Below are 121,896 nucleotides of genomic sequence, written 5' to 3' on the forward strand. Positions count from 1 at the left end.
CTAAAGAAACCTGTAATTGGTACTGTGGTGGTCTCTCTAGCATCCATTTTATCCAGCCCCCCACCCCCTCACACAGATGTATGTTGTGTTTAGGTGGCTCTGTTCTCAGCCATGCGCTTCGGCAGAGGCTGACCAAAGAGGCATACATATCATCGATGAAAATAGTCAATAAACAATGTATAAGAGGAATAGAAAAGAGTTTCCTTTGAGCCAAAACTGAGGACTACAGCCTGGGAGACACAGATTCAAGAAGCCTTTGAATTGTGTTCTGCTGGTCTTCAAAATGGGGCGGGGGGCTCATAAAGACAAAAAAAACTGCAAAATTACATAAGTTGTTTGGCAAGAATTAGGAGTGGAGCTGGCAAGAAGTAAGGGTGATAGTTAGCAAGGATTGGTCCAAATGGTTGCATAGTTACAAGGAGAGACCTTGAGACCATAGAGCTGCAGCTGGCAGCAGCTAGCAGATATTGTTTTGAGACTGGCTGGTGGTGTCCTTGAGTCTGATAGAGTTCAGAAAATTCAAGTTCTCAGTAATGCAGGAACATATCTGAAACCACATCCACCACAGCCATCCAGCCCCATTTTGGATGCCTGAACCACAGTTACTCCATTTCGATTTTTTTTAAAAATGCATTCTTCTCGTTAATGGTTAAAGCAGATGTACAATGTATGTCTGATAGGCCACAAAACAGGCTGTTCCGATTAGCATAAAGTCTAAGTTAAATCATGTACAAGCCAGAATGTCTTTCTCACACCTCAGTATGTGAAAATTTCTTTCATCAGTATGGCAACACCGTCACATACTGCATCTCTTATGCGGGAAGATCGGTAATGAAGGGACTAGAGGTGTGAACCCACAGGGCAGGTTTGGATTGTGCTAGGCAATCATGGTTTTCCCCTTCGCGGTTGGTTTAGACATGACCATGTGATGCATTTCAGATCAAGGAAACTGAGGGGAAATTTGCAAAGGGCTTCTGAAAAAGACTTTCTTGCTCCCAATTAAAGACACAGGAAATGATGGCCTTTTTTTCTGGACATGGCTGTATCTAGATGTAAAGGATGGCACTGGGGCAGCCACCTTATGATGGTGAGGAGGAGGCTAGCCCAAAAAGGAAGGCTGCCCACCAGGGTAACAGAGCAGCAAGATGGCAGAAACTTGGTCCTTGATGATGTCATTGAACTACTGAATTATCCAACCCTGGAGCTGTCCTATCCTTGGACTTCCAGGGATAGGTTGATCCCTTTCCTTGTTGTTTAAGCCAGATGAGTTTGGGATTCTTTTATGCTTTCTGCTAAAAACATTCAAACTGGTACTGACTGTGTATGTGCATTTTTGTTTTGTTTTGTTTTTTTGTGGTACGCGGGCCTCTTACTGCTGTGGCCTCTCCCGTTGTGGAGCACAGGCTCCGGATGCGCAGGCCCAGCGGCCATGGCTCGTGCGCCCAGCCGCTCCGCGGCATGTGGGATCCTCCCGGACCGCGGCACGAACCCGTGTCCCCTGCATCGGCAGGCGGACTCTCAACCACTGCGCCACCAGGGAAGCCCTGTATGTGCATTTTTGATTCGGGGCTTAATCTTTCTGTAACTTATTAAATAATTGCAACGTAATGTCTCAGGTGGGTTCCCTAGAAGCAGAGACTGAGATAGGGGTTCGGGTGCGCATAATTTATTGAGGTTGTGCACTCAGGAGAAAGCAATAAAGGAGGGAGTAAAATAGGTTAGGAAGAGGGAAAGAAATGAGTAAGGATGTTATCTCAGGCCAAGTTGATTCTTAGCTGATCCATGGGAGGTTCTGGATCTGCATTTTCTAATATGGTAGGCATTAGTCATATGAAGCTATTAAAATTTAAATTAATTAAAAAGAATTAAATTTTTTTTTTTTTTTTTTTTTGCTGTACACGGGCCTCTCACTGTTGTGGCCTCTCCCGTTGCGGAGCATAGGCTCCGGACACGCAGGCTCAGTGGCCATGGCTCACTGGCCCAGCCACTCCGCGGCATGTGGGATCTTCCCGGACCGGGGCACGAACCTGTGTCCCCTGCATCGGCAGGAGGACTCTCAACCACTGCGCCACCAGGGAAGCCCCAAGAATTAAATTTTAATTCAGTTCTTTAGTTTCACGTCAGGTGTTCAGTAGCCACATGTGGCTAAATGGCTACCATATTGGACAGAGCAGACATAATTATTTCCATCATCACAGAAAATTTTACTGGACAGCACCTTGGAGTGTCAATCATTACACAGAGTTGCCCTACCCTGATGCTTTAGTATGCCACTGTTGGGCAGTGGTTAACTCCCCCTGTGAGGAGTGGTGGCACAACCTCCCAGGAGATCCAGGAAGGTGGTTCTAAGGAGGTGGCTCCAATGAGCTCCAAATTCATCATTAGGTAAAGGAATCTGGGTGGAGTTGTGCCAACAGCGACTACACCATGGTGTCAAGTGGGCATGAGCTGGGATGTGGTGCTTTGGGCACAGTGATTAGGCAGCACCTCTTCCCCACTGATGCACATTGGGAATTCAGAATCTCCTTGAATTCCTCCTAGGGAGCACCTTTGATCCCTATCCACCCCAAGTGTTCAGACATGTACCAACTGTATAAGCATATCTGATGGATGGGTCACTCTAGTGATGCTCAGATTTCAGGGGGGACAGAGGAGGCTCAGAGAGCAGACTCTAAGGGATAAAGGGACACAGCCCAGTGAGTAAGACCTAGAAAAAGTGCTTGAATGTCACAGAAGGATGGTGACTCTAGGCAGAACGTGGAGCTGCTGCCAGAAGTGTCTCATCCAGGCTCTGTGTCCTGCTAGAAAGAAGAAGGTATAAGGGACTTCCCTGGTGGCGCTGTGGTTAAGAATCCGCCTGCCAATGCAGGGGACATGGGTTCAAGCCCTGGTCCAGGAAGATCCCACATGTTGTGGAACAACTAAGCCTGTGTGCCACAACTACTGAAGCCCACGCACCTGGTGCCATGCTCTGAAGCAAGGGAAGCCACCACAATGGGAAGCCCACACACCACAATGAAGACCCATCATGGCCATAAATAAATAAAATTATTAAAAAAACAAGGTATAAGTTAAGTGCTCATATGCACTTTCCTGTGTTGTGTGTGTGTCTTCTCTTTGGTTACCTCTTCATATGACACCAGTTTTGTAATACCATCTTCCATAAAGAGAATAAGATAATTCAGTCTTTCCTCTTTGCATGGTTGAACAACTTTTTAAAAACATTTATTTATTTATTTGCCACACCCCGAATGGCATGCAGGATCTTAGTTCCCCAATCAGGGATTGAACCCACACCCCCTGCAGTGGAAACATGGAGTCTTAACCAGTAGACCGTCAGGGAAGTCCCAACAACTTCTTTTCTTAATTGCTACTTTGTTTATTTTTAATTTATTTATGGCTGTGTTGGGTCTTCATTGCTGTGCGCAGGCTTTCTCTAGTTGCGGCAAGCGGGGGCTACTCTTCGTTGCGGTGCATATGCTTCTCATTGCAGTGGCTTCTCTTTGTTGCGGAGCATGGGCTCTAGGCGTGCCAGCTTCAGTAGTTGTGGCATACGGGCTCAGTAGTTGTGGCTCACAGGCTCTAGAGAGCACTCAGGCTCAGTAGTTGTGGCGCACAGGCTTAGTTGCTCCACGGCATGTGGAATCTTACTGGACCAGGGCTTGAACCTATGTCCCCTGCATTGGCAGGCAGATTCTTAACCACTGCGCCACCAGGGAAGCCCTTAATTGCTACTTTAGAAACTATTTCTTTTTGCTTCACAACTTGTTATGGGGAAATGACCCATCTTTACCTTCTGCCTCTATATCTTGATCTGGGGTTATTTCCTTTCTGGGGGGAAATCCTCAGATAACACAGCCCTGTGATCGCACTCTCCCTGGTCTCCCAACAGCTGCTGCCAAAGCAGCAAGTCCAGCTGAGGCCAGGTCCTCACTGCCCTGATCCACCAGTGGCTTGGTCCCCGGGGGCAGGGTGGTGGTGATGGGTGTTAGTGCAGGAGGAGGTGGTGTGGAGCTGAGTCATAATTGCCCCTGAGCAGGAAGCGAAGGAGCTTCTTATTCAGATTCTTCTCCTTGGGGTCAAAGATAGAACTCAGAAACTGAACGACACTGGTGGTGTTCCGTTCGTATCGCTTCAGTGTACCTCAGCCCATCGTCCAACTTTCGCTACCAGCAACTCTCTCTGAGGCTGTTCTCTGGCCACTGAAGCCCACTCTGCTCACCTGTGTGACAGGCTGCAGGTGTCCAGGAATTATAGTCCCTCCCCTCCCCCTCCCCCCTCTCCCCACTAGCCTTCCACCAACAATTTTTTTTTATGATTTTTTTTGGATGTAGACCATTTTTAAAGTCTTTATTGAATTTGTTTTGGTTTTTTGGCCATGAGGCATGTGGGATCTTAGCTCCCTAACCAGGGATCAAACCTGCACCCGCTGCATTGGAAGGTGAAGTCAACAACTGGACTGCCAGGAAATCCCCTACTAACAATGAATGGAAGTTAGTATAAATACCAAAGCTCCTCATCCCTCTGGGAGGAAATACCTGAGTGTAAGTCTACACTGGCTCCCAGAGTTCCCCATCATGACTGTGTTCCATTTGTCTCCATGGTAACTGGCTTGATAATGTCCAAGTCCCCTTTATTTGGTTGCCTTTCCCATACAGTCTCACTTCCCTTCCTACTGGTGTTTCTTTAGCTTCCAAATGAACTACTTGCACTTGAGTCATTGTCTCAGCTTCTGCTTCTAGGGGACCCCAATGGAGATGCTGGGTGAAGTTGACCAGGGGCAATGGTCACCGGGGACTGGGTGATGTGGACATGATGCTGGCAGCCTGCTGCCCAGCCCAAGCCCTAGGATGGTCATCAGGGTTCAGAGGCTGGGGCAGCATGCTTGATCCTCCATCTCTGCTGAATGATTAGTTTAATTCTGGAGTGAAGGTTATTGGCAAGTGTATGAGTCATGTAACAGGTCACTTACTTCATATCATTCCTATCAGTTATGAAGCTGATACTTTACTCTCCATCTGTCTTACTTTTGTGTTTATCTCTCAGTTGGCTCAGAACTTGAAAGGAGAGTAAGAGGTTACTAACTCAGCCTCCTGAAACTGTTACAATAAGCATGGCAAAAAGATAGGAATTCTAGATGAGCAAAATCCAAGGAGCTGGGTCAGAGGGTGGTTAGATGCTGGCCACTGGCCTGAGAGATGGAGTAGATCTATGGTCCACAGAGGCAGAGGCAGAAGGAGGTCCTAGGCAGCATTCTGGGATAAGACTTCAGAAACAGACAAGGCAAAAGCCAAATAATGAGAACACCTGGGGATGCTGGGATGTGATACTTTTGATGAGACTAGAGCTCAGTGATCAGAACTGGGTCCTTGCATGGAGGAACATCATGCATTCTGGTCAGTCTGGAACTAGTCAGCTGCCCCCTTTATCAGGCTCTGACTGGACCTGGGAGCAGGAGGCTGGGCTGCAGCTGTGGACAGAAGGGAAAAAACAACTAAGGAAATAGGCTGGTACTGATGGATTCTGCCACCAAATATTTAGAAGACTAGCTCAATTCTATCCTTGCTTGTAAAGGGGCAACACTGTGCTTTGTCAAGCCACAGAGAGGAAAATGCCATTGCTTATTCTCTTTTCTCAGATTTTGCAGACATTAGCCTTAAAAGACTTCCTGCCTGGAAGGTTCCTCTCCAGGACCATGGCAGCTTCCATGGTCTCACCCAACTCATCTTGGGATGGCTTCTGCATGTCCTGGAAGAGGACGCGGCCACTGCACTGTTTTTGCATCTTCAGGGATGCTGGGTGCCCTCACACTTCTCCTCAGCCAACTTGAGAAAGAAGTGGTCCGCACCCCCCAGAACCACATGGTTGTGGCTAAAATAGAAGCCCAGGGAGAGGTAGGTGAAGGAGGCCTGCAGGTGTAGGTTGAGTAGGTGGTTGATGGTGACCTCCACCTGGGTGGAATAATTCTAATGAATCTGAGCTTATGGTTGGTCAATAAGAACCTAAGCACAAAAAATGGTGTTGGCTAGTCCCTGAGGCAGAGCACAGCTGAGAAGATAGTCCCAGAGGTTGAGAATGGAAAAGAAGTTGATGGGTGGTCAGAGGCTGGAAGGAGGGGCATCTCTGGTCTGTTCTGTCCAAGCACTTGAAACAAGAGACAGATCCTCGGGACGCGCAGGCACACTGCCTCTTCTATCATCATCTCTTTCTGGATCAAAACTTTCTCTCTCATGGGTCTCTCCAATCAGTATTTACGCAAACTCAGGAGTCTCCCTAAATCTTTGCTTTCAATGTGTTCAGTGGACCAGCATCATCGGCATCACCTAGGAGCCTGCTAGAAATGCAGAATCTCAGGCTCCACCCCAGTCTGCTAAATTACCTGCAGTTTAACATGATCCCCAGGTGATGTGCATGCACAGTAAAGCTTGAGTAGCCCTGCTCTAAACCTCAACCAGGCTTCTCTTCTAAAAATGCAAATCAGTTCTTATCTAATCTCCCCTAAAAAACCCTGTTTTCCCAGATACTTTCCCTCCCTCCCTAGCTTCTGCAACTGCTAACATTTCCTCAAACTCATTTTCCAAGGACCCTCTTTGGCAAACACTGGGCAAATGGGCAAAGTCATTGGTCCCACCTTGGAGACAGCACCTGACTCCCTTTCTCTATGAATTTTGCCCTGGGCGAGGCAGTCTGACCAGAGTGTAGAGTCCGCTTGTAGAGGATTCTGAGCTCTTAATTGTTGCAGAAGTGACCTTTTCAGAATGTGCCAGTGATTTTCCAGTTTGTTCTCAGCTCCACACTCCACTCTTCTATTGCAAGTGGCTGACCCTACAACTATGTTTCCCAGGCTTCCTTGCCAACTGGGTGCTGCCAGTGGGAAAGCACTGGCAGCAGATTGAGAGTGGGAGGAGGAGAGTGTTTCCAGGGAGGAGGGGAGTGTTTCCAGCGAGGTGGTACCACCTTCTTGGTTTCAATCCTGCTCCTGGTTTGAAACCTGGTTTCAATCCTGCTCCTGGTTTGAAACCTGGTTTGAAACCATATGCTAACACTGGCTCCTGCCCTGGTTCCTCCAACCCCAAGGATGGTAGCGGTTCCCTGCTCTTGCTAATCTCCAGGTTGCCTTCCTTGTTTGGCTTTTTGGTTTTTCCAATACCTATGTAACCAGTTCCCCATACCTGGCATGGATGTGTTTTCCTGAGTGGACCCTGACTGATACATGGAGGTATCGGAAAATGGGGTTAGGGGCAGGAAGAACGTTTGAGAACTTTTGTATGTTTGCTTTTCTATTCCAAGCAACATTTATTAAGGGTAGTGACTAGCTAGGTGTGGCAGGGCCAGGGGCTGCCCTCTGTTGCCAAACCTCAGGCTGTGTACAGGGATATATATACAGGGAGAGGGGCTGGATGTAGGCAGAGCACCATGCAGGGGTGGCACACCAGTCTCAGATAGGTGAACTCTACTTGATTTGCACAAGGCACATCAGGGAACATACTGGAAACCAGGAGGCAACGGCAGCCCACTGGTGTCATGAGCCCTCACCAACCATCACTCTAACAGTGTTTTCCTTTGCAGTCCAATGTCCTCCACCCTAGGGATTGTGAGCAAGTTTTAGGAATAGAGAAAAAGGCCAGTTCCAGAGGACAATCCTTCTCTCTGCACATGAGTGATGCTCTCTGGTGGTTGTCAGTTAAGTCACCAATTAGTCAGTGTTATCGGGCAGCTGCTGGATGGGGGTCAGAGGAGTTGTCCCCAACAGAAACCTCCTCATCTGGGAACAGGTTGGGGACAAATTTTTTTGGCCGCCTCCATGATCAGTCTTGGTTAGGCCAGCTGCTGAGTTGTCACAATTGGTGACAGCGAATGTCAGTATTTTCACAATCATCCCACACAGCTGAGCTACATCTCACCCCGGCATCTGTCCCTTGGCCCTAGGAGGACAGGCAATTCTTTCATATATAACGGGAAAAGATACAAGAGAGAGACTGTCTTTCTCTCAAAGACTGTTCGAGTAGCGGGCCATTGCCCCCTAAATAATGCCCTTTCAAAGGGAGAAAGAATTGGATTCTAGAATCACACACTTCTGGGACACTTAGAGAGGGCAGTTTACTGAGTATGATTTTTGCGAGATGATTGTGTAATGAAATGTAAGCCTCAAAGTCTGAGAGAAAGAAAATGTATTTATTCAGAATATCTCATGAGTGTTTGTATAGGTATGTTGAAACCCGTCACCCTTCAAGTGTCCTATGATCAAGACAGGGGATGAGAATTATACTGTGTCTGGAGGTGCAGACAATGCTGAGGCTGAGAATGCAAGGCAGGTGGAGATTCCACACCTGGGTGTCCCTTTGGGGACTTGTGGAACTGGTGTGCCAGGGGTGGTCTGAGGTGAGAGCTCTCCCCGGGGAAGGAATGCTTCTCTGCCTTTCAGCCTTTTACAAGTGAAGATGCAGCTTGGCCTGGAGGTGCAGTGGGTGGAGGTTTTGACTGAGTCTAGAGGCCCCTGGTGTCTGCCCAGTGTGAGGGGAGGTTGACCCAGCACCTCCTGGCTGCCGTTGGAACTGTGGAGGGTAGCTGGCAGGTAATGACCCCTGATAGAAGGTGGACACACATGCTCTTTCTCTTCTGAAGGTCTAAAAGGTGCAGCCGCGAGCGTCCCGAACCCTCACAAATGTGTTCCACCTTTCCTTTTCTCTCTGGGTTGAAAAGCCAAGCCTGTTTCTTTGAATTATGCCTCATTCACTTTCGTTTTCTTCATCTATTTCTAAAGGAGCCTAGTGCCTGGAACCCCTGGTTAAACTAAAGATCCTTAGCTTACATGTTGAAAACAAATCTCCATGGTTAAGAAAATGTCAGTAAAAAGTCTTTCTTTTTTAGCTCTAATTTTCTTAAATTAGAATTATGATCCTTGGACTTCCCTGGTGGCACAGTGGTTAAGAATCTGCCTGCCAATGCAGGGGACACGGGTTCGAGCCCTGGTCCAGGAAGATCCCACATGCCGCAGAGCAACTAAGCCTGTGCGCCACAAATGAGCCTGAGTGCGCTCTAGAGCCTGCAAACCACAACTACTGAGCCAGCATGCCACAACTACTGAAGTCCGTGCCCCTAGAGCCCATGCTCCGCAAAAAAGAGAAGCCCGCTTCTGCACTGCAGAAGCCACTGCAATGAGAAGCCCGCGCACTGCAACGAAGAGTAGCGCTACCCCGCTCGCTGCAACTACGCAGCAACGAAGACCCAACGCAACCAAAAGTAAATTAAAAAAAAAAAAAAGTATGATCCTTTCAGGATTATCGATGACAGAAAAAGACTTAGTGTTTAGAATGTCCTCTCTTTCTCCAAAGGAGGCAGTGCCTAGTAACCACTTTTTTTGGCTAAGTGCAAAATCAACTTCTTGTAACAATTGCCTCTCCTGTCCAGGACAGACTTAAGTGATAGATGTGGGGATGGAAGACTGGGGGTGTGGGGCAGGGGAAGCGCTGCTTCAGGAAAGGAGAGACAGATTGCCAGAGGCCTTGGAGCTGGTGGAGGAGGGTGGGGTCAAACAAGGCTGAGGTCCGCAAGGGGAGATTAAGACACTGACCACTGAGCAGCGGGTAGGGTGGTCTGAGGAGAAAAGAGATGCTTAATAAGATTATTTGGAGTGAAATACTGTGCACTAGACAATGTAAACCATGACTTTTGTTCCCCCTAGAAAATCTAGACTAGAAATTCTAGATTCTGGAGTAAAATATCCACATCTTTGGTGCTGGGTGTTGTATATATTTTACATCTTAAATATTCAAAGCATGAAGAAACACACAAAGCAAAAAGCGATATTGCACTTCCCCTGTTTTAATTAATCCCAATGTTCAGAGTTCACCTATCCAAAGCTAATAGTTTGATGTGTATCCTTCAATAGTTTTCCTAAGCATTTATGGACATGTACGTGATTGATTAATAATTTGGCTCAAAAAAAATGAGATTGATGGAGAAAAGGGAACCCTCTTGCACTGTTGGTGGGAATGTAAATTGATACAGCCACTATGGAGAACAGTATGGAGGTTCCTTAAAAAACTAAAAAATAGAACTGCCATACAACCCAGCAATCCCACTACTGGGCATATACCCTGAGAAAACCATAATTCAAAAAGAGTCACGTACCACAATGTTCATTGCAGCTCTATGTACAATAGCCAGGACATGGAAGCAACCTAAGTGTCCATCGACAGATGAATGAATAAAGAAGATGTGGCACATATATACAATGGAATATTACTCAGCCATAAAAAGAAATGAAATTGAGTTATTTGTAGTGAGGTGGATGGACCTAGAGTCTGTCATACAGAGTGAAGTAAGTCAGGAAGAGAAAAACAAATACCGTATGCTAACACATATATATGGAATCTAAAAAACAAACAAAAAATGGTCATGAAGAACCTAGGGGCAAGACGGGAATAAAGACGCAGACCTACTAGAGAATGGACTTGAGGATATGGGGAGGGGGAATGGTAAGCTGGGACAAAGTGAGAGAGTGGCATGGACATATATACACTACCAAATGTAAAATAGCTAGCTAGTGGGAAGCAGCCACATAGCACAGGGAGATCAGCTCGGTGCTTTGTGACCACCTAGAGGGCTGGGATAGAGAGGGTGGGAGGGAGGGAGATGCAAGAGGGAAGAGATATGGGGATATGTGTATATGTATAACTGATTCACTTTGTTATAAAGCAGAAACTAACACAGCATTCTAAAGCAATTATACTCTAATTAAGATGTTAAAAAAATGAGATTGAAAACAATTTCTCTTCAAAATTTCAAAGGTATTGCTCCATTGACTACTTTTTTTTTTTGCATGTTAAAATTAATTTTTGAACAGTAAATACATGCTTGGGGGATGAATTTGAAAGATAAAAAAGGATACTACTAATACTTCCAGCTGCCTTGTTTCCTGTCACTGGTTTCTTATGTGTATTTCCAGATATATTCTGTAATATCTATGTGTTTACAAATACAAATACACATATGTTGAACCATATGAAATTGCCATTTTTGAAGTTAAAAATCAGCAACTTCACGCAATTTAACCTAACACACATATATATGAATATAATTTTTTTTTTTTTTTTTTTTTTGCGGTACGCGGGCCTCTCACTGTTGTGGCCTTTCCCGTTGCGGAGTACAGGCTCCGGACGCACAGGCTCAGCAGCCATGGCTCACGGGCCCAGCCGCTCCGCGGCATGTGGGATCTTCCCAGACCGGGGCACGAACCCGTGTCCCCTGCATCGGCAGGCGGACTCTCAACCACTGCGCCACCAGGGAAGTCCTGAATATAATTTTTAATCGCACTAATGATAGTGTGCTGTATACACTGTAGTGCGCTTTGGTTTCTGACTTAATGAAACATCTTGAGATCTCCCCATAACTTTGCATAGAGCTGCCTCATTCTTTTTTAATTTTGTGCCTATTTATTTGTTTTCATGGCAAACTGTTATTATTTTTAAATTTACGTATAGTAAAATTGAATTTTAATTTTGATGTACAGTTGTGTTCTAACATCTGTGTACCCACCACTACAATCAGGAAACAGATATATTTCAAACATATCTATGTCATCACCACCAATGACAAAGAATACTACTGGCAGGCACCTCAAACTTCCCTCCCGATTGTTATGCCTTTCCTACACCCCAAGACAATATTTCTCTTGACTTCTAACACCGTAGGTTAGTTTTGCCTACGTGAAGTAAAGGAGTATACATTCTTTTGTTTGCCTTCTTTGGCTCAACATTATGTAAGGTTCATCCATGTTATTATGTGATTACTATAGAACAATGAATTACACAACATTTCATTATTTTATAGCATTTTTTTGGCATGCAGAATAAAAAAAAAACCTTTCATATAAACTGTTTTTTTGTAATGGTTTCTGGATTTTGTGCTATACTTAGGAAGGCTTTTAGCACTCCAGGGTATAAAATAAATCTTCCAATGTTTTCTTCTAGTGATTTAATAATTTCATTTTTTCAGGTGTGAGGAATGAATCCAACTTTTTTTTTTCAAGATACTCATTATCCAAATACTCATTTAATCTTCATGGGAAATTTATGATGGATACAATGACACATCTTCATTTTACAGATGAAGAAACTGACACAAAAGTTCAGTCATTTTCCCCCATCACAGAACTAATAAATGGCAAACATGGGACTTGAACCCAGTCAGTTGAGTTTAATGCCTTTGTGCTTATTCATTATACTACCCAGCCTTTCCACCCACACAGTATCTTGAGCAGGAGGCAAGGATCCAAACATTTGCAAGAGTGAATTTGTTTACTTAGGAGTCTGATTATCACATAGTTATTCAGTAGGAGCAGAGAATTTGACACTTCACCTCCATTCCCTCAGCCCTTCTCTTTATTACCAAGAGGCCTCATTCTTGAAATAAGATTTTTTTTTTCTCAGTCCAGTGTGGGGTTTTCCCTTCCAAGGACTCTTCTCATTAGATTGTTGAGTCATCAGCTGGGTAAACAGCCCTAGGACATATGTAAACAATTACAAAACTGTTAAAAAATTGAGCAGGGTGTGTCTCAGAGAAGAGAAGGAAATGTGAAACATACTACAGTTGGAGACCAGGATAAAGGGCAAGAAGCCTGAGGTCAGTTTCCACTTCGGTCACTGAGATCATATGACTCTGAGAAGGTCACTTTTTGACTCTTCCTTTTGCAATAGCGATAATAATGTAGCCCTTCACTTTTCCTTAGTTTCCTTATTTCTGCCTACAATGGGAATTAAATTAAAAACAAAGATACCAAAAAAACCCAAAAATTCTTTAAAGAAAGGCCCCAAGCTGAAAAGTAAGCTAAATTCCTGGGAGAGTCACAGTCAAAGTTTAGACATTGATGTGCAGACCTTTCTTCCATGGGAGGTCTTCCAACTGTTTTATAACTTTAATTTTTTAAATAAGTTTTTGGCCGTGCTACAGTGGCATGCAGGATCTTAGTTCCCTGTGGAGTCTTAACCACTGGACTGCCAGGGAAGTCCCCATATAATTTTTTTTTTCTATACGCGGGCCTCTCACTGTTGTGGCCTCTCCCGTTGCGGAGCACAAGCTCTGGACGCGCAGGCTCAGCGGCCATGGCTCACGGGCCCAGCCGCTCCGCGGCATGTGGGATCCTCCCGGACCGGGGCACGAACCCGTGTCCCCTGCATCGGCAGGCGGACTCTCAACCACTGCGCCACCAGGGAAGGGAAGCCCCCCATATAATTTTAATTTACGTAGCCATAAGATGTTCTTTTGCAAAGTAAATATTAAAAACATACTGTGTTTCAAAGTGTTCTGGTGAAGTACATTAAAACAGGATAGGAATACAAGTATTTCAGTCCGCTCCAGATCTGTTACTTGCTATAGCCAAAATATGTATGCATATATATTATATACATATATATCCCCCCCAACCTTACAAATGTTGGCAAATCTGGTATGTGAAGAACAACACAGCTGTAGCACTTTCACATTTGTGGATAAGTGCTCTCAATGTACAAAATATTTTTTCTTTTCTTTCCTTTTTTTTTCTTTCTTTGCAACCAGGAAAGAATATATGCTGGTGAGGACACTGGGTATCAATCAGTAAATCATCTTGGAGCAAAGTATTGGAGAACATAGCAAAATCAATGTCAATGGTAGTCTATGCCACCATGGTAAGGGATCCAGAGGCAGTGTGGGTGGGTGGTGTGGGCATGGGCTTTAGAGCCATGAAAGCTCTGGGTTCAAATGCTGCCTCCACCATGTCCAAGCTGTGTTACTTTGGGTGAAATTCTTAACCTCTCTGAGCCTCGGGTTTTTAATTTCCATTTTAAAGTTTTCATACAGTGAAGTTTAGTGTTTGTGGTATATAGTTTTCCGGGTTTTGACAAATGCACACAAAGTTGTATATCTACCACTATAGTTATGATATGAACTGTTTCATCATCCCAAAGATTCCCTCATCCTGCCCTTTTGCAGTTAACACCACTTCTACCCCAACCCAGTCCTGGCCCACTCAACTCCTAGCAACCACTGGTCCATTCTCCCTCCCTATAGCTTTGCCTTTTCATAATGTCATATAATTGGAATCTGTTGGGCTGCATCCCACAGGCCTGCAAGCCTTGTACTTGCCCAGCTTCAAGACCAAAGAGAGTCCAGAGTCAGTGACAGAGACATCAGTGGTTTAATGGATGGGGGATCTTACATGTCTGGAACAAGGTTCTGGAGCGACACCCCACTGTGTGCATCAGGACACGGCACTAGTCTTTGCTTCCAGGCAGAGGGGAGGTTACCAGTTATAGGGAGAATTGACTTCCGGTTGGCTCATTGGTTACCAAGGAAACCAGCAGAGGAGCGTGCCCCTCACCTCCCCTTTGGTAAACTATCATAGTGGCGAGATTCTGATCTAAAGATGAGAACAATCACTAGTTGGGGCTGGGGGCAAGTATGCAGGCATTTACTGATGAAGGTCTATGATTAAGAGGGGAGGTCAGTCAAGTGAGTAGGGTGTAGGTGACGCAGGGACTGTACAGAGAGCAAGATATATATGTATGGCTTCTTTTGGGTCACTCAACAAAACTTAAGGAGATCCATTTAGGTTGTTATGAGTATCAACACTCTGTCCTTTATACTTCAGAGTAGCATTCCATGGTATGGAAGTACCACAGTTTGTTTATCCATTCATTGACCTAAGGGCATCTGGGTTTTGATAATTTGTGTCAGATATTCCCTTATAATATCTGTAGAATCTGTGGCAATAAGCCCTCTTTAACTCCTGATATTGATAATTACTGTTTTTCTATGAGTCTTACTAGGGGCTTACCAATTTTATTAATCTTTTCTAAGAACCAAATTTTAGTCTTGTTGGTTTTTCTCTATTGTCTGTTTTCTATTTCATTGATGTTTTGCTCAGTATCTTTTATTTCATTCCTTCTACTTACTTCGATTTTAGTTTTTTCTTCTTTTTCAAACTTCTTAAGGTGGAAGCTTAGATGATCGATTTTCAATCTTTATTTCCTTTGCAATACAAACACATAATACTATTATTTTCCATGTAAGCACTGCTTTAGCTGAACCTCACAAATTTTGCTATGCTCTGTTCTCATTGTCATTCTTTTAAAATATTTTCTAGTTTCCCTTGTGCTTTGCGTTTTGGCCCATCAACTATTTGGAACTGTGCAGCATAATTTCCAAATATCTGGGGACTTTCTAGATATCTCTGCTATTGATTTCTAATTTAATTACTTTGTGGTCGGAGAACACAATACGTGATATTAAGCTTTTGAAATTAATTGAGACCTGTATTATAAATTAGCACATGGTCTATCTTGGGGAATGTTCTATAAATATTCCAAAAAACCCCCGTGTATTCTGCAGTTGTTGGGTCTTTTCGAAAAAGATCAATTAGGCAAAGTTAGCTGATCCAACTTCTCTATATCCTTACTAATTTTTTTGTCTACTTGTTCTATTAAAGACTGAGAGAGACCTCAAGGACCTGGCACTTAGAATTAAAGATTTTTGAAGAAATATATGAAAATATATGATTTCTGTAAAATAAAAAATAAATAAAGGCGATGTCCAAAGATTGAAATCTTAGAATATCGGCCAGAAACATCTGGACCCTGGGAGCCCCGTGTCAGGCACTTCTTGAACCCTGGAAGAGTCCAGCAAAGGGAAGAGGGCCCCTCTGGGAAGCAGTAGGAGTACCAGACACTGAAGGCAGAGAATCCTAACCACAAATACTGAACAAAAGTACACTATCCTTCAGAGCCCTCGGCAGGTTCCCTGGGTCCCCTCTTCTCGCACCCCGGACACCCACACATGCGGTTCTTTGCGGCAGAATTGTCAGCCTTGCGGTCCTCAACAGAAGCAGCACCCTCCCCACCAGACTTCGCAGCGCCGAAGCCCCGGTGTGCGTCAGCGTAGCTCGGGATCTGAGGGTATCTATGCTCGCAGTGAGCATAAGCAGCGCAAACCCCTGCATCTTTCGGGAGCGACCCTGGAGCGCGCATGTGCGGGCCCGACTCCAGCTTGTCCCCTCCGGCACTCCGTAGCACTCCCTCGGCGAGCTCCACGTAGGCCGCGCAGGCGCCTTGGGCACACGCTCACCTGGTGCCGTTGTCGCCGCCGCCGCCGCTGCCGCAGGAGCTGGATGGGGGGCCGAGGCCAACCGGTGGCACCCAGAAGAGAGAGACGCGGCGGCGGCGACGCCGACACCCGCAGGACGAGTGTGCCGACCCGCCCGCGAGGCCAAGGAGGAGAAGCGAGGCCCGGCCCCCACGGTTCCTGGTGTAGAGAACCCTCCGTCGCCGCCGCGGCCGGGTCTCTCAGAGCACTCGCCCTCAGGTCTCATTCACATTCAGGAACCCGCGTTGCGCCATGTTCAAGAAACTGAAGCAAAAGATCAGCGAGGAGCAGCAGCAGTTCCAGCAGGCGCTGGCCTCTACTCTGGTACTATGGCCGCCGCGCTCCCCTAGTTCCCCGACCTTTGACCTCTAACCTGAGGCTTCCCCCAGACCCCGGACTGGGAAAGAGCTTAGGGCGGTCCAGGTCCTCCGTGATTCCTGACCCGGGTCCCCTATCCTAAAACTCCGTTCTGGTTGGGGGAGGCTGGATTCGTGATACCTGATCTCTGGTAATTTCCCCTAATGCCCAACCCGGTCTGAGAATAAGTGAGAAGGGCTCCGATCTTTCATGATTTTTGAGCCATATCGAAGGTTCCACCAACCATCCGAGACCCCAACTCAAGAATGAGGGCGGAATGGGAAAACCAGGATCCCTTGTAACATCTGATCTCTCGACTGAAGTCCCCTCTCTGATCCCCGACCCGAGATTGAGTACGGAGGGGCCCCTGGCCCGTGACGAAGTCTAATTCCAAACCCTGGTCCAGGGGTGAGGGCCAGGGGTCGAGCCATTCCTGCCCAGGCTCCTTGCAGGAGCATTGGGACCTGAAAGAGGTGGCGGTGTGGCCAGTGTCCAGCGCCCGAGGCTGTCACGAGTTAGTCACTTCGCATAACTTGGTTGATCCGGGACGGGTGGAGGGGCTGACACTGCGCGGCCCAGCAGGGCTTGCGCCTGTCCGCAGCTCGGCTCTGCTTCTTCAAGTCTCGTTAATATTTGTTTTTCACGAACGCTGTTGCTTCAGGAAATGACAGTTTTCAGGAAAAAGGGGGCGTGTTAGTAGTGTTAATTTAAAGAAGCAGAAGCAGTTTCCTAAGCAGCTGTGATCGTGTGTTTGGGTGCTGGTAGCACGTGGTCCCTTCAGCAAAGGGGAGGGCGTCTGCTAAATTCCTTCCCAGCCTTTCAGAGTCTCAACAGATGGAGCAAATCTCTCTCTTAACTTTAGAGTTTCTACAAGAAAGGCTGTTTTGACTAATTTGGAGGCATTTCTAAACATCTTTAACATAACATTTATCGTATACAACTTTTAAATATAGCTAACTAATTAACAACTACTAAATCAAACAACTATTGAATTTATTCTGAAACTGTAAATTGAAGTTGTTCTCTAAAAATGTAAAGCTCCCCTAGAGGGAAACAGTGGTTGAGATACATAGGTACATGGTACTGAAAGCTTGCTTGTTCATTCTCCCAAGTGAAACGTAAATAGTGATTAAGATTTCAGTACTAAAATTTTACTTTTCATACCATTTACCACAAGCTTTTAAATTTTACAAAACACCATTATTTAAGAAACAAAGGAAAAACTAAAAAATGAGGTACAGATGAGGAATGTGGGGAAACAGGCGTGGTAGTGAATGTAAGGGACTCTATACATATCACTGATCCAGGATTCCACCTCTAGAAATTTATTCTAAGAAAATTTAGGATGTATTAAGCAGTTAGCCACATGGATGTTCACTTCAGTGTTGTTTTTTTTTTTTTGTTTTGTTTTGTTTTTTGCGCGTTGCTGCGCGCGGGCTGTCTCTAGTTGTGGCGAGCGGGGGCTATTCTTCGTTGCGGTGTGCAGGCTTCTCATTGCGGTGGCTTCTCTTGTTGCGGAGCACGGGCTCTAGGCATGTGGGCTTCGGTAGTTGTGGCACCCGGACTCAGTAGTTGTGGCTCACGGGCTTAGTTGCTCTGCAGGATGTGGGACCTTCCCAGACCAGGGATCGAATCCGTGTCCCCTGTGTTGGCAGGCAGATTCTTAACCACTGCACCATCAGGGAAGTCCCGAAGTTCTGGATTATTGTTTTCAGAGTTAATGATTTCTTTCAAGCATGAATTAAACAAATATTTTTTGATGGGACAGTCCTTTTATAACAGATTACACATATCCTTGTTTTCTCGTGCAAAGGATCCTGAATTTGTATAATATCAATTTCTTCAGTTTTTTTTTTTTTTTTTTTTCCGGTATGCGGGCCTCTCACTGCTGTGGCCTCTCCCGTTGCGGAGCATAGGCTCCGGACACGCAGGCCCAGCAGCCATGGCTCACGGGCCCAGCCGCTCCGCAGCATGTGGGATCCTCCCGCACCAGGGCACGAACCCATGTCCCCTGCATCGGCAGGCGGACTCCCAACCACTGCGCCACCAGGGAAGCCCATGTCTCCAGTTTTGAGTATGAATTATTTTGTGTTGACGGCACCATGCCCTCAGGAATTTAATGGTGTGTGAAAGACAATTCCCTTTTACCCACTCAGGAGGATTTGTTTTTGGTCTACTTTTTGTAATTACTTTGTAGCCTCCCTTGCTATCTTCCCAGTGTTGTTCTTCCAACTTCTGAATTGTTTGGGCTTTAAATCAAGACAAGACACTAAACTTCTAAAATTTTGTGTAAAATAAGGACAAGTACCTAAGACATTCTTTAGTGTATTTTAGTGTTATTAACACAAAGTTTGAGACCTTTGTTTTGAGATTTTGGAGGCCTGTGTGTGCATACTTCCTTGTTCTTAGCTTTCTTTCCAGAGGGGAGATTGCCTGATAGGGATGTTTCAAGTAGAGTGAGTTGTCATGTGTTGATAATTCTGGGATAAATGAACGATTTGCATCATAATATTTGGAAAACTTTCAGTAATAGTAATAGTGTTAGTAACACTGTAAGGGTCCCTTAAGTTTTTGAAAGCATTCAATAAAAGACAGCCTTCTGTAGTCCCCAGTCACTTCTCTTTGGTTGGTGCTAAGGTTATTTGAACCCTTCTTTTTTTTTGCGGTACGCGGACCTCTCACCGTTGTGGCCTCTCCCGTTGCGGAGCACAGGCTCCGGACGCGCAGGCTCAGCGGCCATGGCTCACAGGCCCAGCCGCTCTGCGGGGTGTGGGATCCTCCCAGACCGGGGCACGAACCCACGTCCCCTGCATCGGCAGGCGGACTCTCAACCACTGCACCACCAGGGAAGCCCTAATATATATATATTTTAAGATTTATTTATTATTTATTTATTTAATTTATTTTTGGCTGCGTCAGGTCTTAGTTGCAGCACGCGGGATCTTCATTGAGGCATGTGGGATCTTTTGTTGCTGCCCACAGCTTCTCTCAAGTTGCAGTGCGTGGGCTTCTCTTTAGTTGCGGTGTGCGGGTTTTCTTTTCTCTAGTTGTGGCGCGCAGGCTCCAGGGCGCGTAGGCTCTGTAGTTTGCAGCACACGGCTTAGTTGCCCCGCGACATGCTGGATCTTAGTTCTCTGACCAGGGAGCGAACCCGCGGATTCTTTACCACTGGACCGCCAGGGAAGTCCCTCCATTTAATATTTTTTTAACAACAAATATCTACTTGGATTTTTAAATTCCTTACAGAATGAATTTGATAAAAATTATTAAAAAGTAATGTAGAATACTTTCTAACTTCTTAAGATATATGTAGTGCCATGAATAAAAATATTTTTTAACATTTTCAGCCTTTTTCAAATATTACTGAAACTTTATAAAAAGCACAGGCGCAAATGGACAGTTGTATGATTCCACTTGTATGGGGTACCTAGATTAGTCAGTTTCATAGAGACAAAAAATAGAATGGTGGTTGCCAGGGGCTGGAGAGGGGAGAGGGGAGTGGGGAATTACTGTTTAATAAGAACAGATTTTCAGCTTGGGAGGATGAAAAAGTTCTGGAGATGGATAGTGGTGCTGGTTGCACAACAGTGTAAATATAATTAATACCACTGAACTGTACACCTACAAATGTTTAAAATGGTAACTTTTATGTTATGTATACTTTACCACAATAAAAAAATTAAATTAAAAAAAGTGCAAAATGTGGGCCTACCCCAAACCTGCAGAATGATAGCTTTTTTAGAGTGGGGCCTCAAAATAATAGTTTATGTAATAGAAATTTTTTTAAAATTCCACAGACAGCAGAGGAAAGAGTCACTTTCTGAAGGAAAATAGGCTTTTTGTAAACGCCACTTGGCAAAATAATTAGCCTCAATCTAAAAAGCGTAACTCCCAGAGAGAATATTTGGATCAGAAAAATCAGAATGTCTTGAATGTTTATAAATCTGTACTTTGACCAGGGAGCATATAGTGGCTATTTGTATTACTTTATATAGAATATACATTAAGTTCTCATGTTTTAAATAATTTAAACAGTCCTTGTTCATGTGATTTAAAAAATCTGTGTGAAACTTGAATAGGGTAAGGGCCATACAAAGTTCTCTCATCTGCTTCTTAGTTTGATAGGAAGAGCTGGAGGAAAAAATTCTAGAGAGTCTTTGTCTCTGTAGCTTTCAGGATGAATTAACCCAATTTGTTAAACTGTGATGTTCAAAGACCCCAAGACATAGATGCAAATTATACATACCTTAACTTTACATCCCACGGAAGCTGTAGGCAGATTCAAAAGTGCATCCTCCTGGGCCCAGGTGAGAAAGCAGGGCTGGAAACTTTGATGTAGAAATTCAGTTAATGTGTTGATAAAGGTCAGGGCTCTTAAAAGTATAGGATTTTGGCTAACAGCATTTGGTTTCTTCACCTTCTAAACCACAAAATATTAGGAAGACGTTCTCACTTAAACATTTATTTGGCTAGCTATTAAATTCCAGGTTGAAAAGTTTCCCTCAGACCATTGACTGTTTTTCTTCCTTCTAGCATCATGTGTGCTGATGAAAAGTCTAATTCCAAACTTGTTCTTTCTTTATTGGTAGTTAACTTGAGCTTTGAATCTTTTCTTTTTTCCTTGATGCTAGAAAATTTCCAGTTTCCTTCTTTTTTTTCTTAAGTCTCCCTCCTTTTTTTTTTTGCGGTATGCGGGCCTCTCACTTCCGTGGCCTCTCCCATTGCGGAGCACAGGCTCTGGACGCGCAGGCTCAGCGGCCATGGCTCACGGGCCCAGCCGCTCCGCGGCATGTGGGATCTTCCCGGACCGGGGCTCGAACCCGTGTTCCCTGCATTGGCAGGCGGACTCTCAACCACTGCGCCATCAGGGAAGCCCAGTCCCCCTCCTTTTTTTTTTTTTTTTTTTTTTTTTTTTAGCAGTATGCGGGCCTCTCTCTGTTGTGGCCTCTCCCGTTGCCCCTTCCTTTTTAAAAAAATATTTATTGATTTATTTATTTACTGGCTGCGTTGGGTCTTCGTTGCTGCACGCGGGCTTTCTCTAGTCGCTGCGAGCGGGGTCTACTCTTTGTTGCGGTGCACGGGCTTCTCATCACAGTGGCTTCTCTTGTTGCGGAACACGGGCTCTAGGTGTGCGGGCTTCAGTAGTTGTAGCACGCGGACTCAGTAGTTGTGGCTCGCAGGCTCTGGAGCACAGGCTCAGTAGTTGTGGCGCACGGGCTTAGTTGCTCCGCGGCATGTGGGATCTTCCTGGACCAGGGCTCAAACCCATGTCCCCTGCATTGGCAGGCGGATTCTTAACCACTGTGCCACTAGGGAAACCCTAATCATATATTTAATTTCCACAAATAATAACACTAGTCAACACTGGATAGTTATTTTTAGCCACGTGCTTTCTTGCTGCATTGCATGTATTAACTAAATTAATACATGAAATAATAAAAGGTGTGGATTTGTATTATCCTCATTTTACAGATAAGAAATTGAGGCCTAGGGAGGTTAAATAACTTGTCTGTGGTAGACAGCTAATACCACACAGCTAAGCGGTAAAGCCGAGATATGAACCCAGACAGTCTTGCTCTAAAGCCCATTCTCTTAACCAGAGTACTATGCTTGTTGCTTTGTTTCAGTTTTTAGTAGCAGCTTGTGTTTTAACGGAAACTAGAGCTTCTCAAAACTCTTGCAAGATAAGTGTTATATATTATACGTACATATATATTTAAGTTCTCTTCCTTGATTTATCTGATTGCTCTGGGTTACTTGTTATACCTGTATTTCTTCATACTTGTCATCGTTTATCTTTTTTCTTTTTTTTTGAGAAAAATGTCTTGTTATTATTGGTTGTTTGTTTATATTTATGAAGACCTGGAGGGTGGTTTATTTCAGTAGCTAACATGGGTTTTCTCTGCTCTTACCTGCTACTCTCCTGTGTCGAGGGCCAGCCAAAACACAGAGAGTCCTGCTTTGAAAGGTGACCATAAGATTTAGTATCCAAACATTCTTATGAATGAATGGGGACGCTAGTGGCAGTTATCTTGGAACGTAAACTGGCATGAACTGGGTGGGACTGGGATTGCCTTGGTCGGTCTGGGGCGTATTGTTATCCTGCTGCTTTGTGGTACCAGCCCCTGCTATTGGAGCGCTAACTCCTCCAAGGTGTTGCTCTTTATATTTGGCTGTTACTGTTGTCTGGAGATCTATTTGGGTTGGGGGAGGCTGACGCCACGTACCTCTTTGTCTTGCAGACACTTAACACATTGCTGAGAGCAGTAATCTCCCTTTATAGTGTCTAAAACTGTGATTTATTTTTTTTTTCCTGTTGCAGAAAGTTGCTGCTTCCTCTCCCGCAGAGCTTCTGTGCATGTTCAGGGTTATGGCTACCTTTGCCCTGATTTTTCCACCAGTTTGAATCCTTTTGCCTTTGAGTCTTCAAAAATTTATTTTCTTTTTGCCTGTGGTATTCTCTCTCTTGTTCTAGAGTGTTAATCTGTCTGCTTTTCTAATTTTTTTTAACTTTTATTTCAATGGCTTTTGGGTTTTGGGGAGGAAGAGAAGTAAACAGTGTTTATTTTTGCATTGTGTTGGACACCCAGTGGACGGTTTAAGTGTGGTGACTCCTGTGCTTAAATTCTTGGAAACTTTTAGGTATTATTTCTTTGATAATTCCCTCCCCTTTGTTTTTTCTCTTCTGTCCTGAAAGTCCAGTTAGTTAGCTTTTGTGCCTTCAGGATAGATTCCCATTTATTATTTTTTACCCTTTATGGTCTATTTTTATCTTTTTATTCTGTTTTTGAGAGTGTGCTTCAATTTAACTCTTCAGTTGAATTTTTTGTTTTATATATTTATTTATTTATTGAAGTATAGTTGATTTACAATGTGTTAGTTTTCTTCAATTGAATTTTAAATTTTGGCTACACTATTTTTAAATTTCCAAAGGCTGATTCTTATTGTCTTTTGCTTTTTCATAGCATTGCTCTTGACATAGTGATATATCTTTTCTCTCTCTGAGAATAATGGGGATTTTTTCTTCTGTTTTCTTTTAATCTTTATTGTGGTAGGGTTTTTAAAAAAAATTTGTGTATTTATTTATTTACTTATTTACTTGGCTGTGCTGGGTCTTAGTTGTGGTGTTCAGGATCTAGTTCCCTGACCAGGGATTGAACCGGGACCCCTGCATTGGGAGCGTGGAGTCTTAACCACTGGACCACCAGAGAAGTCCCATGTTTGTTTTTTGGTTTTGTGTTTTTTTTTTCTTCTTGTTTTTGGCTCCCTCTTACATTGGAAATTTTCTTTATTGAGTGCTCTGGGCTATCTATTCATATTTAAGGGCTAGGTACTAACAATCTGGTGCTATTTGGAAGTAGCATGTGATTGACACTGGGGCTCACTGGTGGGTGACATGCTGTAAACTGGTTTTATTGTTGGGAGAAATATCTACATGTTGGTAATCAGAGGCCTAGCTGCCAAGTTTCTGGAAGCAGGTCTGAGAAGGACTGCTGGAGGTTCCCCTGTTCACTGTGCAGAACATCGCCTAATCCTGCTCTGTTTAGTCACGCACTTTGCCCTTCTCTCCTGTCTTACTGTGCTTGGTTTCACCCAGTTTGAAGCCTCATTGGCTCCAGAAAATAAACCTCTGTTTCTTCAGAGGCTATGTAAGGTGGGACAGGGGACCTGGGGAATCTTTCAACCAATCTTTCGGGTTTTGATCCTGTCTCATCTTGCTTTATAACTTTAGCTTTAAGTCCTAAGTCTTTTTAGGGTTCTGGGGATGAAAATAGGCTTCTTCTCATCACTATTCCCTTCTCCGTGGGGTTGTAGTGGCTGTCCAGCAGTACTGTTACTTTAGTATTCTTTCACTCACATCCAGTATTCTGAAAATTGGTTGAAATTTAACTCTTTGGGAGGGAGAGAAAATAGGAACATATGTAGCCAATCTACTATGTTTAACTAGAAGTCTCCTTAAATTACTTTTGATTGAGTGGATTTTGCCATATTGAAGGGCTGTTTTTGAGAGGTAAGCATTTATAACATGAACAGCAGTATTTCATTTCCGGCACTACTATTTAGATGTCAGGATGTGGAAGGTACTTTATTACAGACGTAATGGAAAGCTCTAATAATTTTGGTAACTAGTATACAGAGGTTTATGTGAAGCATCAACTCCCAGTTACTTTGGCCATTCCTTTATAGCTGGGATGTCGGATGGATTTGACAGAGACTTTCAGAAGTGCCGTGGTGAGAAGAGTCTACGGCTTTGTCCTTGCCATGATTGATTACCATGGGTGTGGGAGGCAGAAGTGAAGCCAGGTGTTTGTTATGCTTGTGTAAGAATAACATATCATCTATTGGGGGCATAACTTGAGAACTGAGTAGTGTCAAAAGGCCTCTAAGCAGCCAAAATTTTAATGTCACTAACTTCACATTCCATAGTTAATGTATGTTGTTCATAAGAATACTTTAAAAAATCCCTCGCTTAGAGCTTCCTTATGCTTATTTTGTCTACAGTTCCAATAAATGTAGTTATCTAGTTTCTAAACCAGTAGCAGGCTAAAATGGACAGAGAAGATATACTACAAGTAGCATATTGACAGGAATGACAACTGACCTAGAAAATGTTAAATTATATTCAATTTCCTTTTATCTTTGGAAACTAGAATTAGTTACTATTTTCGGAAAGGTGAAACCTGATTTCAGAAAAGTGTAGATTCAAAATGGTTAAACCTCATTGTTATCTCCAAACCCCTTCAGGTATTAGTGAGGTTTAACCGTCTTGAATCTATAAGTTTAGATAGATATCTAACAATTCAGCTATTTTGAGTAATTCTTTCTATGAAAACTCCCAGATAATAGAGCCCCTTATGGAATAAACTATGATTAACATAGTTTTGACTTTAATGTAGAACTTCCCAGTAATGTGAATGTCCAAAATTTGTGTTTTTGTTATCTTTAGATTTTGTTGTTCAACCTAGAATTAATGCTTTTTAATTTCTATTTTGTGGTATATTTAAAATATATTAGATATATTTGATGTATTCTAGATTTAGTAGTGGCCATGTTTATCAACATTGTTCTTATACAGACAACATGGTATGATGAAAGCAGTTCAGGTGGGTTGTGGAATCTGTGGATTGGGATCAGCTTTTTTTTTTTTTTAAATGAAAGACTAGATTAGGTCAAAATGTGGCATCTTATGTTGTAAAGGTTAAGATTTCATAAAACTTTTGTTTTAGAAGTGTCTGTGTGAAAAGGATGTTGTTGTTTTACTGTGGGTCCCAGTGAAAAAAATTTGAGAAATAGTGATCCAAAGAATACTGGGGAAGTGGATGAGGGGCTCAGAAGACCTGTTTGCTAACCCAGATCTTGCAGTATGCAACCTGATCAAGCCACATAAGCACTGTGAGCTTCTTACTTTCTTGTCAGGAAATTGGGGATGATAACTGTCCTGCTTACCTTTCAGATTGGTTGTGAGAATCAAAAGAGAAAGTATTTGAAAACATTTGTAATTACAGAACGCTTCTTTATTTAACAGAGCCTGCTAAGGTGCTGTGCTGGTGTTGCATTTGTCTTGAAGGGTAGATGTAGTCTCTGTACCATAGGGTTGAGAGACAGTTACTCCTGGTGTGGTGAGAGTGTGAGAGGATCAGGGTGACATCTGATAAAGTCTTGATGGGTAATGAAAAGTCATGGTGTTCAAGGCTTATTATTCCTAAAGGTGACTGTACTAGCTTCCTAATGTTGCATAACACATTACCACAACCTTGCTGCCTAAAAACCCAGTTATTGTTTCACAATCTGTATGTCAGAAGTCTGGCATGACATGACTGGCTTCTCTGCTCAGGGTCTCATAAGACTAAGATCATTATTGTCCAAACTGTGTTCTCATCTGGAGGTGAGGGTCCTCTTCCATGCTCATGTGGTCGTGGTAGAATTTAGTCCTTTGTGGTTGTAGGACAGAGGTCCTTATTTCTTGCTGGCTGTTGAACGGGACCGCTTTCAGCTCCTAGGGCTGCCCACAGTTCCTTGCCACTTGGCCCCCACATGCCTTTTCTTTCAGGATAGCAGGAGTACATCTCTCTGCTTTCTGCTGCTGCCTCTGCACTCTGGACCCATTTGAAGGGCTTGTGTGATTAGGTTGGACCCACCCAGACAATTTCCTTTCAATTAACTCACAGTCAACTGGTTAGTAACCTTAAATATACCTGCAGAAACCTTTTTGCTATGTAAGGTAAGATAATCAGGGCAGTGATATATTCACAAGGTGAGGGTCATTTGGGGTCATCTTCAAATTCTGCATACCACAGTGACTAAAATGGGTTTTTTATACTGAAGTTGAGGGCTATGGTCAATTAAAATCAGTTAGTTGGCAATAAAAATATAAATTCTGAGCCTGGTTATAGCCATCAGGTTTTTTTGGTAAATAGCCATGAGAAATCTGAAGACAGATTTCTAAGCTATAAGAATTAATTAGACCAAATTTAGTTTGAAGGAATCTAAATCCTTATATATTTTGAAGTGAGAGGATAGCGTGTTAAAGATCCAGGACTTTGGGATAAACACTCAAGTACAGTTAGTTTTTTATGCATGTTTTATACTTTACAGTCATATCCATTCCCTCATGTGATCCTTACTTTTGCAACTCCAGAGGAAGACCTACAAGCCACCAGGCCAAACCTTGCCACGTGGTACTACTTTTTGGAGGACAGTGTGTGTTAGAACCTATTCTTTAACTTTATAAACCCCAACATTTGATTTTGCCGGCTTATCCAGAGCTGATGAGGCTCCAATTATGATTAGGCTCACATGAGGCCAAAGTAAAAAGACATAGTGCCACTTAAAAAAATTCACAATGGAGGTGTACTTTTCAAGTGATTTCAAGGTCCCTGTTTGAAGTAGCCCTGTCCTGGCATCTGGGCATTTGGAAAGCTGAATTATTAACCCCCAAATTTTTTGGATATTATGACATCACAACAGAGAGGGTTAGCTAAGAGCTATATCCTTTAGCCTAGTGTTACTTCTCTAATTACTTTCCTAACTTTTTGCCCTCTCAGTGACCCTTTTGTTTTATTTATTTATTTTTTGGTCTGTTTTTAAAATTATTTATTTATTTATTTATGTTTTGCTGCGTCGGGTCTTAGTTGCAGCATGCAGGTTTCTCTCTAGTTGTGGCGCAGGGGCTCCAGAGCATGTGGGCTCTGTAGCTGGGGCACGCGGGCTTAGTTGCCCTGTGGCATGTGGGATCTTAGGTCCCCAACCAGGGACTGAACCCATGTCCCCTGCATTGGAAGGTGGATTCTTAACCACTGGACCACCAGGGCAGTCCTGGTGGCTCTCTTTTATTAAAGGAGGTATTACATATAACCATTTAAAAGTAGATACAAATGGAGTTTCTCCTGGTCATAGTGGTAGCGTTTGAAACATCTACAGCCTTTGAAGCTGGCATGGTTTGAAATTTATGGCTCTAGGTGTGGGAAGGGTTATTGCACTTCCCTCAACTTCAGTGAGAACTGTTTCTGAAGTGCTCTGAATACTTGTGATTCTTGTTTCAGTCCTGGGTAAACACTGTCCCTGCTTTGCCTTCCCATTTTCTAAGCGCAATGTTGGCTTCATACATTTTCTAGACATTTAAAACATTGATAAGCTTCAGCTTTATTTCACATTCAACCATTTTGTTGCTTAAAATTTTAAGGCCTTCCTGTTTGTTTTATCTTGATTGAGAAGGGATATCTTATCCCCTAAGGTAACTGCTGCACATAGCTAATTCCTTCTATCACATGTTGATTTTTCTGGTTCATTTTTTAGAAGGTATGTGTGTGCTGGAATTCTACGCTGTAAGCAACAGAACTCAGTCCAGCTAGTTAAGCAGAAAAGGGGTCTATTAATGAATAGTTGGTGACTTAGAGAATTTTCAGGAGGGCCTGAAAGTCTGGGCTGATCGCTCTGCTCAGCCACACTTGGGGGGCTGCACTAATAAGAATGTTGCAGCTGCCTCAGTTTGGCAGCATCGCATCTTGCACTGGACAGCTTTTGTGAACGACTGCGTGAAGCTCCGTGTCTCCATGTTCACCAGCTGATGAACTGTATTAATTTTGCATGTCTGTCTTCTCATATTACCCACTTATGACTCAGACTCTCCTGTGGGTATGTTCATTGGTGGAGTTCAGGTCACCTGCCCTAGGTGAAAAGAAGACTGGGGTGGTGAGTTTTCTGAGTTCTGACTTACAAGCATTTTACAAGAGCTGTTTAGAAAAAAAGGTTATTAAACTTTGTCATGTTTTGTTGATGTTTTCCCCTCCTCCCCATTAATCTATTCCTTTTGATTTCTGCTTCTGACATAAAAGTCTCTTTCCCATTCAGAGATTATAGAAATAGACTCTCATATTTTCTCTTATATTTCAATTAAAAATCATTTAAATCTTTAATATAGCTTAAGTATGAAGTGAGGATCTGATTGATATTGCTCCCCCATATGGATGGCCATTTGTCCCAGCACCATTTATTGAACATCTGTCTTGATTAGAAAGGTTAGACTTATTGTAAACTGAATATGTATATGTGTGTGTAGAGTGTGTGTATGTGTGTGCAACATTCCTCGTGACCTCTCTGTTCTAGCATAGCCACAGCAGTAGGTACTGACTTGACAGATTAGGGTTGCATTTGTTCATTCAATCATTTATTTAACAAATATTTATTAAATGCCTTTTTAGGTAGTGCTGTACAGACTACAAAAGGGTAAGACATTGAGACATTTCTTTGTGGAGATGAGTTAAGATCTGTCTTGTTATGGGTGATGGGGGGTCTTGAAGTTTTGGTTTTATACTTTTTGGACTGTTTTTAGCTCACCTTAGAGTACACCTCAGACTCCTAGTTTAAATTTGGGGCCCTTTCTCTTGTGGGTTTCTGTATAGGAGTCATGTGTTCCTTTACAGAACAAATGGACTGGCATCTCAGTATTGGGCTATGGTGTGCATGGTGTTCTCAAAGCAAGGTACTTGATTAGAGAGATGTTTACCTGTGCAGTTCATTATATTGAATATTAGAGCTGGATGGCACTTTAAAGATTGAATTGACAGCTTTATTTTATTTTATTTTATTTTTTATTTTTTTATTTTTTTGCGGTACGCGGGCCTCTAACTGTAGCGGCCTCTCCTGTTGCGGAGCACAGGCTCCGGACGCGCAGGCCCAGCGGCCATGGCTCATGGGCCTAGCCGCTCCGCAGCATGTGGGATCTTCCCGGACTGGGGCATGAACCCGTGTCCCCTGCATCGGCAGGCGGATTCTCAACCACTGCGCCACCAGGGAAGCCCCGACAACCTTATTTTTTAATGAACTTTTAACTTTGGAATAATTTTGATTTATAGGAAAGTTGCAAAGATAGTACAGAGAGTTTTCATATACTTCTCACCTGGTTTCAGTTGCCCCTAATGTTATCTTCTTTTAAATAAAATTTTATTTAGTTTTGGCTACGTTGGGTCCTTGTTGCTGCACGTGGGCTTTCTCTAGTTGCAGTGAGCGGGGGCTACTCTTCTTTGTGGTATGCGGGCTTCTCATTGCGGTGGCTTCTCTTGTTGCGGAGCATGGGCTCTGGGTGTGCGGGCTTCAGTAGTTGTGGCACGCAGGCTCAGTAGTTGTGACTCATGGGCTCTAGAGCGCAGGCTCAGTAGTTGTGGCGTACAGGCTTAGTTGCTCCACGGCATGTGGGATCTTCCTGGACCAGGGATTGAACTCGTGTCCCCTGCATTGGCAGGAGGATTCTTAACCACTGCGCCACCAGGGAAGTCCTAATGTTATCATCTTATGTTATCATCACGACCTTATTTTTGAGGTTAATTTTAGCCCTCAAAATGTTAATTTAGCTAAGATCATAGTTCTAGTTGGTGGCAGAATCAGACCCAGGACCCAGTAGATAGCCTGGGTCTGCTAGTTGATTATGTTTCAGTTATCCTTTTCTGTTTTTCATGTATTTGCTCTTTTCCTTCCTTTCACTGGGTTCTTTGGGCATGGACTATGAGAAGGACTACTTAGTACATAGTGCGCTCATCAATGTAGTCTTTCTAATTTGTGCAATAATTTTTAAATCTAGGCTTCCTCCAATTCTTCAACGCCAACGAGAACCAGGAGCAGGACGTCTTCATTTACAGAGCAGCTTGATGAAGGTACACCCAATAGAGAGGTAAGTTTGGAATTTCTTCTTCAATAAATCTTTTACAAGAAGCTTATTAATTTAAAATGTAATGCTACTGTTGATAACAAAATGGGAAATTACTTAATTCCTAGGTATTTTTTTAGTACAATTTTTTTTTCAAATAGTACTGTTGCTTTTGTAAAGTGTGTTTTCTTTGAATATCTTAATTTGAGAGGATAATATACTTTGCCTTTAATATTTGAAATTTTCAGAATGATTTGATAACAATTTGTTCAGCATAGCATTATGTGGGGAGAAGTCCTATATTTTCAAGCTAGTGATTGGAAACTGTGAAGTAACTCCTAATTCCATGTGACTTGGAGCTGGCACTATAACTCAGATTAGATTTTTTTTCCAACTTTTTTTCTTTCTGTGAAGGATTATAAGAGTCATGCAAGTAAAACATAAGTACACAAATAAGGGTAAAAAGAGGATAAGAGAAAAAAGGATAAAAAATACATGCATAAATCAGTGAATTATTATGAAGTGAATCCCTGTGTGACCACCCCCCAGGTCAAGAAAAGGAACACTGCCAGCACTAGAGTGCTACTTCCCTTCCCCACAGAAGAGCACCATCATCCTGACTTCTTGATATTTGCTTCCTTCTTTTTTTTAACTTTTTAAATTTTTATAGTACCACTTAAGTATGCTTTCTGTTGTAAACCTTATAGTTAAACCTTTGGGCTGTCTAATTTTTGGCTATTATGAATTATGCTGCTGTGAACATTCTTGTATATTTCTTTTGCTACACATGTACCAGCATTTCTTTTGCTATGTACTTAGGAGTAGAATCACTGGGTTAAAGGGTATACATAGTTTTACCATTGAAGGTAATGCCCATTGTTTTTCAGAATAGTTGGAGAATTTTACCTTCCCACATTCCCAATTTTACCTTCCCAAGTTCTTGTTGCTCTATATCCTTGCTAGTCTTTAATTTCAGCCATTCTGGTGGGTGTGTAATGTTCTCTTATTGTAGTTTTAATTTGCGTTTCGCTGATGACTAATAAGATTGATCATTTTTCATCTGTGTACTGATAACTTATTTTGCGAAGTGCTTACTTAAGTCTCTTGCTCATTTTTCTATTGGTTTATCTTTGTCTTATTGATTTGTAGGAGTTCTTTTTTATATAGTGTGGATAGGAGTTTTTTATTGGATACATGCCTTGCAAATATCTGCTTCCACTCTGTGGCTTGCCTTTTACTCTCTTAATGGTGTCTTTTGAACAGAAGTTCTTAGTTTTAATGCATTCCAGTTTATCAATATTTTATTTTATGGCTAGTGTTTTTCATTTTTTAGTATTCTTTTCTTGCCCTTCAGAGTATTTCCCATTATTATCCTGTTTTACCTTTCACATTTGGATCTATACTCCATTTGGAAAAGATTTTTTTCAGTATGGTGTGAGGTAGGGATCAAGTTTCACCACCGCCCCCCTCCCCACATAGCTATCCAGTTGTTCCATTCTTTCCATACTGCTGTACTGTGCTACCTTTTTTTCAGAAACTAAGTGTCCATTGAGTGGATTTCTGGACTCTTGTTTCTGTTCTGTCATTTGCTTTGTCTTTGATCTGATCCCACACTGTCTTCATAACTATAGTTTTATGTTAAATCTTGCCCTTATTAGAGCAGGTCTTCCCTGTCTTAGTTTTAAAACCAGAATTCCATAGACTGGGTGGCTTAAGCAACAGACATTTACTTCTCAAGAGTTCTGGAGGCTGGGCAGTCCAGGATCAAGATGCCAACAGATTCAGTATCTGGTGAGGGCCCTCTTCTTGATTTGCACACAGCTGTCATCTCATGATGTCCTAGCATGGCCTTTCTTTGTTGCATGCACTTAGGGAGAGATGGAGGAGTGGGGAGGCAGCTCTCTTGTATCTTTTTCTTTTATAAGGACAGTAATCCCATCATGAGGGCCCTGCCCTCATTACCTCATTTAACTCTAATTACCTCCCAAAGGCTCTGCCTCCAAATACCATCACTAAATATCCTTGGGGGTTAGGGCTTCAGTATATGAATTTTGGGGGACATATGCAGTCCATAGCACTCCTACCTTGTTCTTCTTGAATGTCTTAGTAATTCTTGTACCTTTCCATATAATTCCACATAAATTTTACAATCAGATTTTCAAGTCTTACAAAACAAACTCAAAACAAAATAAAATATAGCACTGACAACAAAGAAACCTGTAGAGATTTTTATTGGGATTGCATTGACTCTATAGATTAGTTAGGGAAAAGTCTCAATATTATGAGTCAAATTTTATAATCTTTTCAATATTAAAAGTAGTACTGGACTGAGCATTTTACATAATGCATAAGTTACAGTGCTGTTATTCTTTTTTTTTAAGTATTAAAAAACATGTATTCTTGAACAGTGATTTGGATGGAAAGTAGTATTCTGAGAAACTTTTTTTTTTTTTAGGATAATGAAGCTATTTTAGTATTATTTAAAATAAGAACAACCTTTAAACTGTATGAAGTGGGCAATAGGGGAGAAGCACGCCTTCCTGAGAAGGGTCCTCTGAGAAGGGTCTTCTCAGGGGCAAAGGCAGCAAGGGTGGGTGGGCAGGAGGGAGTGCAGGCCTGGATGTCAGCGGTGCTTCCTCAGGGCGGGCTCTGCAGGTAGGAGAGGTGGCTCTGGGGCTTGGCAGCTCCTGGCTGGAGTGGAGGGAGCTGGCCTGGCGGTCCGTGCCAGTGACTCAGGCAGGGGTAGGGCAGGGGTCAGCTGGGTAAAAGAAATGTGGGTTTGAATGTCAGGAGGAGGTGGCCTTGGCTCTCAGGACTCAAGGGGGACGTCAGGCTGCAGGAGGCCCAGGCCTGGGAGTGCTGATCCGCCCCCATCTCTCCAGCGAGGCTCTGTGACTGTGCCCTGGGCGGGTGGGGGGTGGGGGGGCCTCACAGCAGGGTGGGCGGCAGACAGGGAAGGCTCAGACAGGGCTGCTGGTCAGGCCGGGGCTCAGTGTCCTCTTCTCGGAGGCGGTTGCACCCGGAGCAGATGCTTCTTCTCAGAGGCCCCGGCCTGGGCACAAAGACAGGGACCACTCCATTCCTCATCACTGGCCGGAAGGCCGACAGCCTGGGCTCGGGGCTCTCAGACCTGAGAGGCCCGTCGAGCCGCCTTTGTCCTTCCTCGCATCGGCTGAGGGCCCTCAGCGCAGTCTCCTTGGCACAGGGGTCCAGGGATTCCTGGCTGGACGGACAGGTGGACAAGCTGCTTAGGCTTTCAGCGGGGGCGGTACGGATGTCCACCAGGCTCTGCATGTGGCAGGAGAGGTGGGCGTTCCACTGGGACCTCATCGTGAAACCGTTGCCATGGCCGGAAAACCCCAGCCCCGAGGAGGTGCGGAGGGGCGGCCCGCTGGGAAGGCGCCTCCAGCCCTGGGGCACCGAGGACCCACGGACCGGGTAGTACTTCCAGCTGCGCAGGGCGGCGGGGAGCGGCCGCCTGCTGTGGAACCAGAGCTCGTGATCCTAGCGGCGGCGGCGGTAGCACAGGATTGGGCGCCTGTCCCGTCCCATCGGGAGGCAAGTGCCGCGGGCAGGCCCGGTCCATGGGGACCATGGGGACCAGCGCTTCTGGGCGTGGGCTGGCTGCACGGCCTTGGCCGTGCCCAGGTACATGCTCAGGTAGCTGCCCATGCTCGCGGGTCAGCGGGGTCGGACCTTCGACGGGCTTTGGCTTCTGGGCGGCCCCGAAGTCTGTAGACGCGAAGCTTACGGCGCTGAGGCGACCGTTGGCATCGGGATGTGGGACAGTTCGTGGGGTGTCGGAACCTCTGGGCACTAGGTCCTGCGCGCGCCAGACCGGGGCCTCAAGGACTCACTCGGGGCCTCGCGGACCCACCTGGGGCCTCGCGGACCCGGGGCCTCGCGGGGCGCCCCTGTGTTCTGAGCACAGGGGATCCTTCAGCTCCCACTGCTGGCCCAGGCGCTTGGCTCTGGGTGGCTGGGGAGCCCTCCACTTTTTGCCCTTGACATTTAAAGGGAGAAAATATAATAATTTGTACCAGGTTCTGAAAATTGACTGAAGGGCACTCTCTTTCATTACTGTAAAAATGAACAAAATGCACTTGAATGCTCCTTTAAGGAAAAAGAGCGAATTTACTTGTATTTCTATAGAGGCTGTGTGCTTCTTCTAGAATGGTTGCTAATGTCACTTTTTGTAATTTTATTCTTTTTTTTTTAACATCTTTATTGGGGTATAATTGCTTTACAATGGTGTGTTAGTTTCTGCTTTATAACAAAGTGAATCAGTTATACATATACATATGTTCCCATATCTCCTCCCTCTTGCGTCTCCCTCCCTCCCACCCTCCCTATCCCACCCCTCCAGGCGGTCACAAAGCACCGAGCCGATACCCCTGTGCCATGCGGCTGCTTCCCACTAGCTATCTACTTTACGTTTGTTAGTGTATATATGTCCATGCCTCTCTCTCGCCCTATCACAGCTCACCCTTCCCCCTCCCCATATCGTCAAGTCCGTTCTCCAGTAGGTCTGTGTCTTTATTCCTGTCTTACTCCTAGGTTCTTCATGACAGTTTTTTTTTCTTAAATTCCATATATATGTGTTAGCATACGGTATTTGTCTTTCTCTTTCTGACTTACTTCACTCTGTATGACAGACTCTAGGTCTATCTACCTCATTACAAATAGCTCAATTTCATTTCTTTTTATGGCTGAGTAATATTCCATTGTATATATGTGCCACATCTTCTCTATCCATTCATCCGATGATGGGCACTTAGGTTGTTTCCATCTCCGGGCTATTGTAAATAGAGCTGCAATGAATATTTTGGTACATGACTCCTTTTGAATTTTGGTTTTCTCAGGGTATATGCCCAGTAGTGGGATTGCTGGGTCATATGGTAGTTCTATTTGTAGTTTTTTAAGGAACCTCCATTCTGTTCTCCATAGTGGCTGAACCAATTCACATTCCCACCAGCAGTGCAAGAGTCCCTTTTCTCCACACCCTCTCCAGCATTTATTGTTTCTAGATTTTTTGATGATGGCCATTCTGACTGGTGTGAGATGATATCTCATTGTAGTTTTGATTTGCATTTCTCTAATGATTAATGATGTTGAGCATTCTTTCATGTGTTTGTTGGCAGTCTGTATATCTTCTTTGGAGAAATGTCTATTTAGGTCTTCTGCCCATTTTGGATTGGGTTGTTTGTTTTTTTGTTATTGAGCTGCATGAGCTGCTTGTAAATTTTGGAAATTAATCCTTTGTCAGTTGCTTCATTTGCAAATATTTTCTCCCATTCTGAGGGTTGTCTTTTGGTCTTCAATGCTGTTATTCTTTAGGATAGATTTCTAAGAGTGGGATTGCTGGGTCGTAGGGTGTATGCAAATTAAAAAATTTGAAAGATTTTTCCAAACTGCCTTGATGTTATTTTAAAACATAATTTTAAAAAACCTTTATTTAATAGATGTTGATAGCAAAATAAACTTAAAAACTTCATAGTTTTTGCATTCAAAGTTAATGGCATATATACTGTGTCCTTGGTTTATGTATTTAAATGATCTGACAAAGTACTTAAGAGTATAAAGTATATGCATACTTTCTTTGAGATCTTACTTTCTTATGCATTATTTGCAGTATTGCAATTCTTTAACTTTATGATTTCAAGTTTAATGTTGTTGAACTTAGTTTATATGTGTAACCAGTTGGAATGAAAGCTGCAGTACTGAGTAGTGAAAACACTTTTTGCAGTCAGTGTTAATGGCATCATTCCTACACTTACTATATTGGTTAATATTATGGTATATTGGTTTACATATAATATAGTAGAAACCTTGAAAACAACTTGTTGATTGCTACTATTGCTTTTTAAAAAGGATTTATCTAGGATGCTTTAAAACATTAAAATTGAATATATCTTTACAAAATAATCCTTTCTGAAAGGGGTGGTTTGAGCATTCTTTTACAGCAGGCTAAGTAAGCTAACAGTTAGTTTTTATTTCTTCCCAAATTTCAATACTAAAGGTCCTGTGCTTATAGGTATAGTTTAAGGAATGGTTTCTGATTGAAAGCCAAAGCAGTATCATCACTTCGTCTCCTTGCTTTTTTTTTTAATTAATTAATTAATTTATGGCTGTGCTGGGTCTTCGTTTCTGTGTGAGGGCTTTCCCCAGCAGCGGCAAGCGGGGGCCTCTCACTATCGCGGCCTCTCTTGCTGCGGAGCACAGGCTCCCAGACGTGCAGGCTCAGTAGTTGTGGCTCATGGGCTCAGTTGCTCCGCGGCACATGGGACCCTCCCAGACCAGGGCTCGAACCGTGTCCCCTGCATTGGCAGGCAGATTCTCAACCACTGCGCCACCAGGGAAGCCCCGTCTCCTTGCTTTTTAAGCATTTTCTAACAACTCTAAAAGATGTTTTTGACCACAAAGTGAAATGTAAACTTTAGTTCAACTTATTTTACAATAAATAAAGGACTTTGAAATTTCATGATTAACTTATAAAGGACATTACATAAAATTATCTTGTTACAGAGAATGGACCTGAGGACATGAGGAGGGGGAAGGGTAAGCTGGGACAAAGTGAGAGTGGCATGGAGTTATATACACTACCAAATGTAAAATAGATAGGTAGTGGGAAGCAGCCGCATAGCACAGGGAGATCAGCTCAGTGCTTTGTGTGCACCACCAAGAGGGGTAGGATAGGGATGGTGGGAGGGAGATGCAAGAGGGAGGAGATATGGGGATATATGTATATGTATAGCTGATTCACCTAGTTTTACAGCAGAAACTGACACACCATTGTAAAGCAATTATACTCCAATAAAGATGTTAAAAAAAAAATTTAAAGCTTGATGGATAAAGTCTAAGACAGATCCATCTTGTACCATAATCCACCTTAAGGTAAATGGTAAATACAGATGTATCATCTTAACCTAATGTAAAAATCCAGATTTACAAAACAAGTCAATGAAAATATAATTTCTTTTTCCTGTTGCAAAAAATAGAAAAAAATTGTTAGTCACCATGCCGCACCCCCCCCACCCCCAGCCCCAGGTTTTTCATCTTGTTAAACCTCTAAGATGGAAGATACTCTGTCAGTGATGGGATCCTCACTTTTAGTTTTAAGTTTATTTTTAGCAAAATGTGGAAGTTTAATTCAAATTATAAATATTTGTCCCATCTCTCCAGTAGGTACAGTAAAGTCTATGTAATCTAGAATGCTTGGGAAGTAGAATGGTTTCATTAAGTTGATATTTCCATCAATTAAATGTTTTACCTTTTTTCAGCTATTGCTGAAAATCCTAATGTCTATTTTCCCATATTAGTAAATATTATATGTAAATCTAAATAAGTCTGTCTTTGATTGCAGTGTCTCAGGCTTCCTTATAGGGCTGTAAAAAATCATCTATATGATTGTAGACGTTAAAGGCAAAGGAGAGTAGGGTGATGTGCACTGACCCTGAGGTCTGCGGCTCTGTGGCGCTGTTTCATCCTGCACAGATGGCTGATCTGTCCAGTTGACCTGGTACTCTTTCCTGGGGATCCTAGGCACAGCCTCAATACCCTCATCAATCTCTTCATTTTTTATAGTTCTGTTGATATTTTCTGTTCCTCCCTGCATCAGTTTTGGTAATATGTGTCTGTCTAGGAATTTGTTTGTGTCATCCATGTTGTCCAGTTTGTTGGCATACAGTTGTTTGTAGCATTGCCTTATAATCCTTTTTATTTCTGTAAATGCAGTAGTAATTTTTCCTCTTTTATTCCTGATATTAGTAATATAATATGAATCTTCTCTCTTTTTATTTTACTCTGTCAAACAAAATATGAACCAGTGTTTGATTCCACTTTCTTGATGAGTGTAGTGAGCATTCTCAGGATTGGAGTGGCATGCTGATCTTTGATGACTTATTTTTCTCAAGTCCCAGATGCCTTGGGACTTAGCAGAAATTACTTGAATCTGTTTTGTTACTTTCCTGGTTTTCTGGCCTGATATCTGTTTTTTGCCATCTTTATATAGCCTTGGTCTTTTCAGTGCTCATCAGTCCTTTTTTGCTATCTTTTTTGTTTAATGGCTTTGTATGTCTTTAACTTTATGTATAGTGGAAATATCCATATAGACAAAATAGGGCCTTAATTCATGACCTTCGATTTGGTCAAAATGATTTAACCACAGTCTGTACTGCATATTTTCTCACCTGCTGCTACTATAGGCAGTTTTTTTCTTGTATCTTCTACTGAGTATATTGTGTACTTCTTAAGGTATACATTATTGCAAATAATAAGGAAGTGAATTTGACTCAAAAAAGTAGGTGTTGCTACTAATAGCTATATATAACAGTGTCTGTGAAGATAGAAACAGGACCTCTTCTCTTCAAGGCAGAGATACTAAAAGATACTAAACTTTTTAGGGTCCCTCTCCTAATAGGAGGTACATTAGTACATAGGAGACATATTAATTCATTACATACAGTGGATGCTAGGTAGCAGATGCCTTTCTGCTGGCTTTAGACTTAATTTTCTCTTTGAACTCTGGTTGAGAAGGACTGGGAGGGTTCTGTGCTGCCAGAGTTTGACTGAGTGCTGCAAGCCAGAGGCTAAAGTGGGGCTCATGGCACTGGTGAAAGGAGGTTGAAAAAACCGTTTCCCAGCTGATGCATAGAGCTCTCTGTGGCCCATTGTGAGAAGCTGCTGTCTCTAGGGAGGCTTCATGACCAACAACTGAACCAAACCTCGCATCAGCTTAGTGACTGAATCTGTGATAACCTCTGTGTTGTGATAGGGCAGGAAACCCAAACTGGGGCCCAGGGAATCAGATTGACTGGATAAGGAGGGATGAGCACAGGAGGAAGGAGAAGGAAAATACCTTCCTCAAAATAAGCCTGTAAATGAAAATGCTAAAATAAATGCTAAGAAGACAGCCAGTAAAAATAGGAATTGGGATATCAAATTATTCCAGGTGAAATTAGAATAATTAAAAGGGCAGTCTGGATAAGACTTTGAAACAAGTATTTTCAGTAGGATAAATGAAGTAATAGTTTTCTTAAAAAGAACAGAGAATTGTGGGGAAAAACGAGGCCAAAAAATAGACTAGGTAGATATGAAAAAGAACCTATTAGAAATCCTGGAAATAAAAAAAAATGATATAAGAATGTAAATCAGAATAAAACTCAGACTGGTCCCAGTTCAAGGGAAAATTAGGGAGTTTGAAAAGAATACTGAGTAATCCCACCAAAAACACAGAGATAGAGATAGATAATTATCTAAGAGTAAGAGACATGGAGGATAGATTGAAAGCTTTCAACACATATCTGATCGGAGTTTTAGGTAGTCGTCATGAATGTTGAGATACATAAAACTTTAGTCAGTGTTAGTTCAACTGATGGGACCACACAGAAGAGGCGAATTAAATTCTTAGTAGATTTGAATTAGAATTTCAACAGTTTGAAAGAGTTGAGACAGACTTATTGAGGATATTTGAGAACTGAATCTTGGGAGACTTTGATAGGCATAAGAAGCAAATGACAAGGACCACAAGTGGGGAGGAAGCCTCCTTAGGCTTTGAAATAGCTGTCAACGGAAACTAATTTGGACATACTTTGCTTTTTTACTTGGGCTATGGCATGGAATGTAAATCGTTGTTTGGTAGCACTTTCTTTTGAAATGTTTGGTCAGCATGTGTTTCTGTACTGGTTTCTATACAGCTTTTGTGTTTTTCTCTTAAAATTCCAAATCTACTTTTTTTAAAAAAAATAGATTTACTTATTTAATTTATTTTTATTTTTGGCTGTGTTGGGTCTTCGTTGCTGCGTGCAGGCTTTCTCTAGTTGCGGTGAGTGGGGGCTACTCTTCGTTGCAGTGTGCGGGCTCCTCATTGTGGTGGTTTCTCTTGTTGTGGAGCATGGGCTCTAGGCATGCGGGCTTCAGTAATGTGGCGCTTGGGCTCAGTAGTTTTGACTCGCAAGCTCTAGAGCGCAGGCTCAGTAATTGTGGCACACAGGCTTAGTTGCTCCGTGGCATGTGGGATCTTCCTGGACCAGGGCTCGAACCCGTGTCCCCTGCATTGACAGGCAGATTCTTAACCACTGCGCCATGAGGGAAGCCCCAAATCTACTCTTAACTGTGAAATTTTAAATTATTTTCTTATGTGATATGAAGAGTGACTTCATTTCAAAAATTAACTTTGGAAGCCTAAGAAGAGTGAATTTGTATAGCATTTAACTTAGATAACATCCACTCAAAAGATGACCTTTCTGAGTTTCTGGGAGAGTAAGATTTTCAGCAGGAGTGGAAACTATATGATACCCTAGAGCCAAACAGGCATCTAGTGTATTTTAGTATACTACTGACACTAAATTTTAGGGTTTAGTGTAAGATCAATTCTTGAATCCTACCCAAAGAGTACCAGTTATTAACATAACCAAAAAAGACTTTAAAAAAAAATTTGTCTCATCTGTAAGGTGACCTCTAATGTAGGACCAGATGAAGAGTTAGTGACGGCTCTAGTCATCCATAACTCTAGAGCACTGAGATGAAAAGTGTAAGTTTTTAAACTTTTGCAGACATTTATTTTATGACATAATTCTTCATTATATATTATATAATAACATACATTAACTGCTAAGTTAATGTTTCAAAACTTTTGTTTTTTAAAGTTTTTATTTTGAAATAATCAGATTCATGGGAGGTTAAAAAATTTCTTTTTAGGGAGGCTCTGTGTACCCTTTATCCAGTTTCTCCCAAAGGTAACATCTTATATAACTGTAGTACCCTATCAAAACAAGGAAATTGACATTGGTAACCTCTGTGACATCCACAGAGCTTATTCAAATTTCACCTGTTTTATGTGTGTGTGTGTGTGTGTGTGTGTGTGTGTGTGTGTAGTTTTATGCAGTTTTATTACATATGTATGTTTGTGTAACCCCCACCATGAAAAAGTTCATTTTAATTATAATTTCTTATACATCTAATTCATGATAGCTAGTATTTTGGTGTATAGTATACAGTTTCTGAAAGAAAATTGAAGCTCAGAAGAGAATATATATCAAAAGACCTAGTATAATAGAATTTATCCTTAAAACTTATTATAAATTTGTTTCAAAAGTTTCTTCTGTGTGTATTGGAGAAAACTGTATTTGTATATAAGTAGAAATAAATGATTATTTAAAGTTTTATGTGTTTATACTCCCCATAAATTTCCATGCTGTCTTTTTGAATATATAAAAATGAGTGGCTCAATATTTGTTATACTAAGGCTTTGTGTTCTTTACCATGTATTGTTCTTACTGGTATAGGCTCTCATACTGAATTGCCAGATGTGCTGTGTGCTGTGGTGCCTGTTGCATATATCATTTGTATGCCAATAAGCAAGTTGTTTAAAGTTGAGTTTTGAGATCCAAAACAGCTCACCTCATCTCCCTTCCTGACCTTTCCCAGCAACTTACTATTTCTATGGGTGGAGTGATGGGTGGCAGCAGTGGTGGTAGCACAAGGCCATTATAGCGTTGTGTGTGCTGTGCGGTGAGAACACTTTGCAACATTCCCTTATGATTTGTCTTTCATCCTTTGTTTTATTTTTATACCTCTGCTCATTACACTGAATGAGACAGCTCCTAGCCGGGATGATAGCAGAGCCTGCTTTTCTCTCTGAGTATACTATCTTTGCTTTGGATTCCTCCAAGCAGCCTAAAACCCAGACTGACGGTGTGGTGAGTCCTTCCACCGCTTTCTGCATTCCCTTTGTGGGGAAGCAAAGTAATTTGGTAATTCTAGAAGCACATCTCACGTTGCTTGTCACTTACCATCTCTCAAAGCATCTTCAGTGCCCTGTTGCTAACCTCCCTCTAAAAAAATCAGAGAGTAAATTGCTGAATTCTGATGGCTGGTGTGTTTTTTGCTAGCTTTTTAACAGCAACAGAATAACACTGTTTTCCTTAATGTAGTGAAGAATACTTTCACTTGGTCTAAACGCTTAAGTTTTCTCCCTAGGGAATGTTTGCTCATTAACTAAAAGAGGTATGCATTGCTAGGAATCTCTGTTGGTAGGAGGCCAAGAATATTTTGAGACTTGACTCACATTTTTAGGAAAGAAAAATGCATTTTATGTAAATCCATAATTAAACAACATTGAGTAGGCAGGTGGAGTCTACTGTAACAAGTAATTGCATCTTATTTGGGGAGAGTACCAGTTTTCTGTGTATTAAACATTTGAAAGGAAATAGTTACCTGTTTGTTTTTCAACTGAGTGAATTCATACAATTTTGAATCTTGTATATATTGATAATTTCACTTGGGGAAAGTAGACTTACTTCATAAAGTATCTGAGTTCTTAATTTAGCAAATTAAAACTTAGGGATGTTTGATTGCCTAGTAAGGATGCTTTTGTTGTTAGAATGGACACCGACTGAAATGGGATTGGGGTTTTTTTAAACAGTGAGAATTGGTTTAATTTATTAAGTGGCTAGTAATGAAGTTAGAACACTTCTGTATTTATCCATGCAGCCAGTAAAGACTTGGTCTGCATATGGCCAGTATCAGTCTTATATTACATTCTAAACTTGCTTTTAGAAAAGGAAGCAGCTCAGAGTTCTCATAATGCCTTAGCTTGGCTCTCAGGTATAGTGGTCTCTAACACCTCACTGTTTTCAATACTGGTTTGAGAGGGAGACAGGAGTCCCAGTTAGAGATAACTTACCAACTTATTTTAAAAACATAAAAGGATATTACACTTCATGTAGTAGTAATAGAGCCTTAAAAAACCACAACAAAAAAGAGCTTCTCTCAGGCTCACTTCCGTTAGAACATAAAATGATTTATATTGAGTGCCTATCCTACTGTGACAAATGCTAATAATTTTAGAATGGAGGCTTTAGAACTATTTAAAATAATTTAAGTAGGCTGAAAGTCTGCATTAATCTTATTTAAATTTTGTTTTGTTCAGATAAAAACTTATTTCTCCTCACATAAAACCATAGCGTAACCTATAGTAGAATAAAAATTTAGTGAGCGTCTAATTCATTATTTTATTTCACCAATTGCTGACTTTTTCTTAATTCAGTTTTTGGAAAAATGCCTCTCTTTACCCCAAATTGTAAAAGTTGCTGTATCCTTAGTGCTCGGTAGTCAAAAGTAGTTGTTGAAAGACTGAACAAAACGTAATTGAAGGGAATTCCCTGGCGGTCCAGTGGTTAGGACTCAGCGCTTTCACTGCTGTGGGCACGGGGTTCGGTCCCTGGTCGGGGAACTAAGATCACGTGAGCCACGCAGTGTGGCCGAAAATTAAAAACAAACAAACAAAAAACAAAAAAACAAAACACACATACACAAAACACCATAATTGAAGACAAATCTGGCAGGGAACCTGTGTGTGCTTTTAAGTTAAATGCACTTTAGAAACGTTTTCCTGTTATCTAAGAATTGCCTCCAGGGGAAAGTGTTGGTGACTGAGTAGTGACATGTGTTGAGCTAGTTCTTTAGGCTTCTTTCTTGGGGGAGACCTTCAGAAGTCTCCTTACACTGAAGGAAGTAACTGTATAAAGATTTAACAAACAATTACTGAGCCTCTACTACAGTCAGGCAAAATGTAGGGTTCCTGCCCTCCGAGCGTTTATAGTTTAGTATGGAGACAAAGATGTCAGAATACACTTAACAATGCGAAGGAATTAAGTCTTCATAGAAGAAAATACAGGCATAGGAAATATGTTAGCCCCTCTGGCCAGCCATATGAAGCTTCACAAAATAAGGGGCATTTGAAAGTTGAAAGACAAATAAGAATTTGCTGGGCAGAAATGGAGAAGGCATTACAGGTAGTGATAAAATCTATAATTTTGTTTCTAGAGATTCTTAACTTAGATTTACATGGTAACAGAGGCCAATACTTTCCTTAGCTGTCTTGCATTTATTTAGGTATATAGTATAACAAGTAAATTGAAATATAGATGCAGAGATGAAAAGTTTTAAGATGTTATGCTGTTTGTTTGGTAGGGTGATATTTCAGACAATTGTAGAATAGCTTTTTTTGTATGGACCACAATCATGTGTCAAGTAATTTACTTAAAATAGAATATGGACTTTCTTGCCACTCTTCCTCCTAACCTAAATATTTTATGGAGCCCTTTCATTTGCTTTCTCCATAATTTAACAGTAACTTACTTTTCGGTATACTGCGTGGCAGAGAGACTTGCTGATTTCTCTGAAGTATGTTTTTTTATTTTATAGTGTGTAGTGTAGGATATTTTTAGGGCTGGAAAGCATTAATTATGATGCTACACAAATAATATGCCATGTATACGACTTTAATTCTTTGAAATGGCAGAGAGCAGGAAGATAAAAGTTAATTCCTATGTTTCCCCAACTGTTCTCCCCTATTTAACTTTAAGGAAGTGTCTTGGACTGATAAAATTTGATAACTCTTTATGTCAGAGGGAGAAGGTATTTAAACTTTTATGAGGAAAAAATTCAAATGTATTGCAAGAGTGAAAATAGTAATGAGTCACATAAGATTTCTTCCCCCTTCCCCAGTATCCATTATCCAGTGTCAACAATTAATAAGTCATGGCCATCTTATTACCATCCCCCCATACCTCCCTAACCACACCACTCCCACCCTCCCCACACATGCAGATACCCTCTGCCCATTCCTGTGGGATTATTTGAAGCAAATTTCAGATATCTAAGTATTTTGGTATATATTTCTAAAAGATAAAGACTAAAAATATATAACCACAATACATTTATCACACCTAAAATTATTTCTTAGTATCAAATACCTAATGAGAGTTCAAAAATTTGAGAACACTTTTGCAAAGCTGAGTGCCTTCTCCACTTGTATTTAAGAATAAGAAGAGTCATACATTTGACCCTTTCTTGGTTAGCCCTAGAGTTGCAGGGGAAATGTACTTTCAAGTTACTGAAACATAGTGGCTAGTATTTCGTTGAATGCTTTTGTTTAAAACATGGAAGTTATTTTATCATGAGCTGCTTCTATAGCTTTAATTTTAGTTAGACACTTAGTATATTATGAATGCAATGTAGAATTTTGAATCTCGAAGAATACCATCCATTATGGAACTCATGCCGGTATGATATAGTCAGTAGAATGTTGTGTAACTTGGAGCATTTGTCATACCAACAAAAGAAAACAAAAAGCTTTCATATGTAGAAGAAATTATTTTTAATTATAAGTTTTTCTGAAAATTGTCATAACAATTTCATTTAGACTGCTGGCTTCAAATGAATGAGGCATTTCCATTTCTTGTTGCCAAGATATTTTTCAGAGCTTAGCCCAGATAACTTTAAATATTATTTTACTGTAAGGAACAATTGACGTTACTTTTTCTGGATAGTTTTCTACTTGAATGAGTTTTGCTAATTGAATCCCTGATGTTAACTTCATACTGAGGTTAAAGCTGGGGAGATTGTAATGGGGAGAGATATGTGATTAGCTTGAAATAAATTTGGCTGCATACTAATCTTTGCTATTTGGTTACAGATATTATAGCAAAATGAATTTTCTAAAATACTTACCATACTAGTTTTGCCTTGCATGAAAAATTCTAATAAGTGAACAATTACTAATTTTGTTTAACAGATAAATGTATCTAATAGGTTTTGGTACTTGGCCTTTCTTTGTTCTTAACAGTTTTAAAATTTTAGTTTTCTGATCCTTTCTTTACAATGTTTCTTTCTTTTTCTTAGAATGCATCTATCCAAGCTATGAAATCTCCCGACAGTGTTAATGGAAGTGAACCCACAGCTCCTCAGGTCCGTTATTAATGTTATTTAAAAGAAATAGCAAGTCATTTCAGGATGTCAGTCAATCAGTATTATTAGCATTTGACTTTACATTGAAACAGTGATGTCTGAACATTGATACAATGTCTATGGTAAATCCAGGTTTGTTGATGGTTTCTTGGAAAAAGTTTAAAATGAAAGCAATACATGTATATATATACCAGTCATGTAAGATTCCATTATTACTCATTTAAAAAACTAATGGCACTGCAGAGAAAACTTCGGGAAAAAAGACTGATTTTGTAGTAAAAGATTATGGAGTAAGTAATTTTGAAAGACATGTTGAGTTACATATTCTAGAAGGGAGATGTGAAGAAAATGGGATTTCTTTTAAAGTTTGTTCTAATGCAGAATATCTTACTACTAGAGAATTTAGTTTATCTTTGATTTTAAAAAGTTATTTTGAGAGTGGGGCTCATGTAACTTTCTTTTGACTCCTTCCAAAAAAGAAAAATTCATTTAAAAAAATCTTAATGATAGCAGTGTCTGAGATGAACATTTCTTTTCTTTGGCTTTAGTGATTATTATTATCATTAACCTGGCTGTTCTCAACAGCTGTGTAGAGCAATAACATTTCTGATTCTGTGAACCTGGAGCAGGAACATGGGCAATTTCTGAACTAAATCATGTAGATTAAACATTCTAAAGTATTGTCTAACTTTCCAAACTCCATGAAAAGGTTACCTGTGAGCTGAGAGTCTCATTCTTTTCAGGGAGGCTGGTCAGGCTCTGGGCATAGTCCACGTCCCTGGCCTTTGAGCAGCATCCCCTAAGTCCTCTACAGATAAATCATTTTCTATTAGTGCCTTGAGGTAGGGGTAAAATATTGGGAGGCACCAATTTAAATGGTACTGGACAGATCCAGTGATCTTGAAGGAATATTAATTAGAATTAATTAGATAACCAGCTTTATGATCAAATTCAGGAGAGATTTAAGTTTAATTAAGGTGAAGAATGAACATGGGTGATATTCAGGAAGTTAATTGTGTTTATTGAGTTTATTGTGTGTCAGGCATTGTTAAGCATTTTTTGTATATGATCTCATTTAATTCTCATAACAAGGAGACACCTTCACTCAGAGACTGTTTTTTACTTTTATACAAATTTCTGACAAGTTGGTTGTTGGTTGTTGTTAGCAAATTAGGAACAGGGGGTATCCCCAAAGTGGGTAGAATGCTTACTGTGGTTGAGCAGCAGGAAATCAGAGTTGACACCAAGGTAGAAGAGATGGTGAAAAGCAAGCCCAAGAGTTTATAAAGTGTAGCTGCCTGTGACCCCCTTACTACTGGGTAGAACATCCTCTGTAAACCAATAGAGTTTGGCACACAATGTAATGATTGTGGTGGGGATGTCATTAAAAAGGGTTACTCACTGTCTTTATTTAAGAAGGCAGAAAAGTGCAGTATACCTATCTCAGAAAAATTTCTGTTAAATAGTTAACTCTTAAATTGTTTAATGCAGCACATAAAATTCAGCTAATCAAAATGATTATTCATTCATTTCCAAAGGAATGCAGGTAGTTGACATTTTACCTCAAACAGACTTACAAAACTCAGATATTTGAAAATAGTGTATACCACCATGTAATAGAGAAAAATATATTTTGCAAAACAGGTATGTATGAGCATTCATCCTTATCTGAGAAGCTGTGAAATAGTTTGATTGGATCATAGTTTTAGTGTTTTAGCAGTTTAGGATGAATCTAGGATCTAGTATTACCCTCTTATTGTATAGATGCTCTATCAGGCATGAAACTTTAAATTATTTGCCCAAAGACCAGTGGCTAGTTATTGATAGTGGGATTATCATAGATAGACAAAAACATTAGTCTACCCCACTATAATTTTTTGCCATGTATTGCCTCATTTAAGTTTATATGCTGTTAAAACAAAATGAGAATAAACTAGTGGTTGCCGGAGCTGAGGAGGGTGGGGAGGATGGCGATATAGGTGAAGGGGATTGAGAGGTACAAACTTCCAGCTATAAAATAAATAAGTTACAGGGATGTAATGTACAGCACAGGGAACATAGTCAGTAATATTTTAATAACTTTGGTGTGTAATCTATAAAAATATCGAATTACTATGTTTTATGCCTGAAATGAACATAACATTGTAAGTCAACTATACTTCAGTAAAAACAATAAAAAGTAACAACAGAATTTTGTTAAATTGAATAGAGCAAATCATAGGGATTTAAATGACCATTCTCATATGCTATTATTTTTTTTTAACTATAGGAAAAAGTCTGGTTTTGAAAATCATTTATGATTTTTTTTTAAAAGCAAGTCAACCTCTGTCAATTTTTTAAATGTATTTATTTATTTTAATTTTTGGCTGCTTCGGGTCTTAGTTGTGGCACGCAGACTTCTCTCTAGTTGTGGCGTGTGGGTTTTTTCTCTCTCTAGTTGTGGCACGTGGGCTCCAGAGCACGTGGGCTCTGTAGTTTGTGGCACATGGACTGTCTCCTTGAGGCACACGAGCTCAGTAGTTGTGGCACGCGAGCTTAGTTGCCCCGCGGCATGTAGGATCTTACTTCCCCGACCAGGGATCAAACCTGCATCTCCTGCATTGAGAGGTGGATTCTTTACCACTGGACCACCAGGGAACTCCCTATGAATTTTTTAAAAAAGAGAAATTATAGTAGTGTAATTAAATTTTGAAATTTCTGTTGCCATTTTTTGAATACTGCTTTTAATTTTATTTTCAACAGTTATGAAAAATTTCAATCATACAGAAAAGTGGAAAGAACTTTATAAAGTGAACATGTATATACCTACCACCTAGATTCTATCATTGATATTTTACTTTTCTTTTCTTTTTTCTTTTTTTTTGGCTGCACTGCACGGCACATGGAACTTCCCTGACCAGGGATTGAACCCATGCCCCCTGCAGTGGAAGCTCAGAGTCTTAACCACTAGGGACCACCAGGGAAGTCCTGTACTTTTTTTTTTTTAATCACAAATCTGTCCATATATTCATTCCTCTATTCGTCCCTCAATCCATTTTATTTTTCTGATGCCTTTCAGAGTAAGTCGCAGGCCACAGTACTAATGTTTTAGTATGTATATCATTATCTAGCGTTCAGTGTTTGTAATTTCTATTTTGAAGTGAATTTTATATAAAATGAAATATACAAACCTCAAATGTACATTGACTGATTTGTACATCGATACATACATTTGACAAATGTATGTGCCAAACCCATGCACAGGTTATAGAAGATTATCAACACACCAGAAAGTTCCCTTATGGTCTTCCCTCTGAGAGGCAACGTGTTGTAATTTTTTTCCACCATACAACACATTAGTTTTGCTTATTTTAGAACTTTATATAAGTGACCTTATAAGTATGTGCTCTTTTATGGAAGACTTCTTTCACTCAGCATTATGTTTGTGAAATTTCATCCATGTTGTGGTTATCAGTAGTTTGTTCCTTTCTATTGCTGTGTAGGATTCGTTTGAATGAATATTCTGCAGTTATTTACCTATTGATGGACACCTGGGCTGTTTCCAGTTTTCTGCTATTATGAATAAAACTATCATGAATGTTATTGTAGAAATCCTGTGGATGTATGTTTTCATTTTTTACTTCTTGAGTGTTATTGATTATGTATTAATGCTTTTTGATGATTCTAGAATAAGATATACTATATGTAAAAAGTGATACATATCATTTTGATCGAGCATTGAGTATTTAAAGATCTCCCATTAGATCATCATTAGCATATCGCCAGGTTAAGGTTCAGATGAACAAATGTGTAATAACTACCTACTTCGTGGAAAGCACTGAGGCAAGACTACAGAGATAGAGAATATGAATTCTGTTCTAAAAGAGCATAAAGCCTGGGATGAGGGGGTGTGTGGCAGATATAATGATAAGAAAATGTATTTAGTGCTTCCTGCATATGAGGCACTATTTTAAATGCTTTTACTCATTTAATCCTCATAGCAGCCTACTAGAGTAGTGTTGATTTATAGATGAGGAAATTGAAACAAAGAGGTCCTAAAGCTAATAAATGGTAAAACTGGGATTCAAATCATGGAGTTTTGGTCAGAGTCTGAGTCTTAACCCCGGTGCTGTATTGTCTCTGTAGTTGTTCTAAGGCATAAACAATTCAGTTAGTTGTTATCAGCAAGTAAGTAACTAATGGTGAGTCGGAATGCAGTATGTGCTCCAGTAGTGGTCCTGGTAAAGTGCTTAGGCCATTGAGAAGGGTTGTTTCTGATGGGTGAAATCTGAGGTTTCCTGGAAGAGCAGAAACTTGAGCTCACTTTTGAAGGATGTCTGAGTTTCCATGCGCAGAGAAAGTTTGGGTGATAGTACAGAGGCACACAAGGATGCATTTATTCAGGGAACAGGAAGTTACCTGTTGGAACTCAAGTTTTTGTTACATGAAGGGGTGGTTTTACAGAGAAATGGGTCTTGGGAAGTGGGAACCTTGAGTATCAGCTAAGGATTTTGAACTTTATATTTAGTGGCAGTTCAGTTTAGGAATTGGAATGAAATGATCTGAATTATGTTTTAGAAAGACAATCCTGCTGACCATGTGGCAGGGGCAGATTGGTAGGTAAGAGATTTGAGGCAAGAGAACAGAAGGCTGCTACAGATATCCAGCTGGTAGAGGATAAAAGTCTGACACTGTTGGGGAAATAAAAAGGAGGAATGCAAACAATGTAAAGTGGGGGAGACAGAAAGGAGCTAAAAGTAACTCTGTGTTCATTTATTTTCATTTATACATTTCTCCTTCTCTAACCCCCATCAGCTTTTTAAAAGATGAGTTATAAATCAGTGAATGTCTTTGGTACCAGAAACCTGACAATAGTTGGAGCCAATGGGAGTTTAGTTTTTCACATAGCAGAAGGGCTAGAGACAGTCAGTCATTAAGGACCCTTCTCCGTTTGGCTTCTTGTCCCCCCCTCCTTTACCTTCTCATCCTTCCCACTGCCTTTCAGCCTCACAGTTACAAGTTTGGCCTCCAGGAATTGCATCTCCATTGTTGACAGGACAAAAGGCATATATATTCCTTTTTATCAGGAAAATAATATCTCTCCTAGAAGGTTCCATCCATTTTTTTTTTTGGCCACACCACGCAGCTTGTGGGATCTTAGTTCCCCGACCAGGGATTGAACCCCGGGCCCCAGCACTGAAAAGCACGGAATCCTAACCCCTGGACCACCAGGGAACTCCCGAAGGTTCCATCCTTTAGATTCCCACTTATAGTTTACATTATTGGCTGAACTTAGGCACAGGGTCCCCTCCTGGCTGAAACAGAGTCTGGGAAAAGCTAACTTAAAAAAATCCTTTAATTGAAATGTAATATCACAATGTAATAATGTATACAGAAAAGTATCATGTATTCCTTGTACAATTTACTGAATTTTCACAAACCAAACACAACTTTGTAACCAGCACCCAAAATCAAGAAACAGAAGTTACCAGCACCCCAGAAGCCCTTGTGCTCCCTTCTGCTCTCACCTCCCCCTACCAGGGGTAACCACTATCCTGACTTCTAACTCTATAGATTAATTTTGCCTGTTTCTGACTTTATGTAAATGGAATCACTAGTGGTTATTCTTTTGTGTCTGGCTTCTTTTGCTTAATAACTCTGTTAGTGTTAGTGAGATTCATCTATATTCTTGCTTGTGGCTATAAATCTTTAATTCTCATTGCTGTCTAGTATTCTTTTAGTGAGCAGATGACAGTTGACTTACCCCATCTGTTATTGATAGGCATCAGCAGTGGTTTCAGGTTTGGCGCTATTTTAAACAGTGCTGCTATAAACTTTCTAGCGTATATCTTTTGTTGAACATATGTATACATTTCTATTGTGTATATACTTAGTAGTGAAATTGCTGGTCTGGAGAGTACGTGTGTGTTTAGTTTTAGTAAATACTGGTAGTTTTCTGAAATGGAGTGTTCCACATCCTCACCAATACTTGGAATTTTCCATAGTTTTAATTTTAGCTATCCTGGTGGATATGTAGTAGTATCTCATTATGGTTTTTATTTGTATTTGAGAAGGTGAATGTTTTAACCTGGCTGTATTGTCACCCTGCATGAAACTGGCATCTGGTGGAAAGGAAGAAGGGAGGATTGGATATCAGGTGGTAGATACTATTGATTGTTTAGCTCAAGCCAGTCATGATGCTAAGTGCTTCACATGTATTAATGTAGTACTCCTCACAAGCGCCCTATGAGGTGAGTGCTGTTGTTTTCCCCAATTAACTTATGAAGAAACAGAGGCACAGAGGGGCTGTGTAACTTGCCCAAGGTCATATTGCCGGAGACTTGAGCCCAAGAAGCCTGGCTGCAGAGCCTGTGCTCTTAGCTACTGCATCTTATAACCGGAAGAGTCTGCCACATAAGCTTGCGTATAACATTCTTATTTGTAAGTTTGTCTTTTGTTTTGTTTTAGTCTTCTTTCTTTAATAATAATGATAATTGTTAATGTTTATTGAGTATTTGCTGCATTGTAAGCAATTTGCATGTACATATTAACTCATTCAGTCCTTGTGGCATCCATATGAGGTGGGTGGTATTATTATTACCATCATTATAATTTTTATCACCCCCATTTTAGAGAGGGGGAAACAAGACTAGTGAGGTTAAGTAACTTGGTCGGTGTCATGAACATCGTGGTGGAGCTGGGATTTAAACTTAGGCAGCCTTACTCAGCAGCCCACGACTGAATCACAACACTCAAACTCCCAAGCAGGGCTTCCCTGGTGGCGCAGTGGTTGAGAGTCCGCCTGCCAATGCAAGGGACACAGGTTTGTGCCCCGGTCTGGGAAGATCCCACATGCCGCGGAGCGACTGGGCCCCGTGAGCCATGGCTGCTGGGCCTGCGCGTCCGGAGCCTGTGCTCCACAACGGGAGAGGCCACAACAGTGATAGGCCCGCTTACCGCAAAAAACAAAAACAAAAACCTCCCAAGCAGAGTAGATGTGACAGTTACTCAGTTTATGAGCTTCTGCAAATACATGTCTTTGAAATTGTTCATTACCTCCTGGCTCACCCTAAAATAACAACTGTTTCTAGTGTTATTCAAACTTACCTCACTTGTTTGTCCTAAGGCAATTGTCTGTAAGAGCTGAAAAGCACTTTTTGCATGGGTCAGAAGCGGATGGTAATGGAATAGCGGTAAAATGGTTCTTCAAGTTTTTGAGCATGAGGGTCCCTCCTCTCCCTTAAGACTTTCTCTACCCCACCCCAGTATAAAGGTAAAACTTGCACATTATGAAAAAAAAATTTGGAAGTACAGGAAAATAGAAAAATGAACATAAAAATCATCTAAAATCTTACCACCCAGACCCACTCACTCACTGTTAACTTTTGGTGTTTGTCCTTTAACAACCTGATTCTAAGGGTGTTTATGTAAACATGCATGCAAATTCATAAGTATATGTAACTATGTTAAATCAAAATGAGTTCACAGTGTATGTGTTATTTTATAACCTGAGTTTTCCCATTAATAGTATGTCCTGAACCTTGTTACATACATTGTGGTTTATATAATGTATCCTCTAGTGGTGAACATTTGGGTTGTTACCACTTTTCACTGTCATGAACGTCCTGTGATAAATCTGTGCGTATGCAGGGGGTGGGCCCCTCTTACTCCCACCTTGCCAAATACTATTATTAAATCTCTAAAATCTATGAGTAAAGTATTCCTGGTCTGATTTTTTTTTCTTGTATATTAAAGAGAATCTTTTTGTTTTCCTGTAATCTTTGCCTATACATGACCTCAGTCTCCCCTGAGCATTTCATTCCTGGCATCTTTGAGACCTTGCAGTGACCCTATTGCACTAATGAGAATGAGTTTCTAGGAAACACCTGAAATACTGACTGCTGTCATGTGAACAAAAAAATGTAGCTTACAATAATGCAGGTTATTGAATTATATTATTTTCCATTGCTCTTGTTCAAAATAATACATCATTATTAATATTAATATTCTAATTAAGAGAACAGCTCTTGCTTATCACTGTTTCTAACATCAGATTTACTGATCCGTGTAGAGGGACTCTAGCTCAGACTTTTTAATGGTCCTCCATTACTTTTTTATGCTTATTTTTATTGCCGGTAGACAGTGGTAATTAGAGCAGAGTTAGATATCCCTAGTCAGCTCTGCCTGGCATTCTGTTATTGAGCAAAATGGGTTCACTAAACATTACCCTCTGCCCGAGAAGAGTAATGAGGAATCTGCGCAGGCCTTCATGCAGACTCCAGATGCAGCCACACACTTTACACTTCACAGTACATACCCACATTTTAGGCACTGGGTATATACTGGTGGTATAGATGACCACTGCCTCCAAGGGTCTTACAGTTTAGTGGACAGATCTCACAGCACACCTGTGAGGTTGGCTGGGAAAGTATGGCTTCCTTCTTTTTACAGATGTGCAAACTGAAGGGAAGCGACTTAGTGAAGGTCATTCCACTGCTCGGTGACAGACCTGGGACCTACACCCCAGTCCTCTGACTCTAGGTCCAGCGCCTTTTCACAAATAAAGAGGTGTCTCTTGTTTTTCAGAAAACAGTGTATTGTGTAAAATGTCAGGAATATAAATTAAATGTGTTAGCTTTCTATAGATTATTGCTGGTGATTAGGGAATTATAGAAGTCTAAATCTGTATTTTAACCCACATGTTCTGATGCGTTTTGGTTGCAGTCAGGTGACATGCAGTCTTTTGCACAGAAGCTCCAACTCCGGGTGCCTTCCGTTGAGTCTTTGTTTCGGAGTCCAATGAAGGAATCTCTATTCCGATCTTCCTCTAAAGAGTCTTTGGTACGAACGTCTTCTAGAGAGTCCCTGAATCGACTTGACCTGGACTCTTCTGCTGCCACCTTTGATCCACCCTCTGATATGGAGAGTGAGACCGAAGATTCACTAGGGAATTTAGACAGTCTCAGCAAAGAACATTTGATCCAGTGGTTGCGAAGAATGGAACGAAGGTTGAATGGCTACAAAGGAAAATGTTCTGAGGTAGGAGCATGACTTTTTTGTTGGTATGAAAAGTTCCTCCCCGTATTCTCTAATTCATATTACTCTCTGGCCTTTATGCCTGTCATTGGCTGAACTGTCAATTCCCTGGCTATGCTGGATACTGATGGGGGATAGTTTGTGGAAATATCTAATTAAAGACCTTCAGTGGTACTGAGGCCCTTTGACAATACTGTTAGTAAAATTTTGGAGCAGATTGTTGCCCGTAGCCTTTTGATTCTCACATTCTGTGCCCCTCTCTCCAGGGTTGCTTGGACACCCAGCTCAGAGTTCATTGTCTTTCCTCCTCACATCCCTTCCCTTGTTCATCTTTTAAGTGTTGTGGCTCCAAAATGACCTCTTCTGCCAACCAGATTCCATTATTTCTGACCCCAGATATGTGCACATTTGGTGCATTCTCATTGGACCTACATTTACAATTTGCCTCAAGTGAATCTTTTAACTGCTGGACCCCTTGACAATGTTTGGTCTAAGAGGAAGGAAGTGGTGCTGCTCCTTCGCTCCTTTCGTTCCTTTAGAAACATGGCGCCTTCCCTTTGGGCTGATTGTATTAGTTGCCCTCGCTGTCCTGTGCAGTTAAAATGTTCTTTCTCCGGAAAGCCTTTCTGGACAAAGTTGCCCGTGGCTTCCTTTCTTAAAAAAACAAAAACCAAAAAAACCCCATGGGCTTCTCTGGTGGCGCAGTGGTTAACAATCCTCCTGCCAGTGCAGGGGATGGTTGTTTGAGCCCTGGTCCGGGAAGATCCCACGTGCCGCGGAGCAGCTGGGCCCGTGCACCACAGCTACTGAGCCTATGCTCTAGAGCCTGCAAGCCACAACTACTGAGCTCGAGTGCTACAACTACTGAAGCCCGCATGCCTAGAGCCCGTGCTCCACAACCAGAGAAGCCACCACAATGAGAAGCCCGCGCACCGCAACGAAGAGTAGCCCCCACTCGCTGCAACTAGAGAAAGCCCGAGCACAGCAACGAAGACCCAACAGCCAGAAATAAATAAAATTTAAAAAAAAAACCCGTCATGTTTTATTGTCTTAATGCTGATAAATCAGCATTGTAGTTAATTTTAATTAATGAATAATAAAGTTCAAGGTTAGAGTATAAAGTTAGCTATTACTTCAATTTCCAATTTGGCTGTAATATGGGTAGTTTTACCCTGCAGCCAAAAACAACCAAAAACACTCCTAGATGAAATATATAAAATATCTTTTTAAAAGTACAAAGTGCTCCCCTCTTTGTCTTCTCTGCACTGGGGCCAGCTCTCCTGCCGTGGCCTCTCATCTGAAAACGTACGCTTGTGCCAAGTTCGTCTCCACCACCTCCTTGATCAAGAGAACCTCTGCACTACTGAGCTGATCGCTGTCTACAGTGATGCTGAAACAATAGGAGACACTGACAGATGAGAGCCACAGCAGCTTGGCAGCCCCGAGTCCCCTGACCACCTCACTTATTCCTAGCCACACCTTCCAAACCAGTGCCATTTCAAGGGACATTGACACGGAAACCAAATTCACTGGAGCTGGGGCTGCCACAGTAGGGGTGGCTGGCTCTGGGGCTGGAATTGGGACTGTGTTTGGTAGCCTCATCATTGGTTATGCCAGGAACCCTTCTCTGAAGCAACAGCTCTTCTTCTGCGCCATTCTGGGCTTCTGCACTCTCGGTAGCCATGGGGCTCTTTTGCCTGATGTTGGCCTTTCTCATCCTCTTCGCCATGTGAAGGAGCCGTCTCCACCTCCCATAGTTCTTTCTTTCGTGTCTCGTCTGCCCTGTATGTTCCTTTTCCTGTACCTCCCCATTTTTTTTTTGGCTCAGTGTTTGACAGAGGGAAGACAAATGAATACTGTATTAATAAGAAAAAAAAAAGTACAAAGTGCTGACAAAATAGGAAAGAATTATTAGGTTAAAATCTGTTGGCTAGCTGGAACCCAGAGATGTACACAGGGCATTAAGGCCATGTATCTCATAAGGCACATGTGGAATCAGGCAACTTTTTTCTTTAAATTTTTAAAAAAAATTTTATCTTTTATTTCTGTCAAAGTTAATAATGGTCCTGAATTTGTTTGTTTAGATTTATGTTATTTTCACTAACCCATGGCTTTTAAGTTTGAAGCTTGGGCAGCTGTATAGTTAGTATTTAAATGTACAAGACACTATGCATTTTATGTTTATGGTGCCATTAAATTTTGCACCATCTCTGTGAAGTAGCTATTTATTAGCTCTGTTTTGCAGAGTAGAGATTAAGGACTCATAGAGAGTTACTCATAGAGATTAAGTAACTTGCTTATAGTCACACAGGTAGCAGTTGACAGACTCTGCATTGATTCTAGGACTTTCTGGTTGTTTCCGCTATTCTGTACTACCTCAGGTAAAGCTGTGCGGCATTTTAGGGATGGAAAGAGCCCATCGTCTTTGTCTCCACCTTTCCTTGCTACTGTAGGTACCTAGGATGGTAGTGCTGTAAGTGCCATCTGATTGTTGTGTTACTCTTCCACTCCCACTCCTCCCCCCCACCCCTCACCCCTACCTTGAGTACCAGTTTCCTAACTGGTCTTAAGTAATAAGAAGGGGAGATCCTGGTTTAAGGCCGAATTTTGGTTTTTTACATCCTTATCCCTATCACTGGACTCGCCTTCCATTGCTGCCTGCCTCTTGACTCAAGACATCAGTAGACACATTCGAGGGCACACAGCAGCCTTCCAAGGAAAATGGCAAGGCCAGAATCGGGCGTGCTTTCTCCTGAAGCTGCAACCTGTCTCTTTAGAGCCCACTAGCATCTCTAAAGTGGGTTCAAATAATGCGGTGGAGCCATGTGCTTAGCCTTCCGATGAGAAATGCTATATAATTTATAGGTGTAAAGGTTTATTACTCTGTAATTTTATCAAGTTTTGCTAGAATGTTTAAATATCATTTTTAGGTTAAATGGTTAAATATCTCTTTAGGACCTGACATAGCAGTTTTCCTCTGTTGGTTGTGAGTTGCTTCCCTCAGATTTTCATAGAGCCACAGTCACAGGTCCTACACCAGAGAAACTTTTAGAGATCAGTTACATGGTCTATTACGGCCCAAAGCAAAAAATCACCTGAGGAGCTAGTCAAAACACACATTGTTGCCTCCGCCCTCCCTCTGCTTCTCATTCAGTTAGTTTGGGGTGGGGCCCAAGAATTTCTGTTTCTAGCAGGCTCCCAGGTGATGCTTTTGCTAATGGTGTTGATCTGTGACCACAGTTTGAGTAACCTTTAAGCAAGTTGTCTCTAATCCCCACCTATAAGTTAGGTACTGAAATTTAAAGAGGTGTGTGTGTGTGTGTGTGTGTGTGTGTGTAAGGTGAAATCAAATGGAGATTTAATATCTTTCTTTATAGAGTCATTACATTTTATATTTTAGAAATACATTTCCTGTGTTATTTAGTTTCAACTGCATATACATCTAATTAGTTTGAATTGTCTATAAAAGGATTGCTTTGATTTATTTTCTGACTTTCATAATGAGATGTTTTAGCAGAGTTTAGAATAATTAATTGCATTTATGTAGGAATGACTGATGTTATTAGTGACTTTTTCTTTATTTTAGCTTGTTACAGCTTATCAGACTCTTCAGAGAGAGAAGAAAAAGCTACAAGTAAGTGATTTGTTGGCTGTTATATTGATAGATATATAATTTTAAAAATAGAAAAGATCTTTTAATAAGATAGTTCTAACACTCACTTTTAATAATTCTTCATATGACCAAAGTATTTCAGCTGTTTTACCATTGGGGATTTTGATAAAGAGAATGATTGAGAAATCTCAGATATTTAACCTCTGGTAGGGATGGGCTTCCTTGAGTTCTGGATCCCTGCAGTGTGTAAGAGGTTTGGATTTAAGGCATGTTTGCCTCTTTCAAGCATCATTCCTGGTGTGCCACTGTGCAGGGTGCATCTTTGTTTTAGTGGTAAAGAGACGTACAACTTCGAAGCTTTCCCTTCTACTTTTTAAATACCTGCAGAGATCTCTGTTTCTTATTATATCAGGGTCCAAAAATAAGCATCCTCTCTATTTCCTGAGGCTGCTGCTTGTAAAGCCCTTGGTTAAGTGTGTGGAGATAAGAAGGTATTATAGCTCTTCTGGTGACTGAAGACACTAATTATAGAACCAGGAAGTTATTTGTAAAGTGAGATTTGGTAAAATTAATTTCCCCGTGTACATTATTTTAAAATACCGAATCTGCCATAAATATTAGTCTCCTTTGAGTACGACATTAAATTTTCTGGCTTTGGTCTGGAATATAATCAACTGAGAATGATAACACCAGTTACTTATTGCTGATTCAGTGTTCTAATTGTCCATAACAAGTGTGAAAATTAGATTATTACAAATAAAGTTTTTAGTTTAATATTTTCTTAGACATGTGGTCTATAGAAATTGGGGGTAGTTCTCATTTAATCCTTTGTACTATTAATATTCCATAAATTCATTCTCAAAAGGTCATTTTATTCCTAAATTCTGTGAGTACCTTCCTTGTGTTTCTGTGAATTGTCTTATGGATTTTTATTTCGAGATTACATAATTCTACCACTAGGTGGCAGTAGAGAGTTTGGGTTGCATAGTTGCAAAAGTAAAGGGTGTTGGAGATAAAATTCAATGATTTGTGATCTTTTGAACTTGCTTTTCACTACTATGTCATGTGGTTGTTTGAACCAGCTTCTTTTTCCTTTTAAATTAAAGGGTATATTAAGTCAGAGTCAGGATAAAGCACTTCGGAGGATTGGAGAGTTAAGAGAGGTAAGTTGTGACTGGTACTTTGAGAAGAGTAACTAAATCTCTCATATTTATCAGAACTATTGTATGTATTTGGGTAGTTTCATATCTACTACATCAGTTACAGCGAAAATTAACCAGTCCAAGCTACAAGAACAGGGATCAATTCTTATAGTTTTTATTTGTGTGGTTTTCCTGACATCTGTTGGTGGAATTACAGGCAGACCTAGTTGTTGTTTTTTTTTTTACCATCTTTATTGGTGTATAATTGCTTTACAGTGTTGTGTTAGTTTCTGCTGTATAACAAAGTGAATCAGCTATATGCATACGTACATCCCCATATCTCCTCCCTCTTGCGTCTCCCTCCCACCCTCCCTATCCCACCCCTCTAGGTGGTCGCAAAGCACTGAGCTGATCTCCCTGTGCCATGCAACTGCTTCCCACTAGCTATCTATTTTACAGTTACACGTAGTGTATATATGTCTATGTCACTCTCTTACTTCATCCCAGCTTACCCTTCCCCCTCCTCGTGTCCTCAAGTCCATTCTCTACGTCTGTGTCTTTATTCCTGTCCTGCCCCTAGGTTCATCAGAATCATTTTTTTTTTTTAGATTCCATATGTATGTTAGCATACGGTATTTGTTTTTCCTTTTCTGACTTACTTCACTCTGTATGACAGACTCTAGGTCCATCCACCTCACTACAAATAACTCAATTTCGTTTCTTTTTATGGCTGAGTAGTATTCCATTGTATATATGTGTATGCCACATCTTCTTTATCCATTCATCTGTTGATGGACACTTAGGTTGCTTCCATGTCCTGGCTATTGTAAATAGTGCTGCAGTGAACATTGTGGTACATGATTCTGTTTGAACTATGGTTTTCTCAGGGTATATGCCCAGTAGTGGGATTGCTGGGTCATATGGTAGTTCTGTTTTTAGTTTTTTAAGGACCCTCCATACTGTCTTCCATAGTGGCTGTAGCAATTTACATTCCCACCAGCAGTGCAAGAGGGTTCCCTTTTCTTCACACCCTAGATTTGTTCTTAGTGACCCCAAGGGTCTAACCAGAACTTCCTGAAAGTGGAAGGTAACCCCAGATACTGGGGTCTAGTTCTGGAGCTAGTGAGATCTCTATCATGGTGGTGTTGGACAGCTGGCTAGCCAGCCTGTGGGCTGTAGTCAGGATATAAGTTGACAGTTCTTAAGTTCCTTTATAACTGTGGTCTTTATTGTTTATGGAGTACCTATTGGTTGAATAGTCTAATGTAGCAGGAGGAGGGAGAAGGGGACATGATTAAAAGATGTTTCTGGGGAATTCCCTGGTGGTCTAGTGGTTAGAATTCAGTGCTCTCACTGCCATGGCCTGGGTTGAATTCCTGGTTGGGGAACTGAGGTCCTGCAAGTCGTGAGGCAAGGCCAAAAATAAAAGATGCTTTTGTTGTATCCAAGGACTTCTTACCCTAAGATGAGGAGATGAAAACGTTCAAAACCTAAAAATCATAATATAAATTGAGAAGTTTTTATGGGCTGGTAGGGATGCCATGTAACAGAGTCTAGTATGGTAGAATGTAGAAAATTATTTGGAAGAAATGAATTGTAAAGAAAGTAAAGGACTGCATTGCTATTAAGGAGATGTGCAGCTGGTCCTTACTAAAGAATTGGCCTGTGCAGAGTCATGGGTGGAGGAACAGTGCTTTCCAGACTTTTGGATTTCAGGGACTGAGAAATTAATTACCTTCCAGTTCCTTCCAGAAATGGGGGAAAGGAGACTTGTCATAAGGCTACTTTTATTTTTTTCAAGTGAGGACATTGAGAATAAGGAACCAGATTCTTTTATTGTCATTATTTCATACAAGAAAGTTTTTTTTTAATAATAAAAAAAAGTTAGGAAGGACACAGTCTCAGAATAAAGTACAGTTGTTCAGATGAAAGAAATTTGGATCTAAGAAAAACATGTCTTGATCTGAAGACCAGCATTTGGAGACTCCTACTGCTGGGGGAGGTCAAGCCAGGGGTCTGTAGTGAGAGGAATAGTAAATGTGCCGAGATCTTGGGGCCATGTGGGTGTGGGGAAGAGTAGAGGACAGTTAGTACCTCAGTGTTTTGAGAATTAGTAAGTTTGAAACAATTCAAGAAGGCATTGCTTATAAGTCCTTGAAAGTAGTGTTTGAGGAAAGTTTTCTAGCAAATGTGTGAGGGATGGATTAAATCAGAGGTAGACTTGAGGTAAGAATTCTCTCTAGAAGGCTACTAAAGGAAATTAATCATCAAAATTGTTAGAGATTGGGATTATGGTTTTGGATGTGGAAAAAGGACCTAAACATTGTAGAGAAAGTAATGAAAGAATTTGGTTATATGCAGAGGTCAACAAAAGATAAGTAAAATGTGACTTCGAATATTTTGGGCTTAGAGAATTAGAAAAGTAGGAATCCCAGAAAAATTGTGGGGTTTTGATGGGATATCCACTATGTTCCAGGTGTTATTCTGCAACATTCTAATGGAGCAAGTGTAAGGGAGAAGCCCTGAGGACACAGAACTGAGCCCAGAGGGATAATTGCCGAGAGAATCAGTGAAGGGCACAGTGGAAACTCTGAGAGACAGGAATATAGGTAGGAGCCCTGAAGCCGCAGAAAGCAGGTACCTCAGTTGAGGAGGTGATTATTAGTGACTGGTATAGTGGAGAGGTAAAGACCATTGGATTTAGTTAGGGAGGCTCATTAATGACTTAAGGAAAGCAGCATGTAAGGAAGTTGAAATTTCACTGTTTGGTGATCAACTAGGTCAACCTTTTCATTTGAGGAGGCCTCTGATTTTGACTATTGATCACTTTCATGTATTGGGAGGAGGAAGGTTCTATTGATTATCTATTTAGTATATAACAATTCAGTTGTAGATCAAGTGAATATAAGGTAGCACAAACAGTAAGATGTCTTAAAGTAGGATACAATTTTACCTTTATCTTAAGTAACTAATTTTTTTAATCCTCTTTACATAATTATCAATTCAGCAGTGATTACAGATCTATAAGTATACTTTTGCTTTTTGGATTTTCATATTCTTTAAGGAACAGAATTATTTGTTCGGGTAAGTACTAATGTTTTAAATGCTGATTATTCTTTAATTATTGTTGCTGATAACTTACCTTAATAGTAATGCAAATCTGGATTGATCAGTTTTTAAACTTTGAAAATTTCAGGTTTGTATTTTTTGTTTTATACTGAAAACTGCTTATGAATCCTTTACATTTTAGGAGCTCCAAATGGACCAACAAGCAAAAAAACATCTCCAAGAGGAGTTCGATGCATCTTTAGAGGAAAAAGATCAGTATATCAGTGTCCTTCAGACTCAGGTAAAAAAAGAAGTGTGGAATTTTTGGATAAAGAAAAATAAAAGGGTTTTGATGGGATATCTGATAGGTTCCAGATGTTTAAAAAATGGACTTTTAAAAAATTTATTTGGCTGCATCGAGTCTTAGTTGCGGCGTGCGGGATCTTCATTGCAGGACGCAGGATCTTTCGTTGTGACGTGCGACCTTCTCTCTAGTTGGGCTCGTTGGCTCCAGAGCTTGTGGGCTTAGTTGCCCTGCGGCATGTGGGATCTTAGTTCCCTTACCAGGGATCGAACCCGCATCCCCTGCATTAGAAGGCAGATTCTTAACCACTGGACCACCAGGGAAGTCACAAAATGGGAGATTTTTAAAACTCTTTGCTTTTCCTCAATTAATTTTAAGGATAATTTTTGATTTATTGTATTTTCTGGCTAAGGTATCATTGAAAATAGCAAATATCAAAATCAGCAGCATTGGGAGTAAATTTTTTATTTTGATTTCCCCCCCTCCCTCATTATAGCAAAAAGGGTATCTTTTACTCTATTCCTTCTCTGTTTCAAGGAAAGCACTACTGCCAAAGTTTCTCTTGGTTTTTTTCTAATGAAGGACATTTTTTTTTTTAGGTTTCTTTGCTGAAACAGCGGTTACGAAATGGCCCGATGAATGCTGATTTACCAAAACCACTCTCGCAGATGGAACCAGAGGCTGAAGGCATCACTAAAGAGAACACAGATGGTGATGTAGAGCCAGTAGGTAAGCTTCAGCTTGTCAGAAGGTAGGTTAAAAACTAGAGGAGGGCGCTTCCCTGGTGGCGCAGTGGTTGAGAGTCCGCCTGCCGATGCAGGGGATGCGGGTTCGTGCCCCGGTCCAGGAAGATCCCACATGCCGCGGAGCGGCTGGGCCCGTGAGCCATGGCCACTGAGCCTGCGCGTCTGGAGCCTGTGCTCCGCAACGGGAGAGGCCACGGCAGTGAGAGGCCCGCATACCGCAAAAAAAAAAAAAACTAGAGGAGGATGGTGAGAGATTCTAGGGCAGGAAGTAGTAGACATGGACTGAGGTAGAACTAAAATGTCCCTGACCCTAATATTTCCAGAAAGATTCAACTGAGTCAATTTTAAAGATCTTATTGACTTAATTAGACCATTCATGAATCAGGTAGTACCCCTTCTAGCAGATAGAAAAGAGCTCCTGGGAGCTGTACAAAATGAAAGACTTTCATAAGCAGAAGGGAGTGGGACAAGGAAGTTATAGTAGCAAAAAGTAGATTGGTTGTGACAAGGTCCCTTTCCTTTAGGGGATGCAGGGGTCTGTCAGGCATGTGACCTCCCTAGTGTTGACCAGGTGATTCCTGATGCACTGGTTTCAGATTCCATTTCTGGGAGAGGCTGAAACTGTAATTAAGTCTCCATTTGGTGATCCGAGGCTTAGTTTAAGCCTCCATTTTGGACCTGTTTTTAGCAGATGCAAGAGTTTTGATGTTTTTTTGGGCTCTTTGTTTATTGTTTTCCAGGAGAAAGTGAGTAATTGTTTTGACACTTGAAAGTTTGTGAGTAGCACCACATTTTCATTGTAATTGAAATTCATTATATTATACTGTTTTACTGATAGCAGTAGCTAGATTTCATAGAAAAACGTTGTCTGTTCAAGATTAAGGACTATACTCTTTGTCATTATTTGTCTCTTTTAGTTTTTAAGTATTATTGCTTACGTATTTCTACAATCAAAGATGCCAATATTTGCCCTATTATTTGCTTTGTAATTGTAAAAGAAAGAATAATTAAATTATGTTTTAAAATCCAATTGTAGCCCTCCCTACTCTTTGAGGCTTTATGGTACCTATTTAGTAAACTTCCCATTTTTTATTTACTAGCTTTATCACAAAGAGATTTGTGATAAACTTTTGGTCCAGCCAATGCTGGAGTAAGGTGCTGAGCAGCCATTTATCTGAGCAACCAACCTGTAAGGGCTCCTGAAACACCCCTGAGCTATGTCATAAATGTAAGGAGATGGAGAAAGCTGTACTTGGCAGAACTCCTCTCTGGATGAGATTAGAATGCTTTGGAAGGAATACGTTAGTGATCCTTTGGGGATTGGCGCTAAGAAATGGGAGGCACTTGTAAAGAGCAAAAGAGGTCATCAAACTGTCTTTGAAGGAGGGTGGATTCAGTTAACATTAGTTAACTCTTGAGTGCTGTGTGCCATTTGGGTTGGGGTTGAACCACAGAAGAAGAGGTGAATGTACTACGTAGCTTCTTCAGCTGCAGATCACACAAATAGTGGCAGAGTAGAGGTTTGGAAGGGCACCCCTCTCTTCTCAGTCTGGCTCAGAGTATAACAGTGTTGGAATGAGAATACAGTCCTGTGCACTAACAGAGTAGCTGTTCCCAGGGAGCCCTTAGATTCCTCACTGACTGCCCCTGCTTATGCTGCTTTATTAATAGTGGGAGATGGAGCTTCTGCTAAAACACTGGAAATACTTCAGCAAAGGGTTAAGCGTCAAGAGAATCTACTGCAGCGCTGTAAGGAAACCATTCGGTCGCATAAGGAACAATGTATGCTGTTAACCAGTGAAAAAGAAGCCCTGCAAGAACAACTAGATGAAAGACTTCAAGAACTAGAAAAGATGAAGGTAAAAGAGAAAATGATTGTGGTTTAACGCAGCCCTGTGATGCTAGATCCACAGGCCCCAGCGTGGCCTGCACTTCCTCTGGAAAGCCTTCCCCGTTCCTCCGTAGACAGCATGGAAAGGGCCCCTGAGTGCCCTGGGCTTCATAGCATTTACCATCCTTTTGACACATCCTGTGTTCTCTTCTCCTATTAGACTTGTAGGAGTATTCAAATTAGAGAAAATGTTTAGAGTTCTCATATGAGGAGAAGCTTTATTAGAGATGGAAATGAATTTTTAAAATTTTTTTAGGAGCTTCATATGGCTGAGAAGACTAAACTTATCACTCAGTTGCGTGATGCAAAGAACTTAATTGAACAGCTTGAACAAGATAAGGTAAAACAACAAAACTTATGATACTAAAATTTGTCAAGGGGCACCCCAGTTCATTTTTGGAAGCAATTGGAAGCATGCAGACTTCTGCTGTCCAAAATTATTACAGCTGCTTCCATGAAAAATCTTTTTGTTTTAACTTCTAGATTTATATAACCATTAGCATTAGTTTTGTATCATGTGAAGCTGAATCTGTGATTTCTTGATCCCAGTCAGCATTTTGATTTATAGATTAGAATACTGTTGCAAAAGAAATTTGTTTACAGAACATAACTACTTTTTAGAGAAAAGTTAAATTATTTATAGTTAAGGCATTACTAAATGTGAATGATATAAGTATTGTCTTTCAGATATAATGGAAACAGATTAATCTCACAGATAAATTGCCTAAAAAGTAAAGAAATGGTAATGTATATGTTAGCGTAAACAGAAATTTCTTCAAATAAACTTTAGAATGTATAGGTGAGATTGGCAGTTTAGAGTTGGAACAGCAACTTTAGCTATGGCAGCAAAGACAGCTAAAAAATTCATGGGCAAAACAGTTTTGACCAAAGCCTTTCAGCTCCGGGTTCTTGGGTCCTTTTTTTAAAAGTAGCTTCCAGTTAGTTCCACATCATCCACCGTGTTCTTTAATATGGTACTTTATAGCTGCAGTATTTTAAGTGGCCATGTAATTAAGAACATGTTAGAGCTGTTCTGCTATTGAAATGTATTGGCAGTTTTTTCATCCTATTCATTTTGCTGGATTCTATTCCATAAACTTCATGAAGGCCCTCTTTAAAAAAAAAAAAAAACTTTTTATTATGAAAAACTTAAAACATTTACAAAAGTATAAAGATTAATAAAAGGAATTCCTGTGAACCCATCACCCAACTTCAACAGTTAACATCTCCTGGCTAATTTTGTTTCATCTGTACATTCCCAGCCCCCAGTACCCTCATCCCAGGATTGTTTTAGAGCAAATCTAAGAAATCTTATTTCTTCCATAAGTATTTTAATGGATATTTAAAATAAAGGTCTTTTTTTTAATAAAAATATAACCACATTATCATGATCACATCTAAAAATTTAATAGCAATTCCTTAGTACAGTCAACTACCTAGACAGTTTCAGATTTTCCCTTTTGTCCCATACATTTCTTTTCCATTTTTATGAATCAGGATCCAAATGAGGTTCTTTCATTACAGTCGGTTGATGTGACTCTTAAGACTTCTTTTAATCTATAGATTCCACCTCTCTCTCTCTCTCTCTCTCTCTCTCTCTCTCTCTCTTTTCCATTGTGCTTTGGTTTTTGAAGAAACTGAAGGCCCACAATTTTCTTTTGGGATTTTGTATAATAATGCCCCACTTACCTGGTTTTTAATCTGTTCATTAATATTAGCCATCTGGAAGAGTCATACCCTAAAGCAAGGGTTGACAAACCCTGGAAGTAAGGTAATACTCTGCTTAATATCATAAAATAGCTGTCACAGAGTCTTATGTTTCAAGAGACAAGTTGAACCACCCATTTTTTGTTAGTTGCAAATGACTGATTTAATATATACTATTTGATTATATTTTCCCCCTACCGACCTTCATTTCTTGTGTAGATTATCCAGAGAGTGGGAAGACAGTAGCAATTAGCAAATTGGAGGAATGCCTCACTGACAGTAATAAGGAGTGGTGTTGGGACCAGAGACTGTCACAAGAGGAAAGAGAAAAACCAGGTAGCTCTGTACCGCAGTCTTGGTCCATCCAGTGTGGCAGCAGTAACCTTATACTCTCAGCAGCCTCTGGGACTTTCCCCATGTTACAGCGCAGTTCAATAATAGTAGTTCATGATTGGTTCTGAGCCAAGTACTAAAGGTCATATTTTGTTGAATATAAACTGTTTACTAAGATAGGGAAAATTATAGTAAACATTTATAGAAAGATTATAAAATAAATCTTTTAACTAAAATGTGTTGTTAATAATTAAAATATTAAAGTTATTATTAAAATAATTTTTTATATTAAGAATACCCTGATATGCCAGGTAACTGAAGTTATTGTAGTATATAGTGTAGTATATACACAGGACACAGACTAAATACTAAATAAACTAAATACTAAATACTAAAATAATTCGTATGCTGTACTTAGTAAGCGACATTATGTTTTCTGCCCTTTAAAGTAAGTTTGATATGTGCTATTGATAATGCAGTTTTGTTACGCAAACGCTTTAGAGTCTGCACTTCTGTTTAGGGGATGGTAATAGCAGAGACAAAACGTCAGATGCATGAAACCCTGGAAATCAAAGAAGAAGAAATTGCCCAACTTCGTAGTCACATCAAGCAGATGACTAGCCAGGGAGAGGAATTACGGGAACAGAAAGAAAAATCTGAAAGAGCTGGTAAGAACTCAGGGGTTACTTGTTTTATGTTAGAAATCAAAAATCACGTAAAGTGCTTGACCAGCCAACATTTAGAAAAATTAGTTAAATATGGATAAAAATGTTTAACTGTAGAGACTCTTTATAAAGACACTGTGGACTGTTCCTCGGAAGAGGCAGGGGTTGGTAAATTATGGCCTCTGGGTAAAATGCAGCCCATGCCTGGCCTGTTTATGTATAGCCCTGCAAAGCCTGAAGTATTTATTATCTGGCCTCTTATAGAAAATGTTTGCTGACCACTGCCTTAGACTATCAAAATTCAGGTTTACAACTTTGAAACTCCCCAAGTAGGCACAGCATGGTACATATTAAATAACTGCTACCTTTTGGGTGCTCTAGGGTAAATAAAAAGTATAAGATGTAGTCTGCTTTTTAAGAGACTGATGGAATAATTCAGTGTTATACATAACTGCATTATGTTTTGACCCCATAAATGCTAGACTGTAAAGTGTAGAGACCAGTATTCAGCAAGGTATGATACTGAATAATGCTCGGAAAGAAAGTAGAGATGCTAGAAAGAGGAGAGAGCAGAGTGAACTGGTGCCTTCAGGTTAGTGAGGATGTGAGTTGACTTGGGCCTCAGATAATGAATAGAATGGGCCTAAACAGAGAGATGGGGGCAGCACATATTTCACATTTAAGATCATAAACGGGCCCAGTGACCATGGGGGGGGGTGTGTGTCAACTGGAAACCATTCTTGCTGAAGTGGGAAATGAAGTTGGATTGTGAAGGAACTGACTGTTAAAGTCTATAAAAGTGAGTAGCTGAGTTTAGACTTTGGTAAACAAGGAAACCAGTAATAGGAAAGCATAATGTGATGGAAACCAGTGTTGTAGGTAGAAAAGAAATGAAGTGGAAAGTCAAACTTAAAAGCAAGGGTAGAAGTCCAGGCTTTGGGAACTGAGAGCTTTGGCCACCTTGACTAGGATGGTGGGTCTGGGAAGGAGAGGAAGAGTCAAATTTGCAGAATTTGGTATCCAGTTAACTTGGAGGGGCAGAAGAAAAGTAGGAGTCCAAGATGACGCCAGAGTTTTAAGGTTAGGAGGCCGAATGAATCAGGTGAAGTCAGAATAGGAAGTCTAAATGGGGACACTGAGGAATAGAATGAAATGGTGAATTTGCTTAGATTCTTTGAATTTGGGCCTATCATGAGGTTTCCAGATGGAATTGACCTGTAGGAATTTGGAAATAAAAAATCGGAGCATCTTTTAGGAGTCGTTAGCCTAAGGTTGAAGCCTATGGTTCGATCTGTAGAAGAGGCTGATTTCTCTGAAAGATTGTTTTACTGGTAGTGGAAGCGGTGGTAGCCTTAGCGGCTGCTGTTGCTAATAGCCAGACTTACTTTATGCAAGGCTCTGTCATCAATGCTTTGCTCGTATTCACTTGTGTATGTATTTGTATTTAATCCTCAAAATTTCTATGACTTGGGTATTACTATTATCCTCATTTCACAAATAAGAAAGGAGACAAGAAAACCTAGGAACATAGAAGTTAAGTAACTTGCTTACATTCACCCACAGAGAGTAAATGTATAGTCAGGATTTGAATCCGGGCATTTTGAGTCCAGAGCCTATGCTCTTAACACAGAGATATTGAGTTTGGCAAAGAGACATAAATGGAAACAAAAAAAGTAACCTGAGAAGTCATAGGAATTGCGGATACTTATGCTTCTGGGGGAATATAGGAGGCATTTCCGAAAGTGGGGGAGGTAGGATGAAGATTTTTTTAAATGTCTTTTAATTTACATGAGGATTTGATTCCCAGGATGCAGTTTCAGAAGTTATTTTAGAAACCAGATTGTAAGGTTTAAGGAAAGGAATGGGTCTGGATGAGAGAGGCAGTTGGTTGTGCTCATAAATATCTCATCTCCTTATAGTTGTTTTATTGACAAGTGGCTGGGAAATTTAGAAATGTGCTCCCCAAAAGCCTAAGATTTCCCTTCAGAGAGCATTAATGGGTAGAATCTCTCAGATTATAATCTCTAAAGACTTTGCTGAAGCAGCTGGAGACTCGTGAGATGCTGTTAAACAGGTTTGCTTTCCGTGAGCAGAAAACCTAATGCAAAGTCTCAGCTTCTCATGTCAAGCCTTTTCATTTTTAAGACTGCTTTTGTTGACTCTTGTAGCCAGCTGAGAGAAAATAATACCGGTCAGGGATTACATTTCCTTTTAAAATTGAGATGCATCTTGTGAGGAGGTAGAAACCCATGAATAACAAGTAAAAAGGGGCACATGATGAAAAGGCAGACAAAATATACAGTTAATTCATATGTAGGATAAAAATTTCCCAGGCTGCTGTTCCAGTCAACTCTTTTGTAATACAGCCTTCCTTCTCTTGCTTCTCCAAGCACAGATGTATTTTGTCTTTATTTATTTATTTCTACAATTGAGGTATAGTTGATGTACAATAATACGTAAGTTTCAGCTGTACCACATAGTGATTCACAATTTTTAAAGGTTATACTCCATTTATAGTTATTACAAAACATTGGCTGTATTTCTTGTGCTGTACAATATATCTTTGTACCATATTTATTTTATGCGTGGTAGATTGTACCTCTTATGTATTTTGTCTTTAAATGTGATTTTCATAAAACTATATTTTTGTAATATTTCATAGCCTATAAGTTGAGAAACTTATCTGTTAATACTGTCAAAATATTTAAAGTTAATAAATACTTAAAGAGAATTAAGATTTACAGTTATTTAATAGATATATTTATTTTGGAAAGTCTTTGGATAACACAGTTATGAGTGCTTTTATAGATATTTTCAAAATTATATTTGTAGTCATAATTATTGAGGTTTATGATAGAAAGTTGTAACAGACTGATTCCATATTGAAGATGTTGCCCTTTAAATCTATAATGAAAGTTAGTTTTGTGCATCAACTGAATTTCATCTAATGGCTTTAGTTGAGTCTGAACAGAATTGTTCTAATATAATGTGATTCTTAGTTCAAATATAAAATGCATTTGCCAATTGACAGAAAAGTCCCAATTTGGTACTAAAAGTGAGAAAAGGTCTTTGTAAAGGAAATAGAGTTTTCATAAATTTTTATAAACATCATTTGGCTCTTGGAGAATTCAACTGCTCTGTTAAATATTTCTTTCTTAGATTTAAAATTCAAAGGCTAAAAAACACGTAAGAGCTGGCCATGTGAAGGAAACACTAACATTAAAGTTTGTGGTTGTTAAGGTTTTTAGAAGTAAATGTGTCTACATAAAATAATTATCAAAGGATCTGAACTCTCCTAATGCATTTTTGATTGTAAAAAATTTAACTCATATATTTAGCAGTTCTTGACATGTGGATATTAGTAGACAAATGGCTACTTTTGGGGGCTCACTTATTCTGGAGATCAAAATGTGGCTCAAATACATTCCTCACTACTTTTCTTAGAAAACAGTCTATTGCACTGCTTCTCATAGTTTTTCTAGACAAACTGTGATGATTCTCTTATGTTGGAGGACAAAGGAAATCTGAGTGTCTCTGATTTTAAAAAGAATAATACTGTCATAAAATACCAAGACTATGGGAATATGGTAACCTGCCTACTTGATGCTGTATCAGCTTGTAGTACTTATTCTGCTCTACAGTGGAACTGGTAGGCATGTTTTCTGAAGTACAATACTATAGCACTTTTGTTAAAATTATTTCAGTGAATAAAGAAAACCAAAAATAAATATATTTGTTACAACCATTTTACTACAACTGTTGATAGTATTCCTTTCTAGGTGTTACTTAAAAACAGATGGTCATATCTTCAAGTAACCAGATTTTAAATTTGGAGAATTCTGGTGATTCAGCTTAAGTATGTGATGGTACTTTTTAAGGTACTAGGTACTATTACTAATTGTCTAGAATATTACCTCTTCAATGCAGCACCGGTGCAGAATGTTAATGCTGCTAAAGTTCACGCTAGATCTTGGGTATTCTTTGTGTGCATGTGTGTGTATGTTTTACCTAGGATAGGAGGTAGAGTAGCTGGCTAATCATTATGTAGTGTATTACCCCAAAATTGGAAAATAGAGAAAATGAAAGCACATTGCTGTTGTTTCAATACACTTCCAGTTTTTTCTCAATCCTTATTTTATACAATTGTAATCATAATTGTCCATATAATTTTGTATGCTCCTTTTTCTTTATTTAGCATTATATTAGGAGTAGTTTTACATGTTGCTAAAGTACTAACATTTTAATGGCTTCGTCAGAATGCATGTACATCATTAACCATCTCCCTATTGATCAGCACCTAGATTATTTTCTACTTTCACTATTTTGAATAATACTGTAACAACTTTGTAATACAGCTTATTCCATCCTTGAATTTTTTCCTCTGGATAAAGTCTTCCCCATAGACTTTTAGTCTTTTTTGTTAATTACCTTTAAGAGATTTAAATATAGCCATTACAAAAAAGAACCCATATCATAGTATTAACACCTCGTCCTTAAAATGTTCTTGCCTACAACTGTGCAAAATGAATGAAATATTCTGCTCAGATTAGGAAAGTTTCCAGAGCGCACTGACTTTTGTAAAACCTGTTTCCATTTCATGTACCCTGTCTTTGCTGAAGTTCTGTGTTTTATGATTGTCTGCATTTTAAAATGTAGAGTAACTCACAACATTCTTTGCTTTTTTATTGTCATGTTGTGTTTGTGCAGGAAATAAGTTTCTTTTTCATTTGTATAGTATAAACCTGATATACCAAAGACATTCAGTGGAACATTTATTTGAAGGACCCTTTAAAATAGTTTATTTTTAAATAATGTATAAGATTTATGCATATTTGTATAACACACAAAAATCACATGTGTATTTAAGTGCTTTGTTAGTTGTTGATAATATATGTAACAGAGTTTTCTTGGAGTCTTAAGTCTCACAAAACATCTTATTTTTGTGCATCCACACATGCCAATAAGTGAATCACGGTGCCTTTCCCAAGCCTTGTATGAACAGGACTGGGGTAAGGGCTGTTTTTTCTTATCATGGGTACTTTGAATAAGCTTTACAAAGAAAATTCCATGTTTCTCAGGCAAAAGAGTATGAATTAAAGTTGAATTTAAGTATGCCATGTTAGGTGAGTAGTATGTACACATTTTGGCACTGAATGAACACCTGATGGAAAATTTCATTATTTTAAATGGAATTAGATTTTAATTTAATATAAGTTTTTTATTTCATAGTCGTGTATTTGTAGGTGCTTGATATATTTCTACAATAGTAGCTGTACATACATACCTTTAGAAAGTCATTATCAGCCTGCACTTATTTATGTCCCTGGCAATGTCACTGTTACTGGAAAGCACCAGCAACTAGAGGAACACATTTCTTTGCTACACAATCATATTTTCCATTTAATTAAATTTACTTAGCTTTAGCCTAATATTTTTCAAGATCATCCTGATGTTTTCAAAGTATTTGATAGTAAATTTGCATGGTTAATGTAAGGAGTGCATGAAATTTGGATAGAGCTGTAAAAATTTTAAAGGTCAAAGCATAGTTAATCCTTAGAGTGAATCCTGTTATGTATTTTGGGAAGTGGCTTGAAAAGTAGATTTCCATTGCACATGTGATATTTAATTTCTGAAGGCCCCAACTATTAAATTTCTGAAGGCCCCAAGTATTGCAATATCTGGTTTATGCCACTAGGTGGTAGCATTATTTTATTTTCATTTATGTAAACTCTAGACCAGTGGTTTTCAAACTTTTTAATCACAGGGATCTCCTTACACTCTTAAAGCTTACTGAGGTTTCCAAAGAGTATTTGTTTGTGTGGGTTATATGGATTGATATTTATTATATTAGAAATTAAAACTAAGAAATTTTTTAACAGTTCATTTAAAAATAACAATTATAAACCTATTACATGTAAGTATTGAATACTTTTATGAAAATTACCCATATTTCCCAAAACACAATTTAGTGTGAAGAATGGCATTGCTTTACATTTTTTCTTATCTTATTGTTTGGCTTAATAGAAGATGGCTGTATTTTCATGCCTGTTTCTACATTCAATCTGTTGTGATAGGGTCACAGAAAGGGTCTCATGACCCTAGGATTTGTGGCCCACACTTTGAAAACTGCTGCTCTAGACTTTTGCTTTTATTCACAAAAGACACTTGATGGTTGGATGGGAATTCTGATAAATCTTTGTGTTGTTTTTTTCTGTTAATTTGCATTTCATTCATTTCATAGTACTAGCTGTGTTTTTTTGATTTTATATCACATGCATTTTAGCAGCTTTTTTGCTGGGATAAAGAAATAAGCACTGGCTTACTTATTCATTCTTGATGTTATTAATCAGCTTCTTAGTTAATCTAGAGGTGGCAGCCTTTCCACATTTCTGCCTCTTTGCTTCTTCCCTGCAGGGGGAGTAGAGTGGGTCTTGTTATTTTTACAGTAAAGTGTCCCCTGGGACAGTGCAACAAAACAGTAATGCTGCCTAGAATCTCAGAATTCCGGCATTTGTTATTTATTATGATTGGTTAGGACATCGAGGATGAGGAGGGGGAAAGACAGTGAAGTGGCAAAAGCAAATTCTTCCTAGCTTAGCCTGAGGATTAGTTCTTTTATACACCTCACCCCCCCCCCACCTGCCTTATTACTTCAACTGTCTTTTTGTGAAATATTTTCTTTATATCACCCAACGCCTAACATATGCTTGGCAGATGTCAAACATCTAATAAATATATGATGAATGAATGGTTGGATTATTGAGCTGTAGATTGCCAACCTTTCTCATGTAACTCATATAGTGAGCATTTGTCCATTTTCATAATTCCCATGGATGTGAGTAAACCTCATCTGAAGGGGAAAGTGATGAGCCAGCAATAAAAGGTCTGCCCTGTGTTTTTTCTTAACTGATAGAGGACCATTCTTAAGGTACATTCAATTTTTTCTAGAAATATTTTCAAAGTTTTTTTTTTTTAAAGCAAAAATTGCCTGAGATACATTGAATTTTGCTTTGGAAGAACACAACGTGTTCTTGCAACATTTGGCGGCAGTTCGTGCTTAGCCTTCCTGTTGGTGTGTGCTGTGACCATGGTTTCTCTGTGCACTCTTGCATGTTGGCAGAAGACTTGTCAGCTGGGGCTGATGCACGCTTTCTTTCTCCCCACTCACTTATCCTGTGTTGGTAATTGGAAGACAAATTATGTAGACATTCAGAACATACTTCTTTAGTACTCAACATTAAAATCCTAGCATAGTTTCATTTTGGAAAGAGTGGGGAATTCACTTGAGAATATTATAGGCTAAGGACACCACTTTACTATGTCTAGTGGTTGCAAGATCAGAAGGTGAGATGTTTCTGGTTAGTAAGTAAGCTCTCAGTATATCCTCCTTCAACATTGAAATGGGACTCGTTGGATGCAGACTTCCTGTAAGGAAGTGGCTTCATTTGTGGTAGAGTGTAGAGTGGGTTTGAAATAAGTTTTCTGTATGTGGATATAGAAATGTGTTTTATTGCCTCTTTAAAATTTTATTTTATTTTGGGGGGACTTAACATTTTCATAAAGCAAGATGGAGGTGGAAAGCAGTGAGTTTTTGTATGTCTGTCAGAGGTATAATAACATGCTGCATTTTGTTGAGAGTTAGAAGCCATCAGTAATTGATTGGTTCAGAAATTCTGGTTTAGTAAGGTATATTATTGCTCAGCTGAGCTTGATCAATGTCAGCATTCTTGGTTTTAAAAAATAATGCAAGGTAAGGATTGTTCCTTAAATCCTATTTAAGTTGATTTATCATCTGAAGGCAAAGTTGGATGACTCAGTTGTTACATTTGAATGAGGACATCTCAAAGGTGTCTTTTTAGGTATAAAATTATATGGTTCTCTGACAAGGTGGCAGAAGGTAGGAAGAAAGGATTAAATTTAGATGAAAAGAACTTTGGAACCAGATCTGTCCTACCTTAATCATAATATGATGGATAATCAAGTGACTTAGGAAAGCTATTTTGGAGGATTAAACACTAAAATTAGAATATAATATAGGAGAATATACTAAAATTTACTGAGTATGGTTAGAAAAGTTAACTATTGGAAAATTATATCCAAATAGGAACTTTGTGGCATAGATTTTTTTTTGTTATTTGAGAAAGTGAGAGCACTACATCTATTTTTATACTATATCGGATTCTGGAATTTAAAGAAAACAATGAAAATTCACTTGGTATTGACTGTGTACAGTTTTGTTTTATTTTGCTTAATTGACAAAAGTTTTTCATTTAAAACTGTCTTGCTGGAAGAATATCAAAACTATTTTCAGGTTCTCTAGAGCCTGATTTAAGATATTTCTGTGAAGTGCTTAGAAGTGCTAATGTAAGTGCAATCTTACATGCCAGATATTAGCAGTAAGGAAAGATTGTGATGACATCTAATAAGCATTTTAAAATATCGTCATTCCATTTTTCCATGTTTTTCTTTCCCAGATTTAAACCTTCAGCTCAAACTAAGCAGTAAGCACTCTGCTACAGAATTTCTTTCCCGTAATTGATCAGTTTACTCCATCAGGAAACTAATTTCTTATTCCTACCAAGAGGAGCTTCTTAATGCTCGACACCAGAATTTATAGGAAAAGAATATCTAACTAAAACAAAGAGCATTTCCCTTTAAATACTTTATTTACCAACATATTTATGTCTAAGGATTATCATCTTGGTGTTTGCAGGCAAATATCAATAAAGTTGGAGTAGGAATCTTTAAAAATAATTTCAGCTAATTAATATGCCTTTGAAATTTAGACCTTATTTGAACTATAGTTTTATACTTTGTGCATATAAAATGAATAAATTGGGTAGATTTTTTTAATATCAAAAACATGGTTGCCAGAGAAGTGTTTTTGTTTTGTTTTGTTTTGTTTTTTAACGTAGTGAGCAAAATAAGTTGTGTTTCTTGGTTGTTAACAGAATTCAGCCTTTCTCTTGCCTTTTTCTGTACCTACTACAGTTCATCATTAAGAAAATGCTTTAGAATACGTGTTTGCTTCAGGTATGCAATTCCTTTGCCCAAACCACTGTCTGTTAAGTCAAATTGTGGTTAATAAAGGGGCTTTTAAATGAGATATCATAGGTTGAAGTTCCACATTTCTTATACCACTGGGAGTGAAAATACTACACATGTCAATGAACTGTCACCTCTGGATATATGTTTCTTAAAAGGATTAAAACCCATCTTGAAAATTGATGTTTTATTTATAGTTCGTCTCTTTGGTAAAGGGAAGTCTGGTGTCTTCTAGTCCGTGAGGACTAAAGGAAATAGTCTAGGATGATAATAGCCGTAGGATTTTCACAGGCTGCTGTTCTGTCAGTAGAGAGAGAAAGAAGGGGAGAGAGAGGGAAAGTGTATGTTTGCACACATATGCAGTGCACACAAACATATATACACACACATGCATATACATACAAATATACATAAACACACACACATATATATTTTGGTGTAAAGTTACCCAGCTCTTGCACCCATCATATATGACTTTGTTTGATACTAGATGAGCTGTCCTTAAAGATCTTACTACTCTAGCCTAGATGATTGTTTATTAAGGGCCTGAATTCTTACTTATTTCACCCAAGAACTCCCTGCTGGTAGTGCCTTTTTATACACGTTGAATCAGGTAAAGATTTCTTTCTAGTTAACTACACTAATTCGAAACTTACACAGTAGTAGGTTTCATATCAAAATACATTGTTTAAATATGTGATTCAGACAGTAAATATTAAAAAAAAACCCTGCTGTTATCATATGGTTAAGAGGTTTTTAAAAATAAGATTAGTCAAAGAATAATTTTTTCATTCTTAAAAATGTCCTAGTGAGTATATAATAGTATTACCTAATTATTGATAATAATTAGATAATTATTAGATAATCGATAATAATTAGATAATTAAATAAGAACTGCATCACAAACAAAAAAGCAATTGGAATTATATACTACAGAAGTAGGTACAAGTCTTCATTTCTTTGAATTTGCTATCCATAAGGACACTTGTGGGGAGAGTGGGCAATCTTTAGTAATTTAATATTTTTTCTAATATTTTTTCTAACTTCTGAGCTTAAGTTCATATAAGCAATCTTAAGATCTGAATCCAGAACTCAATGACAAATTGCTTTCAATGACAAATTGCTTTCAGTGACTGGACATTTCTGTGGCTTTTAACTACTCAAATATCTCTTGGCTTAAAACAGTGATGAGTTTTTTAACCTCTTCTGCTACTGCTGCTCTTAGTTCCCATAAATTGAATGTAAAACACTTTAGCTCAATGATAGTATTTCTTGAGATACTTGTTTTCTGCTGTTTTCATTATAGCTTTTGAGGAACTTGAAAAAGCCTTGAGTACAGCCCAAAAAACAGAAGAAGCACGGAGAAAAATGAAAGCAGAAATGGAGGAGCAAATAAAAGCCATTGAAAAAACAAGTGAGGAGGAGCGTAACAGACTTCAACAAGAATTAGGCCACGTGAAACAGGAGGTTGTTCATGTAATGAAAGTAAGAATAATTCTGGATTGAAATGGGCTACGGCAGTGTTGAAACTTAAGTCTTAGGCTCTTCCTACATCTTTGATAGTAAAGAAGAGTTAATTTGTATTTTGTTTGAGACCTTGATCATTTCGTGATGTTTAGATTATAGGAAAAAAGCACTTTGATAGAGAAATGAATGTGTACCTTTTTGGCTATACTTCCCAGAGATAGTCTCTGCATATAATTTCTCTCTTATGTTTTCTAATCCTCTCTTTAATTAATTAACTAAGTTATTTATTTGGCTACATTGGGTCTCACTTGCAGCACATGGGATCTTCATTGTGGCGTGTGGGATCTTCTGTCGTGGTGCGCAGACTTTTCTCTAGTTGTGGTGCGTGAGCGCGCAGGCTCAGTAGTCGCGGCACGTGAGCTTAGTTGCCCCGCGGCATATGGGATCTTAGTTCCCTGTCCAGGGATCAAACCCACATCCCCTGCATTGGAAGGTGGATTCTTAACCACTGGACCACCGCGGGAGTCTCTTTATTTATTTTTTAAACACAAAAGATGGCATGTTATTTTTACTGATCTGTATTTTGCTTTTCCGCTTAATAATCTGTCATGGAGGTTGTTCTTTATTATTGAGTTGATAATGATGCCCCATTTGTTTTAAAGACTGCTCAGGACTTCATTGTATGAATAGCTCATAATTTAATCAGTCTTCTGCTGATGGATATTTAGGCTTCAGTTTTTACTGTTGGAAATTGTGAATATCCTTATCGTATTTGCTCACATCTGTGTTTCTTTAGAATAGATTCCTAGAAGTGGAATCTAGGAAAAAATTACGTGTATTTATAATTATTGGATAGTTGCTACAAGCTCAGTGGAGGACAGTTTATACTCATGAGCAACGTATTAGAATATGTTCCTGCCATCACAAAGATGGTATTACCTGAATGTTTTTATCTTTCCAAGCTAAGTTAAAATAATGACATCATTGCAGTTTTTTTTAAAATAAATTTATTTATTTATTTATTTTTGGCTGCATTGGGTCTTCATTGCTGCGCGTGGGCTTTTCTCAAGTTGTGTTGAGCAGGGGCTACTCTTCATTGCCGTGCGCGTGGGCTTCTCACTGCAGTGGCTTCTCTTGTTGTGGAGCATGGGCTCTAGGCACTTGGGCTTCAGCAGTTGTAGCACGTGGGCTCAGTAGTTGTGGCTCACGGGCTCTAGAGAGCAGGCTCAATAGTTGTGGCGCATGGGCTTAGTTGCTCCGCGGCATGTGGAATCTTCCTGGACCAGGGCTCGAACCCATGTCCCCTGCATTGGAAGGTGGATTCTTAACCACTGTGCCACCAGGGAAGTCGTGTAGTTTTAATATGCATGTCTCTTACCAGTATGACAAACATGTTTTTGTATGTTTACAGGAATTTATAGTTTTCCTTTTTGAGTCGCCCGATCAGATCCTTGATTCATTTTCCTCTTGGGCTGTTGGTCTTTTTCTGATTTGTAGAAGCTTTTTACCTATAGTAAGAATTAGCCATTGGATATAAGGTGCGTTTATCCAAATAATTTTCTCAGTTTGTTATTTGTTGTCTTTGTTTATGATTTGCTTTTGTTTTGGGTTTTTTTTTGGCTATGCAGAAAGTTTTCTTTTCCTTAGATGCTATCTGGATTTTGTTCTGCTTTAAAAACACATTCTCAGTTGAGATGAAAAATTTTTTTTATTTTTCTCATCTAACACTTTTTTTTTTCTTTTGTATCCTTTGACCAACATCTTCCCATTTCTCCATCCCCAGACCTGATAACTTTGCCTTCCATCACACCAAGGTTTTTTTTTTTAAATTAATTTATTTTATTTTATTTGTGTTTGGCTGTGTTGGGTCTTCATTGCTGTGCACGGGCTTTTCTCCAATTGAGGTGAGTGGGGGCTACTCTTTGTTGTGATGCACAGGCCTCTCACTATGGTGGCTTCTCTTGTTGCAGAGCATGGGCTCTAGGTGTGCAGGCTTCTGTACTTGTGGCTCACGGGCTCTAGAGCCCAGGGTCAGTAGTTGTGGTACACGGGCTTAATTGCTCCACGGCATGTGGGATCTTCCCAGACCAGGGCTCGAACCCGTGTCCCCTGCATTGGCAGGCGGATTCTTAACCACTGCGCCACCAGGAGAGCCCTCTCATCTAACACTTTTATGTTTTCATTTTTTACGGTTAAATCTTTGATCGAACTGAAATTTATTTAGTGTGAGGAGTGAGGTAGGGCTCCAACTTAAATTTTTTCCAAATGACTACCTAGTAGCCTTCAAATCATTTCTTTAATAGCCCATGTTTTCCCTTCTGACATGCCATACTACCTTTATTACATACTAAATTATTGTAGTGCTACGTATGGGCCTTCTGGATTCTCTGTGCTGTTCCACTGCTTTGTCTGACTATGTGCTGGTATTACACTAATACCAGTTTTATAATATGTTTTAGTTTTATAATGTTCTACTATTTGGTAGCCTCTCCTTGTTATTCTTATTTTTCAGAAGAGATCAGCTATTCTTGCATGTTTATTTTGTCCAGTGGGCCTTCCCTCATTTTGTTTTATTTGATTATATTAAATTTTTGAATTTATTTAGGGTGATTTGACATTTTTATAAGATTGAGTCCTCCTATTCAAGAAAGAACAAGGTCAATACTTTTTTTTTTAATAAATAAATTAATTTATTTATGGCTGTGTTGGGTCTTTGTTTCTGTGCAAGGGCTTTCTCTAGTTGTGGCAAGCGGGGGCCACTCTTCGTCGCGGTATGCAGGCCTCTCACTATCGCGGCCTCTCTTGTTGTGGAGCACAGGCTCCAGACGCGCAGGCTCAGTAGTTGTGGCTCACGGGCCTAGTTGCTCTGCGGCATGTGGGATCTTCCCAGACCAGGGCTCAAACCCGTGTCCCCTGCATTAGCAGGCAGATTCTCAACCACTGCGCCACCAGGGAAGCCCAATACTTTTTAATAAGTAGTAGTACATGCCTGGAAAGCTAGGCATAAATAGATGGGTGTAGCCAGAACACCTTGACCATGGTGGAGTGCCCTCTCTGAGAGCATCCTTATTCCTCCTACTGTGCTTCCCTATCCTGATTGGTGGGGAACATCTTTGTATGATGTGGAATTGGAGCTTCAACCCCATAGGAACTGACCATTGCAGCTGCAGCTCTCTTTGTCTTAAATGAGGAGCAACACTTTATTGGTTTTTCTTTTAACTCTCAAGAGTTTGGTGACTTTTGATTTATGTGGGAAATATGTTCCAATTTTTCCTCTTAAGAAGCTATTAACTTGATTATAATGAAGTATTATTTAGTTGTAAAGTTAACATATTTTATTCTGGGTGTCTCACTTTAACTATTTGGTTGCGTTTCAGAAATCCTCAGAAGAAATTGCAAAATTACAGAAGCTTCATGAAGAGGAGCTGGCCAGCAAAGAGCAGGAACTGACTAAGAAGTTTCAGACCCAAGAAAGGGAATTTCAGGAGCAAATGAAAGTAGCTCTTGTAAGTACCTATTTTGTTTTGGCCACATTATAAAGTTGTCAGCCCCTCACCCCTGCCTCCCAGCTTGAGGTCACGCTACTGGCAGCCTTAACATTTGAGTATGCAGAGAGGGTTGGCCGTAGGCAGGAATGAGGCTGTCAGAGCTTGTTAATTCAGTATTATCTGAAAATTAAATTTTCTCATCTAACAAGCTTTCATTAATCAGTTTGTTTATCATTCCTCTCACCCTGGCTGTAGGCTGTGATTAGGGAGAAGTAAAGGGGAACATAGGGTAACTGAAGCAGCGACTGCGTAACTTAGGAAGAATGTCTAAAAACTCACCAGACTGAATGTATCAGAGCTTAAGGTTCAGAGAGTTTGCCTGAATGCATTTTAAAGAAGACAAAATGAAAATGACCAAGTAGTTTTCATTTTAAGTAGAATAATTTCAGTAATTTTCAATCCATATGATGTTTAAAAAGATAAAGTAAAATGAGAAAACTGACTGAACTAAAACAATAACCAGAAAAGCAAAGATAGAAAGATTTGTTGGAATAGTATAATTTGGAAGTTTAAAGCAAAAAATTTTTTCTCTTGAACTGTGAAGTATTAATGCTGAAAATGTAGTTTACTGTTTTTATATGAAGCTATTATCCATGAGATAATATGTATAATTAAAAAATACTTTTAGTATGAAAGGATGAGAAATAGTTTTTATAATTTTAATCTCCTTTTTTTTTGGCTGCATCATGTCTTAGTTGTGGCACACAGGATCTTTGTTGAGACATGCGGCCTTCTCTCTAGTTGTGCCGTGAGGGTTTTCTCTCTCTGGTTTTGGCGCGTGGGCTCCAACGCTTGTGGGCTGTGTAGTTGGCGGCACACGAGCTCTCTCGTTGTAGCGCGCGGGCTCAGTAGTTGTGGCATGCGGGCTTAGTTGCCCCCAGCATGTGGGATCTTAATTCCCCTACCAGGGATCGAACCTGAGTCCCCTGCATTGGAAGGCAGATTCTTTACTACTGGACCACCAGGGAAGTCCCTTTAATCTCCTTTCTTTTACACATTTTTTTTTTCACTCTCAGCTGGAACTGGGGCTCTGAGGATTTCCAGCAGCTGTGATCCTTGAACTGAGTCAGGGAGTTCTCTAATCTCTGTGGGGCCAACAGGCACATGGTTTGACAGTGCTGTTGGCTGAGGTTAGTGGTTTAGTCCGTGGTTGTGAAATGTACACCTGTACGGGTACATATTTGTATTCTTTGTTGGTCCAAAAAGGATTTAAAATTGTTTACAAGAGTACTTAAAAACTATAACACGATAGCATACATTTAAAATAGGGACAAGGAAATAAAGGAACAAAGCGAGACATTAAGGACCTAAATGAAGCTGGGAATGATGCTAAAATTCAAGTCATAAAGACCTGTTGTGGGTTTTCATGCTGGAGTAATTGGGGGCACTGAGCCTTGAACATTGGCCTTGTTAATACTGTGTTCGGGAACTGATATATTCAGACATATTCCCACTGGCGAGCACAGGACACAGACACACGTAAAACACGTATGTGCACATGCTCTCACCCCTTTCCACTCCCCTTCCTACCTAGTTTCTCAGAGGAGTTAGCTTGGAGTTGAGAATCAAAATTCTTCAGACTATTAAAATTTCTTCTTTTATATTTACGGACATAGATAGAGATGCATTTAACATATAGTTTACATTAAACAATATAACATTTTTAAGTGATGTTTTTAAATTGATGTTATAGAAACTAATATTTTCTTATCAATCTACTTATAATATGGTACAAAATCTTTACTTAAGGCAATATGCTTCACCAGAGTGAAATGGACTGAAAATATTACTGTTGGCCACATGAACCCTAAGCAATAGGTATAGAGAAGTATACTTAATTGGAGTCCAAAGTCACTAAATGTCAAAAGTGCTCTCTGGAGCTTCTCTTTTCAGAACAGTAAACAGTATTAATATGAATGCTGATGTATACTAAGGACAGTCAAAGAAGAAGCTTGTCAGGGCCAGACCATCTGAAGAGATATATAGGCTTTTATAAGTATTTCCTTGATCTAATCCATATATTCACATGTAATCTTCTAATTTTGATTTACTTTTCTGTGTGGGGTTCCCTATTATAGTGAGGTATTTCTCATAAATCATATAAATTTCTCAGCCTAGAGTTGAAATACCAAACTGGCATGCAGAGAACAGGTAGTAACAATTGTGTGACCCTGCACATTCAGTGATATTTTGCAAAACATTTTAAGTAATGAAAAAATAGCAGACGTAGTAGGGGTTACTGGAACAAAATTTTTCATATCAATAGTGATTGTGGCAAAGATTGGCCAGATCACACGGAAAAAGCCACAGTGCCTTATTTCTGCAGACCAGGGTGTGGGAAGAGAGGTAATGATACTGCCTACCTTGCAGGGCTGGTGTGAGGATCAAATGAAATGAATGATTCCTGTGGCAGTGCTTTGGGAATGCTGAAGATCTACGTGGGTCTAAGGTGGTGTTACTGTTTTTGGCACAGGAAAAAAGTCAGTCTGAATATTTGAAGATCACTCAAGAAAAAGAAGAGCAAGAATCTTTGGCCTTGGAAGAGTTAGAGCTGCAGAAGAAGGCAATCCTCACAGAGAGCGAAAACAAACTTTGGGACCTTCAGCAAGAAGCAGAGACTTACAGAACTGTAAGTTTAAATACTCTTCAGGTTCCACAGCTGTGGAACTGCTTGTATAGGAAAACTGTTGTTATCTCTGCAGTCAATATAAGGTTGTAGAGAAGCTTTTGTTTTAGATTTACATATACATGCACTCCATTCATTATTAGGTAGTAAGAGCTGTTCATGGGAGTGGTTTTGATGTCTGCTACATGGTGCTCCTGACCTGCCTTTAGCTGGCTGTATTTCTGTCAGCCACTTGCTCTGATTCTTTGCCCTCAGGCTGTGCAGCATCTTAGCTCCACTGCTTACTCACCTTTCATCTTTAGGAAGTGGCCTCATTTTGTACGCAGCACTTGCCCTGACACCTTCCTGCCTGTTCAGCTTCATCTCGTGCCACGCCCTGGACATAATTCATTCTCTGTTTATATCACAGTTTAGTTACCCCATTGCTCTCCTTTGACATTTAACTTTTCCCCAATTTTCCCATATTATAAATAGTCCTATGGTGAGCATGTTAGTATATATATCTCCGTGTGCACATTTTAAAATCCCTCTGTCCTTCCCCTGAACAGTATATGAAATGTTCGACCTATTTTGAATAAACTGACTGATGTTATTTAGACTTTTTAGCCTTTTTGCTCTGATTTAGACAGTGACACAGTCACACTTCTTACCCCAATTTCTATAAGGGATTTGTTTTTTTTGTTTTTTTTTGTGGTACATGGACCTTTCACCGCTGCGGCCTCTCCCGCTGTGGAGCACAGGCTCCGGACGCGCAGGCTCAGCGGCCATGGCTCACAGGCCCAGCCCCTCCGCGGCACGTGGGATCTTCCCAGACCGGGGCACGAACCCGTGTCCCCTGCATCGGAAGGTGGACTCTCAACCACTGCGCCACCAGGGAAGCCCTCTTACCCCTATTTCTAAACTGTATTTTATTTTCCCACTTCCAACATTTCTGTAAGGTGGCATGGTAGAGAGGAATGGGTACTCAGGAGGCCTAGATCTTTCACTTACTAGCTTTGTGAATTAATTATACCTTAATTTCCTTACCTGTCACCTGAAGAGATTGATATTTGGTAATTTCTTAAGACCTTTCCAGCTTTGACATTCCTTGGCTCTGCCTTACATTCCTTACAATGCCTTGACATTCCTTAGCTCTTTTCCTTTCAGTCAAGGTTGATATTTTCATGAGATAATCATTTTACTATTACTTTTTGTAAATTACTTTGGTAAAATTTGTGTAAGTTCCTTCTTTTTGAAAAATATCTTCTAAGTAATAATTTTTGGGGTAAGAGCCAGATACGTTATTTTTCTTCCAGAATTAAGTTATGAAAGTAATAGAATACTATTATAGGCCTTTTAACAAAACAGAAAAAAATACTCATCTTTCTACCAGCAGTTACTATTATCTACGTTATGATTTATTTCTTTTTCACTATCCATTCAGAATTTTCTTGAAAAAACAGGTAGTTGAAATAGTTACCCAAATAGGTAGAAAGAATCTGGAATTTTGAGTTGTGTAAAAAATAGAATCTTTTCTTTGTTATATGATTCGTTTAGGAATTGAGCACAGATTCTTTGTCCTTTCTAGAGTTTGGTAAGATATGTAAAGTTGTTTATCTAAATTTTAATCTTTAAGTAGGTGTAGACATCATGTCATATATATCATTGCTAACAAATGTACTTTAATAAAAAGACATCTGTTTTCATTAACAGAGAATTCTTGAATTAGAAAGTTCTTTGGAAAAACGCTTGCAAGAGAATAAAAATCAGTCAGAAGATTTAACTGTTCATTTGGAAGCTGAAAAAAATAAACACAATAAAGAAATTACAGTCATGGTTGAAAAACACAAGACAGAATTGGAAAGTCTGCAGCATCAGCAGGATAACCTTTGGACTGAAAAACTCCAAGTCTTAAAGCAACAGCATCAGACTGAAATGGAAAAACTTAGAGAAAAGTATGAACAAGAAAAAGTAACACTGTTGAATGACAGAGAGGTTCTCTTTCAGGCCCACATAGAAGAGATGAATGAAAAGACTTTAGAAAAGCTTGATGTGAAGCAAACAGAATTGGAATCACTATCGTCTGAACTGTCAGAAGTATTAAAAGCCCGTGACAAGCTAGAAGAAGAACTTTCTGTACTAAAGGATCAAGCAGATAGAGTGAAGCGGGAATTAGAGGCCAAGCTGGATGAACAGAAAAGTCATCACCAGCAACAGGTTGACAGCATCATTAAAGAACAAGAGATGTCTATCCAGAGAACTGAGAAGGCATTAAAAGATGAAATTAACCAACTTGGGCTTCTTCTGAAAGAAAAGGACAAGCATTTAAAAGAGCATCAGGCTCATGTGGAGAATTTAGAGGCAGATGTTAAAAGGTCTGAAGGGGAACTCCAGCAGGCGTCTGCTAAGCTGGAGCTCTTTCAGTCACTGCAGAGCACCTTGCATGAGCAGGTAGAAACATATGAGGAGCAGTTGGCCCAGTTGCAGCAGAAGTTGTTGGATTCGGAAACAGAAAGAATTCTTCTTACCAAACAGGTAGCTGAAGTTGTCACTCAAAAGAAAGATGTTTGTGCTGAGTTAGATGCTCACAAAATCAAGGTACAGGACATAATGCAGCAACTTGAAAAACAGAATAGTGAAATGGAAGAAAAAGTAAAATCTTTAACCCAACACTATGAGTCCCAACTTAAAGATAATATAGAGCAGGAACAGACAAAGCAACTCTTAATGGAAAAGGAAAATGTAATTTTACAAATGAAAGAAGGACAGAGCAAAGAAATTGAAATACTCAAACAGAAATTATCAGCCAAGGAGGACAGTATTCATGTTTTGCAAGAGGAGTATGAAACCAAATTTAAAAGTCAAGAGAAAAAGATAGAAAAAATTAAACAGAAAGCAAAGGAGATGCAAGAAACGTTAAAGAAGAAACTGTTGGATCAGGAAGCCAAACTTAAGAAAGAGCTCGAAAATACTGCTCTGGAGCTCAGTCAGAAAGAAAAACAGTTCAATGCCAAAATTTTGGAAATGGCACAGGCTAACTCAGCTGGAATCAATGATGCAGTGTCAAGATTGGAGACAAACCAAAAGGAGCAAATAGAAAGTCTTACTGAGGTGCACAGGAGAGAACTCAATGATGTCATAGCAGTCTGGGAGCAGAAACTTAACCAGCGAGCTGAAGAACTTCAGGAAAAACATGAAATCCAGTTACAGGAAAAAGAACAAGAGGTAGCAGAACTGAAGCAAAAGATCCTCATACTTGGGTGTGAAAAAGAAGAGATGAACAAGGAAATGGCATGGCTGAAGGAAGAGGGTGCTAAGCAGGATACAATGTTGAAGGAATTACAGGAACAGTTAAACCAGAAGGCTGCTCACATGGTTTCTGCCTCACAGAATGAAGCTAAACTGAAAGCTGAACTTGAAAAGCTGGAGGTTGACCTGAATCACTCTCAGAAGGAAAATACTTTTCTTCAAGAGCATGTAGTTGAACTGAAGATGCTGGCAGAAAAAGATAAGCTTAAGGTCTCTGAGTTGACTGAGAAGCTGAAAACCACAGATGAAGAATTCCAGAGTTTGAAATCTTCATATGACAGAAATAAGAAAAGCCTAGAAGACAAAAGCTTAGAATTCAAAAAACTGTCCGAGGAGCTAGCAGTTCAGCTGGACATTTACTCCAAGAAAGCGGAAGCCTTATTACAAGCTAAAACAAGTGAGCTCATCAACATTAGTAGCAGTAAAATTAATGCCGTTCTCTCTAGGGTCTCCCATTGTCAACACCACACAACTAAAGTTAAGGAGGCACTACTAAGTAAAACTTGCAAAGTTTCTGAATTAGAAGCACAACTGAGACAGCTAACAGCAGAGCAGTACACACTAAATAGTTCTTTACAACATGCTGCACATCAGTTGGAAGAAAAAGAAAGTCAGATTAAGAGCATGAAGGCTGATATTGAAGGTCTTGTGACAGAAAAAGAAGCCTTACAGAAGGAAGGAGGAAATCAGCAACAGGCTGCCTCAGAAAAGGAGTCTTGCATCACTCAGTTGAAGAAGGAGTTATCAGAAAACATCAACGCTGTCACTTCGATGAAAGAAGAACTTAAAGAAAAAAAAGCTGAGATCAGTAGTCTTAGTAAACAGCTAACTGATATGAGTGCTCAACTTCAGAACAGCATCAGCCTAACTGAAAACGAAGCAGCCATTTCATCACTAAGTAAGCAACATGATGAAGCGCAACAGGAATTGCTGGATCAGGTGCGAGATTTATCTTTGAAAGTTGAAACTCTGAGTAAGGAGAAAACTTCTGCTCTTGAACAGGCCAACAGATTCTCAGAGTGGAAGAAGAAAGCACAGTCAAGATTTACACAGTATCAAAATACTAGTAAAGAATTGCAGATGCAGCTTGAGTTAAAAACAAAGGAAACCAGTGAAAAGGATGAGCAGATAACTTTATTGAAGGAGGACCTTGATCAGCAAAAGAAGAGATTTGAATATTTTAAGGGAGAAGTGGAAGATAAGAAGAGCAAGATGGAGAAAAAGGAACGTAATTTACAGACTGAGTTAAAAACTCAAACAGCAAGAATTGTGGAATTAGAGGAGCATGTTACTCAGAAAACAATTGAAATTGAGTCCTTAAATGAAGTTCTTAAAAATCACAATCAACAAAAGGATATCGAACGGAAAGAAATGATTCAGAAACTTCAACACATTCAAGAGTTAGGAGAAGAAAAGGACAACAGGGTTAAAGAGGCTGAAGAAAAAGTCTTAAGCCTTGAAAAGCAAGCATCTTCCATGAAATCTGAACTTGAATCTATGAAGAAAGAATTGGAACATGTGAATTCAATTGTGAAAAGCAAAGAAGAGGAGTTAAAGGCATTGGAAGATAGACTTGAGTTAGAAAGTGCTGCAAAATTAGGGGAACTGAAGAAAAAAGCTGAACAAAAAATTGCTGCCATCAAGAAGCAGTTGTTATCTCAAATGGAAGAGAAAGAACAGCAGTATAGAAGAGACAGAGAAAGCCATCTGAGTGAACTAAATACAAAATTGCAGGAAAGAGAGAAAGAAATTCATGTCTTGGAAGAAAAACTTAAGTCGGTGGGAAGTTCACCACAATCAGAAACATCAGTTGCACCCAGATCGGCAGAAAATGAGGCAGCATGTACTGAGCAAGAAGCAGCAGAATCCCAAGGCTGTGTGCAGAAGGCATGTGAAGAAAAAATCCGTGTTTTACAAAGAAATTTAATTGAAAAGGAAAAGCTATTGCAGAGGCTAGAGCAGGAAAAAGAAGGCACAATTTCTTCTCATTCTGAAATGCAGTGCAAATACCAGGAGCTCTTAATAAAGATAGAACAGGCTGAAGCAAAGCAACACGAGGATCAAGTGATGATAAAGCATCTTCAAGAAGAACTTGAAGAAAAAACCAAATACTCCTTGTTAGTATCCCATCATGTGGAAGAAGAGGGAGGTAAAAATAACATAGGGGCAAAGCAGAACTTGGAGAATGTGGTTGATGGTGTCCAGAAAGCCCTCCAGGAGAAGGATTTGACCTGTCAGATCTTGGAGCAAAAGATAAAAGAGCTGGATTCCTGCTTATTGAGAGAGAGGGAAGGACATAGAGTTGAAATTGAAGCGTTGACCTCAAAACTTGAAAGATTACAGGCTCTACAACAACAGATGGATGGAAAAAGTAAACCCATGGAAGTTTTGGAAGAAAGTGCTGAAGAAAAGTCCAAATCTCATGTGGTCCAACCCAGCTTGCTTAGTAACACGGAGGCTGAGCACAATGACCTGGAGTTTAAATTGGCAGGGACGGAGCAGGAGAAGCAGAAGCTGAGCCAGGAGGTGGTTAAACTGCAGAAAGATCTTCGAATGTTGCGGAAGGAACATCAGCAAGAACTAGATATCATAAAGAAAGAGTATGAACAAGAAATGGAAGAGAAAATCAAGTAAGTTTTTTTCCGTATGAATATTTTTAAGGCAATCCTCTTTAATGAAATCTCTCTTTTTTGTGTCTAATGCAGTTAAGTTTCACAACCTAAATTTGTTAGTATCGAACATAAATATAATAAGTTAAATACCGAAGAGAACTAAAAACAATTTAAGGCAAGAGGCAGTGTTATTCCATGTCAGTTTAAGGGGAAAAAACCCTTTTCTTGCCTATGAGATCATGGTTATTAGGTACATATCCCGGTAATTATTTTTAAAATCATTTTTATATTTTTATTATATAGATGTGTATGGTGAAGAATTTTAAGTCGAAAGTAAAAATTCTCAAATCATCAGGACCATTCCCTAGAGTTAATCATAGTTTACTTACCCTTCCAGAAGTTTTCTGTGCCTGGAGACGCACACGCACACGCACATGCATGTGGATGCACACTCCCTTAAAAATGGTTGATATTGCTGAGGTCATACTATATACACTGTCGTGAAGACCAGGTAACTCTTTACAGCTTGTTTGTTGTATAACAGCAGTTAGCTCTTCATATTTTTGGTACTCAGACAGGAGCAGGAAGATCTTGAGTTGAAGCACAATTCCACACTAAAACAGCTGGTGAGGGAGTTTCATACACAGCTGGCACAAAAGGAACAGGAGCTGGAACTGACCATAAAAGAGACCATTGGTAAGTAAACTTTTAAATTCAATTAAAAAACAAATCAGAATCAGCAGAGACTATTTATAATTTAAGTTCATTCTTTTCACACTGTGCTAAGTGCTTAAAGTAATTATAAACTGGAGAAAAAAATGATTCTTGCCCAAGAAAGTTCTCTGATGGGAAACTGTGCTGCCTGAAAGTGGCTTGCCTGTCAGAGGGGAGGAGCAGGTGGAAGAACCTGAAAGCATTACCTGATTAATTACCTAATGAAGACACTTCTGCTCCGTGAGAAGGGTACATTTGGTCAATTTGATCAATTGATTTTAATCAAATTTAATTTGGAACAAGGGTTCTTACAGAAATTGGGGTACAGATACTAATTCTTACCTAATATGTTTTCTTGTATGTGTCCATTTTTTATTTATTAGATAAAGCCCAGGAAGTGGAGGCTGAACTTTTGGAAAGCCATCAAGAGGAGACAAATCAGTTATATAAAAAAATTGTAGAGAAAGAAGATGATCTAAAAAGAACAGCCAAAAGATATGAAGAAATCCTTGATGTACCTTATTTTCTCTCTTGAAAATTAATTGTAATAGTTTTCATGGTAGTGCTAAAGAAGATAGGCTGTCAGATTTCCTGTTTTTTATAGTGTAGAAGGTTTTTTTTGGGGGGGGGAGTCAATATTATTCAAATTAGTATTTCTCTATTGTTTGCAGATTTATAAGGAGTCTAATTGATTTCTGCTAGGATTGTAATTTTCTGATCAGTTTCTGCTAACCAGGCATATAGGCCACTTGAAGCAACAGTGAGTTAGTAAGGGGAAGAATGGATTCTCTTCTATGTCTTTCTTCCAAATTCAGACCAAATTGTGAGAGCACCAGACTAAGAATTGAGAGCTTGTGCTTGGGACAGGTAGTGTATGTATGAGCTTTAGCTGGGAACTTTCCAGGAGGGCCAGTTAACTGTATTTAATCCCTACCCAATTTGCAAGGTTTTGTTGCTCTCAAGGGAGAAAGAAAAGATAGAAAAAAAAAAAAAAAAGGAATACATCAGCCAAATCTTTTATATGTAGTTTGGAGGCTAAATTCAGTGTACTTATTCTAGTGGTGGATTAGTATTGTCATTTTTGTGTATGAAGATAAGCCATGAATGCTAGTGAGTATTTGGACTGCAGAACATTTTTGAATGTAAAGGAGTGTAAATTATTCTTTGCTGGATTGCAGATTCTTTTTTTTTTTATATCATATTTATTTATTTATTTTTGGCTGAGTTGGGTCTTCGTTGCTGCGCGCAGGCTTTCTCTAGTTGCGGCGAGCAGGGGCTACTCTTCATTGCAGTGTGCAGGCTTCTCATTGCGGTGGCTTCTCTTGTTGCAGAGCACGGGCTCTAGGCGCTCGGGCTTCAGTATTTGTGGCATGTGGACTTCAGTAGTTGTGGCTTGTGGGCTCTAGAGCTCAGGCTCAGTAGTTGTGGCGCATGGGCTTAGTTGCTCCGCGGCATGTGGGATCCTCCTGGACCAGGGCTCGAACCCGTGTCCCGTGCATTGGCAGGCGGATTCTTAACCACTGCACCACCAGGGAAGCCCAGCAGATTCCTTAGTTACTGCAAGCCTTATTTCACTATGTGCTAAAAACCATTTGATGATTAGGAATGCATAAATTAGAGAATCATGCCTCAGCTGACTATGGCAGCAGTAGAACTCTGAGCCAGGAACAGATTCTAGTAGTAATTATTTTATTTTATTTTTTAAAGTTTTATTTATTTTTGGCTGCACTGGGTCTTCGTTGCTGTGTGCAGGCTTCCTCTAGTTACGGTGAGCAGAGGCTACTCTTCGTTGTGGTGCGTGGGCTACTCTTCATTGCGGTGCGTGGGCTATTCTTCGTTGCAGTGCATGGGCTTCTCATTGTGGTGGCTTGTCCTGTGGCAGAGCACAGGTTCTAGGTGCGGGGGCTTCAGTAGTTGTGGCGTGCAGGCTCTAGAGCACAGGCTCAGTAGTTGTGGCACACGGATTTAGTTGCTCCGTGGCATGTGGGATCTTCCTGGACCAGGGCTTGAACCCATGTCCCCTGCATTGGCAGGCGGATTCTTAACCACTGCAACACCAGGGGAGTCCCAATTATTGTAAATGTATTTGAAAAAGCTGAAATTACCTGATACATGAATATAAATGTTACCTTCGTGTAATTTTTGAGCTTTAGACCTCACTGTGAAAGAAAATTTGATTTCACATTTTCCTATACTTACCTAGGGTATATTATGTGAAGCTTTAAAAATTACTGTTGTTTCTTGAATGCTTAGAGAATGTTGGGATTGGAAGATACATTACAGCTAGTTTAGGTTCATCTTCTATTTTTGTGTTTTTTTGTGTGTGGCAGAAGCAGGAGAGTGAGTTCAGCATAGTCAAATGATTTCCCTAAAACTACACATGGCGAGTGGTAGAGCACTGATTCTTCATTAGCTTCATATATTTTATAAAGGCTTCTCCCTAAGGAAAGAACTTGGATAGTTAAGTCAGGGAGCTTCATTCACAGGGGATAAACTGTGTCACGGCTGTAGTGTTCCCTTTTGTGAACTACTTCTGTCTCTGAATGTGTGTGTATGGGGGTGTGGAGGTAGCACACAGTACACTTTCCAAGGTCACAACAAGCCTCTGTAGGTGGAGGGGTGAGTGAACAGGGAGACAGGTAGCAGTTAATCTCTGGTATCGTTCCTCCTGGAAGATCTGCTGTTTATTAGAAAATAAATGGTCCTCCCAGCTTCAGGCTTGGAGTAAGTAGAGCAAGCGGGCAGGAAGTAGAGGGTGGGCCAGAGGACTCAGGTGGACTCTTCCCCAGGCCCCTTCCTGCACCTTAGACCAGCACTGCCCATTAGAAATACAATGCAAGCCACAAACGGGATTTAAAATTTTCCGGTATTCACATTAAAAAAAAAAAAAAGAAAGAATCAGCTGACTTTAATTTTGGTAATAATGTTAGCTGACCCGTTATATCCAAGACATTATCATTGCAAGATGTAGTCAGTATAAAAATGATATATGTATTAATTCTCTGAGATTCAGTGTGCTTCCACGTTGGCAGCCTGTCTCAGTTTGGATTAGTCACATTTCAAGTGCTTATAGCCAGAGTACAGGGTGGCCAGTGATTAAATCGGCAGTCCCCATCCAAATACATACTCTGTCTTGAAGAGTTTTTTTTAAAACAGCATATATTGCTAAAAGCGGTATTACCAATTCTAGGTAAACACCATATTGCTTTGCTTCTGAGACATATTCTCTTACCATTCTCCAATTTAAAGTTTTCCAGAATTGGAGTTTTATATGGATTTGTATGTATTATGTAGTACTTTTTTTTCCCTCTGAAAAAGCTGTTATCAGATTGATGATTTGTCTTAATGATGACATTGTAGAATGCTATATTTTTCTCATCCATTAAAATAATTCCATGATTTGTTAATAGCACAGTGGAGCACAGAGACATTTTCATTTTCTTGCTTTCACTGTCTTAGCTCACATTCTTACCGTTGCTTGGAGGAAACTGAGAACTTTGTCATTCTAGATTCACGCCTCCCATCTTCCTCAGCCCCTCACACATCCACATCCACACATTTTTTAGGACATGAAATCTGCTTATCTTCCCTGATTTCCTAGGCAGGGAAGTCACCTTTCTCCCTTTAATTGTGGATCTCCAGCACATTCTCCAACATGTAACAGACTCTCAGCTGTAGTGTTTCATTTACTCCCATTGCCTGTTCCTCTCCTCTTAACTCCACCGCTTCTGCCATGGTCTAGGCTGCCGTATTCCATTTGGTCTGGCCTACTGTATTAATTTCCTGCCGGGTCTCCTTGCTCTTGTTTTTTTTCCCCGGAAAGTATTCGTCTCTTCCTGTGAGAGTTATTGTCTATCTGGAAACAAAAGGGGATCATATCCCTTCCCCTGAACACCTGCAGTGGCTTCCCTTGTCCTGGTGACCCCATCCTCCGGGTCAGTCTGTGGTCTAGCTGAGCTCAGCTTTAGCTCCTTCTTCGCTGTATTTCACCTCTGCTAACGCTTTTCCTGGTGCTTCAAGAGTACATTCTCACACTTCATGAGTTAGTGCAGCTGTTGTCATCTCTCTTGGCAGTTTTCTTTAAAAGTTTTAAATTTATCTTGTATTCAGAAAAAAAACAATTGAATCAAATGTATTCCATGGTTTAAAGATCAAAATAATATTTAAAAAAGGTATACTTGGAGAATGGTCTATCATGAGAATTGCATCCAAACTTTTCTCTGTATTCTACACCCTGTTCCCCTTCTCCCTCCACAGGTAACCATTAGTTTCTTATGTAATAATATTCCTGTGTTTCCTTATGCAAACAGAAACAAAAATGAAATATATTCTTGTTTTTTCCCTGTCCTACCCCAGAGTTAGCTTTTTGAATATGCTTTTCTGCATCATATTGTTTTCAGTTAGTTTTTTTGAAACCCCTTAAAATAGAATTAATTGCACCTGTCTTCCTTTGGTACTTTATTACTTCACTTACGACATGTTACTTTTGTCATACATACATATGTGTGTAAGAATGTATTAATGTGTCTGTCCTCTCCTCTAGACTATTAGCATCTTGTAGGCAGGAATCTTGCTGTTCATCTCTAGTCTTGAGGACCTAGCCAAATGCTTGGCACACACTAGACACTTGGTAAAATTTTTTTTTTTTTTTGCGGTACGCGGGCCTCTCACTGTTGTGGCCTCTCCCGTTGCGGAGCACAGGCTCCGGACACACAGGCTCAGCGGCCATGGCTCATGTGCCCAGCCGCTCCGCGGCATGTGGGATCCTCCCAGACCGGGGCACGAACCCGTGTTTCCTGCATCGGCAGGTGGACTCTCAACTACTGCACCACCAGGGAAGCCCGACACTTGGTAAATTTGAAGGAAGTGACACCTGGTAGGGCAAAGGGAGCATTCATTCGGGGAGATTGGCTGGTGACATCTGAAAGGAGTTGAGTCTCACAAGTAAGGGAGCTGACTGCCTTCGTCCCAACCTCAGAGCAGTCTCACTGGGAGGGAGTAGCTCTTACAGCTACATTAGATATAAAACTGGTTTCTTTTTGACATTTACTGTATTTTAGTGATTTGGTTTTGGCATAATAGTCTTTAAAACATAATTTCCATGTATGTGCATAAATATTCAGTTTAGTTTTTCTTACTGTTTTTACTTCAGAGCAAGCAGTATTGCTTTCTTTCCCCCTTCAAGAAGACAGAAAGCTTTTACAAAGGAAATTATAGAACTGTGTCTTAAATTAGAAACAACACGTCAAGGATTCTTTTCCAATTCTTAGAGGGCTTGCTTTCTATTGGTATCTCCCAGCTGCCAAAGGCAATGTCAGGCATAGCTGATTGTCATATCAGAATCTGGACCTAACTGAATAAATAGCTGTAAGAGGTGATCCTTTCAAACAAGACTAGACCACACTGACACAGACATCCACACAGGATATGTGATGGTAGAATGAAAACAGTAAGTAAACCAGGATTGTAGGCAGTTGCAGATTTACAGTAGTTTCTGATCAGTGGTGTTTTAGGGGTGGAGGCTGGGTTAGAGTGCCTTGGGCAGATGTTGAAGGAGGCTATTTACAAGATACCCCTGCTTTGCTTATGTTGAGCGAAGGGGTTCGTTCTTTTTTAGTTGGTCTAAGTTTCATGACAAGTGGTATTTAAAGTTAGATTTTCGAGGTGTCTTGTGGTTTGTTGCTTTATTTTGTGCCTTGGGGCCTGTTTTTGTTTTTGAGAATGATGTTTCTTGGTTCTTAAATCAGATAGCTGCTTGTGGCTGTTTTCCTGTTTAGTCTCTTACTCAGCAAGCACTTGTCCTGTCTTCATTACTCAAATCTGATCAATATTCCAATGTCAAATATTCTTTTAGCACAGAGGTTGTGCTAAAAGGTTATTGCAAGATTTATAAGAGCAAGGAGAGGTCTGGACTGCTTTGTACAGCAAACGATGGCAATTATCAAGACAAATGAAAAAATTTAAGGGTGGGCAACAGCCTTTTACCAGGGCAGTCAGAACAGAAGAGAGAATGATTTGTATGCCAAATTTTATAAAAAGGATTTTTGAACCAGTAAATCATGTATTACTTTTGCAGCCTTGTCTGTTTTCTGCAAAGTTCAGGGCAAATGGATACATTACGTTAGTTACCAATACATTGGACAGTAATTTTTTTTCAAAAATAGATTTTAGTTGAACATTTTACTCCAAAGAACTGCTGGTATGGTTTGCAGGCAGATGTGAAGGGAACGTACAGGTTTGCTAACTAGGGCAAAGAACCATCTTGATTTGTGCAGCCCTTCCCAAGGGGCTGAGAAAAAACCTCCACAACTTCTTGTGATCAGTAAGTTGCCAGCTGGTTGAGCAGTGCTGTGCATAAAGCTAGTTTATATTGGATATTTTCTAGAAATCAAATCCTAGTGTAGAAAAGGCCAAAGTCTTAAAACAGAGATTCTGTTTTACAGTTCTGTCACAACGCTGTTATACACCTAAGTGTTGCTTAAACCTTGGAACCCTAGTTTAAGGGGAAAGAAACAGCTTGATGAGCTTTATGGGGTGGGGGCAGGAGGACTGAGGGTGGGAAAAGTCATCCTAGGAAGAGTGAGCAGCTTTTAAAAGGGCTTGGAGTTAAAAGTGGGGCGTGAAGGAAGGTGTTTAGAGCACAGTAATGAATTACAGTAAAAACAGTGGTTTGTGTTTCCAAAAATGTGTAGGTGTTGGTTTCTCCTACAAAGGCAGTTTTCTCTAGATCATGTTGCCTCTTTACTGCATTCTTTTTGATATGTTTGTTAATATTTTTTTTTATTCTAAAGGCTCGTGAAGAAGAAATGACTGCAAAAGTAATAGATCTACAGACTCAACTTGAGGAGCTGCAGAAGAAATACCAGCAAAGGCTAGAGCAGGAGGAGAACCCTGGCAATGATAAAGTGAGGGGAACTGGACTTGGCTCCATACATTCCTTGAAAACATTGTCGTTTTCACTGGCTCGCCTACTAACATACCTACCTACCTCATCTAATCCTAACAAAAGACTTTCAAGAGGGAGATTCCTGCCTCTCTTTTATAGACAGTGAAACTGAGGTTCAAAGAGGTTAAATAAAATGTTGAAGCTCACACAATAAATATTCTATTGAGAATATAAAACCAATCTTCCAGACTTCAGAGCCTAGGGTGTTTCTGTGATACCTGTGCTTCTCAGTCTTGCCTGTGGAAAGAACAGCAGAGGAGAGTTAACCTCATAGCCCTGGGGCAGAGCCAAAAATGGTCCATAGAAAGTATGATAATTTTAGATTTTTATATTTTGTGCTAAGAATTCATATAAATTTTACATTCTCTATAACAGCAGTCCCCAACCTTTTTGGCACCAGGAACTGGTTTTGTGGAAGACAATTTTTCCACGGACCAGGGGGTGGGGTGGGGGGAGGATGGTTCAGGCGGTAATGTGAGCGATGGGGAGCGGCAGATGAAGCTTTGCTTGCTCACCTCCTGCTGTGAGGCCTGGTTCCTAAGAGGCTGTGGACCGCTCCACGGCCTGGGGGTTGGGGACCCCTGCTCTATAATATATCTTTATTTGTAGTTACATAAAAATGTTTTTAGTTGTATACCTTTGAGAAAAACAATGTCTCCTTTTCTCCTTTGTTAACAGACCAGTTGTAGATGCAATGCGATTATTTTGGAAAATTGCACTGAATTCAAAGAGATCTGGCACTCCATATCCAGGCTTTTTTTTTTTTTTTTTTCTTTTTTTAATAATCCCAATCTTTAAGTAAAACTGATGCTATGAAAGGCCATGTTTACCTTGTGGCTTCCTGTCCTGCTGGGCACCCCAACAAGTGCACACCCACAGGGCTTGTGGGACCCCATTCAAGAATCCGGGCAGTGTACCGTTGTACATCTAAAATGTTCTCACTCATTCCAGTATGGTCTTCATAGCTCTGTCATAAGGGTCTTGGGAAAGGTGGACACATTCATGGCTTCATCCTTTAGTTATAGAGGATTCATTACAGAAGTCAGTGACCAGAAAGCAATTTTATAGACAACCAATTACATGGATCACTTTTCCAAAATGGAGAGAAGAGGACTTTATAAAAGGCTTTGCTATGCTGTGCTGCTTGGTACATATATCTTGATTATTAGCAATGACCAAAGCTGAGTTGACTCTTTCTCTCTTTCTTTACTAGCTACTAAGTTAGTTCTATTATTTTAGGTGGGTTTTTTTTGCCATTTGGTCACAATATGAATATACTTGGTGCTATTAAATGTTGCCTCCTATGAGCCAAATAAGTGTATTCTACTCTGTAACATGTTCTTTTCCTTAGTATCAAATTAAGTATTAATGTTGCATAAAGTGGCACTGAGGCCTGTGTCAAGATGCCATAGAGTATTGAAACATTATGAAATTAATATTCAGGAGGTCTTTTGAATCCTTTACCTTGTAGCATAAGAAAGGAGAAACTATCCTTAACTTTTATTTCTACTCTAAAAAATATTTTTCTATTTTATTCTTTATGAATTTTTATTCTTTTCCTTTTTGAGCATCTTTTGGTGCTTCTGGGATATCTTGAACTACATGTCAGTGTTGAGTTCAATGGAAAATAATTTGTGATTATTGTGTAGAGTGGATTCCCAGAAATGGTCCTTCAGAATTTTCCTTAAAGGGCCCATATGCTATAAATAGATGTTAATATGTTTAATTTTTTGAAATTGCACAAATAATAGATGAATACATGCTTGTTAAAAAAAAAAAGTCAGATAATACAGAAGTATATAGATAAACCCTTCCTGGTGGGTACCTCCTTTTCCCAAGTGGTAATCATTGTTAGGAGTTTGGTAGGTGACTTTCCAGTCATTTTTTTTGTGTGTTTACCTATCTTTATGTATATTTACATTTTAATAGTTTGTATAGCAGCATAGACCAGGTTTAAAAGCAAATATTTAAAGTTGTCTCATCTCAAATCTAACCACTCTCTTAAGACTGTAACACTAAATTTTTGTTTCCTTGTAATTTCATATTGCTCCATTTTATTATTTCTTGTAGATTTTATTATATGCACTAATATTTTTTTTTCTTTTCCATTTTTAGGTAACAATTATGGAGCTACAGGTAAGACTAGTTTTTCATTGAATTTGAGTGAAGGTAGTCCATTTTCAGGAGCATTCTGTACTTTAGGTTAAAACATAAAGAGACTTGTTCTCAGGAGAAATTTACCAAGCAGTATAGAAATGTGTCCAGGCAATGATGAAACCCATATGCATCTCAGATCTGACTTCTTGTTCTTTCAGACACAACTAGCACAGAAGACTACTCTAATCAGTGATTCAAAGTTGAAAGAGCAAGAGTTCAGAGAACAGGTACAGGTCTAATTGGTGCCTTTTATTTTGAGATGACTTCCTTGATTTCTATTAGTATGTTCTTGGAACTCATTTAGCTAGTTTTTAAAAAAGAACGGATTTAATACTCATTTATTAATTGACTTTGCAATCTTGTCTTACACAGGAAATTTTATTCTCAAACCTGAAGGTGCTAGAGCATATCTTTATAAATTTGTGATCACATATATTTAAACAAGAACATTTGCATTCATATTATCTAGTTCCAGAACATTCCATCACCCACAAAAGGAAGCCCCATACCCATTAAGCTGTCACTCCCTATTACCTCCTCCCCCCAGCCTTTCACAACCACAAATCTGCTTTTTGTGTCTGTGGATTTACCTATTCTGAGTATTTTATATAACTAGAATCATATTAATACATGAGCTTTTTATTTTTTATTTATTTATTTATTTTATTTATTTATTTTTTTTGCGGTACGCGGGCCTCTCACTGTTGTGGCATCTCCCGTTGCGGAGCACAGGCTCCAGACGCACAGGCTCAGCGGCCATGGCTCACGGGCCTAGCCACTCTGCGGCATGTGGGATCTTCCCAGACCAGGGCACGAACCCCTGTCCCCTGCATCGGCAGGCGGACTCTCAACCACTGCGCCACCAAGGAAGCTCAATACATGAACTTTTTAATCTGACTTCTTTCACTTAGCATGATTTTTTTTTTTTTGCGGTACACGGGCCTCTCACTGTTGTGGCCTCTCCCGTTGCAGAGCACAGGCTCTGGACGCACGCAGGCTCAGCGGCCATGGCTCATGGGCCTAGCCACTCAGCGGCATGTGGGATCTTCCCGGACCGGGGCAAGAACCCATGTTGCCTGCATTGGCAGGTGGACTCTCAACCACTGCGCCACCAGGGAAGCCCTAGCATGATGTTTTTAAGGTTCATTCATGTTGCAGCATATATCAGTACCTCTCCTTTTTATGGCAGAGTAATATTTCATTGTATAGGTATACCACATTTTGTTAACTCATTCATCAGTTGATGTATGTTTGAGTTGTTTCTACCTTCTGCCTATTGTGAATAGTGCTGCTAGGAACATTGTTTACAAGTTTTTGTTTGAATACCTGTTTCGTTCTTTGGGTTATGTACTCAGGAGTGGAATTGCTAGATCATATGGTAATTATATGTTTAGCTCTTTGAAGACCCATCAAACAGTTTTACATTGTGGACACCATTTTACATTCTGACCACAAAGTATAAGAATTTCAACTTCTCCACATCTTCCCCAGCAAGTGTTTTGATTATAACTATCCTAGTTGCTATGAAGTGATATCTCATTATGGTTGTAATTTGTACTTCCCTAGTGACTAATGATGTTCAGCATCCTATTATTTGTATATCTTCTTTGGAGCAATATCCTTTGCTCATTTTTAAGTTGGGTCATTTGTTTTTTGTTGTTGTTGAATTGTAAATGTACTTTATATATTCTGGATATAAGTCCCTCATTAGATATATGATTTGCAAATATTTTCTCCCATTCTGTGGGTTGTCTTTTCCCTTTCTTGATAATGTCCTTTGAGGCACAAACATTTTATATGTTTTTTCTTTCGTTGTCTCTGCTTTTGGTGTCATATCTAAGAAACCATATGTATTAATTTTTTTTGGCCTATATCCTGTATTCAGCATTAAGAAAATCTAGTGGCTACAGCAGTTTTTTTTTTACATATGATTTCCATATGAATCTTATGATATGATTGGAATATTTGTTATTTTTAGATTCACAATTTAGAAGATCGTTTGAAGGAATATGAAAAGAATGTATATGCAACAACTGTGGGGACACCTTACAAAGGTAGGAATGATCTCTCATCATGTTATCTATGATTATCTTGTATTGGTGGACTTCTGGATGATTTTCATTTTTGTCTTTGCTAATCTCATTCTTTACAAGGAATGTATTTTACCTTTGTAATTCACCAGTAACAACTAGTTTTATGGCAAGAATGGTAGTAATCTAAAAATTAATGCATATTTGTTGTAAAAAAAAAATGCTGCCATTTTAAGTGAAACTGCAAGTTTCCACTTCATTCTCCACTCTCCAGCTGAACCTAGTTTACAATTTACATATATTTTTCCAGACTCTTCTGTGTGTATCCAGACGTTTATGTAATCCACTATATATACCCATACAAACTCAGAGTTACATATTTTAGATGCTTCTGTTTTCTACTATTACAATAATGCTGTAATTGCTATTTTTAAACCAGGATTTAAGGAGAAAATAATTCATAAAAGTATTTATTTCAAGGTGGGGAAGGATGATTTGGAAGTATTACTCTGTTGACTTAAGTTATGTATGCCACTTACAAAGGATTCTAAAGATGAGCTTGAGTCTTTATGTAGTTGTTCCCTTGAAATAGTCATGACTTCAAATAATCTCTGAATAATCTAACAATTTCCCATTCTCAGTTTCACTGCCTCACTGCATTAAGAATAGTTTTATTTTGCTAAATGTTTTGTAAACCTTTCTGCTTTTTCATGGAAGGCACTGGGGCATGAATCTAAACCATTTCACATTCTTTTGTGTTTTTGAAAGCTCTTACTGTTGTGAAATAACATAAGACATTATACAGTTTTTAATTAAACAAGGACTTTCTTTAGATTCTTTCCAAAACACACTTCAAAAAGAAGAGAAAACCAACTTGGGAGTTTCCTATGGCTCATTGCAGAGAAAATTCCTGCTACAAAGACTGTTTGCCATAGCTAAGTCAACATATGTGATTCTTAGCATAGAACTGCTAAATCAGTGCCCAGCCGTGCATAGGGAATAGTATTGATTCTTTTTTTTTTTTTTTAGTTTCAACTTAAGAATTTCATACTTAATTTTCCTTTTTTCTCAGTTTTAAATTGTAAAATGAACACATATGTACAGTTTTTAAAATAACTGACACATATATAATACTAAGTATCAGGCACTGTTATAAAACACATTTTGTCTATCAACTCATCTAATCCTGTCAACAATCCAAGCAGTCTGTTTGAATTGGCACATTAATCTCTTTGCTATGCTTTTAGATGTTTCTTGGTGCAGAAGGCTTTTCAGATTACCTAGTGTGCCATACTTCTGGAAGTGGATGCAAGTATAGACTTCACATAATGCATAATTTTGAATTTATTCAAATTAAAGTTTGTCACAGTGTGACTTCATATACCTGAACTGTATTTATTCTTTAGTTTTAGATTGAAATGGAGCTTGATTAATAGATGAACTGTAAATTATATGACAGTCTTTTTAAGATGTTGAATCAAAGTATCTGAAAACCACTATATTGGCATTATTATTTCATGCATTTTCAAGTTATTTTATCTACATTGTGTTTCAGAACTGTTTAGAAAACTTGATTTAAACTTCAGTGCTTTCAGGTTTGGAATACTAGAAAATCTAGAATACTATTCTGAGTTACTAAACTCTTAAACAAAATAAAAATGATCATTTTAGTCATTGTAGGATATCTGAAGCCAACCACATAATATTTAGGAAAGAAATACCAGTTCTGAGGAATCTTTGTATTCCCTAGGTCTAGTATTTTTTTTTTTTTTGGTGGTACGCGGGCCTCTCACTGTTGTGGCCTCTCCCGTTGAGGAGCGCAGGCTCAGCGGCCATGGCTCACGGGCCCAGCCGCTCTGCGGCATGTGGGATCTTCCTGGACCAGGGGACGGACCCGTGTCCCCTGCATCGGCAGGCGGACTCTCAACCACTGTGCCACCAGGGAAGCCCATAGGTCTAGTCTTTTTAAATTGCCATGCCAGAAAGATGAAGAAGTTTGAGGATGGGGGGAATGTGAGAAATAAAATTGCTATAATAATTCTTGTTTTCTCTTCCAAGGGAAAAATACCAACTGGAATGCTTAGTGTATATGTAATGTAATGCAGTACAATACTTACAATGTAACACAGTTAATACAAGAGTGATGCCTCTCTCTTTGTTCCTTTGATTGTCTTTTAGTTTGTCTTTTTCTAAGTAATAAGTAGCTTATCTGGGTTTTTTTTTTTTTTTTGCGGTACGCGGGCCTCTCACTGCTGCGGCCTCTCCCGTTGCGGAGCACAGGCCCCGGATGTTCAGGCTCAGCGGCCATGGCTCACGGGCCCAGCCGCTCCGCCGCACGTGGGATCCTCCCGGACTGGGGCACGAACCCGCGTCCCCTGCATCGGCAGGCGGACTCTCAACCACTGCGCCACCAGGGAAGCCCGCTTATCTGGTTTTGTCTTTACAGTTTGATCTGTTTTTTTTTTTTATTTGACAGGTCGCAGTTTGTACCATACTGATGTCTCGCTCTTTGGAGAACCTACTGAGTTTGAGTATTTGCGAAAAGTGCTTTTTGAGTATATGATGGGTCGTGAGACTAAGGTATAAATCATGTCTGGTGATTTGGCATGTGGTTTAATTTAAAAGGAAATATGTCTCATTTTTAATACACATATTGATGTTGTATGTTTACTATTAGCAGACCATACATGCTGATAGTAAGCAATAGGTAATTGTGTTATTGCTCTTTGTTTGCAAAAGTGAATTGGCAGATCTTGCTTATATTTGTTACATTTATAAAATATTAATTTAGAAAATACTGGTGGATGATGCTAAAAAATAAAAACAAAAATTTCATTAACTTAATATTTTGTGAAGCATGTGACTGTTCTTTTGACTTCAAATCTTAAAGGTAGGAGAATAGATGGAGACTATTTCATGGAGACGTGAGGATAGCGTGGCTAGTATTGGAAATGGTCCTAATTAAGAATGACTATGTAGGGATATTTAGAAATACTTTACTTTAGTCACTGTAAGAAAGTTACTCTTGCACATATGGAATATTAACCGTTTAAAAATAACCACACTGTGTAAGTAATAATGCTTGGTTAATTTGTTTTCTAGAATGTTAAATTTATTATAAGGTCCTTGAGTATAGAGTCTTGTCTTACTGTTATTTGTATCCCCAGCAGTGTTTTTAAAAGAGCCTTATATCAGACATTTTGTAAATATATCTTTAATTGAATTGATTGCATTTAGGGAAATTCATGAGCCTTTTCTCAAAGTTTTTCATTTGAAGCAATTTCTGTTTCTGATATTGTTTCAACTTTTTACCTTCATGAACTTTTACATTGTCCTTATATGTTGGCTGAGAATGGGATAATGAGTTTTCTAAGAAATTATCAGTGTTTTAATTTATGGGTCTGTGGGGGTTACTGAGTGCTAAACCAGTTCAGGAATTGATTTGGTAAATATATTTAAGACCTAAAAATTAGGACATAAAATCTCTTAAGAATGTTATGGGGACTTCCCTGGTGGCGCAGTGGTTAAGAATCCACCTGCCAATGCAAGGGACATGGGTTCGAGCCCTGGTCCGGGAAGATCCCACGTGCTGCGGAGCAACTAAGCCCGTGCGCCACAACTACTGAGCCTGTGCTCTAGAGCCCACGAGCCACAACTGCTGAGCCCATGTGCCCCAACTACCGAAGCCCACGCGCCTAGAGCCCATGCTCCGCAGCAAGAGAAGCCACCACAGTGAGAAGCCCGCGCACCACAACAAAGAGTAGCCCCCACTTGCCGCAACTAGAGAGAAGCCCGCATGCAGCAACGTAGACCCAACACAGCCAAATAAATAAATAAAATAAATTTATTTTAAAAAAAAAGAGGTTGTTATGAATCGTAGATTCAGCTAAACACCAGGAGCTATAGGGCTAGAAGTCGTTTGAATCCTTGACACTATAGAAGTCTAATTTCACTGTATCAGATAGTTCAAATTAAAGTAATATCTAGTGTGATCCTGAACATGAATCATAGGCGGGATATATTAATTCACAGTAATTCAGTACCTTTATTCTTAAGGACTTTTTTTTTTTTTTTAATTCAGAGGCTAGCTAAAACTCATTTTCTCCTTATCTTTAAAAAACAAAGCCAATGAAATGTAACTTTCTCTTACTATGTCCTGATTGGATAGCAGCCTGTATTTGAGGTGGGGTAGATAGTTTAAAGTTACCTTGTTATTGCAGGGAAGGGGGAAAAGCATTTCTTTATGAACAGTAGCCTTTCAGGAACTTCAGCTACTCTGGTTTATTCATTGAATCTAAAGCTATCATCCCAGAGTTGTTGCTAAATAAATTATTTAGTCTTTTCTCGATTTGCAAAATGAAGAGAGTGTGACTGCCTCAGCCTGTATCTTCTGGATGTTGTGAGCCTGTGTGGGGTGAGATCCCTACAGAGTTTGAGTCCTGGAGAAAGGCCCAGCCCAGCATGAGATACATTCTGGAGTGGTACCGGTTCAGCCAGGTCTCAGGGCTCTGCATTTCCTCCTAGGCTGTGACTTGGGAGACAGCTAGAAGGGACGCTCTTGAGGCTTGGGCAGCCCCAGCTAACACATGGCTGGGAATCTGTGTTGAGGTGGCTCTCTTCATCTTCAGCATTCAGTGTGCTTTTCTGGTTACCAAGACTGAGTAGTCTTTTATTCTGCCATCACATTTTATAAGTCAATATTGAAAATTGGCAGTAGATATTCAGTTTAATTTACTTCATATTTATTGAGCACTTACTGTATGTGGTCCTTTGTTTATCACCATGATGGATAAGGAGATGAAAATTTACACCATCCCTAACTTTAAGGTGTTTACCATATAGTGAAAAAGTGGAGCTGTTTACTAAGCACAGTATGATGCAGACCATAGCACAGTGTCCTCATGTTTACTTGTGGGAAGGTCAAGGACATCATGGAGAAGGAGATGTATATACAGGCCTTTACAAGGGGGCAGAGATTTTGATAGATGAGCTCAGAGAGGAGGAAAGCCCAGACAAAGTCCAAGACAGGAAATTGAGTGTGGGCTTTGGAATGACACGTAGTCCGCTCCAACTAAAATACCAGCTCTATGAGGTGGAAGTGACTCTGCTTAGGGCTGCAGGGTGTGGAGGGCCTGGAGTGTTCTCAGAGTTTTACCTGTAGGTTGTTGGGGGGCAGCCCTGAAATTTTTTGAGCAGGGGTTGACAGAATCAGAGCTATTTTTAGACATTTGTTGATTTGCCTAATTTCCATACATTCACAAAGAATTTGAAATGGAGACCAGGTTGTGGTTTTAGAACAAGCCAGAGTATATTGTGGCCTTTGTGATTTGATCACCATCTGCCGTTGTTTCTTGTCCAGTAGGATCTGTATGTCATCCCACCTGTCTTTCTTCATCTGCTTTTGCACACAGTGTTCCCTATTTGATGAGGCAGATGATTTTTTTTTTAAGACCACATATGTGATACACATTCTTATAGTACGAAGTTAAGTAAATTCCCCTTCTTTCTTCTGTCCTTGCACTTTCTTTTTCTTGGGTTTTGAGCCTCCATGCTATTTTTGATGCTTAAATTCAGCCTGTTCTCCTTTTCAATAGAAAGTGTTTCTCATTCTACCCTTTACTGACTCTCACTAAAGAAAACATGGCAGGAGAGGCCACTTCTAAACCAGGTGGCTCATTTGAACTTTTCCTTACTTCCCAGGACCTAAGGATATTGTACGTAGAGTAGACAGTCTGATTTCTTTCCCAAGGTTCAGCAGAGAGCCTGGGCTTTCCATTAAAGTGTTTTCTGACAAGCCAGGGAAGAGCTTTTAAGTCTTTACTAGGTAATCAACTGCAAATGCTGCATCAGTGATAAATTTAGAGGTGGGTTTCCCATTTAACATTGTCTAGAAGTGTGAAGAGGCAACTAGCCACATTTGGATTTATATTTTGTTTTGTTTTTTTTTGTTTTTGTTTTGACAGACATGTTTGTGCCTTGATGTGCACTATGCAGTTTCATAGTGAATATAAATGGGATTTTGGGTTTCTGAACTTGTTAAGCTATTGAAATTAAAGAAATGTTCCCTATAATTGTGAATCCCTGAATTTTAGATTTTTGGTACTTCCTAAAAACAGTCTTCATAGATAGTATACCAGAAACCATTTAAAATTTCCAGAGTGCTAATAAAAAGAATATTGAAATAGCTGCTACTTCATATTTCTCTTCCCATTTCATGCCACATATACGCTTGGTTTCTAGACTTCAGTTTAGCACAGAAGATTCTGTTCTGTCTAGGCAATACAATTTAAAGGATGAGGAAGGAAGGAGGGCTGAAACTAAAATCTTGCTCTTTGTGGGGTTTGTGGTTGAGGAATAGTATTAGTTGATCTGCTAGTTGAAATAAATATTAGAAATATGTAAAATGCCTTGCCTAGGCTTAGCACATAATAAGAATTTTTTTAAATGTTAGTTCTTTTCCTTCCTGGAAATAATTATACTTTTTTTCTAATGATGTGTGTTCCTAAAATTTTAGTTAACTCTATTATGTCATCTTTTGCTCAGTGACCTTCTGTAGTCACACACTCTTCCCCGCCCTGCCATACACACACACAGTCTTGTAACTATGAACAAAGAATGTTAGATCAGCTTTCTGGTGAGCCTTCCATCCTCTGTAGCACTACAGTAAGTAGTACTACTACTAATCCTCAGGAGAGCACTAGTACCTGAATTTGTATGTAAGCACTGAACTTGTTATCCTACTTATTTCATAAGTGGTATCTTCTTTCCTCTCTGTCTCCCTCAAACCATCTCATCTTGATACAAAATAGGGAATTTCAACCTTTGAGGAGAATTTTCCACGAGCTTATGGGTGACAGTCTGACTTACGGTATATTTATTGAGATCTGCACAGTTTATGATCTTGTTTGCAAGCCACCATGTGTAATGTTCTGATTCATCCTGTTTTCTACCAAACAAAACATCTTGTGTTTATTTAAAATGTAATTTGTATTTCTATTAGGCTGATGTGCTGCATGTATTAAAAAATACCTATAAGCATGTTCATGTTCATGCAGTAGCCCGTGTTTATGAGATATATGATGTGATTTAGTTCAAGCTGAACTTGGGAGTCTCTAAATCTGATTGTTTAGAGCATATGTTTTGGCAATACATCACTTACTAGGTAGATTTCTACAAATAAAAAGCGTTATAAAATGAATGAGTAATAAAGTTTCATTTTAATAAGACAGAGGGCCAAGAGCATTAGAACTGTATATAGCTTCATGCTATTGTAAATACATCTTCTTAAAATAATATCAACCCAGACCTTGTGAGGGATCCTTTCAAATTGATATTCTAGCATTGGCTGTTATTTCCTTGACCAGTACCTTCACATCATACTTCTTTGGTCGTGGCTTCCATTGAGAGCACTAAAGAATTCCACCAGCAGAACATGTCAGAATGGGGTGAGACCCATCTGCTCCACTGTCTAGTGATCGTCTCTTGTCTTTTTTGTAGACCATGGCAAAGGTTATAACCACTGTACTGAAGTTCCCTGATGATCAGACTCAGAAAATTTTGGAAAGAGAAGATGCTCGGCTCATGGTAAGCTTAAAGAATAGGCTACAAATAGAAGACAACTTTATCTCATCCGTTTACATTCTGTCTCATTTACAGAGACTTTGAGTTGGTAAGAGAAATTTAAAAGTTTTCATCTTTATTGTACTATAGCCTGAAAAATGAGAGTGAAACTACATTAAGAAAATTAAACTGAGGGCAGATCTGAATGGATGTTCTCAAGGAAAGAAGAGTCTTATTTAATAGTATATATGAGGTTGGCACCAGTATGTGCTATATGAGATTTCTGGAACTTGGGCTCTTTATGGGAAGGATGGAAAAGGCATTTCTTCTGCTTTATCCAGTAATAATTTTTTAAACCGAATGATATCATGACGTTAGGTGTTTTGTAGATTACAATTCCTTATTCTACTTCACTTGATTTCTAAATACAATAATTCTGATATAAGAGTTTAAGCATTTTTTGAGCTTTTGACATATACCCTGCAAGGGAAATGTAGATAACTGAATTCTTAGAAACCTTTGTGTCAAGTCAGCTGTGACTGAAATGAAACAAACACACACTTCATAAATTATGCAAAATTCCCTTTGCCTAACTTCTTTTTGTGCTGAACCAATAATACAGTAAGAAGATCCATTCTAAGCATAGTATGAAATTTGTGCTGTTTTCCTGTCTGGCCCTTAGCTGTCTCTTTCTGCTTCCTTTTCTTGTCTTGCTAATAGCCTGTAGCTCTTCCACATCTTTCCCCCAATTTCTTTACCTATTTCATGATCCCAGTACTGCTGTTTTTTTCACTCTCCTATTTAAATCAAACAAAGATCTACTCTTTAGTGATGGGTTAGCCCATGTCTGAGTATCTCCAGTAAGAAGGACTAAGTCAATAAGTAATTACCCTTAAGAATCCTATCTTGGGCTTCCCTGGTGGCGCAGTGGTTGAAAGTCCACCTGTCGATGCAGGGGACACGGGTTCGTGCCCCGGTCCGGGAGGATCCCACATGCCGCGGAGCGGCTGGGCCTGTGAGCCGTGGCCGCTGAGCCTGTGCGTCCGGAGCCTGTGCTCCGCAACGGGAGAGGCCACAACAGTGAGAGGCCCGCGTATCGCAAAAAAAAAAAAAAAAAAAAAATCCTATCTTATCTCTACAGACTGTGTGTTTCTTACAAAAATTCTGGCTTATCTTGATCCCAAGTCTCCCTTTCTGTTGTGGTCACCAATCTGTTCTGGTTCTAATCCATGGAACTCAACCAAGAACCCACAGATGGCCTGGTTGGAGGGCTTTTACCTTCCAGGCTAAATAACCCCAGCACTTATCAGCCATCTATGAAGTTCCTTTCCTTTGACCCTTGCATGTTCTGACCTCTTTCTGGCTTCCTCTAAAGTCATCCCAGCATCCCTGACTTTTGTCCCAATACTCCATTGTATACTGTATTATTTACCTATTGTATATTTTCTGGGACAGTTGGTTATTTTGGTTAGCCTTTGTTTCTTTTGGTGAAGCATTTCTCCATGGTATCTAGTGGTCTGAAAAATATTGTCATACCTCTGTAGTTATTTCTGGTTATAGATATTTTTGATAAAGAAGTATGTAACTATAATGTATGCCCTTCATCAGTAGAGAGAATGTTGTTTTAAATTACAGCAAAACATCCAATTCTATAATCTATAGTCCACTCAGAGTGGTTTTCCTCTTCACTGAGTAAACAACTGTGTGTTTGTGAAAATAAAAATCTCCAATGCAGTTTGAGCCCGTTGACACAATTCTTTCATTATAGTCCAGTTTAAGAAAATATTTTAAAATGATGGATGTAAATAGAAAGCTTTTATTATCTTTATTCATTCTCCTGTAGCCTCTTTTTTATCTTGATGTTGGGATATAGCCAACCTCTCATCTTACTGTTGGGCTACATTTTGTCAGGATTTAGAATATAGTATAGACTCATCCTAAGTCACTGCTTTGGCAAATGTGGTAGGAAACATTCCCCCTCACCCCACACACACACATACAGCCTTAGATTGGTTTGTCTTGAAGGAAACTAATCGAATTGATTACATGTAAATAGTGAACCATCTAAAAACCTTTTAAGGTGGATGGAAAAGTTTCTTTCTTAAGGTTTTTTGTTTTTGTTTTTGTTTTTTTTTGCGGTACGCGGGCCTCTCACTGTTGTGGCCTCTCCCGTTGCGGAGCACAGGCTCCAGACACGCAGGCTCAGCGGCCATGGCTCACGGGCCCAGCCGCTCCGCGGCATGTGGGATCTTCCCGGACCCGGGTACAAACCCGTGTCCCCTGCATCGGCAGGCGGACTTTCAACCACTGCGCCACCAGGGAAGCCCTCTTAAGTTTAATTAAAAAGAAATCTTTGAAAAGCTTTACACTATTCTTTTGTGAACAAAATGGTATTCATTCTAGATAGGGATGAAGTGGTGACTGACTTCCTGAAATAATCCTTCCTTATCCCAGAGGCTGACCTGCCCAGAAAGAAAGTCCCACTCTTTCCACTACTTTTTTTTTTTTTCTACTACTATTTTAAGCAGAGTCTCATCCATCATTATCTTTTGCTTAATGAATGAGTTCAGTTGACAGTCACCTACTTCTCTTCTGTTGGGTTGGCCAAAAAGTTTGTTTTTTTTCTGTAACATCTTACTTGTTATGGCAAATGTAGGAAAATTGAAGACATGGACGATACGATTGTTGCCCTTGTGGAACCTTTAATTTTAGGGGGAAGGGGTAGCATCTTCATTCATACATGAATAAAAGATATGCTTAAGTAATGTAATTCAAATAATAAAAATAGATGCTTAGGAAAGATGAACTAAGTTATGGTGAGCATGAAGTGAGGGAGATCCCAAAGATGACTTATCAATTTGAGTCACCTTTTGTCAGCATAAAGAGATTTTTGGTACAAGATAGAGTGACTCATGATTGTTTCCTTATTTGATGGAAAATTAAGATTACTGTTGATTGAGAAAGTTGAAACATAAGTCACATTTGCCTTAAGATTGCTGTCATTCATAAAATAAGTGGTAAGAATCATTGTCTTTGAACAAGCCTCCTAAAGAAATTATAACTTGTTTCATACCCCAATGAACTGTAGCTGATTAGAGCAAAACACTGCTAAGAATAGTGACTTCTCTTTTTCTGTGGAAGTATCCAATAGAAAGATACCTATATGTGTAGAACGCAGAGCTTTTTAGGGTTTTATTAAATAATTGTTTAAAAGCTATTTAGTCACATTAGTTTTAAATATATGTTCCAGATGGACCATTTCTGTAATTTGTTGTAACCGCAGCTACAGTTTCCCCTCTATTAAAAATCAACAGTATTGACTATTTTGTTATTGTAGGTTTGGGGGCTACAAAGCTGGTATAAGTAAACCAAACAAACCCCGTCATATTGCAGAGCTCCCTCCCCTGTCCGTTAGTATTTGGGATGCTTGAGAGAGTGTGGATTGCACTTTTTGCTGAGAATGTGCAGCCACGTCAGCATTTACGTTATTTAACAGGTATGAGAGGAGGGATACTGCCTAAAAACTTTGCTTTATGACCCTAATGATTATATGTTTGCTTTGTGGCATTGATCGAAAACTGTCCATGACTGCTGGTAAGGTATTTTTCAGTATGTCCCCTCTTTACCGTATCTCCCCTCTCCTTAGTGACTTTTATACTGTTTATTTGAAAAACCCCACTACAGAATACAACAGTTATTATTTAACAAGTGGTTTCAGAGTTTAACCTAATTTGAAGAATGTATTTCATAGATGAGAAACCATTATCTGTCAAGTAAGAGTAAATTATAGAGCATAAGTAAAGTCTGGTTTATTTGAGGGTCACAATGTGTAGAGAAGGAATACTAGTCCTTCATTTGACAAGTCTCAGAGCCTCTGTTTCTTCACAAAAGTATGTTGGATTATTCTATCTCTAAGGTTCCTTTTCCTCTAAAGTATTAAATTAGTTATAAATTTTAAAGTTTTAGATTTCTTGCAACTGGGAAAAAATTACCTTCTATGCAGCAGGTAGAAGTTAAAGAAAGTGCACACACAAGTCTCAGAGCCTCTGTTTCTTCACAAAACTAACGTTATCTTGTTAGGATTGTTGGAGAACCAAAATACGTATAGTGCCCACACTGGGGTTTTGTGATCACGGTGGGGCTGGTGGTGGTGGTTCCTGAGCCACATGTAGTGATGAGTAGAACGAGTCTTTCCGAGAAGGTGAGACTTGGAAAGGTAAACCAATAATGTGTGTAAGATAAACCATGAAAGACCTCACTACAACAGTCAGGTCACTTTATAGGAATGAAACCAGCTCAAAACATGTCCCATCTCCAGTTTCAGCACCTCTGAGTGCCACCACATGCAGCTTTGCTTGGTGAGAGCTAGCCCTCAACAGCTCAGCCCCTGTGTGACTTCGAGCAAACCTTTTGCATCTTTCTGGCCCTTATTGCTAAAACAAGTATGTTGATTACTCTATCTCTAAGGTTTCTTTTCCTCTAAAGTATTAAGTTAGTTGTAAATTTTAAAGTTTTAGATTTCATTCAAGTGGGAAAAAATTGTCTTACATGCAGCAGGCAGAAGTTACAGAAAGTGCACATACCAAATGCACATACCTTTGTGTTCCCTAGAGCAGCCTCTTCCCTCCTCTCAGTTTTTAGCTTATTATGCCTGGTTTGTGATGGTTTAGGTAGTGCAGTGGCAAGAGTAGACTGGATGTTTGAGTTTCAGGGTGGGAGCAAGAGTGAATACGAAAGTCTTTTTTTTTAATTAATTTTATTTATTTTTGGCTATTTGGGGTCTTTGTTGCTGCACGCGGGCTTTCTCTGGTTTTGGCGAGCGGAGAGGGGGCTACTCTTCATTGCGGTGCATGGGCTTCTCATTGCAGTGGCTTCTTTTGTTGTGGAGCACGAGCTCTAGGCACACAGGCTTCAGTAGTTGCAGCATGTGGGCTTAGCAGTTGTGGCACTCGGGCTCTAGAACGCAGGCTCAGTAGTCGTGGCGCACGAGCTTAGTTGCTCCGGGGCATGTGGGATCTTCCTGGAACAGGGCTCGAACCCGTGTTCCCTGCATTGGCAGGCAGATTCTTAACCACCGCGCCACCAGGGAAGTCCCAATACGGAAGTCTTTAGCTTGTCTAATTGAATAAGACTGCCCTGGAAGTACACCATCAGACTTTTTTTTTTTTTAAAGAGAGTGTTATTTATTTAGGATAATTACAGTAAGAAAGTTATTTTAATCAGGTGCTAAATCATCTCTTGGAATTGAGAGGTTCTTTTGTTACATAGAAATCTCTTTTAAAATGTGTTTCTAGGAATATACTTTTCTCTTTAGAGTGTTAGCAAACTTAATGACACGTTTAAACTGGATGGCTATTTTCTTGATTGACTCCATTAAAAGAAAATTGTTCTATTCTGATGAGAAAGATTAGGCATGTTTTCATTTCTCATCCACTCTAGTCATTTTTAAAGATTGATCTTCTGTTGACTTTGTTATTGCTTTGCTTTCATGCTGATCCTTTGTGTTGTGTCAAGTTCTTGACCAGTCCTTACCCTAGACCAGTCTTGTACTTAAGTTAATGTTTCTGACTTCTCTCCTTTTGGCTGAAATTTTAAAAATCTCTTCCAGATTAATAAAATCATCAGAACTTTTCAGCATCGTTAGGTATAAAAGTTCTCCATTCTAGTTGAGGTTTACCTTTCCGTTTGCGTGGTCTCAGTAGATGCATGCAAGGTGGATTCAAGAAACAAATGCACATAAAAATGATGCATAGTGAAAAACACTGCACGTGTAAAACATATATTTGTTATCTTAAAAGTGGTTTTACCTCTTGATATTGTTAGAATTACATGATATGTGATCATTGCAAAAAAACATTGCAAACAGTTCAGAAACATTCCATAGAAGGGGAGCTCTTCATGATTTTCAGCCTCCCAGCTGTCTCCACCTTGCCAAGGTCATGTTTGCTAATGGTGTGGTGAACATCCCCCAGCTTTATAATTATGTATTTATAATTATTCCTTTATCATTTAAGTATTTTATTTTATAAAAATGAGAGTATGCAACGGCTTGCTTTTTTCACTTATTTTTATATAATTCCACCTCATTACAAACTGATTTACCGTATTCTTTGATTGGTTGATTATATGGATGTCCTACAGCTGAGTTCATCAATTTCCTATCCATGGACACTTAGATTATTTCAGTTTTTCAGTACTTAACAAGCATAGACACAGGGAGCATACATATATTTCACATGCTTTTGCCAGTTTTCCAATAGGATGTTAGCCTTATTGTGTTGTGTGTTGCAGATATTTTCTACTTTGTCTTTTGATCTTGCTGTTCCTTACTAACTGTACATTAAATATAAAAGATAAATAAAATGATGCTTCTGAGGTTGGTTACACTAAGAATAGACTCAGAATTTATAAACAACTGTTTTTGCTGATGCTGTTTTAAAGCAAATCAGGAAGCTAATTAATAATCTTGGTTTATGACCATGTTAAATAGGACATAGAATTTATTTAAGGAGGTTGCTATAGTAAAAGTGTGTTTGCAGAGATTGGGTCCCCTTGAATAGAAACTTTGGTTTGGGTTATCATTCCTGAAACCATTCCTGATATACTGTTGATATACAAGAGTTATTCATTGATAAAATTGACATATTTTAGGAATGATGATTCAACATATAGACACACTGTATTCACATTCATCAACATTTCCCCCCAGATTTTTGGTGGTAAATTGAAATTATGTAAATCAAATTGTAGTGTGTGCTTTAATGGAATTATGAAAGAAATCCTTTTATAAATCAAATAATCATGACTTAATTATGTCTAGCATATAAATATGTACTTAAGGTGTAAAGTACATCTTTAATTGTGTTGTTTAAACTTTTAAATTAAAGTTCCAAGTAAAATCTCCACTACATAGTGTTATATTTACTTAGGATGGAAGGGAGCTATTACAGATTCCTAAGCCTATCCTCCCTTGATTTGGGGAGATGTGAGAAAAATTTAAGTACATTCTGTTTAATCCTTTGAAGTTCATATACACGTATAATCTCTGTGTTATGTTGTCTTAAAACTAATCCAATAAGCTTTTTTTCTTCCTGGCTTTGTAGTATACTTCACCTCGCAGTGGTATCTTCTGAGTAAACCGTCAGTCTGTGCTTAGTTAGCATGTGGTGAGTGAAGAATAATATGTCTTTTGTCTTTTCTGCAAAAATTAAATGTATTGCATGATACTAACCATTATGCTGGAGTTCTTTTGCTCTTTTGTTTAATGAAAATATGATTATGCTATGGGTTAATATAGGGATTTTCTGTTAATTTTGCTTTATAGATTAATAATATATAGATTAATAATCACCACCAGTAAATGTTACATAATTCTAGGAAATTTTAGTTCTTTCAACAGTAGTTGAAAGTTTCAGAATTGGTCTTTGAAATTTTGCTAAAGAATCCAAAAAAATCTTTATGTATTTTATATTCCTTTTTGTTTTTTATTTCTCAAGAATGGTCTTTGAAGTTAATAAAGATTATGAGAGAAAAATGAAAAATCATTTTCTAGATAAAGGTGCTGTATTTCGCGAATCCAGAATGTAAAATATTGTAAAGCCTTCTTAGAGTCAAGGCTAATCTGAAATAATGAGCACTAGTAAAATTGATTTTAAAATAAATGGCAGTTTTATTACTTCCTGGGATCATGCAGTATAACGAAGTAGCACATTTGTCCTGAGGAGGAGACCCTTAGGCAGCCTGCTCTAATTGAATGTGGCTGTTTTTAATTAACATATTATTACAATGAGGGGGAGGCATCTAAAAAGTTTGGACACAGTTGGCTGTCCTCACATTTAAACACCCCTCCCATCACCTCCACATATTATCCATGCTGTTAGTGTGATTTAGCACCCCTAAAAATTTAGGGTACGTCTTTACCTCAAACTTTGCAAGAATTTTCACAAGTGACAAATAAGCTGTATCACAATCTATAGAACTTAATTATAATTAAATTAAAGGTTCTCTGATTATTAAGCTAGTGTTCAACTAACAGTATCAAGTTTTAAAATGTTAATATATAGCATTTTTTAACGTTTTTGCTTTAAATATCCTTTCTGCCTACATTTGAATCTCATTTTTATTTTTAATGTCAGTTGCCTTAGTGATTTTCTAAAACTGTCATTAGTCTTGTAAATCCCAAATCTAATTCAATAAGTCTTAACATTTACCTTTGTTTATAATATTATAAATACTGTATCATGCTTGTTATTGCATTTAAATAGTATCATTTATCACTTGAGAGGTATACTCTGTAGCATTTCCGTTGATTGATTGTCTCCTCAGCTTTTAGTTTGAAAAATTTCAAACAAGATTTGTAAAAATAGTACAATGAACATCCATATACCCTCCACCTACATTTACCAGTTATCAACATTTTGCCAAATTTTCTCACTTGCTCTCACTCTTGCTTTCTTTCCATATATATTTTTCCCTCTGTGACGTTTGACAGTTGCTTGCAAACATGGTGCTTGCAAGCATTTGACAGTTACTTGCAAACATAAACTAAATACTTTACCAAGTATCTTTAAGAACAAGGGCCTTTTCCTACATACAATACAGTTACGACTCTCAGGAAATTTAATATTAACACAATGCTCTTATCTAATATATAGTAAATATCCACATTTTTCCAAATAATGTCTCATAATTTTTAAAATTCCAGGATCCATTGAAAGACTGCACATCGCATTTTGTCATCATGTTCTTCAGGTTTCTTTTGAACTAGAAAAGTTCTCCCAGCCTTTTTTGGGTCTCTCATGACATTGACATCGTGCAGCATTATTGAATCATGCATGAACTTCTTTTCCTGCAACAGTGCAAGCTAACGTTTGAAAGTAATAACTGACAAAGGGTTTTAAATGTCATAGGAGATCTTTTTCTTATCTTCTCTACGTTTCTAGGACTAACATGAATGTTGAACAAGTTTTATAAATAGTAAACTCTTGGAGATAGATCACGAGTGGTGGATTATATTGTTCATTTACAAGTTGAGAAGACCTTGATACTCTCTCTAGAACTAAAATATATTTGAAAAGTTTGTCTCTATTACTTAATCTTTTTTGGTATTTTATTTTTATGCATTTTTAACCTCATACTTGATTTGACCACTGGCTTTTAGCATCTTAATTAGAGAAACCTTTTTAGGAAGGTTTAGCATCATGTTTCATAGCAGATTACGGTTTTAAAATTAAATTTGTTAATTTCACGAGGCATACATAGCTTTTTCACACCAAAATGCTGTTATCCTCCGCCACCATGCCTGGCATCCTGGGAGAACTGCAATATGTAGAAAAATCATTACATTAGGGAAAAAGGAAGAACCTTTTGTCCGCTTAAATCCAGTCTGCGTTCTTGTGAGATTCTGCCATGTCAGCATGTTTACTCCTGGCTTTCTGCAGTCATGACCTGGTAGCCTTCAATATGTGCTGAAAGGTTGCAGTTCCAGATTTCACTTAAAAATACTGCTTTCCAGGACTGCTGACTAAAAGGTCATTCCAAGAACAGTAATTTTTAGAAGATTCCTTTAGGATTTAATACTTAGAATATTTCTGCTTCAGTCCTCAGACCATAGAATATAATCTTGATATAATTTTACTTTAACTTGAAAAAATAAATCTCACGAAAGTTAGCTTTAAAAGGTTTTTCTTTCTCCCTCCCTTTCTCCCTCCCTCCCTCCCTCCTTCCTTCCTTTCTTTTTAAATTTTTATTGGAGTATAGTTGTTTTACAATGTTGTGTTAGTTTCAGGTATACAGCAAAGTGAATCAGTTACACAGATACATATATCCCCTCTTTTTCAGATTTCCTTCCCATTTAGGTCACTACAGAGCATTGAGTAGAGCTCCCTGTGGTATACAGTACGTTCTTGTTAGGTATCTATTTTATACATAGTAGTATACATATGTCATTTTCTTTCTTTCTTTATCCTAACCCTTTTTCTTTTCCAGTCATGGCTCCGGCCTTCATCTTGAAGAAGTGGGGAGAGTGATGCTGGGCAGGCCTGGAAAACTGTGCACGTTTGCTGTTCTTAGAGAACGAAGCTGTTATTCAGGGCCCCTCATGTAGCCAGAAGACCAAGAAAAATCTGACATTGGCCACAGAAAGATTGCAGACTGCCTTTAAAATAGATTATATCAGTGGAGAAACGGTGATAGTTTTTTTGGGGGGGATTCTTCAGTTTTTCTGTTGGGAAGAGTTTTGTGTTGTTTAAAAGATACTTTGAATAACTTAACCTGATTTATGGGCTCATTTAATGTTCCTTTCTTCCATTCTTTTTGTCCCTCTTTTTAAAGAACTGCTTGCCTTTCCTATTTATTTTTAGGGTGATTTTTTTAAAAGACTTGTGCAATACATTTTGAGGTGGAACTTAGTGGACTTTTTCCTGATATATTAGAGCATTTAATTGACTATTTTATCCAGATTGATTTGTCGAATATTTGCTAAAGACTAGTTCTTTAAGCTATGACATATGATAAATCCAAATGGCAGTACCTCATTGTTTACTTAGCTTTTGTACTTATATTTTTCAGAGGAAAAAATACTACTGTAAATTGTAAATAGTCAATACATAACTGTATCGTATGCAAATCTGTGACTGTTGGCAATGTCATCTCAGAAGAACAGATAAATAAAGTTTATTTACTATATAAAATGTGCTTATTGTGTTTTTTCCTAAATTGAAATCTATTTCAAAATAGTTAAGAATTTATGTTGTATCTGGGTGAATATAATGAGGAACTATTTGTCAAGAGAGCTGAATAGCTAAGCATTTGGATTTTTTTTTTTTTTTTTTGCGATACGCGGGCCTCTCACTGTTGTGGCCTCTCCCGTTGCGGACCACAGGCTCCGGACGCGCAGGCTCAGCGGCCACGGCTCACGGGCCCAGCCGCTCCGCGGCATGTGGGATCTTCCCGGACCGAGGCACAAACCCATGTCCCCTACATCGGCAGGCAGACTCTCAACCACTGTGCCACCAGGGAAGCCCAATATTTTTTTTTATGCATTTAATTATTGAGTATTTTTCT

The 121,896-nt window shown here is 39.4% G+C and overlaps 1 protein-coding gene and 1 pseudogene across 5 annotated transcripts; both read left to right on the plus strand.

Annotated features, from left to right (window-relative positions):
• The first annotated feature begins 16,109 nt into the window (after positions 1 to 16,109).
• On the plus strand, positions 16,110 to 121,510 carry GOLGA4 (golgin A4). 4 transcript variants are annotated; one of them, XM_082664506.1, is made up of 26 exons: positions 16,110 to 16,446; positions 30,557 to 30,646; positions 42,223 to 42,321; positions 46,310 to 46,375; positions 55,079 to 55,393; positions 58,977 to 59,024; positions 60,110 to 60,166; positions 63,396 to 63,494; positions 64,097 to 64,226; positions 65,915 to 66,102; positions 66,391 to 66,474; positions 68,695 to 68,842; positions 79,191 to 79,369; positions 82,729 to 82,857; positions 85,373 to 85,528; positions 87,218 to 91,443; positions 92,000 to 92,121; positions 92,523 to 92,653; positions 98,931 to 99,044; positions 101,201 to 101,221; positions 101,401 to 101,469; positions 103,221 to 103,296; positions 105,749 to 105,852; positions 110,770 to 110,856; positions 117,936 to 117,998; positions 120,820 to 121,510. In XM_082664506.1, exons 1-25 carry the CDS (start codon positions 16,375 to 16,377, stop codon positions 117,963 to 117,965), a joined length of 6,840 nt encoding a protein of 2,279 aa, XP_082520632.1. In that variant the 5' UTR covers positions 16,110 to 16,374; the 3' UTR covers positions 117,966 to 117,998; positions 120,820 to 121,510. The 4 variants fall into 4 exon arrangements, with proteins under 4 accessions (XP_082520632.1, XP_082520633.1, XP_082520634.1 ...); XM_082664507.1 differs by lacking the exon at positions 117,936 to 117,998; XM_082664508.1 differs by lacking the exon at positions 66,391 to 66,474.
• On the plus strand, positions 56,595 to 57,193 carry LOC309829073 (ATP synthase F(0) complex subunit C2, mitochondrial-like; annotated as a pseudogene). The gene has a single exon. The product of its transcript is annotated as an ATP synthase F(0) complex subunit C2, mitochondrial-like (transcript).
• Positions 121,511 to 121,896: the final 386 nt, after the last annotated feature.

Source organism: Grampus griseus (assembly GCF_964374135.1).
Source record: "Grampus griseus genome assembly, chromosome: 10".
Taxonomy (NCBI): domain Eukaryota; kingdom Metazoa; phylum Chordata; class Mammalia; order Artiodactyla; family Delphinidae; genus Grampus; species Grampus griseus.

What these genes read in the sequence shown, in the direction of transcription:
- GOLGA4 (XM_082664506.1), top strand. Translation starts at nt 16,375, where the DNA reads ATGTTCAAGAAACTGAAGCAAAAGATCAGCGAGGAGCAGCAGCAGTTC. An exon ending in AAGGTACACCCAATAGAGAG is followed by an intron (nt 30,647 to 42,222) that starts GTAAGTTTGGAA and finishes TGAATGAGACAG; the next exon opens with CTCCTAGCCGGGATGATAGC. An exon ending in GTGAACCCACAGCTCCTCAG is followed by an intron (nt 46,376 to 55,078) that starts GTCCGTTATTAA and finishes TTTTGGTTGCAG; the next exon opens with TCAGGTGACATGCAGTCTTT.